The sequence below is a fragment of the Delphinus delphis genome, chromosome 16 (assembly GCF_949987515.2).
Source record: "Delphinus delphis chromosome 16, mDelDel1.2, whole genome shotgun sequence".
Lineage (NCBI taxonomy): Eukaryota > Metazoa > Chordata > Mammalia > Artiodactyla > Delphinidae > Delphinus > Delphinus delphis.
Genome location: NC_082698.1, coordinates 47,566,188 through 47,708,304, shown reverse-complemented (window position 1 = coordinate 47,708,304; position 142,117 = coordinate 47,566,188). Strand labels below are relative to the sequence as shown.

Below are 142,117 nucleotides of genomic sequence, written 5' to 3'. Positions count from 1 at the left end.
TCTCCCATTCTGAGGGTTGTCTTTTGGTCTTGTTTATGGTTTCCTTTGCTGTGCAAAAGCTTTGAGGTTTCATTAGGTCCCATTTGTTTATTTTTGTTTTTATTTCCATTTCTCTAGGAGCTGGGTCAAAAAGGATCCTGCTGTGATTTATGTCATAGAGTGTTCTGCCTATGTTTTCCTCTAAGAGTTTGATAGCCTTACATTTAGGTCTTTAATCCATTTTGAGCTTATTTTTGTGTATGGTGTTAGGGAGTAATCTAATCTCATACTTTTACATGTAGCTGTCCAGTTTTCCCAGCACACTTATTGAAGAGGCTGTCCTTTCTCCACTGTACATTCCTGCCTCCTTTATCAAAGATAAGGTGACCATATGTGCGTGGGTTTATCTCTGGGCTTTCTATCCTGTTCCATTTATCTATCTTTCTGTTTTTGTGCCAGTACCATACTGTCTTGATTACTGTAGCTTTGTAGTATAGTCTGAAATCAGGGAGCCTGATTCCTCCAGCTGCATTTTTCGTTCTCAAGATTGCTTTGGCTATTCGGGGTCTTTTGTGTTTCCATACAAATTGTGAAATTTTTTGTTCTAGTTCTGTGAAAAATGCCAGTGGTAGTTTGATAGGGATTGCATTGAATCTGTAGATTGCTTTGGGTAGTAGAGTCATTTTCACAATGTTGATTCTTCCAATCCAAGAACATGGTATATCTCTCCATCTATTTGTATCATCTTTAATTTCTTTCATCAGTGTCTAATAGTTTTCTGCATACAGGTCTTTTGTCTCCTTAGGTAGGTTTATTCCTAGATATTTTATTCTTTTTGTTGCAATGGTAAATGGGAGTGATTTCATTTCACTTTCAGATTTTTCATCATTAGTGTATAGGAATGCCAGAGTTTTCTGTGCATTAATTTTGTATCCTGCAACTCTACCAAATTCATTGATTAGCTCTAGTAGTTTTCTGGTAGCATCTTTAGGATTCCCTATGTATAGTATCATGCCATCTGCAAACAGTGACAGCTTTACTTCTTCTTTTCCGATTTGGATTCCTTTTATTTCTTTTTCTTTTCTGATTGCTGTGGCTAAAACTTCCAAAACTATATTGAATAAGAGTGATGAGAGTGGGCAACCTTGTCTTGTTCCTGATCTTAGTGGAAATGCTTTCAGTTTTTCACCATTGAGGATGATGTTGGCTGTGGGTTTGTCATATATGGCCTTTATTATGTTGAGGAAAGTTCCCTCTATGCCTACTTTCTGCAGGTTTTTTTTTTTTTATCATAAATGGGTGTTGAATTTTGTCAAAAGCTTTCTCTGCATCTATTGAGATGATCATATGGTTTTTCTCCTTCAATTTGTTAATATGGTGTATCACATTGATTGATTTGTGTATATTGAAGAATCCTTGCATTCCTGGAATAAACCCCACTTGATCATGGTGTATGATCCTTTTAATGTGCTGTTGGATTCTGTTTGCTAGTATTTTGTTGAGGATTTTTGCATCTATGTTCATCAGTGATATTGGCCTGTAGTTTTCTTTCTTTGTGACATCCATGTCTGGTTTTGGTAACAAGGTGATGGTGGCCTCGTAGAATGAATTTGGGAGTGTTCCTCCCTCTGCTATATTTTGGAAGAGTTTGAGAAGGATAGGTGTTAGCTCTTCTCTAAATGTTTGATAGAATTCACCTGTGAAGCCATCTGGTCCTGGGTTTTTGTTTGTTGGAAGATTTTTAATCACAGTTTCAATTTCAGTGCTTGTGATTGATCTGTTCATATTTTCTATTTCTTTCTGGTTCAGTCTTTGCAGGCTGTGCATTTCTAAGAATTTGTCCATTTCTTCCAGGTTGTCCATTTTATTGGCATAGAGTTGCTTGTAGTAATCTCTCATGATCTTTTGTATTTCTGCAGTGTCAGTTGTTACTTCTTTTTCATTTCTAATTCTATTGATTTGAGTCTTCTCCCTTTTTTTCTTGATGAGTCTGGCTAATGGTTTATCTATTTTGTTTATCTTCTCAAAGAACCAACTTTTAGTTTTATTGATCTTTGCTATTGTTTCCTTCATTTCTTTTTCATTTATTTCTGATCTGATCTTTATGATTTCTTTCCTTCTGCTAACTTTGGGTTTTTATTGTTCTTCTTTCTCTAATTGCTTTAGGTGCAAGGTTAGGTTGTTTATTTGAGAAGTTTCCTGTTTCTTAAGGTGGGCTTGTATTGCTATAAACTTCCCTCTTAAAACTGCTTTGGCTGCAACCCATAGGTTTTGGGCCGTCGTGTCTCCATTGTCATTTGTTTCTAGGTATTTTGTTATTTCCTCTTTGATTTCTTCAGTGATCACTTCGTTATTAAGTAGTGTATTGTTTAGCCTCCATGTGTTTGTATTTTTTACAGATCTTTTCCTGTAATTGATATCTAGTCTCATGGCGTTCTTGTCGGAAAAAATACTTGATACAATTTCAATTTTCTTAAATTTACCAAGGCTTGATTTGTGACCCAAGATATGATCTATTCCTGGAGAATGTTCCATGAGCACTTGAGAAAAATGTGTTCTGTTGTTTTTGGATGGAATGTCCTATAAATATCAATTAAGTCCATCTTGTTTAATGTATCATTCAAAGCTTGTGTTTCCTTATTTATTTTCATTTTGGATGATTTGTCCATTGGAGAAAGTGTGGTGTTTAAGTCCCCTACTATGAATGTGTTACTGTCGATTTTGCCTTTTATGGCTGTTAGTATTTGCCTTATGTATTGAGGTGCTCCTATGTTGGGTGCATAAATATTTACAATTGTTATAGCTTCTCCTTGGATCGATCCCTTGATCATTATGTAGTGTCCTTCTTTGTCTCTTCTAATAGTCTTTATTTTAAAGTGTATTTTATCTGATATGAGAATTGCTACTCCAGCTTTCTTTTGATTTCCATTTGCATGGAATATCTTTTTCCATCCCCTTACTTTCAGTCTGTATGTGTCTCTAGGTCTGAAGTGGGTCTCTTGTAGACAGCATATATATGGGTCTTGTTTTTGTATCCATTCAGCCAATCTGTGTCTTTTGGTGGGAGCATTTAATCCATTTACATTTAAGGTAATTATCGATATGTATGTTCCTATTCCCATTTTCTTAATTGTTTTGGGTTTGTTACTGTGGGTCTTTTCCTTCTCTTGTGTTTCTTGCCTAGAGAAGTTCCTTTAGCATTTGTTGTAAAGCTGGTTTGGTGGTGCTGAACTCTCTCAGCTTTTGCTTGTCTGTAAAGGTTTTAATTTCTCCATCAAATCTGAATGAGATATTTGCTGGGTAGAGTAATCTTGGTTGCAGGTTTTTCTCCTTCATCACTTTCAGTATGTCTTGCCACTCCCTTCTGGCTTGCAGAGTTTCTGCTGAAAGATCAGCTGTTAACCTTATGGGGATTTCCTTGTGTGTTATTTGTTGTTTTTCCCTTGCTGCTTTTAATATGTTTTCTTTGTATTTAATTTTTGACAGTTTGATTAATATGTGTCTTGGCGTATTTCTCCTTGGATTTATCCTGTGTGGGACTCTCTGTGCTTCCTGGACTGGATTAACTATTTCCTTTCCCATATTAAGGAAGTTTTCAACTATAATCTCTTCAAATATTTTCTCAGTCCCTTCTTTTTCTCTTCTTCTTCTGGAACCCCTATAATTCGAATGTCGGTGCATTTAATGTTGTCCCAGAGGTCTCTGAGGCTGTCCTCAGTTCTTTTCATTCTTTTTTCTTTATTCTGCTCTGCAGTGGTTATTTCCACTATTTTATCTTCCAGGTCACTTATCCGTTCTTCTGCCTCAGTTATTCTGCTATTGATCCCATCTAGAGTATTTTCCATTTCATTTATTGTGTCGTTCATCATTGCTTGTTTCCTCTTTAGTTCTTCTATGTCCTTGTTAAATGTTTCTTGCATTTTCTCTATTCTATTTCCAAGATTTTGGATCATCTTTACTATCATTATTCTGAATTCTTTTTCAGGTAGACTGCCTATTTCCTCTTCATTTGTAAGGTTTGGTTGGTTTTTATCTTGCTCCTTCATCTGCTGTGTGTTTTTCTGTCTTCTCATTTTGCTTATCTTACTGTGTTTGGGGTCTCCTTTTCGCAGGCTGCAGGTTCGTAGTTCCCGTTGTTTTTGATGTCTGTCCCCAGTGGCTAAGGTGGTTCAGTGGGTTGTGTAGGCCTCCTGGTGGAGGGGACTAGTGCCTGTGTTCTGGTGGATGAAGTTGGATCTTGTCTCTCTGGTGGCAGGTCCGTGTCTGGTGGTGTGTTTTGGGGTGTCTGTGGCCTTATTATGATTTTAGGCAGCCTCTCTGCTATTGGGTGGGGTTGTGTTCCTGTTTTTTTTTTTTTTTTGCTGTATGCGGGCCTCTCACTGTTGTGGCCTCTCCCGCTGCGGAGCACAGGCTCCGGACGCACAGGTTCAGCGGCCATGGCTCACGGGCCCAGCCGCTCTGCGGCATGTGGGATCTTCCCGGACCGGGGCACGAACCCATGTCCCCTGCATTGGCAGGAGGACTCTCAACCACTGCGCCACCAGGGAAGCCCTGTGTTCCTGTTTTGCTAGTTGTTTGGCAGACGGTGTCCAGCACTGTAGCTTGCTGGTCGTTGAGTGAAGCTGGGTGCTGGTGTTGAGATGGAGACCTCTAGGAGATTTTCGCCGTTTGATATTATGTGGAGCTGGGAGGTCTCTTGTGGTCCAGTATCCTGAAGTTTGCTCTCCCACCTCAGAGGCACAGCACTGACTCCTGGCTGGAGCACCAAGAGCCTTTCATCCACACGGCTCAGAATAAAAGGGAGAAAATGTAGAGAGAAAGAATTAGTAGAAGTAAGAAGAAAGAAAGAAAGAAAGAAAGAAAGAAAGAAAGAAAGAAAGAAGAGAGGGAGGGAGGGAGGGAGGGAGGGAAGGAAGAGAGAAAGAAGGAAAGAAAGAAAGAAAGAAGGAAAGAGGGAAAGAGGGAAAGAAGGAAAGAAAGAAAGAAAGGAGGGAGGGAGGGAGGGACGGTGGGTGGAAGGAAGGAGGGAAGGAATGAGGGAAGGAAGGAAAGAAAGAAGATAAAGTAAAATAAAATAAAGTTATTAAATTAAAAAATAATTATTAAAAAAAAACAACAGACGGATAGAACCTTAGGACAAATGTTGGAAGCAAAGCTATACAGACAAAATCTCACACAGAAGCATACACATACACACTCACAAAAAGAGGAAAAGGGGAAAAAATCATTAATCTTGCTCTCAAAGTCCACCTCCTTAATTTGGGATGATTCGTTGTCTATTCATGTATTCCACAGATGCAGGGTTCATCAAGTTGATTGTGGAGATTTAATCCGCTGCTTCTGAGGCTGCTGGGAGAGATTTCCCTTTCTCTTCTTTGTTCTCACAGCTCCCAGGGGCTCAGCTTTGGATTTGGTCCTGCCTCGGCGCGTAGGTCGCCGGAGGGCATCTGTTTTTCGCTCAGACAGGACGGGGTTAAAGGAGCCGCTGATTTGGGGGCTCTGGCTCACTCAGGCCGCGGGGAGGGAGGGGCGCGGAGTGCGGGCCGAGCCTGCGGCGGCAGAGGCCGGCGTGATGTTGCACCAGCCTGAGGCCCGCCTTGCGTTCTTTCCACATCTTTTTTATCTCTTCATCTGTGATGGACACTTATGTTGCTTCCATATCTTGTCTATTATAAATAATGCTGCTGTGAATGTTGGGGTTCATGTATCTTTTCAAATTAGTGTTTTTTTTTCTTCAGATATATATCCAGTAGTGGAATTGCTGGATCATATGGTAATTCTATTTTTACATTTTTGAGGAATCTCCATACTGTTTTCTCTAGTGGCTGCACCAATTTTTGGTGCAATACATTCCCACCAATACCCCAGTATACTGGGGTTCCCTTTTCTCCACATCCTGGCCAACATTTGATAAGAGCCATTTCGACAAGTGTGAGATGATATCTTATTGTCGTTTTGACTTGCATGATTAGTGATGTTGAGCATCTTTTTATATAGCTGTTGGCTATCTGTATATCTTCTATGGAAAAATGTCTATTCAGGTCTTCTGCCCATGTTTTAACCGGTTTTTTTTTTTGGATACTGAAGTGTTTGAGCTATTTATATATTTTGGATATTGACTCATCAGTCATATCATTTGCAAATATTTCCTCCCATTCAGTAGGTTCTCTTTTCATTTTGTCAATAGTTTCTTTTGGTGTGCAAAAGGTTATAAGTTTAATTTGGTCCCATTTGTTTATCTTTGATTTTGTTTCCTTTGCCTTAGGCGACAGGTCCAAAAAGGTATTGCTACAATTTGTGTCAAAGAATATTCTGCCTGTGTTTTCTTCTAGGAGTTGTATGATTTCAGGTATTATAGTTACATCTTCAGTGCATTTTTTTAATCGGAGTATAGTTGCTTTACAATGTTGTGTTAGTTTCTGCTGTATAGCAGAGTGAATCAGCTATTTGTATACATACATCTGCCCTTTTTTGTATTTCCTTCCCATTTAGGTCACCACAGAGCACTGAGTAAAATTCCCCGTGCTATACAGTCAGTTCTCATTAGTTATCTATTTTATACATAGTAGTGTATATATGTCAGTCCCAATCTCCCAATCCATCCCACCCTGCCCCTTCACCCCTTGGTACCCATACGTTTGTTCTCTACATCTGTGTCTCTATTTCTGCTTTGCAAATAAGTTCATCTATACCATTATTCTAGATTCCACATATATGTGTTAATATACAATATTTGGTTTTGTCTTTCTGACTTCACTCTGTATGACAGTCTCTACGTCATCCACGTTTCTGCAAATGGCACAATTTTGTTCCCTTTTATGGCTGAGTAATATTCCATTGTTTATATGTACCACATCTTTATCCATTCCTCTGTTGATGGACATTTAAGTTGCTTCCTTCTCCTGTCTATTGTAAATAGTGCTGCAATGAACATGGGGGTGCATGTTTTTTTTTGTGGTACGCGGGCCTCTCATTGTTGTGGCCTCTCCAGGCCGCGGAGCACAGGCTCCGGACGCGCAGGCTCAGTGGCCATGGCTCAGGGGCCCAGCCACTCCGCGGCACGTGGGATCTTCCCGGACTAGGGCACGAACCCACGTCCCCTGCATCGGCAGGCGGACTCTCAACCACTGTGCCACCAGGGAAGCCCTGGGGTGCATGTATTTTTTGACTTATGGTTTTCTCCAGGTATATGCCCAGGAGTGGAATTGCTAGGTCATATGGTAGTTCTATTTTTAGTTTTTTAAGGAACCTCCATACTGTTCTCTATAGTGGCTGTATCAATTTACATTCCCACCAACAGTGTAAGAAGGTTCTCTTTTCTCTACACCCTCTCCAGTATCTATTGTTTTAATGCAATTTTAGATTTTTTGGTATATGGTGTGAGGAAATGTTCTAATCTCATTCTTTTATGTGCAGGGTGTCCAATTTTCCCAGCACCACATGTTGAAGAGACTGACTTTTCTCTATTGTATATTTTTGCCTTCTTTGTCATAGATTAATTGACCATATGTGCATGAGTTTATTTCTGGGATCTCTCAACTCTTCTGATGATCTATGTGTCAATTTTTGTGTCATTACTCTGCTGTTTTGATCACTGTAGCTTTGTGGTATTGTCCGAACACAAGGAACACAATACCTCTAGCTTTGTTCCTTTTTCTCAAGATTGTATTGACTATTAGAGTTTTTTTGAAGTTACATACAAATTTTAGGGTTACTTGTTCTATTTCTGTGAAAAATGTCAGGGATTTTTTTCCTAGGAATTGCATTAAATTTGTAGATTGCTTTCGGTAGTATGGACATTTTAACAATATCAATTCTTCCAATCCATGAACAAGACCTTTCTTTCAATTTATTTGTATTTTCCTCATTTTCCTTCATCAATGTTTTATCGTTTTCAAGTATAGGTCTTTTCACCTTCTAGGTTAAGTTTATTCCTAGGTATTTTATTCTTTTTGATGCAATTGTAAATGGGATTGTTTTATTAAATTCACTTTCTGATATTTTATTATTAGTGTACAGAAATGCAAGAGATTTCTGTATATTAATCTTGCACCCTGCAACTTTATTGAATTCATTTATTAGTTTTAATAGTTTTCTTTGGTGGAGTTTTTTGTATCGCTTTCTGAATATAGTATCATGTCATCTGCAAATAGTGACAGATTTACTTTTTCCTTCCAATTTGGATGTCTTTTGTTTCTTTTTCTTGTCTGATTGCTGTGCTTAGGACTTCCAATATATCTTAAATAGGAGTGATAATAGTGGGCATCCTTGTCTTTTTCCTGATTTTAAAAGGGAAGCTTTCAGCTTTTCACTGTCAAGTGTTATGTCAGCTGTGGGTTTGTCATAAATGGCTTTTATTAAGTTGAGATATGCTCCCTCTATACCACCTTTGATAAAAGAGTTTTTTTAAAAATCATGAATGGATGTTGAATTTTGTCAAATGCTTTTTCTATGTCTATTGAGAGGGTCATGTGATTTTTATCCTTTTTTTGTTGTTGCTGTTGTTAGTGTGGTGAACTATATTCATTGATTTGTGGATATTAAACCATTCTTGCATCCCTGAAATAAATCCCACTTGATCATGGTGTTGATCCTTTTTTATATATTGTTGAATTCAGTTGGCTAACATTTTGTTGAGGTTTTTTGCGTCTATATTCATCAGAGATATTGGCCTGTAATTTTCTTTTTCTGTAGTGACCTCGTTTACTTTTGGTATCAGGGTAATGGTGACCTTATAGAGTGATTTTGGGAGTGTTCCCTCCTCTTTAATATTTTGAAATAGTTCGAGAAGGATAGGTATTAGCTCTTCTGTGTAAGTTTGGTAGAATTCCCCTGTGAAGCCATCTCATCTTGGACTTTTGTTTGCTGGCAGTTTGTTGATTACATATTCAATTTCAATACTAGCAACCAGTCTGTGCAGCTTATCTATTTCTTCCTGATTCAATCTTGGAAGATTATATGTTTCTAGACATTTATCCATTCTTTCTTGGTTGTCCAATTTGTTGGCCTATAACTGGTTGTAGTATTCCCTTATGACTTTTTGTATCTCTGTGATATCAATTGTGATTTCTCCTCTTTCACTTCTTATTTTTTTAATTTCGGTCCTCTCTCTTTTTTTCTTGATGAGCCTGGCTAAAGGATTATCCATTGTCTTTATCTTTTCAAAACAGGTCTTGATGTGCTGGGGGATTGATTACTTCATGGCTTTGCATATGAAGGGAGAGGTTACCAGGCTTCCATCCAGGTCTCTCCCTCCACTTGACTTTGCCTCTATCCTTACAGTGTCTACAGTGAGTGGGCAGCAAGGACTTTGACGGCTTGGTTGGATGAAGGGAATGCAGTGTGTTGTGTGATATTTTTTACTTGGAGGCACCAAGTGGGTTACTTACCATAGACTTCGCTGAAGCCGAACTCATATCTGCAAACAATTTCATCCTTTCTTTGTTGATCTAGGTCAGATGTAAAAAATGTCACTTCGTAGGCTTCTGCAAGGGTAACATCCAAAGGTCTGTGTTAGGAGGGGCTGAGTGCTGTCTTCCCTCTGATTTCACAGTTACAGAAGGTCATCCAAAACTGAACTCCCAAGTGACTCCTATGAGGAAGCAGCTCTGTCTGAACCAATATCTGTGTACCTCCTGTGCCAGATCCTCTCCTGGTGTCACTGAGGGTCCACTCTGAGGCTGCTGGACTGGGCTTTGAGCACTTAGGTTGCTGCTACAAACCTCTCTGAACTGTTGAGCACATTAAAAGACACCCAGTCTCCTACCCTCCATAGGGGCAAACCCAGGCCCTGAAGTACCACAGTCTTCCCTAAGAGGTACAGGCAGTGCTCTCCACCATAAATGAAAGAGGAACCCAGACAACACAGGCTGAAGACAGTCCTGACCCTCGTCTGAGCTGAGCACACAAGCCTGGGTGTCTGTGGGGCTTTTTGACACTAGGGTTTCTGCTCCTCCTCCGTGTCTCTCTCTCTCTGCCTATGGCAGGCTGGAGACCCCAGGAGCAAGGCCAGGACCTGGGTGAGGCAAGGAGGGGGTGAGGACCCTGCACAGGAGAATCCCCCATGGAAGGTGAAATCCTGTCTCAGCTGTTGTTCTGAAGTCGGCAATGAGTGCTCTGCCCCTCCCTCTTCCTGCCCCTTCATGTGCCTCGCACAACCCCCCACGCCCACCACAGAGATTCCCCAAGCACTTTCTTAGGCCCAGGTGGGAGACACTGATAGGCAGTTCTGGGCCATAGGGGCTCCCCAGGCTTCTGGGTCCCCACTGGTGCTTCCTGACAACTGAAACAAATACTAGGGGATCCAGAGAGGGCAGCTAGTGGGCCTGGCCCCTGGAGCTGGCCAGGATAAATGCAGATCTTCCTGCTGCAAGTCCATGGTCTTTAGCCTGCACCCCTGCCTCCTGGCCTAGGCCGGCTAATGCCAATCCCAGATACTTGATTTGCACAAGGTCAAGTAACTTGAGAAATATTCCTCAGAAATGCCAGCACAGCCTTGGACCTGGCAGTGCTGATTCGTCCTGCTTCAGATCTTCCTGTGGTCACCTCAGATCAAGGTGGAGCTTACAAATTCTCTTTTGAAGTAAACAGATTCTTGGGCTGTGGGCTGAAGCTGGCCTGCTAACATGTTTTGATAGGCTTTTGGAAGCAGAAAGCCCCCACAGAGGACCTGGCAGTCCCGGCCTCATGGTGAAGGTTGGACGCAGCCTCCTCTTCCACGTAGCTGACAGGAGGGAGGGCGGCAGCCGAGTGCAGGGCCGTCTGATAGCCCAGCGCACAGCCCGTGCCGCGTCCTCAGGAGCAGCGCACGCTGCCCTCCGCCTGGACACCCTCCTTCCTCCTGTGTCTCCTGCTGCCCTCAGCCCCGCTCGGGTGCTGCTTCACCTCTGCAGCAGAGCCCCCTGTGCCCCAGGCACTGCCGCTCCCTAAGGGGGGCTTCTGAACTCCGGCAAGTCTCCAAAGTAGAAGGCAGGGTGATGGTTTCAATATTTCAGCAAAAGAGACTTGCAGGTAAAGGATTTTTGCTTTGTCCAGAAAGCTGCTCCTTTTGCTTCCCAACCCCTCCCCCTGCACCCCAATTCCTCCAACATATCAACCACAGGAAGGAAATGAAGTCACAGAAAGGTCTAAAATCGGCTTGCAGGGCTGCATGTCCCACGTACAGTCCACTGCCCACCAGCTCTCAGGCAGCAGAAGGACGAACAGTCCGGGTAAGGGAGATGGATCCTTTCTGGAACAGAGAGCTTTCTCTCTGGAAGAAAAGTTGTACACCAGGCCAGCTGGGGGCTCCAGAGAGAGGAGCTGGGAAGGCAGGCGTCTCCCTGAGAAGGCTGGTGGAGCTGAGCATGAAAAGGGCATCTAGCCTGCCTGAGACTGACACAGGTGCACAGGTGGACGTGACCTGCCCTGGGGCGGGCGGGTCTGGGAGCACCACCTGCTGCTTGGGACAGTCACTTTGAGAGAAACTGGACACTGACCAATCCCTGGACCAACTGTGACCAGGGATTGTCTGGGAAGGGAGATGAGGGGACTTTCTGTGGGCATATGTAGTGCTGTGACTCTCCATGGGGTTTGTGGTTACACAGGCATTGCATGCATCTGTCAGAACTCACCAAATGATACACTTAAGTTTGCTGAATTTCAAAAAGAGAAATCTTAACAAAAATTGTTTCCAAATTCAAGATATGTGGTGCGGTAGCCTGATGACGGTAATTTATTTTGGAATGCATCAAAAAATCAGTTTGACTGATGAAGACAGTGAGACAGAGACAGAGAGCTAGCTAGATTAATATGAAAGAGAATACAGTCAGATATTAAGTGTGAATCCAGGTGGTAGAGATGGGGTGCCCACTGTACAATTGTTTCCACTTTGCTGCAGGTTCGAAATTACCCATAATAAAAGTTTGAAAGAAAAAGAATTTACTGATCAATAAAAAAAAAGACATGGACACAGCCAAGCAGAAGTCATGGTTCCTACTGGGTGACAAGTGACTAATGACAGGAACAGAGCAAAGGCTGTGGGAAGCCAGGGGGCAAGCTGACCAGGAAAGATTTCGGGCTTGAGGCGCTCTGAGAGTGAGACTGCGTGGGCTGGACCCTGTAAAGCTAAGGAAGGTTTTGCAGGGAGCCCAGTCCCCCCAGCCCCCAGCCTCTGCAGCAGATGGGCTTAGAGCAGAGGTTGGACCTTGGAGGGTCTGGTTGTCTGGCTCAGGGGCCTCAGCCTCCATGGTCAGGCTGGGGTAGGGAAGTGGTCTTCTCTGTCCCTCGGGTCCTGTGCAGAGAATGGGCTGGAGCACAGGTCTGGAGGCAGGGAGGCCAGCAGAGGCCTCTGCCTAGTCCTGGAGGGAGGCCGAGAGGCTGAAGAGGCCACGTGCCTCACGCTCCCCACTCCCGGCTTCCCCACACCCGGCCCACTGACTTATTCAGAACGACAGCCTGATGAACAGCTTCTTCTACTTTATTTGGGGCCCAGGTTCCTGCCTTGAGCTTTCCCTCCAAGTGACAGTCATGCTGTGTGGCAGCTTTTGACAAGATGACAGCAGCTGTAAAGGTCAGAGCAGCAGTGCTGGGCCACGCCTGCAGAGGGTGTGCGGTGGGCACCTGTCACCTCAGCTGGGCCACCACAGGGCGTGAATGACAATGGGCATCTTCCCCTGTGGTTTGACAGGCCTGTGTATGTCCCAGGGACACAATCAGAGAATTGAAGCTGTCAGGGTGCTGCACGGCTCAGACGTGACACCAGAGAAGCAGTGACCCATGTCCCCACTCGGCACTGCAGGTCACAGTGTGGGATTCAGGAGGAGTCACACAGCTGCCACCCACAGCGGGCTCAGCTGGACACGCTTTCATCCTGGGCTCAGCTCGGGGGTGGGGGCAGCACCAGGGGTCAGTGATGGGAGTGTTAGTGGCAGCTCCTGTTGGTGAGGGCCACCGGCTTCTAGATCCTGTGCCAGTCCCTGTGAGCTCCACTGCATCTACGTCTCACTGCAGACCTGATAGTGGGTGTTGCTGTTTCTACTTCTTGGCGACAAAAGTGGAGCTCACAGGTACTCAGCATTTTGCACCGGTTTCGTGCCCATGGGCAGCAGAGCTCGGATATAAACACTGCTCTGTGTGACCCCATGGCCTGTTGCACTGTAACCTTGCAGTTCAGAACACCATGGCCAGGCCCAGCTTCCTGGGTCTGCGTCCAGCTGCATCCAGCTGTGTGCTGTTACCAGTGGGAGCGTGTGCTTATCCACCCACCTCAGCTCCACAAATCCCAGTGATGTGGACTCATGAGCCAGCACACACAGAGCTCACTGAGAGAGAGGGCTTCTATCAGAAAAGCAACTGCACAGGATCCTCCCCACACTGATGCAGGGACCCTTCCGGGGGGAGAGAGGGCATCCTTGTCACGTTCCAGATCTCAGGGAGAGGCCGACCCCGTTGAACCAGTTGGTGTAGTGTTGGCTGTGGGTATTTGTTGGATGCCTTTGTCAGACTTGAACTACGTCCAACATTTTTCTTCATCCATTGAGATAATCATGTTTTCCTTCTCCATCTTCCTAATGTGGTGAATTACATTGATATTTCATATACAGAATCAGACTTGCATTTCTGGCTTGATACCTAATTAGTTTTGATGTATTATATTTTTTATGTGTTGTTGGATTTCATTTGCTAAGTATTGTTGAGGGTTTTAAAGTATATATTTAATTTTTAAAAGAAATTTTTGTTTTAGTTTTATAAACTAAATTCATTTTGGTCACCTTTTTCCAATATATGTATTCAATTCTATACCATTATGTGTTATACTTTAAATTTATCCAGAGCTATATTTCAATTACATGTCAATAAAGCTGGATGATAAAAGTAATTACACATGCATATCCACACACAACTCCCAACATGCACGCATCATACAATGACACACTGACTTACATATCTGCACACTCATGTGTCGGACAGATTTCCATACAATCAGCTCATACACACACACATCACACACAGACACCACAGTCATAGACCCCACACACACATACCATACACACTCACTCCACTCAAACCACACATATGACACACACAATCACACCACAAACAGAAACACACCATGTACACACACCCCACAGTCACAACACCCACGCACCACCCAAATGTGTCACACACACACATAGAACCACACACTTCTGTATAGATATGTGACTCTGGCTCCTACCTCCTAAACAGACAAAGTAAGTGTCCCCAGCCGTCACTTCCATGCAGGAATTTTCCACCAGCTGGAACAGACAGTGGGGTGGCAGGGTCAGGGAGACTGATGGCAGAGGCATAGGGAGAAGACACCCCATCTCCCCTCTCACGGTTAGCCCACACTCACCGAGGCAGCAAGCTTTTCCAGGGACTGGAATTCTTCTATCCCATATATTTGGTCTTTTCTTTGTAAAATATCATGCAGCTACAAGGGAAGTGGAGATGGTGGGCACACAGCCAGGGCTTGAGGACACAGCAGATCCTGTCCCAGGAGACAGGCTCTTGCCTTATGCTGTGTTGGACTCCAAGGGCCACACCCTGGTGTCGGCCAGCAGCCCACCCTTAGCGAGTGGAAAGCTCCTTCACCCGTGCCTCTGGTGTGCAGGTTTCCACAGCACTTGCTATGCATTGGCGGGGGCTATGTGTTCTCCAAACAGTTGGGGAGGGGGGTAGAGGGCCATCATCTGGGGGTCTCTGGGACAGCTGCCTTTGAAAGCATTCCCCACCTGGGCTCAAGAGTGGCACCTGGTTAGCTGAACACCTGCTTAGCTGTTCTGAATTACCTGGCCTTTCTTATAGTCTTTCATGCCCAGGCCGTAAACCTTGGCCCCCATACGCCGAGCTTTGTCAGCCTAAGAGGGAAAAAAAGGTTTGAGTAAAAATACCCCAATACATGGAGCACAAAGCTGGTAATGATGGACTAGACTCACTTCAAACTTAGTTGCTCGTACCGTCCTTGGCAGCAGTGGTCCAGTGGTCAGAGAGATAATCAGGCTGGAAGCGCTGCTGCCTGCAGAAGAATCAGGGAGTGGCCTGGTCAGCAAGGCATCTGGAGTGACCTGCCTCAGGCTGCCAGGCCCACAGCACTGCTCTCACACCTCCTCCTCCTGGGGAGAGGCCACCCTGACCCGAGTACCCAACACCCAGAGCGCCTAGAGGGAGAAGGGGCCTCAGCCCAGGACCCACTTGACAGACGAGGAGCCTGAGACCGGGTCAGAGCCCTTCCTAGTGGACCTTCACTATGGACAGGTGGCACGGCCTTTGCCCTGAAAGGCAACTGCAGCTACTCACTGGACGAGGACAAGCCTCTCAGGTGAGCGCAGGGAGAAGCAGCCGACCGACTGCACAAGACACCCCCGGGTCAGGGGGCAGTGGGCCCCGTCCTGGGCGGCGCCGGCAGGCACTGCTGCTGGCTCTGTGGGTCCTGCTATTCAGAACTCAAGGTCAAGGTGCTTGGGCAGCAGCCCCCGCCCAGCTCCCCGCCTTTCCCCAGCAGCCCATGCATCCTTCCTGACAAGGGCTGCAACCCTACAGTCTCGATGCAGGTGGTCTGGGCCAAGTACAGCCATTTCCACTGGCGGAGGCACAGTCACAGGATGAGAGTCAACCGGAGGGAAGAGGCTCAAGGGAAAGGAGGCAGAGCCAGAGCTGTGGTGGACAAAGTGTGGGCAGCCAGGGGGACACCAAGGTCTCTGTTCCCTAAACTGAACCCCGTCTGCTCGCCATCCCTGGAAGTTCTCTTTTCTTTTTCATGCAGCCCAACCATAGGTCAAGCACTTGATACCTAGTAAGAACCCGGAATGTAATGCATGAAGCCATGTGGTTCTTGGAAGCATCCCTGGGGGTGGTTTTAATCCTCACTGCACAGAGGAGGAACCTGCAGCACAGAGAGGACAAGGGACTCGCTCCAAGGTCAGCGCTAGGATTGGCCGAGGGAGTCTGCACCAGCCCTTGCTGAGGGCCTCGCCTGGCTCTGTCCCACCTGAGCACAGTGACGCCAGCAGGCATCTTACCTCTTGAGTTAGCTCGTTGAATCTGCTCATTTGCCTGCAACAAAATGAAGGAAATTGGTGGAGGGCAGTGAGATGACCCAATAATACTCGAAGACCTGGGTAAAGCAGAATAAATTCTCAGAGCTGTAGGATCTGTACCTTTTTAAATCCTTCCTGCATGTGTGTGGCTCCACTAGGTACTATATTCTGAAGTCTGCTAAGACCATCACGAATTTCATTTCTGAAAAAAAACAGTAAAGGGGGTTGAGGAGGAACGAGGGTTGACTGTTGCAAAACAGATCAGCTGTCCTGGTGCCATTCTACCCTGTGGAGACCTGCCTGGACCACAGAGGACACAAGTGGCCCTGTGGTGACCTCTCTGCCTGTGTTTTTGACACTGACTGGCCTTGGTCAACGCTTCTCTGTCCCGCATTCAGCGGGTGTGGAGGATGCTGCTTTGCTGGTCCCATGGGTAGGGCCTGGCTTTCAATGTGCTCATCCCTGTCTCAGGCATGCAGACCTCGGCGGACTCAGCAAGGGCCCTGCCTTGACCGTCCGTGGTGAGGCGGGAGCACCCATGGCTGCGCGCCTGTGAATCCAGCACCGCCAGTGTGACTGGCGGTACTGCTGGCACCTAAGGGGTCCCTGGTGAGGGCGCGTCACCTTCCAACAGGCAAGGCTGAGTTTGGAAAGGTCACTCTGCTGATACCCCTGCCCTGTCCCCTCCTCCCCTGCCACAGACTCCTGAGGTGGACTTGGTCCCTCCAAGCCACTTCCTCCTCTGGATCGGCACTAAAGGAAGCAGTCAGGATGCTCCGTTAGAGTCTAGAGCTCCTGGGCTTCATGTGCTCCTGAAGAAAGAGACCATAAGCTGGAAAAGAGGCCTGAGGCCCGTCCATGTGGGAGGAAGAGCAGGGACCCCAGGCTGCCATGGGGATGGGCTGTCGGCCTCTGTTAAAGCAGATGCAGGGGATGGGACTGGGACACACCAGGGCTGGGGCTTAGGTTCAGGCTAGTGCAGTGTGATGGGCTGAGCTGTCACAGCAAGTCTAAGGAGAACATGGTCCCTGAAGGCTGGCTCTTGCCTTGCGCAGAAGGGATTCTGCCGTGAGGTGTGATCTGAGAGCCCCAGGTCCTGCCCTGCCTGACCAAGCCCAGGAGCTGAGGAGGCTGTGACCCAGGGCCAGTGGAGGCCAAACCAGACCCTGCCCACCCCAGCACAAACACCCTCCCCTCTTCCTGACACTTTGGGGGAGATTTCCTTTTTGTTGGCAGCACCCCCAAATATGCTGGAGCTCTCATCACTCCCCAGCCTTTGGCCTGGGACTGAGCTTGGCCAGGCTTCACTCCTGCCTGAGCAGGCCTTCTTCTTGGGCTGCCCCCGCCCCATCCCTACTCCCAGCTCTGTGCACTAGGCTGCTTACGCCCTCATCAGGCCCTTCACTTCTTAAGATTCCACCCCGTTTTTCACTCCCCTGAGCCCACTCCCACTTCTGACACCTTCCCTTGAGGAAGGCATCGTCACCTCTACTTTCCAGAGAGGACCCCGGAGACCCTCAAGAGCCTCCCCACAGCTCCCTTGGTTCAGGCTCTGAACCCCTGCCTTGGAGGAGGCAGTGGTCCTCCTGTCCCCCACGGGCAGCTCCTCCCTCAGAGGCCCCTGCCCAGCCCCCGCCTCTCTTTCTGCCACCTGCCTGACAGCCCCCCACTGACTTGCTATCTTCTACCTCAACCTCACTCAGGTCTCTCTCTCTCTGAAATGCAGAAGACAGGGACACACAAAACCATGTCTTCCCCTAGCTCACCTAACAGGAAGCACAGCCCGTGCTTCTCCTGGGAGCCAGGCATGGGGAGTGCTGTGTCCACGCACTGGCACCAACACACTCCCTGGGTTCCGATCATTTGCACCATAAGCATCGGAACCTCCCGGCTACTCGGGAGCTCCGTAGCTTCCCACCTCCAGGGCTTTGGGTACCTCGCTGGGCCCTCCCAGCGGCCCGCCTAGGATGCTGGCGTGTGATGCTTCCCTCCTGCACCCCAGCCCACACTCATGGGCTCCCTTGTCTCAGACCCACCAAGGGACCAAGCTCCCCTCCACTGAAGCTCCAGCACTTCAGCACTGCCCACCCCCACCTCCTGGTTCTGACTGTGCCTCCCCTCTTCCCCCACTGGCCCAGAGCAGAGAGTGACACACAGAGCAGGTGCCCAACACAGGCCAGTGTTCACAAAGGGCCCACACATCTGCTCCACCAGATCCCAGGCGTCCTTGCAGTGAGCCAGTTCTCAGGAAAGGGAAGAGCGCTGAGAGGACACAGGACAGGTGGAGGGCAGGGCTTAGAGGGGGCGGAGATGGTCTAGCAGCACGGGGTCTGCCAGGGCCAGCGCAGCCAGGGGTCAGTGGGAGCCATGGAGCCGGGGCTGGGGGTCAGAGTGGACGCTGAGGGGAGCCCAGGATGGCCCAGCCTGCTCCCAGTGGGAACTGTCAGCTCCCTGGGCTCTCAACGGACCCCATCCACCAGGCCTGCCTGGGGGATTAAAGCAGTACTTACCTGTCTGAGGTGAGCTTCATGAGGGTGTGGCCCAGAGTGGAGTAGGTGATGAAGGACATCCGCAGTTTAGGGCTGGAGAAGTATGAAGATGAAGTCAACAAGCAACCAGGAAGGGGGTGCATGTCAATTTCCCTGCTCCCGTTCCAAGTGTTTTGCTTCGGGGACCTGTTTCCTGAACACTGGAAGTTCCTATAACTTAGTAAAGAATTCTGAGGCCTGTGGAGGTGTGGGACCTTCCTGCTCCCTCTTTATACTCCCCCCCCCCCAAATCTCTCTGTCTGTCTGTCTCTCTCTCTCACACACACAGAGGCATGCACAAGAAGATAGATACTCATGTACTTCTGCATGAGCCTCCCAACTGGCCTCTTTTCTACTGTAAAGTTCTTTGAGACTCACCCCTTTTCTCTCCTTGCCCACCTCCCCATGTCCTGATCATCTCAAAGAAATTATTCTACCTCTTTTCAGCCTTTCACACATCCCTCCCTTTTCTCTCCCTCCACTGTCTTCTGCTCCATTGACCCTCATTATTTTTTCTCTCAATTGCTACCATAGGTCCCTAGCTGTGCTCTCTACTGCTCTTGGCTCTTGTTACAAATCATTTTAACCACTAGTATCAGACTTTCTACCTGGAGGACCTCAAGTATCATATTAGACACTTGCTCAAGAATCATCTATAGCTCCCAACTACTCACAGCGGAATTCTAAGCCCCTTGGCCTGGCATTATGATCCTCAGTGGTTCTGGCTCCACAGTGCTCTGTCTAGACTCATCTCTCAGCCTTCCCTGAGTTAACGCTGCTTTCCAGTCAAGTAGAGCACTCACTCCACAAGAAATCTCCTTGATCGTTCTTCTACGCTCTTTTCCGCATTCTTTAGGATCTAGTTCAAAATTCCACATCCCCTAGAAAGTCATACTTGACTTTAAAAAGATAAGAATACTTGCTTTTTCCTTAAAGTTACTAGAAATTCCTTTTCACTTTTCTTTTAGCCCTTGGCACAATTTAACTCGGCGTTTGGTTACTGGTTTGCCTGTTTATTAATCTGTGCGCTCCTCAGGGGCAGACTGTGTCCCCTACAATGTGGCCTGACCTCAGGCAGGAGCCAAGAAAGCTGCTGAGACCTGATGGAACCAGCGTGATCTGTCCTTTCTGCTTCAGAACACCCCTCTGGACTCTGTGCTCCTGACCAAAGGTACTTCTGTGACCACCGAGTCTAAAGAGCTATGTACCCTGCCCGGCAGAAGAAAACACTAGCCGTACTTTGTGTACATCTCCACCATTTCATCCACTAATTCGCAAATGTCCTTCCAAATATCATTCGCCTTCTGTGACCTGAAAACAAAGAAGACCTGAGTCAGAGGGATGAGGCGCATCCATCCAGTGGGCAGTGTTTCTGCCTCTCGAGCTTCCAGCAGACACTTGGGCAAATCCTCCCCATCCCAGGTAGCGAAAGGCTGCCACACTCCCTCAGTGACCTCAGTGGGTCCCCCTGGTGGTGACTTTCATCATTGTGAGTGCTGGGGAGGGTAAACGACCAGACCCATGTGCAGGGGGATGAGGGTCTTTGGGTGGCAAACCAGGATGGTTGGTCATTTTACTTGGGGCTTTAAGACAAGGAAAGAGGGAGAATTTGTTGGTTAGAAATGCCTCCAGCGATTCTGACACGTTGGTTCTCGTCCCTCACGTATGGACACCCAACAGGTACCCTGTCCTCAGGCCAGGGAGCATGTGTTACTCAGACTGTTTTATTACCATTTGTTTTCTCATCAGCCTGCAAATTAGGCCTGGGACACTGCTGTCCTGACATCATGATACCCACCAGCAGGGAAAACTGCAGGCCCTTCCTGGTCTCCGTCAAGTTTTTTGCTCCCATTGTCTTTAACTTTAGTGCCAGGATGGAGACTGAGGAGGCTGAAGCGGGTGAGGATGAGGAGTGTGCTGTGCTTTCAGATACACCTGGCCTATCCCACTGTAGCCATGCTCTAGGCTTACTCCTCACTGATGGCCTGGGGATGGGAAATGGGTGCATAGGGCCCATTCTTGGACACCTTCAGCTCCTCTTCCCCTTTGCAGAATCCAGCAAGACTCAGTCCTGTCACACCCACTAACCTCTGGGCTACTTCATCCAATGTCTAGGAGCTTTCCCCCTTTCCAGTTGATTGCATAAGCAAATACCTGCCCTACTCTACCTCCCAGAATGTTTTGAGGATGACAGATGTGCAGTAAAGGGCTCTGGGGACCGTAAAGTGCTTCAGTGATATTGGGAACCATACCACTGTTACTACTGAATGAATAAAATTTGTCCTCAGCCCCACGGAGGAGCTGAAAATGGAACCTAGGCAATCTGTCCAGTCTGAGGACACGCCCCTCCCTTTCCTTCCTTGAGGGCCAGAAGGTACAAAATGCACAGCCCTGGTTTCCCAAAGCCACAAGCAGACAGGCCAGACTGTTCATCACGTGCACACAAACTGTAAAGAAAGAAGCAAAACATTTAGAACCAGCCAAGCTAAGGACTTTCTAAGCAGTGACACTAGGAGAATGCCTAACAGATGACAGCAATCTCCCTGGGGCCCAGGAAAAATAGAGGTCATTCGGGTAAATAACAAAACAAAACAAACACCAAACAAACCCAGAAATCACAGTGAGCTCCTTCCGAGTGCTGACAAGACAGCTTCTAGCAATCACCTGCCCCTCCAGCTGTTTAAGGGACGTGCAGGGCACAGATCCAGGTCAAGCTGATGGAGAGACTGACAACCATCCAGAAACTCTATGCTGTTTTGTTTACTTTCCAAATATAAATGTTCCTGGGAACAAAGGCCTGGGGCACTAATTCTAACTCAGGAACAAGGAGGCCACAGAGTTGTGTTCCTTGGGTCTAATCAAGACTGTTCTTGTCTCCCCTCTCTCAGAGGCTGGGTTCTCTTGGACTACTTCCTGTCATCAGTGGTCCTGTGGACAGAGGTGCCCTGAGGAGCACCTGGGCCAGGCGGGAGAGCCACTCACGCGTCCACTATGAAGTACAGGTCAAAGGCACCGTCGCAGGATTTCAGCTTCTTCCATTTGTTTCTGTGATGGCTGGTGCCCAGGTGGAAGCTTCTGTGGTTTGGGAGGTGGTGCAGGGATCTCCCTGGGCTCAGCTGTAGAGGCTGTAGCGCCAGCATCAGGAAGAGCATGGAGCCCGGCATCCCGGGCCCAACATTCCCCATTTTCTTGGCCAGCCCCCGTGGTCCCACTAGACCCTGGCCACTTCAGGCCACCTCAGGCTGGGGCATGTGCTACCTTCGCTGGTTCCAAGGGACCACCACTCCTCCAGCCCTTTCTCTAAGGTGCACTGCTGCTGTAAGCCTCCCCTGGTATCTGCCCTGAGGGCAGAAGAGGCAAGAGGCTGGCCTCGGGAGCTGTCCTCACTACCTGCATAATCCTCCCCTGTGATGTCCCTTATGATGGACAGGAAGGTTGGCATGGTGGCTTTGTGATCCGCAGGTCTGCTCAGTGTCCTGCTATTGACAGTCCCAGTGGGGAGGCATGGGTGGGGGTAAGATGAAGCGTCCATTTGTTCTTTATCCCAATCCCTCTCAGGTGGCCATTAAATTCCCCGGGAAACCCTGCCTTTCTGTCAACTGAAAGAAGGCAGCTGAGGTGGCTTAGATAAGGACATCACTGTTGGGTCAAGGAATTGGGAGCCTAGAGTGCTGCAGTGGTCACTCGTGTGACCCAGTGGATGGAAGGGTCTAGAAGTGGAGGAAGGCCTGTAAGGATGTCAAAGTCCTTTGTGAATGAGGGACATTGCAGTTATCTTCTTCTGTGTAGCAAATCACCCCAAACTCAGTCGCATAAAACAAGAACGATTTTGTTATCCTCCTGGGTTCTGTGACCAGAAATCAGAGAAGGCTGAGTGGCGACGGCTTGTCTCTGTTCTATGTGGGCATACACAACTCTAAGTCAAAAGTGATTAAAAAGCCAAGACTGTGAATGTAAAACTTTTTAGAATACCTTAACCAATTGATTTTATTACCTTCATTTTTATATGCATAAAAGGAGAGTGATATATGTTAAAATCCTCTAGTAAGCTTAGATATTTCAATACGTAAAACATAAATTGGAAGTGATCTAAAGCATTTTTGGAGTGGTATTTAAAATAATGGAAAATTTTAAATAAATGGTGTTTTGGAATTGAGACAGTTGGTGTACTTCTCCCAATAACCTAATAGGTTTTCCTTGCTTCATATTCTTCATGACACTTTACTATTGTCCTATTTTTATATATTTTCCTATCGATTCAGCATCTCTTTTTGGTCTTAATTTGCATTCTTCTCATTACTAATGGGATTGGTCTTCTGTTCTAGAGACTTAGGGTCCTTTCTGAAGGAGGTAACAGGTGTCAGGGCCTGTTCCAATTAATTCTTGAGGTTTATGTGCTTGGTGAGCTTGGAACGTGAACCTACATGTGGTCAGCAGGCTTTTACAGAGAATGTTCATGTATAGGAACCCCATGTCTTGGTACCCAGAGTTGAAAGTCCCAGTCATGACTTTTCTTACACCCCTGTCCTCATCAGACACTTCTTGATGATTCTGAGAGTTGGCTTCTATCAGAAAATCAACTGCACAGGATCATCCCCACACTGATACAGGGACCTTCTCGGGGGGAGAGAGGGCATCCTTGTCAAGTTCCAGGTCTCAGGGAGAAGCTGTCCCCATTGAACCACTGTGGATAAGATTAGCTGAGAGAATTTGTGCAGATGCCTTTTGTCAGGCTGTTCCTGTTATGATGCTGGACTTGAACTTATTACAACTTTTTTCTTCATTCATTGAGATAATCATGTTTCCCTTCTCCATTTTGCTGATGTGGTGAGTTATATTGATATTTCAAACCTGAATCAGACTTGCATTTCTGGGGTGATCCCTCATTGGTCTTGATGTGTTGCCCTTTCTATACATTGCTGTATTTCATTTCCTAGTATTATGTTCAGGATTTAAAAAGTACCTTTTCTTATTTCTTAATTATATTTTTGGTTTTGAGTTTTAAAAAAGTAATTACTCCAGCTTCATCCCAGCTGGAGTCATACGTTGGTAGATTTGGAAAGGACTGTGGAGATAATTTAGCCCAACCCCAGTTTATTGATGGGAAACTGAGGCTGAGAGAGATGGGATAGTCAGTTCAGGGTCACTCACTGGATTGATAAAGCCACTTATGTCTCTTCTAGGAACATTGGCTGTCATTAATCTCTGATGTCAATGGCATCTCCTTTGAGGAATCAGTCTGGAAAGGATGTTAGGAGAGGCTCAGATGTCCCTGGTGGCACAGTTTGGACATCCTTTCAGGATAAAATGGCAAATGAAACCCAGGGTCACACAGGAGTGGGATGAAGGGTAACACTGGCATGTGTTTCCTCAGGAGCTGTTGAAAGCTCAGAGGTTAGACATAGAATCTGACTTTTTTTTTTTTTTTTTTTGCGGTACGCGGGCCTCTCACTGTTGTGGCCTCTCCCATTGTGGAGCACAGGCTCCGGACGCGCAGGCTCAGCGGCCATGGCTCACGGGCCCAGCCGCTCCGCAACATGTGGGATCTTCCTGGACCGGGGCACGAACCCGTGTCCCCTGCATCGACAGGTGGACTCTCAACCACTGCGCCACCAGGGAAGCCCTAGAATCTGACTTTTTGATGGGGTAAAAGTTTGGGAGAAGTCGGAGAGGAGGCAGGAAAAGGAGACCTAAACCCTCAACATGCCCTCATTTGGTGTTTGGGTCACATGGTTGACTTGGTGTTCACCTCTGGGGGCTCTGGGAGGGCGACATGGCCAGTGCAACCAAAGCAGGCTTGGCGACACACACTTGGGTTTCAATCCCAGCTGCGCCTCATCCTTGCAGGCGACATGGGGCAGGATGCTTAGTATTGCAGGACTTGGGTCCTCTTCATCTGTGAAAGAGGGTGATGACCCTCCATGTGTGCTGAAGATGGAAGGAGGTGACATATGCAAAACATGTGTCACAGACTCCTGTTGCCAAGATAGTGAGAAGGAGGGCAGGCACCTGTGCTTCCTTTTCCAGGTGGGGCAGGAGGCAGGGCAAGAGGAAGGAGCTAAGATGAACTCAAGTGATGTTCCTGTGAGGAAGGAGCGGAGCTGTCCCCTCCTCACGGTCCTCCTGGGCTCAGGAGACATATTTGTTAATGATGACAACTCGGAACACTCAGCTGAGTGTGGTCCAGCAAACCTCTCACAAGCTGAGGGGGCGCTTGAAGATGGGCTTGCAAGCCTTAAGAACTTGCTGGTGGAGCAGATCAGGGAAGGGCAGGGATGAATGTCTTCCCAGAAGGGCTGATGGCTCCCTTTCCTCCTGGGTACCACCCTCACTTATGGCCATTGTGTGTCTCCCCTGCAGCCGTGAGCGCCTCAAGGGCAAAGCAGAAGCTGATTCACCTGTTAGTGCCCAACAGGTGGTCACAAGAGGGCATTTGACAGTTGACAGGTGAGCAGAGGAGAAGCAAGTGGATGAATGTGTGAAGAACAGTTGTGGTCACTTCAGGAGAGTGGAGTGGGAGACCCACACTTGGTGCAGGGGCAGGGCCTGGTGGAGAGATGGCTGCCCCCAGGTGTGGGAGCAGGGAACAGGAACAGCTCCAGACCCAACCCGCCATGTCTGGATGTTACTGTCCAGCTTTTACCCTCTGGTCACCTGTGCTGCAGCAGCTCCCGTGTCCAGGGGTTTAAAGTGTCCAAGCACATGTGAGGATTTGTGAGGAAAGCTGGCATGCAGAACAGCAAGGAAAATAATCTGCTGTGAATCAGGGTGCAAGCGTATTAGAGTTGTCAACCAAGTCAAAACTAACTGGTGGAAGACTTGTGTCAGTACAGCAGCTGCTGTTTTGACAGATGCTGACAGATGAGGGGCAGTACTGAGCCTGGCCTCTGCGTGGCAGAGTTGTGCGGTGTGGTCCCTCCTCTGTGATGGAATTCTGAAGGTGAAAGCAGGTGGCATTGCGCTCTGAGTCAGGGTGAGTTGCTGCATCTATAGCAGTCTGGGTTCTTTAGATACCAAAAACAAAGACCGACTCTGGCCATCTTAGTCAAGAAGATTAGTTAGAAGGTTTTGGTAAGGGTGAGAAGCGATAGGAAAGGAGAGGATAGATCCCAGCATCAAAGGGAGGACTGGAGAACAAATCTTGGAAAAACACAGGGATTGAGCTGCTTCAGAGAGTCTGGTAATCCCCTCAAACTGAAATTAGGTTTTCTTAGGAAGGATGCTGGCAGCATAAATTCAAACCAAACCATCGGATGTCTGCTTTACTCTCATAGTTATCATGTAATCCTGCCTTCCCATTTGCTGGTTTGAGAACCTGGGTACAAAAGAGTGCCCTTAAGTCCGGTGCAGCCAACACTTCCTGAGAGTGTGCTACTTGCCACCTCATGAAGTCCTGTGGGGTACACAGATAAATAGACACGCAGTCTTTCTCCAGGAGGAGAGGGTCAGGCTGGGTAATAGCAAGGACAGTGTTGGGGCCCCAGCAGGCTCCACACACCCTGAGCTTTGGCTCTGCAACCCTGACAGCAAATCTGGCAGTCCTCACACAGGATAAATTTGCTAGCTGTGGAAGGGCATAGCACTGGATTATAATTTCTATTGGGGATAAAAGTAGTCCTCTCTCAGCCTTCAGTTTAGGTACTGGCCCCTGGAGTGTGGGCAGAACTTTTCTGTGAGTCTCTGCACTGGGGATCAGGACCCCTGACTTGCGCCCCTGATCTACCTGCTCTATCTGGCAGGCGGGGCAATTATGAGTACCTCAGCCCACCATCTGGACTGTGACCCGGGCAGGGCATCAGATGGGGGGTGGGTGCCTGCTTCCACCTCCCAGGGTAGCCTGAGGACATGAGGGTTAATGAAGGTAAGCTGTTCTGAGGTCTGTAGAGAAAGGAGCTGTGCAAGTTGATGGCTCTTACTGTGACCCTCTTCCTTTTCCCTCCCCTGACGCACTCAGTGGGGATGGAGTCACAGGTGGGTCTGGATGGCTTAGTATGAATAGAAGGGTATCATTTAGGGGTGGCTCTTTGTCCTACTAAACTTGTGTCCCTCAACCTTTTCCTCATGACTGGAGGATGCCTAGACCTTCTTTGCCTGTGCTATTTTCACCATTGCTTCTTGGAAAACTCCTATTCATCCATCAAACTCCAGAGCTAATGTCACCTCCTTGATGGGGCATTTCTTAGGTAGCACATTATTAGTGACTATTCATCCCTGATCCTACAACAGTTGTCCCACACCATTAACACAGGCTTCAGTAGATCCTACTATAACTAGGCTTTCTTCCTCTTACTGAATGTGCAGTAGTGGCTCCACTGTATTCATCTTTTTATCTACAGGCTGAGCAGAGATTTGTATTTGTTGAATAAATAAATGAAAATCACCCCTAAGAGATATGGAATGGGTTTCTGTGTCTGGACCATATGCCTTGCTCAAAACAGTCCTTGCAAAACACTTGTGATTTAATTCTTACTTTTTTTTAACTGCCTTGCACCTGCTTTTGCAGTTCCCTCTGACTTCTCTTTTTGTATTGTATTTTCTTCCTGCCCTTTGGAGGATTTCCTGCCCCCTTTCTAACACCAGGAGGGTGTCTCTGGTATTCCAGTGCCCAGAATTCCAAATCATTTGGGTCTCATGGGTGGTGTGCTGGTAAATGTTTAATAATTGGCTCTCCGCATGTAGTTACAACAGGAATGTCAGATGGTATTTTCATTTGCGGTAAAGTTAACATGAAAATGAAACAATGAAGACAGCTGTCTAAATTTCACTTGTTTCTCAGTGTTTTGGGTGATGTCTTTTTCAAAATAGAGACTAGTTTAACAGTTGAAGAATATTCTTTCAAATTTTTGCACTAATCACAATGGAAAGAATTCAGACAGGACATAATTTTTAGTTTAAACAGAATTAACTTTTCCCCCTCACATTCTTAAGTCCAGAAAAACAATGAACCAAGAAATGAAGCCCGATTTATAGCATATGCCATAGATGCTCCCATTATGGCTGACTTGATGTCATTAGATGTGGAGTTGGGCAGAAATGCACAGAAGCAGGGCACCATAGCCCACATACAGGCCCAACAGTTGCGGTACCATCCGCAGCAAGATATTCAATAGTGAAAACTAGTAAAAGAATTAGGAATTGGTGAGTTTGGGATATTTATGGTGTTTATATAATTTATTAATAGTTTACTTAATGTGGGTTTTGATAATGGCTGTGTTAAAACAGCTTGTTCACAAAATTCCTGAAAATCTCACAAGGCACTGTGAGCTGGCTCCGAACCACCACTGGCCACATGTCACAAAAAACGCTTTACTCAAAGAGAGGTGAGGGGAGAGAGGACACTTTTGGGGGACAGAGTTGCATGTATGTGTCCCCTCAGCCTCTTCATGTGGTGAGCTGTACTCAGTGCCACAGTGACAGGTTCTGCTGGTTCAATCAACCTGTGTATGTCATCCCTTCTACTTGGCTTTCCTGCACCGCAGTGGTGGAAAAGCTAAATGTACATTTTATAGACCCCTTGCAGTGAGGACATGGGCTTTTGACATGGATCCCTCCAAGCATCTCCATGCATTAGTGCGCCTGGATAGGAATTCTAAAAGGTGTGAGGTGATATCTCATTGTGGCTTTGATTTGCATTTTCCTAATGAGTAGGATGTTGAACATCCTTTAATGTATTAATCTATCACATGTATTGTTTTGTGTATGTTGAACCATCCTTGCATTCCAGGGTAGAATCCCACTTGATTATGGTGTATGATCCTTTAAATGGTTCACTAGTACTTTGTTGAGATTTTTTCCGTTATATTCACCAGGGATATTGGTCTATAGTTTTCCTTTCTTAAATGTCCTTTTCTGCCTTTGGATTCAGGGTAGTGCTGGCCTTGTAAAGTGTCTTTGGTAGCGTTTCTTCCTCTTCATTTTTTGCAGAAAAGTTTGAAAAAGATTGTTGTTCATTCTTCTTTAAACATTTGTAGAATGTACTAGTATAACCATCTGGTTCTGAGCTTTTCTTTGTTGGGATGTTTTGATTACTAATTGAATCTCCTTACTCATTATTGGTCTGTTAAGATTTTCTATTTCTTCAGGATTTAGTCTTGGTGGGTTGTACTTTCTAGGACTTTCCCCGTTTCTTCAATATTGTCCGATTTGTTGATGTGTAGTTGTTAAGTAGTAGAGTTTTATAAATACTTTAATTTTGGTAATATCAGTTTTCATGTCTTCTCCTTCATTTATAATTTTACCAATTTGGTTTCTCTTTCTTTTACTCGCTTAGTCTAACTAAACTATTGTCAAATTTGTTTATGTTCTCCAGAAAACTAACTCTTCATTTTGTTAATCTTTTATATTGTTTTCTTGTTTTCTATTTCATTTATTTCTGCTCCAATCTTTATTATTTTCTTCCTTCTACTAACTTTGTGCTTTTATTAATAGTTCCTTAGGTTGAAATATTTTTTTCCTTAAAATATGCATTTACTTCTATAAATTTCCTCCTTAGAAATGTTTTTGTTGCAAACTGCATGATCTGGTTTACATACTGTGTTTGCCTTTTCAAGATATTTGTTTGTTTTTAAAAAAGTCTTCTCTGGTCCACTGGTTGCTCAGGCATGCGTTGTTTAATTTTCATGTAATTTAGCATCTTCCAGCTTTCCTCACGATATTCATTCCTACTTTCATACAATTGTAGTTGGAGAAAATGCATGGCATGATGTCAGTCTTCTTAAATTTATCGAGACTTGCCTGTGGCCTAAAATATGACGTATCCTAGAAAATGGTCCATAGGTGCTTGAGAAAATTGTATATTCTGCTGCTATTGTATGAAATGAAATGTGTATATCTTTTAGGTCTCTTTTGGTCTATAATTTTGTTCAAGTCTGCTGCTTCCTTATCAATTCTCTATCTGGATGATCCTTCCATTGTTTAGAGTGGTTATTAAAGTCCTCACCTATTATTGTGTTATTTTTTTGCCTTTTGTTCTGTTAATAATTGCTTTATATACTTAGGTGCTCTGATATTGAGTGCATGTATATATGTGCAATTGCAATGTTTCTTGACGGATTGTCGTTTTTCTTTCTTTTTATCATTATATAATGACCTTCTTTGTCCCTGGAGCATTGTTAGCTCAAAGTCTATGTCGTCTGATGTAAGTATAGATATCAATGCTGTCTTCTGGTTACCATTTGCTTGAGTATCTTTTTCCATTCCATGACTGTCAGTCTTTGGGTGTCTATAAGGCTAAAGTAATTCTCTTGTGGGGAAACATATTTCTGGACCGCTGTTATTTCCTTTTTTTTTTTGGTCCATTCAGCTATTTTATGTGTTTCTATTGAATTTAATTTTTTTATGTTTAAAATAATTATTGATATGTAAATACTTACAATTGCCATTTTGTTAATTCTTTCAAGTGTTTTATAGGTCCATTTTTCCTAGCTTCTTATCTTGCTGTCTTTTGCTAATTGATGACTTTTTGTAGCAGGTATGCTTAGATTCCTCTTTTATCACCTTTTTTATATCTACCAGAGGATTTATCTTTGTGGTTATCATGAAGCATACCTAAAATATATTTATAACATCCTATTCTAAGCTGATAACAACATTGATAGCATACATAAATTTTCCCTTTATTTCTCCATCCTTCACATGTTAGGTTATCAATATAAAAATTTATATATTTTTATGTTTCGTATCCAGTGATATTATTGTAGTTATCGTTGTTTAATACATTTTAAGCTCTTAACTAGTGTTCTAAGTGAATTACACACCCAAATTACAATATTGCAGGGTCTGATTTTGACAATATGTGTCATTAGTGGTGAGTTTTACAAACTTCTTATGTTTTCACAATGCTAATTATTATGCATTTATTTCTGCTTGATGAAATTCCTGCAGCAGTTCTTGTACAGCAGGTCTTCTGGTGATGAACTCTTTCAGTTTTGTTTGTTTTGATATATTTTCAATCTCTTTCTTCATTTCTGAAGAACAGATTTGCTGGGTACAATATTCTTCTTTGACAGGATTTTTTTTTCTTTCTATACTTGAATACATCACCCCTCTCTCTCCTGGACTACAAAGTTTGTATTGGGAAGTCCCTCTAAATTCTTATGGTGGTGACTTACATGTGGTGACTCATTTTCTCTTGTTGCTTTCAAAATCCCCTGTGTCTTTGACCATAGACAATTTACTTACAATGTGATTTCCCATAGCCATTGCAGAGTCAACTTATTTGGGATTCTTTGCACTTCATGAATTTGGATGTACATCTCTCATTCCACGTTTGGTAAGTGTTCAACTCTTTTGTTTCAAACATACTGTCTTTTTCTCTTCCTCTTCTCAATGGGACTCCCATAATTCACAATTATTTCTGTTTGTAATGTCCCATAGTGTTTCTTCACTCTTAAATTAATTTTTCTTTTCACTCCTGTGGCAGGATAACTTCAAATGACCTATCTTTTAGTTCACTGATTCTTTTTTCTGCTTGCTCGAGTTTGTTGAATCTCTTTATTATATTCTTCAGTACAGTCATTGTATTCTTCAGCTCTAGTTTCCAGTTGTTCTTTTGATGGTTTCTATTACTTTGTTGAACATCTCATTTTGTTGATACATTTTTTTCCTGAATTTCATGAAGTTGTGTGTCTATGTGTGTTTCTTGAATTTCACTAAACTATTTTAAGAGGATTATTTTGAATCCTCTCTACGAGAGTACATAGATCTCTTTTTCTTTAGAGAGTTTATTCATTTCTTTTCATCATCTCATGTTTCCTTGATTCTTCATGGTCCCTGATTTGTTGCATTGGTATGTGCACTGGTCTTTGAGTAAGCAGTCTCTTCTTCCCTTCTTGGACTCTGTGGTCCATGGTGTTGCTTCATCTTCACATATATATTCTGTGATTTTCACAGTGAATTCTTGCCTGTTGATAGTCCTCTAGCATGTAAGTATGGAAGGAAACCTGATCATGTCTTCAAAGTACTCTTTAGGAGGGATCTGAAAAATTGGGAGGTGTGTCTCTGTCATCAGAGGAGCTGATGGGAAATTGGGACCCTGCAATTACCTTAATATTATGAGAAATATTAAGGTACAAGAAGGGAAATTACATTTCTGAAGGAGGTAGTAGGTTTGAGGACCTATTTTTGACAGTGTCTTGGAGATTACATGGGTGGTGGCCTTGGATGTTAACCTACATGTGGTCGGCAGTTTACAGAGAATTCTCAAGTGTGGCAACCCCACGTCCTGGTATCCAGAGCTGAAAGGCCCAGTCATGGTTTCTTCTAACACCTTGGTCCTCAACGCACATTTCTTGATGTCTCTGAGCTCATCATCCTCTCCCTCCCTGGGGCAGAGGAGGAAGACATTAACTACTGGGCCCCTGAGTCTTTACAAGTGACCTGGCCCTGTTCTGAGCATACTGTAGCAGTTACTGTCACCCTCATGGCACCCTGTAGAGGAGACACCATTATCCCTCTTTTCAGTGAGAATTTGAAGCACAGGGAGAGTAAGTAACTTGCCCAGGAGATTAAGTAACAGCAAGTGAGTAATGGACACCAGACTATATTCATACATCAAAGATATTTTGGGCTTTTTGGAAAGAGCATATTTTGGCTAAAACCCCACGTATCTCAACCCATGGTGACAGATGAAGACCTGTCTGTGGGGAATGAGACTCATCATGTCTACATCCACAGGACACCAGGGTGCTTTGTTCTGGCAGGAGCAGTATAGCTGCATCTCATACAGTGGAGCAGTGCTCACCAGGTAACAAACTCTCTTGCTAATCAGCAACAAATCCCAACTCCTTTTGACTGGAAACCCAAACACAATATATGTGTCCAATTCAGTACAAAAGGGGCTCTTAACAATTTTGTGTTTTGGTGCTTTAGATGTTGGGCTACGGGGGTGGGAGTGACAAAGTACTTCTGCAGAGCTTCCGGGCAGTACGAGGGATCAGCGGCAGCATCCTGGAGAGTGACTGAGAGCATATGGGTGGGAGATGTTGACCATGTGAACAGCAGCTACTGAGGGGGAAGCACTCCTGGCTGGGTTGAAGGCAGATCTTTGGGCCGCAGAACATTTGTGTGCAGTGGGGATTCATTAAGGTGAAGTTGATGCACCTCCCCTGTGTGAAGAAGAGTAGAGAGAGAAGGTTACTGAGAAGCCATTGGAATTGGGAGCAGAAGGCTGTGGTTTCCTTGGCTCAAGGGGATTAGGCTCAGTACCCGTCAGGATCCCCAGGGTGCGCCTTTGTTGATGCCCTTCCTCTCCCTAGGTGCCGGCCTCCAGCCTGCGCTCCTAATACTAGATTCTGTTCAGATATTGGACATCTGCCCTCCCTTCCCTATGGAGCCCCGTTGTTCTGACTCTGGACTCCCTTTGCTCTGGTGTTGAACTTGCCTGCTCCCCTCTGCACTGGGAGCCTGGTTAGCAAGGACAAGGGCTGATTGCCACTGTAGCCCCAGCATTGCCCAGGCTCTCTTGGTGAGTATGTGCCAAAGGGATGGGTTCTCACTACAACCCTCAGGCTGGGGTTGAGTCCACAGTGCAAGGGCAGGTGATGGTGCCCTCAGATGGGTGATGGGCTCTGGAGGCAGCAGCACATACAGACCCCTTGGTTTGGGTAGAGATTGATGCAGACCCTTTGGGACACCATAATCTGTCTGCAGCACCACAGGGAGGGTGGTGAGCACACTGACCAGCTGACAGCATCTCTGGGCAGCCCTGGACTGGATCTGTCAATGGGACTCCAGGACCTCTGGACTCTGGGTTATTCGGACTCACCTGGACACTTTCTTAGCCTCAGCAAAAATTGACCTAGCATTCTTCATAACTGCATTATTTCTTCAGTGGCATTTTATTATTTTATCCCTGTTTTTGTCAAAAAAAGGTAAGGCTTGGAGCGTTTCAGAAACTAGACTAACTTCGCAGATGTAGTAACAGGTTGAAGTCAGTACTTTCCTACAGTCACTCCTGAAAATGCCAAAGGGACCTTTCCCCATCCCTGCACAGTGCCCCGCAAAGCAGATTTCTGTACCCTATATTGTCAGATCCAAAATGCCTCCTTGTGTCACAGAAATGACCTAAAGCCTCTACACAGGAGCACGTGTAACTAGAAGTGCCCATTCATTCATTCATGATCAGAGGGCTCACTGTGTGTGGACCACATGCAGTGGAACAACTGGATTTGGTGCCCTTGCAACACTCTGACCTGCAGGACTGGTGTGCCTCTGTCCCCCACACCCTATGTGGTGACAGTGGGAATCTTGTGAACATCTTTACCATTGGATTGATGAGGACAGTACTTGATTTCGAGCCTTTCAATTCAGCAAGCCCTACAGCCCCGGGGCATACACACTGGCTGTTTCCTCCATTTGGAAGGACCTCTCTGGATTTATTTTTATCAGTTATTTCTCAGCTTAACTGTCACTCTCACAGATTCTGATCTGGCCAAACAGGCCCTCACTGAGATATTCATGACTTTCAAGTGTCTAGAGAGCTGTCTAGAGACAGGTGGAGAATGGGGCTTCTGTGCAAGCAAGGCTGGGACTCAGAGCTCGATTCACACCCAGAGCCGGGAGCCCAGCTGCAGAAGGAGCCCCGACACCACTGTCACCAGACAGTGTCTCTGCTGGGTGTGAGCATGCCTCAGGTGTGTCACCAGCAGTGTCCAGAGGCTTTCAGGCCTATCCAGAGCTTCTAAATGCCCACCTGTCCAGCCACCAAGAGCCAGTGTTTTCCCGATTCAGTGAATGTGGTCAGTACAGACCTCACTACAGATCGTGGGACTGCAACATCCTCCAGGCCCCTGGCCCGGTCTGTACAAAAGGTCTGATAATGGGGACACCCAGGAATATGATGCCCAGGCAGGTGCTTCCCAAGAGAACCAGGAGCAAGGTCCTCCTCAGATCTGGAGGCCTGAGAAGGGCAGCTCTCTGATGGTTTGGGGGTAACCATCATGAGACCATGAGTGCTGACCCGAATGGGGGGCAGAGTAGTAAGAAGGGTGGAGCCAGGCTCAGAATTAAAGTCCCGCTCTGCTGCTCCCATCCTTTGTGAGCTGGGACAAGTCACTCAGCCTCTCTGTGGGTCACACCCGCCTCCATAGAGCTGGGATCTACCAGTACAGTAGTATCTACCTGTACATTCACTGGGAGGATTAAAGCAGTGAAAACATGTAAAGTTCTTGAGGAACTGACCCACAGAAAGGACACAATAAAATTATCTATCATTATTATTATTAAATAACAAGGATGACAAGTGGAGAAATTGGGCTTCTCCCCACTGTCACAGGCACTGACACAAGGAGGGCATCTTTACTACCTGGTAAAACCAGTCAGTGTTGACCAGACAACATTGGGGAGGGGGTGTCACCATGTCCTCCGCCACTGCTGCAGCTGAGTGAGCAGCCCAGGAGGGTCTCATGGATGGGGTGCAGCCAGCAGTCCCACAGGGTCAGGTAGGCAGTGGGGAGGGACGATGGACGGGAGTCCAACAGGCCTCTCCAGCCCTTTTCGCTTAAGATTGGAATTGCTGGGCATTGCTCTGGAGAAGAAAGGTCCTGACATCCTTGAGACGAGGACGCAGGGGAAATGCACGGGCACCATGTTGAGAATCGTCTGGAGGCTCATGAGCTCCAGGTCTCCACGCCTTGGGCGTTCCTCTCGGCAGATGCCCGGACAGGGCTCTCTGACCCACAGTCCCAGGGGCAACTGTCAAGGGCAAAAGCAAGACCCCAGCCCACGGGGAGCATCCCTGTGCCCTGCTTACCATGTCCCTGGGCGGACACCACATCAATGGCAGCTGGCTGCAGCGCTGGACAAAGTCATAAAAAGTATCCAGTTTTCCCTGAAAAGCAGATGTGGTTGTGAGGAAGCTACAGGCACAGACGCTGCGTCCAGATGGGTGGTGTCCCCTCTGTCTCCCATGGCTTCCCAGGGCTGTGTCCCCACAAACTGACTGAGACAGCACTGCAGCCATCACCTGGGGCAGGGGGCTTAAAAGCCTTCTGCGTTTGTTGGGAGCTCGTCACTGTGGGTCACAGATTGTTTTGGGTTCTGGAACAAATCGGTACTTTTGGTGTAGGAGGAGAGGTCGGGGCTACTTTTGAAAAAAGTGTCAAAGTTTGGAGGAGACATGCAGTAGCCAAGGAGAGGTCCTCAAGGAGCAAGGTGAGGGGGGCATGGGGACTGGGCAGGAGCCTGAAGAAGAGGGAAGAGGGCCTGCTTTTGGGGGGCTCAGAGGGAGAAGGCAGGGAAGAGTCCCAGTCCCTGCTCAGGGGGAAGGGTCCTGAAACGGGGGAAAGAGAGAGATGAGGAAACCAAAGAACCGGTGAAAACGTGGACGTGGTGTGGGCGGAAGGTGGGGCCGGGCCTGAGGCAGGAACGAGCCCCTGGCAGGTGCTTCCTCCCTCTCTGGAAGGTGAGCTCTGTCTTCTCCGTGCCCTCACACTGACTCTCAGGGGAGATGCGAGGCCCGCCCTCCGGCTGCCATTTGAAGCTCCCAGGAGGACCAATGGATCCCACAGCGACAGAGGCAGGACCAGGGGGAGGAGGGCAAAGTTGAACCCAGAGATGGTGGGATCTTCCTTCCTCAGACCGGCCACCTGGGACCCTCTTCGTCCCTGTCATCTCTCAGCGCCCTGCCAGCTGGGGTCTCAGTCATCTGGGGGAGGGAAGTGACTCCCCCTCCTCCATATAGCCCTTGTCACCCCATCTCAGGGGCCTCAAGGACAATGCAGTGAGCTGTCTCCCTCCCTCACTGAGCAGACAGGAGCCGTAGGCACTCCCGGGTAGTTTAATGCTGGTAAGATCTTGGCTCAGAAGTTTCTTTTCTTTTTCATTTTTTTTCCCCCTGACTGGTGTGTGTCTGTTTGTCATTACATGTTTTCACTCATGCAGCCACTGGCCATTGAAACCCAGGAGATTGCCAGAGCTGATGACAACCTCTGTGAGAATCAGGAATTGGCCGGCTGTGAGTCAGCCCCCAACGTCCAGAATCCTGGGCCCATCCCAAGGCAAGGTCCCTGGTGCTGGGACTGCCTGGAGGCAAGGGGCACCTGAGCCTTCAGCTCTTTGTCCTCCCCTGGGCCATAGGGTCGGGAGGGTCTCTGGTTGTTCTCTGTCACCGAGAGGTGGGAGACCAGAGCCCATAAAGCTCGTCTCCATCCAAGCCAGGTGTTTTAGGCCCAAGTCTGTGTGCATTGAACTGGCTCCCCCTCCTCCAAACCTCCAGCCTTGAGGGGCTCATCCCTCCCTTCCTAAGGGTGCTTGTCACCTCCATCTGTTTCATCCTGTCTTCTTGGCACCCACAGCAGGAGACAATCACCCTGGTCTGTACAGGGCATGGCTTCTAGAAAGAGAAAAAAATTGCAGTCTTTCTTGTCTGGCAGCTCCTGGGTGCAGACCCATGACATCTGTTGCCCCAGCACCTGTCAAGTACTGGCGAGTCAGCAAATGTTTGCTGGAGAATCAAGGACAAATGAGCAGCGCCCGGCACGTAGGAGAGTGGCCTCCATGTGAAAAACACACCAACTCCTTTTGGTTTACAAAGATGGCTCTTCTCCAAACATCAACAAACTCTATCCTGTCCCCTTGGTTCCTGGCAGCCACCCTTGCAGGAGAAGCTGGGCGTGAGGCTGTGCCATGTGACGGAGGCTGGCAGGGGTGTGGGCATTAGCAGGTGACAGGGCTGTATTCACCCGACTCTGGCAGATCCAGCCTCCAGGCCACACTGCAGCCAGTGTAGACGTCAGCCCAGGCAGTGACCCTGTTTCCCACCAGATCTCAGGCCCAGGTCCCCCTGCCTCGACACGGCACCCCTGCTCTAACTACTTCTAATGGGCCCTGGGTTGGGCCCCTACCCCGGGTCAGCGCCAGCCTCCTTACCTGACCCTTGGTCCCTGTGCTCACCTGCCCTAGTCCCCAACAGCTCAAAGTCAGGTTAGGACTCCCTCCACCCTCCCCAGTCCCCGGTCCCTAAAGGCCAACCCTGCCAAGACCCTCACCCCGACATGAGCCAGGGATGAAGACCAAGGAAATGGAGCCCAGCATACATCAGAGCCCGGGGAGGGGGACCAGGTCCCTGAAACCTGAGGATCCTTCTCCAAATGCTTGCGCCAGTCCTGGGAAGGATCAGTCTACAGAGAGTCTTTTGGGAATTGAGGAAAAGCCCATTTATATCAGGAGGGATCATAGCTGTTCCTGAAATAGGCTACCCCATGTTGCTGATTCAGTGATAAAGGCCCTGGTTCAGGCTGTCTTCCGAGGTGGGGAACCGTGTTGTCCGGGTGACATTTTGTGAGTCTCAGGTCCTCTCTGGGGTCCCTCCCTGCCCTCTGTCACCCTCTTCTTTCTGCCACCTCTCTCTGCCCAGGTAGGTGGGAGCTGGAGGGGTGGGGGAGGGCATCTCCCCATACACGTCAGAGGGCCTCTCTCTGCAGGTTGTGTGTGCATCAAGTATGCTGACAACATCACAACGAAACACACCACTTACTTTTTCTGGTTTCTGGGCTGGTGGTGGCTCCTTAACGATCTAGAACGTGAAAGAGACAAAAACACAGGCTGGAAGGGGCATGGAAGGCTCTGGCTCAGCTATGCAGACAGGAGAGGACCCTGCTCGGCAGCAGTAAGGGATCAAACATGGGCTTTGGGGTGTCAACCTAGGTGCCTCCCTGAGCCTCAGGCTCCTCAGTCATCAAAGGGGAATCGGTACCTCCGTGGAGGGTCAAGGGGGAGACAGGGAGACTAAGGCCCCCGGTCCCTGGTAGAGTTTTCAGCCGCAGCCCTGACATCATATGAAGACAAGAGAACACTCCCCACACCCCTCCTCCTCTCCCCTTCCCTCCCTCCCCCTGCAGCCCTCCCTGCCTCCCAGCCCTCTGGCATGACAGTCCAACTCCCTGTGAAGGTGAAAGCATGAAGCAGGTGGCCCCCTAGAAGCCCAGGGTGTGTCTATGCCCGGGATGGGAGGACAGAGTCTGTGCCTTGTTTGCTAGTGTGAGGACCCCAGAGCTGATGGAACCTGGCCACAGGCAGAATCATGGGGCAGGCATGGGGCTGGTCCCTCAGGGGTCGGTGAGGGCTGGATGCAGGCTGTGCGGGCAAGGGTCACTCACCCTCTTGCAGCAGCAGATGCAGACAAGCAGCAACGGTATCACGACCAGGGACGGGATGAGTGTAGGGTACAAGAGAGGATTGTTGGGAACTGTGGTCTGGGTGACAACCATGGGCACTGTGGTTGTTGTGACAACTGTAGTCACTGTGGTTGTTGTGACAACTGTAGTCACTGTGGTTGTTGTGACAACTGTAGTCACTGTGGTTGTTGTGGCAACAGTTGTCACGGTAGTTGTTGTCATGGTGACAGTGGTAGGCACTGTGGTCTTCGTTGTCATCGTTGTTGTTGTCGTCCTTGTTGTCGTCCTCCTGGTACTGACAGTGGTAGGCACTGTGGTCTTCGTTGTCATCGTTGTTGTCCTCCTGGTACTGACAGTGGTAGGCACTGTGGTCTTCGTTGTCCTTGTTGTCGTCCTCCTGGTACTGACAGTGGTAGGCACTGTGGTCTTCGTTGTCGTCCTCCTGGTACTGACAGTGGTAGGCACTGTGGTCTTCGTTGTCCTTGTTGTCGTCCTCCTGGTACTGACAGTGGTAGGCACTGTGGTCTTCGTTGTCGTCCTCCTGGTACTGACAGTGGTAGGCACTGTGGTCTTCGTTGTCATCGTTGTCGTCCTCCTGGTACTGACAGTGGTAGGCACTGTGGTCTTCGTTGTCATCGTTGTCGTCCTCCTGGTACTGACAGTGGTAGGCACTGTGGTCACTCTGGTTGTAGTTGGGACAGCTGGGGGCTCCACAGTCTCCTGCTGTACAGGGCACACATGCCAATGTCCTGGGGTTGGCCTGGGTGATCTCTTCCCGTGAACCCAATATCCACTTCCCACACCAGACCTCACAGTTCCCCTTCTCCTCAGGTTGCCTCATCCAGAGGGATCACAGTGGGGAGAGGAGATCATGGCTGGTACCCAGAGAGCCACTGTGGAGCCCTGGGCCACAGACCCCAGCACTGGCCCTGTTCCGAGACCCTCCCCGGGGCCCTGTCAAGGAAGCCCAGTCCTCCAAGGAGTGACAGCCCAGCCCTCACTGCCTGCCTTGGCTGAGAGCACAGGGATTTTGTAAGGACCACAAAATGCTACGACACACAGATGGGTGAGGGAGGGGCTTTGTGGCCCCAGAGAGGTGTGGGTGCAAGAGCAGAGGCAGGACACCCTGCTCACCTCCCCGTAGCCTCCCTCCCCTACTTCCCCGCTCTGCAACCTCGGGCCAAGCTACTCCCTCTCTCGGAGCCTCCGTCTGCACATGTGGAGTGAGGAAGTGAGCGGGCACTTGAGAGCGTTAGAGAGCGGCTGTAGAAAGCCCACGCACAGGCCAGGTCCACGTGGGGGATTAAGGAACGGGCTCTGTTCTCCTGTTGTTGTGCATAATAAGGGCATGTGTGCTGCATCTGTGGACCCGCGCTGCCCAGCCCTTCCCTACATCAAGCCTCTGCTTGAGAGAAGCAGGGGGGGAAGAGGGCAGAGAGAACATGTGCCCAGGAAACAGGGAGGCTGAAAGGAGAGGCCGAGTGGGGCTGAGGGTGACCCTGTGCTGGGCCCAGAGCCACGGGCGGCTCCCGAGTTCTCAATGTGCCTGTGGACGGGGGCCGTCCAGTGGCGGGACTGGCTCTAACCTGTGCAGGGGGACTCTCCCCTCTGTTGCTGGGAAGCTGGCAGGGCCGGTGGGAAGGGCGGGGCTCAGCCTAGGGAGAGGAAGCTGCGAACAAAGTGCTGCTCCCAGGGGCCCTCTTTTCCCAGCATTTCACAAACCAGAGTAGGGGGACAGCTCCACAGTAAAGGACTAAGGGCACCGAGCTGGCTGTGAAATGCTACCAGAGGTGCGTACCTGCAAAGGCTACTTCTTTACTTGCTGGCCTTTCCCTGGTGATGTTATTCCCCTCTCTTGCATCCCTGGTTGTCTCTCCCTCCCAAGCAGGGTCTCTGGCTAGCCCGAAGGGATGCTGCAGCCCAACATTCACTCACACAGTCCTTGCTGGTGATATTCAATCTTCTCTCACTCCAGGTATCGCCCAGGTCCAGAGAGTAATCAACAACGACCATCCTAAAGCACAGAAAGGGCAGATGGTGACCCAAGAGACAGGATAGACACAGTTCCTGCACTTGGCTCAATCTGTAGCCCTAGCTCTCCTCACGGTAATGGCTTTGCACTTTAGGCATTTGGGGCTCCTCAAATGCAGGCAGCAGGAGTAAGGGGAGCCCATCCCCAGGCACCATGAGATTGACCTCTGCAATGAGGGCTGACCAGGCAGTGAGGAGCCCTGCATGGGGTCAGATGCCCTCAAGACCAGGAGCGAAGTGACCAGGGATGGCTGTATGGTGGCACCATCCCGACTCCTCTGTATGTACACGGTATGTTGGCTTCACTCGGAAAAGCTGCCTGGAGCAAAGATACCAGCCCTGCGGCACACCATCTCCCACATCCTGCCCTCCTCAGCGGAGCCTGGGCCACCGCGGACCCCTGAGCACCTCGGGGGATTGTCAACCAGGGCAGGTGCGGAGGATGCCCTGAGCCCTCCCAGAGACAGACATGTGCTGCCCCAGTAAAGGGGGCAGTCCGCATTCTGTACTCATGGTAGCGACACCTGCCCAAATGGCCCCCTAACCTAAACACTTACTGTCCAGCCTTAAGAAAAATATGTCCTGGGCAAATTATTTTTTCTCCAGTCACTGAGTCAGGTGGTTTAGCTGAAAGACAATCACATGAGAAGAATGTCAGTGGACTTGTCCACCCATCCACCCCTCCCCTTCTGCCTGCCCCTGGAAGCAGAGCTACCACTTTGGCAGAAGCAGCTTCTCTTCTCTGCCTTCTTCTGACACCTACTGTGCACCAGACACTGTCACGGCTCTGGCGTCTAGTGGGAACAAGGCAGGCAGAGGCCCTGCTCTCAAGGACCTGACATTTGTGGGACTGGAGAGGGAGACAGACAATAAAGTAACAAGCAATGAACAAAATAAGCGCCGGAGTGAAACCAGATGAGGGGAAAGGCAGGGAAAGGTCTGGGGAAGAGGGTCCGGGCTGCAGGCACCTGTTCTGAGGCCTGAGGGCATAACTAGCTGAGCTTGTTGTAGGAAAGAGGTGAGTGAGGAGAGGGGGCGGGGCCTCGTGGGCCCTGAGAAGGGGTTTGGGCTTTATACTAAGTTCAGTGAGCCTGTCGCGTGGCTGGCCAGGTTCGGGTAAGTTTGGACACAGAGGTAGCAGGGCCTGCAGGTGGACTGGATGTGGGATGAGAGCAAAGAGGAGTCAGGGACGATGTGCTGGTTAGTGAGCAGAGCGCCTGGGTGGGTGGTGGTGACATTTATGGACACAGGGAAGCCTGAGGGGAACAGGGCTTCTGTGTTCGTGCTTGTTCTGTAACTTTATGGGAGCTGGGAGGTGGCATTCTGGAGGCTAGGACAGTCTGTAACTAGTAGCTGTGGAACCTTCTCTCTCCTGAGCCCTAAATCTTCTCACACCCCGACAGTGGCCACAGGTCAGGCCTGTTCCGCACAGATGGTCCCCTTCCACGTGACCAGCTTTCGGCCATAACTGAGTTGTCAGATTAGCTAAGAACTTCTGAACTGTGCTCCCCTCATTGGTGCTGATATTTAAAGTAATCACCAACTTTATTTCAGGGGAAGGATTTGTGCCTGAGGGGTAGGGTGATTGGGATTAGTGTGAAAAAATCACAAGGAAGTGTGGTGTAATCTCCACAGTGTTCACAGAGCAGGGAGAGTGAGGTGATGCAGGCACCTCGTGTACTGAGGGCCAAGGAAGGCATGGTTGGCTGCACAGGAGCTTTGAAACCAACATTAACTGATTAAACCAAATATTTCCGTTGCTGTATTTTAAAGATTTCTTAATATATGACATCATTATGCACTAAAATAGGTAATATAAAACATACAGAAATATTGGTTTTAAAATTACTCCTTGTTACGCTTTTCTATATATACGAAAATGTTTTCCCAGATGTTTTAATCAGAGGAAAATACAGTTAGAGACAACCACATCAATCCTCATCAGTGCATCGGGGCTCATGGCAATAAACAGTCCTGATCCTCCACTTCTGGTCAGCCTCTGACCACGTGCAGCACGGCGGTCAGCAGAGGAGCGCAGGACATGTGAAACCCTAATGCTGGTCCACCTCAGACAGAAACACAGGTGACAGCAAGGGTGAGAAAACAGTACAGCCACTGAACCCAGAGGAGGTATCTGAATACACTTCTTGGAGGATAGGCTGTTCCCAGTCTTTTTCAAGGACTGTCATCAGCAAGGTCAAAATCCTATATTATGCAATCAGGTCACCTGTGTCTACTTTCTAGCTCTTGGTGCATCAGCTGCATACAAAGCAATAACACTAGGTCTTTTGAGAATTAACTGGGGTAGTGCATGTAAGACACAGTACACTAGCAGATGTAATAAACATTAGCTCTCCATATAAATGTGTTACTCAGTCCTAATCACTTCTGAAGTATAAACCAAGGGAAATCTAGCTCCCTGAGGCCATCTACACACTATGTGGTGAGAGAGTGTGGCAATGGCAGAGCCCTGCGCATTCTATGCACCCGTGGAAGAAGGAGAGATGGCCCAGAAGTGTGATGGGGTGAGGGCTCACTCTGGGTTTACCAGATGGCCCTGGAATGAGAAGTCATTGAAATTAATATCATCATATTAAATCAGTGTATCATGGGGCTACCTGAGAGAGTTGAGGAAGAAGAGAAAGTCCCACTGTCCCCAGGCGCTCTGTGGGGGAGATCAGGCCCACCTCAGTGCTGAGGGCACATCTGCTGCCCCAACTGTGTTTTTCCTCAGCCTCTCACCCTTCCTGGAGGGACACCTGGTGCCTGAGTATTTCCAAACAGTAGCTTTACATATGTGATAGGGCTTAGTTAGTGCACCTACCATACTGGCCCCATTTCACAGTACAGATAATAGAGGCTGGGAGCAGAACACTCATTAGGTCAAGATCACACATGTAATGTGGGCCAGAGCAAGGATTCCGGGGCCCAGGCCTGGCAGTTGGCGTCCTCTCTCAATCCCAGGTGACCACACGGTCCTGGGAGAGCTCAGTGCACCTGGCCCAGACTCAGGGCCCTGGGGCCGCCTCCACTTCCCACCAGCAGACTCGTGAGATTCAAGTCCTTGTCTCTCAAGGGAAGTGAGGGCCGAGGAAAGTGTGGGGGGAGTGTAGCAGTGAGGATAGACCCAGCACCCCCAACCCAGCCTTGAAAGGTGTACGCCCTGACCCAAGAAGCTCTTGATGTGCTGGGGATTGATCACTTCCTGGCCTGAGATGAAGGGAGCAGTGGCCAGGCTTCCCAGCCAGGTCCCTCCTTGCATTGTCCATGCTGCCTCTATCCTCACAGTGTCCACAGTGAGTGGCCAGCAAGGGCTTTGAAGTCTTGGTTGGCTCTAAGGAATGCGGAGCAATGTGGGAAGTGTGTTACTTGGAGGCACCAAGGTGGGTACTTACTGAAGACTTCGGTTTTGTCCAACTTATATCTGCAAGTGTAGTCTTTCATTCTGTCTGGATTTAGGCCATGTGCATAAAACCCAAGTTGGTAGGATTCTGTAAGGGCAACATCCAAAGGTTTGTGTTAGGAGTGGCTGAGTGCTGACTTCCCTCTGATCTCACAATTATTGCAGGCTACCCCATAACTGAATTCCCAGGGGACTCCTCTGAGGAAGCAGTTGTGTCAGAACCAACATCTGTTTTCTCCCTGGGCTCACCTGTTGTCACTGATGGTCTACTCTGAGGCAGCGGGGCTGGGCTTTGAGCAATCGGGGCCTCTCACCACCGCCTCTGACCCATTAAGATCATTAAAGGCACCCAATGTCGTCCCCTCCACAGAGGTGAACCCAGCCATGGGTTTCCAACCCAAGGTCTTCCCTGAGAGGCACAGGCAGTGCTCTCCACCAGGCCCTCCATTACATAAATGACAGAGGAACCACGATAACACAAGCTGAAGACAGTCCTGACCCTTGTCTGAGCTGAGCACACAAGCCTGGGTGTCTGTGGGGCTTTCTGACACTTGGTAGTCTGCTCCTCCTCCCTGTGTTTCTCTCTGCCTATGGCAGGCTGGAGACCCCAGGAGCAAGGCCAGGACCTGGGTGAGGCAAGAAGGAGGCAAGGACCCTGCACAGGAGAATCCTCTATGGAAGTTGAAAACCTGTCTTAGCTGTGGTTCTGAAGTCTGCAATGAGTGCTTTTCTCCTCCCTCTTCCTGCCCCTTCATGTGCCTCACACAACCCCCCAGGGATTCAGCAAGCACCTCCTTCTGTCAGGGTGGGAGACATTGATTTGCTAAGATACAGTTTTGGGGCCATAGCCTCTCTCCAGGCTGCTGGGGATTTCTGGCCCCTGAAGCAAATACTGGGGTATCCAGAGAGGGCAGTTATTGGGCCTGCCCTCTGGGGAGCTGTCCAGGATAACATGCAAGTCATCCTGTTGCAAGTCCAAGGTCATTAGCCTCCACCTCTGCCTCCTGGCCCAGGCTGCTAATTCCAATCCCAGATGCTTGATTTGCCCAAAGTCAATTAACTCGAAAAATATTCCTCAAAAATGCCAGCACAGCCTTGGACCTGGCAGTCTGATTCCTCCTGCTTCAGGTCTTCCTGCAGGTCCCATCAGATCAAGGCAAAGTTTGCAATTTCTCTGCTTGCAGAAAATAGATTCTCAGCCTGTGGGCTGAAGCTGGCTGGATGACATATTTTGTTAACTTTTCAAGTGTCTTCAAACAATTGGACCCCATGTTTAAAAGTCTGCGTACTTTCTCGACACAAAATAGCCAAAAATTTCTTGGGAGAGTACAGAGCTGGAGGTATTATGCTTCTTATTTTCAGACTATAGTCAAAGCTACAGTACCCAAAACAGTATGGTACTATACAGAAACAGACACACAGATACAGACAGCCCCAAAGTAAACCCATGTACATATGATCAATTGAACTATGACACAAAAGGCAAGAATATACAATGGGGAAAAGACAATCTCTTCAATAACTGATGCAGGCAAAACTGGAGAGCTACATGTAAAAGATGAAATTAGAACATTTTCTCACACCATGTACAAAAATACACTCATTTTGGATTAAAGAACTAAATATATGTCTGGAAGCCATAATACTCCTAGAAAGGAAAGGAGGCAGAACACTCTTTGTCATAAATTGTAGCCATATTTTTTTGATTTGTCTCCTAAAGAAAGGGAAACAAAACCAAAAATAAACAAATGGGATCTTATTAAACTTAAAAGCTTTTGCACAGCAAAAGAAGTCATCAACAAAATGAAAAGACAACGTAATGAATGGGAGAAAATATTTGTAAGTGATATGGCAGATAAGGGGTTAATATCCAAAATATATAAACAGGGAGTACACCTCAATATCAAAAAAATGTAGAACCTGATTACAGAATGGGCGGAAGACCTATATAAACATTTTTTATCCCAAGAAGACATACTGATGGACAACAGGTACATGAAAAGGTGGTCAACATTACTAATCATCAGAAAAATGCAAATCAAAACCCCAATGAGATATCACTTCTTACCTGTCAGAATGGCTATAATCAAAAAGACCACAAATAACAAATGTTGGCCAGAATGTGGAGAAAAGGGAACCCTTGCACACTGTTGGTGGGAATGTAGGTTGGTATGACCACCATGGAAGTTCCTTAAAAAACTAAAAATAGAGTTATCATATGATCCAGCAATCCCACTCCCGGGCATATATCCAGAGAAAACTCTAATTCAAAAAGATACATGCGGGACTTCCCTGGTGGTCCAGTGGCTAAGAATCCGCCTTCCAATGCAGGGGACGCAGGTTTGATCCTTGGTCGGGGAACTAAGATCCTACATGCCATGGGGCAACTAAGCCCACGTGCTCTAGAGCCTGCGTGCCACAACTCGAGAGCCTGTGTGCCACAACTACTGAGCCTGTGCACTCTAGAGCCCACGTCCCACAACTAGAGAGAAGCCCACACGCTGCAACTAAGACCCGATCCAGCCAAATAAATAAATAGATATTAAAAAAAAAGATACATGCAACCCAATGTTCATAGCAGCACTATTTACAATAGCTAAGACATGGAAGCAACCCAAATGTCCATTGACAGATGAATGGATAAAGAAGATGCGATATATGTATATATGTGTGGAATATTACACAGTATGGAATATTACTCAACCATAAAAAATGAAATCTTGCCATTTGTAACAACATGGATGGAGTTGGAAGGTACTATGCTTAGTGAGATACGTCAGACAGGGAAAGATAAATACTGTGTGTTATCACTTATATGTGGAATCTAAAAAAATTAAAACAAAAACGAATATAACAAAACAGAAACAGACTCACAGATAAAGAGAACAAACTAGTGGTTACCAATGGGGAAAGGGAAGGGGAGAGTGACCAGATAGGGGCAGGGGATTAAGAAGTACAAACTACTATGTGTAAAATGAATGATCTACAAGATATATTGTACCTCACAGGGAATATAGCCAATAGTTTATAATAAATTTAAATGGAGTATGAGCCATAAAATTTTTGAATCCATATGTTATACACCTGAAACTAATATAATACTGTAAATCACTATACCTCAATATAAAAAATAATTTTTAAAATTTTCAAAAAAAGTAATAGTCTGTTAGTAATCTGGATAATAATCCAGATTACTAGCTTCTTTGGAAAAGTGGGAACATCGGCATCAGTGGACTTGTATTTCTGCAGGGCGACCACTGACTGGGCTAGAGGCCACTGCCCTTCTCGGATCGGACAGCTCCATAATGGCCCAGCAACCAACCTCCCTCCAGGACCCCGCTCACTGCAGCCAACCGTCCTTGGCTTGGCCTGGCCCACGCCTCTTACTCGTGGTATTTGCCTGGCCTCCAAGGGCACCTGATGGCAGTGACCCTGCCCTTGGAAGAGCCTAAGTACATGGGAGAATGGGGAGAGCACTGAGGTTTGGAAAAAGAGCAAGGAAGGTGAGCTGATTACCTCGTGCTAAGAAATCAGACGTGTGGCCCACTCAGGGCAGCCTTGATTTCCCTGAGTGACACACCCCATGCCATGACCAGTGGCCAACAGCACAATGCTGCTTCTGAACCCAAATCTGCCAGGCTGCACCCTCACTGCTCACACTTCATAAAGGCCCTGCTCACCATGACACGGGAATCCGTATTTGTCCCGGAAAAAGCAGTTGGGACTGTGTCCTGCATGCGCACCTTTGTCAGCACAACTTGGTCCACCCTGAGCAGGGCTGCTGCCCCTTAGTCTCACTTTAGGATTATTTTTGCAATTTACATTTTAGGAGTTACAATTTACACTTTAGAATTCTTTTTTGCAAAGAAGCATAACTCTGAACTAATAAACCATATTGTAAGTAGATACAGTCAGAGAAGGGAAACCTCAGCTGCCTGAATATGGAGAGGTCAGGCTCTAGATGAGGCAAAAAGAGCCAGTATACCCTTCCTGCCACAAACAAAAAGCCAAGAGGAACCAGAAATGGGCAAGTCGTGCCAGGCCAAGTCATGTACCCCGTGTTCATCCAAAATGACATCCCCGACAAGCAGTCATCTACTGTGCACCAGTCAATCTTTACACTTCCTCCCTTAAATCTCCCGAACCCATGAGCTAGGCATGATCTACTATTCCAGTTTTACAGAGAGGGAAACTGGAGCTAAGATAGGGCAGGAGGTACCCCGCAACCCCTGGCAGGTTCAGGGCCAGGATCTGATCTTGAGAACCCAATCCAGCACCCACGTACACCTCCTCCACTCCTGTCTTAATTCCAAACATCTATCACCCTGCTCTCCGGGGACATGTCCTGATACCCTGATACGTGGTTTTTCAGCTCACTGGGCTGTGAGCTGGAACCAGAAAGCCCCGATTAGGGACGTGGCCAGTCCCAGCCTTACGGTGAAGATTGGACGCAGCCTCCTCTTCCACGTAGCTGACAGGAGGGAGGGCGGCAGCTGAGGGCAGGGCCGTCTGATAGCCCAGCGCACAGCCCGTGCCGCATCCTCAGGAGCAGCGCACGCTGCCCTCTGCCTGGACACCCTCCTTCCTCCTTGTGTCTCCTGCTGCCCTCAGCCCCGCTCGGGTGCTGCTTCACCTCTGCAGCAGAGCCCCCTGTGCCCCAGGCACTGCCGCTCCCTAAGGGGGGCTTCTGAACTCCGGCGAGTCTCCAAAGTAGAAGGCAGGGTGATGGTTTCAGATCTTTGAGCAGAAGAGACTTCAAAATAAAAGAATTTTCTTTGTCCAGGTAGCAGCCTCTTCTGTTTCCCAACACCACATACCCAATTCCTCCAACAGTTACAGGATGAAAATGAAGTTGCAGGGGGCTTCCCTGGTGGCGCAGTGGTTGAGAGTCCGCCTGCCGATGCAGGGGACACGGGTTCGTGCCCCGGTCCGGGAGGATCCCGCATGCCGCGGAGCGGCTGGGCCCGTGAGCCATGGCCGCTGAGCCTGTGCGTCCGGAGCCTGTGCTCCGCAACGGGAGAGGCCACAACAGTGAGAGGCCCGCGTACCGCAAAAAAAAAAAAAAAAAAAAATGAAGTTGCAGGAAGGACTAAAATCAGCTTGCAGGGCTGTATTTCCCATATACAGTGCTGCTGCCCATCAGAGACAGAAGGACCAACAGCCCGTGGGATACTGATCCTTTCTGGAACAGAGACCTTTCTCTCTGGAAGAAAAGTTATACACCAGGTCATCCAGGGCCTCTAGAAAGAGTTACTGGGAAGGCAGGCATCTCCCTGAGAAACCCAGATGGAAATGAGCATGAAGAAGGCATCCGATCTGCCTGAGACTGACACAGGTACACAGGTGGACACGACCTGCCCTGGGGAGGGCGGGTCTGCGAGCACCTGATGTTGCTTGGGACAGTCACTTTGAGAGAAACTGGACACTGGCCAACTGTGACCAGGGTGTCCCTTTAAGGCAGCAATTCTACTTCTGGTCTTGATCCCCGGGATATTCTGACCCAAGAGGAGTAAGCATCAGGATGGTCCTACAGTATGACTTCTAGTATCAACTTATTAGGAACAATCTGACTATTGATCAAGGGAGGCCCATGAAATAAATTGTTCCATCCATGCAATGGGATACTATGTAGACGGCTGGAAAGTACTATGTACTGCATGATCCCATTAATGTAAAAATATCCTTGTAAAGTATACTTAGGTAGGTCTTTACATATAAAAGCTGAACTCCTTGTGGTTGTTATCTCTGGAGAGAGTAGGATGGGACAAGGGGGGACCTTATCACGGTGGGGGACAGCCTGGACCCAGGCTGGTTACAGGAGTGTCCCCATCTGCGCAGTGTGTCCTGCCTTCATCCCGCAGGTCCTCCTGCCCCGCACAGCCTGCCCACCCCCACCCCCTCCACCCCCCACCCCCCTAGAAGGTCTCTGGCCATGACGCAGAGCTGGATGCTGGACCTCAGAGGGAAGCCCTGCTCTGCATTGTGTCCTCCTATGGCCACACTGCTGGGCCCCACCTGCTGGGCTTCCTGCAGACACTCAACTCTGGCCCAGTCACATACAGGAAAAGGAGTGACCAGATGCCGCCTCCAGCCTGCCTCTGGGGTCCAAGCCCCGGGCCAACCCAGCAACACACAGGAGGGATGAATCCCCAAACCACAGTGCCGAGTGCCCCAGGCCAGGCCCTGCGCTCATCCCCTGTGAGTCCCTGAGGAGAGGTTCTAAAGCAGCAAACTAGCTTGTGGAGGAAGAAATCAGGGAGTAGCTGCCTCCAGGGGGTGGGGCAGGGATTGCCTGGGAAGGGAGCTGAGGGGACTTTCTGGGGGCAAATGTAGTGTCTGAGTCTTCATAGGGCTGGGGATTACACAGGTGTGTGCATTTGTCAGAAGTCATCAAATGAAACACTTGTTTGCTGCATTTCAAAAAGAGGAATCTTAACAAAAATTGTTACCAGGTAAAGATATGCACAATGAAGGGTTTGGAGGTGAGGTAGCCCCGTGATAAATGATAAGAGAAATGTTGTCAGATATAAATTGTAAATCCAGGTAGTGGAGAGAGGGGTGTCCATTGTACAATTGTTTCCACTTTGCTGTAGTTTTGAAAATTTCCATAATAAAATGTAGGAAGAAAACATATGAGGTGAATGATAAAAATTTAAAAATAAAACCATGGACACAGTGAGGCAGAAGTCATGGGTCCTACTGGTGACAAGTGACTAATGACAGGAACAGAGCAAAGGCTGTGGGAAGCCAGGGGGCAAGCTGACCAGGAAAGACTTCGGGCTTGAGGCACTCTGAGAGTGAGGCTGCGTGGGCTGGACCCTGTAAAGCTAAGGAAGGTTTTGCAGGGAGCCCAGTCCCCCCAGCCCCCAGCCTCTGCAGCAGATGGGCTTAGAGCAGAGGTTGGACCTTGGAGGGTCTGGTTGTCTGGCTCAGGGGCCTCAGCCTCCATGGTCAGGCTGGGGTAGGGAAGTGGTCTTCTCTGTCCCTCGGGTCCTGTGCAGAGAATGGGCTGGAGCACAGGTCTGGAGGCAGGGAGGCCAGCAGAGGCCTCTGCCTAGTCCTGGAGGGAGGCCGAGAGGCTGAAGAGGCCACGTGCCTCACGCTCCCGACTCCCGGCTTCCCCACACCCGGCCCACTGACTTATTCAGAACGACAGCCTGATGAACAGCTTCTTCTACTTTATTTGGGGCCCAGGTTCCTGCCTTGAGCTTTCCCTCCAAGTGACAGTCATGCTGTGTGGCAGCTTTTGACAAGATGACAGCAGCTGTAAAGGTCAGAGCAGCAGTGCTGGGCCACGCCTGCAGAGGGTGTGCGGTGGGCACCTGTCACCTCAGCTGGGCCACCACAGGGCGTGAATGACAATGGGCATCCTCCCCTGTGGTTTGACAGGCCTGTGTATGTCCCAGGGACACAATCAGAGAATTGAAGCTGTCAGGGTGCTGCACGGCTCAGACGTGACACCAGAGAAGCAGTGACCCATGTCCCCACTCGGCACTGCAGGTCACAGTGTGGGATTCAGGAGGAGTCACACAGCTGCCACCCACAGCGGGCTCAGCTGGACACGCTTTCATCCTGGGCTCAGCTCGGGGGTGGGGGCAGCACCAGGGGTCAGTGATGGGAGTGTTAGTGGCAGCTCCTGTTGGTGAGGGCCACCGGCTTCTAGATCCTGTGCCAGTCCCTGTGAGCTCCACTGCATCTACGTCTCACTGCAGACCTGATAGTGGGTGTTGCTGTTTCTACTTCTTGGCGACAAAAGTGGAGCTCACAGGTACTCAGCATTTTGCACCGGTTTCGTGCCCATGGGCAGCAGAGCTCAGATATAAACACTGCTCTGTGCGACCCCATGGCCTGTTGCACTGTAACCTTGCAGTTCGCACCGCGGCCAGGCCCAGCTTCCTGGGTCTGCGTCCAGCTGCATCCAGCTGTGTGCTGTTACCAGTGGGAGCGTGTGCTTATCCACCCACCTCAGCTCCACAAATCCCAGTGATGTGGACTCATGAGCCAGCACACACAGAGCTCACTGAGAGAGAGGGCTTCTATCAGAAAAGCAACTGCACAGGATCCTCCCCACACTGATGCAGGGACCCTTCCGGGGGGAGAGAGGGCATCCTTGTCACGTTCCAGATCTCAGGGAGAGGCCGACCCCGTTGAACCACTGGGTGTAGCATTGGCTGTGAGAATTTGTGCAGATGCCTTTGTCAGGCTGTGTTCCTCTTATGATGCTGAACTTGAACTTTGTCCCGTTCTTTCTTTCATCTGTTGAAATAATCATGTTTTCCTTCTCCATTTTGCTAATGTGCTAAATTACACTGATATTTTATTTTTTAATTTTAATTATTTATTTTAAATATTTATTTATTTATTTACTTATTTTGGCTGCACCGGGTCTTAGTTGCAGCACGCGGGATCTTCTCTGTGGCACGCGGACTCCTTAGTTGTGGCATGCATGTGTGATCTAGTTCCCCGACCAGGGATCAAACCCGGGCCCTTGTGTTGGGAGTGCAGAGTCTTACCCACCGGCCCACCAGGGAAGTCCCTACACTGATATTTTAAATACTGAATCAGACTTGCATTTCTGAGGTGATCCTTAATTAGTGTTGAGGTGTTGTTCTTTTCATATATTGTTGGATTTCATTTGCTAGTGCTCTGTTCAGGGTTTAGAAGCATCCTTTCTTATTTCTTTTTTTTCTTAACAGGATGAGGCACTCTGTGCTTTATTTTTCTTATGTCTAAATAAAGCTTTTGGTTTTGAGGGGTTTTTTTGTTTTGTTTTGTTTTTTTGTGGTATGCGGGCCTCTCACTGCTGTGGCCTCTCCCGTTGCGGAGCACAGGCTCCGGATGCGCAGGCTCAGCGGCCATGGCTCACGGGCCCAGCCGCTCCGCGGCATGTGGGATCTTCCCAGACCGGGACACGCACCCGTGTCCCCAGCATCGGCAGGCGGACTCTCAACCACTGCGCCACCAGGGAAGCCCTGGTTTTGAGTTTTAAAAACGCGATTATACTCAACTTCCTGGGGTAATTATTTCCTAACATATGTATGTCAAGTCATTTTGTGGTATACCTTCAATTTACACAGAGCTGTATGTCAAGTATATCTCAATAAAACTGGAAGAAAATGTAATTACACACAATATCCACACCACAGTCTGTGGCAGACATGCCTCATACAAACACACACTTACTTACATACTTAACGCACGATAACATATCCACACACGCACGCACACACACACACACACACAACTTCACACACCAAACACACACACACACCACCCTCAAATGGACACACTCTGGCACATTCACTCCACACATGCACAAACGCCATTCAGTCTAGAACAGTGATTCCAGCACGTACCTCTTACACAGGCATAGAATGTTTTCTCACCCATAACTTCCTTACAGGAATTTCCCACGAGCTGGAACAGACAGATGGGTGGCAGGGTCAGGGCGAGACAGGCGTGACCATGGTGAGAAGCCCCCCTCCCCCTTCTCACATTTAGCCCACACTCACCGATACAATAAAGCCTTCCTCATCACTGGATTTGGGCACATCATACATGTGGGTCTTTCCTTCTACAATCTGAATCAGCTACAAGGAAGAGGAGATGGTTGGCACACAGCCAGGGGTTGAGGACACAGCAGATCCCATCCGAGAAGACAGGCTCTTGCCTCTTTCCGTGTTGGACTCCAATGGCCACACCCTGGCATCGGCCAGCAGCCCACCCTTGGCAAGTAGAAAGCTCCTCTGTCCACATCGATGGTGTGTAGCTTCATACAGTACTGGCTGTTCATCTGCTGTGACTACCTGTTGTCCAGACACTTGGGACGGGTAGAGGACCATCCTCTGGGGAACCCTGGGACAGCTGCCTTTGAAAGCGTTCTCCAACTGGGCTCAAGAGTGGCACCTGGTTACCTGTTCTGAATTACCTGGTCTCTCTGATAGTCTTTTACACCCAGGCAGTAAACCTTGGTCTTCATATTCCGAAGCCTGCTGACCTAACAGAAGAAAGATATTTAGTATAAAATACACAAATACATGAGGCACAAAGCTGTTAATGATGGACTAGACTCACTTCATTCTTAGCATTCCGTAATGTCGATGGCAGCAGTGGTCCAGCGGTCAGAGCATAGACTAGGCTGGTAGCTTTCTTGTCTGCAGAAGCAGCAGGGAGTGGCCTGGTCAGCAAGGCACCTGGAGTGACCTGCCTCAGGCTGTCAGGCCCGCAGCTGCTCCCACACCTCCTCCTCCTGGGGAGAGGCCACCCTGACCCGAGTACCCACCACCCAGAGCGCCTGGAGGGAGAAGGGGCCTCAGCCCAGGACCCACTTGACAGACGAGGAGCCTGAGACCGGATCAGAGCCCTTCCTAGTGGACCTTCACTATGGGCAGGTGGCACGGCCTTTGCCCTGAAAGGCAACTGCAGCTACTTCACTGGACGGGGACAAGCCTCTCAGGTGAGCGCAGGGAGGAGCAGCCAGAATGACTGTCAAGGTGCTTGGGCAGCAGCCCCCGCCCAGCTCCCCGCCTTTCCCCAGCAGCCCATGCATCCTTCCTGACAAGGGCTGCAACCCTACAGTCTCGATGCAGGTGGTCTGGGCCAAGTACAGCCATTTCCACTGGCGGAGGCACAGTCACAGGACGAGAGTCAACCAGAGGGAAGAGGCTCAAGGGAAAGGAGGCAGAGCCAGAGCTGTGGTGGACAAAGTGTGGGCAGCCAGGGGGACACCAAGGTCTCTGTTCCCTAAACTGAACCCCGTCTGCTCGCCATCCCTGGAAGTTCTCGTTTCTTTTTCATGCAGCCCAACCGTAGGTCAAGCATTTGATATCTAGTAAGAACCAGGAGTGTAATGCATGATGCCATGTGGCTCTCGGAAGCATCCCTGGCGGTGGTTTTCATCCTCACTGTGCAGACGAGGCACCTGCAGCACTGAGAGGACAAGGGACTCGCTCCAAGGGTCAGTGCTAGGAATTGGCCGGGGGGGGTCTGCACCAGCCCTCGCTGAGGCCCAGGCCTGGCTCTGTCCCACCTGAGCACAGTGACATCAGCAGGCAACTTACTATTGTAGAAAACTCTCGAAATCTGCTCATTTGCCTGCAACAAAATGAAGGAATGTTGGGGGAGGGCAGTGAGATGACCCAATAATTCTTTAAGAACTTGACAAAGCAGAGTAAATTCCCTTAGCCGTAGAGTCTATACCTTTCTCAATCCTGCCTGCATGTTTCTGTGTCCTGAGGGCACTACATCCCGAAGTCTTTTAAGACCATGTTTTATCTCATTTCTGAAAACAAATCAGAAAAGAGGGTTGAGGAGCAAGGAGGGTTGATTGCTATGAAACAGCTCCAGCTGTCCTGGTGCCATTCTGCCCTGTGCAGACCTGCCTGGACCAGAGAGGACACTAGCCACCCTGTCGTGACCCTTCTGCCTGTGTCTTTGACACTGACAGAACTAACCCTAACCCTTCTCTGTGCCCCATTCAGTGAGTGTGGGGGATGCTGCTTTGCTGGTCCCATGGATAGGGCCTGGCTTTCAATGTGCTCATCCCTGTCTCAGGCTTGCAGACCTCGGCGGACTCAGCAAGGGCCCTGCCTTGACCGTCCGTGGTGAGGCGGGAGCACCCATGGCTGCGCGCCTGTGAATCCAGCACCGCCAGTGTGACTGGCGGTACTGCTGGCACCTAAGGGGTCCCTGGTGAGGGCGCGTCACCTTCCAACAGGCAAGGCTGAGTTTGGAAAGGTCGCTCTGCTGATACCCCTGCCCTGTCCCCTCCTCCCCTGCCACAGACTCCTGAGGTGGACTTGGTCCCTCCAAGCCACTTCTCCCTCTGGATCGGTACTAAAGGAAGCAGTCAGGATGCTCCGTTAGAGTCTAGGGCTCCTGGGCTTCATGTGCTCCTGAAGAAAGAGACCATAAGCTGGAAAAGAGGCCTGAGGCCCGTCCATGTGGGAGGAAGAGCAGGGACCCCAGGCTGCCATGGGGATGGGCTGTCGGCCTCTGTTAAAGCAGATGCAGGGGATGGGACTGGGACACACCAGGGCTGGGGCTTAGGTTCAGGCTAGTGCAGTGTGATGGGCTGAGCTGTCACAGCAAGTCTAAGGAGAATGTGGTCCCTGAAGGCTGATTTCTCACTGTGGGCAGAAGAGATGCTCATGTGTGGTGAGATATGAGAGCCCCAGACCTACTCAACCCAGTTCAGGAGGAAAGGAGACCTGGCACCAATGGCCAGGGCAGGCCAAAGCCGGCCTTGCCTAGTCTAGCATAAATACAGGTCTTGGTGCTTTTTGGAAGATTTCAGTTTTGTCGTTTGCACCTTGCAATATCCTGAAACTCTCAGCCCTCCCCAGCCTCCTGCCCAGGACTCAAGTCACCAGGCAACGTTCTCACCTGAGTGGCTCTCCCTAGTGCTGCCCTCCCAGCTCTTCTCATACAGGGACACCAGGCTCCCAGCACCCTCGCTAATCCCTCCTGCTCTTAAAATACCCCTCTCATACCATAAGAGCCCCTTCCACCTCTTCCCAGTTCTCACCCACCCCCGCCATCACCCCTGGGGCTTCCTAGCCCTGTGCCGTCTGGCTTCTCCAGCACCCAGAGCAAGCCCTGCGTGGACCGCGCCATCCTCAGCCTGCTCCCCCTAGTGGCAGGGCTCAGAAAGCACCATCCCTCGTCCCAGTCCTGGCCCCACACGCTCTGCAGACCCACCAGAGTCACACCTCGTATCAGATCCCATCGGCCACTGCTGGACTTACCCTATACACCAGGACCCACCCCAGCCCTCTGCCACACCCTCCTAAACTCCTAGGGAGTTTTGGGAATGCCCAATCCCGGGCTGAGCCTTGCTCTCAGCGAGATTCTGTGGGCTCCTCCCGAGCTGGAAGCATCAGGGCCATGGTTGATTTTGAGCTGTCCTTGTAGGTACGTAACCCGCCCCCCCACCATCCCAACACACACACATAGAGGATTTCATATCTCTTCCTCTCCCCTGAGCCCCACTCCCTCTCCTGAACCCTCTGTCATGGAAGACTTCCTCTCCCACACTCTCCAGAGAGGACCAGGGATGCCCTCCATGAGCCTCACCAAACCTCTCTCGGTCTCGGTCTTGAGCCCACTGCCTTGGAGGGGGCAGTGGTCCTCCTCTCCCCCACGGGCAGCTCTTCCCCCAGAGGCCCCCGCCTCTCTCTGCCACCTGCCAGTTTCCTTCCCCATGGACTTCCTTTCTCCCACTTCAAACCCACTCTGGTCTCTCTCTTCTAAACTTGAACATGCACAAAACCACGCCTTCCCCTAGCTCACTGAACAGGAAGCACAGCCCCTGCTTCTCCAGGGAGCCAGGCATGCGGAGTGCTGTGTCCACGCACCGGCACCAGCACTCCCTCCCCCGCAGGCTTGCTGCAGCTGCTCACCTGCTGCTCTGGCTTCTCTCCAAGTTCCCGAACACGGCTCTGTGCCACAAATCCTGGACCCACTCAATTCTAAATGTCCTCAACCTCTCTTTGGTATTTCACCCACTGAACCGGGTTCCAGTCATTTGCATCATGAGCGTCGGAACCTCCCGGCTACTCGGGAGCTCCGTAGCTTCCCACCTCCAGGGCTTTGGGCACCTCGCTGGGCCCTCCCAGCGGCCCGCCTAGGATGCTGGCGTGTGATGCTTCCCTCCTGCACCCCAGCCCACACTCATGGGCTCCCTTGTCTCAGACCCACCAAGGGACCAAGCTCCCCTCCACTGAAGCTCCAGCACTTCAGCACTGCCCACCCCCACCTCCTGGTTCTGACTGTGCCTCCCCTCTTCCCCCACTGGCCCAGAGCAGAGAGTGACACACAGAGCAGGTGCCCAACACAGGCCAGTGTTCACAAAGGGCCCACACATCTGCTCCACCAGATCCCAGGCGTCCTTGCAGTGAGCCAGTTCTCAGGAAAGGGAAGAGCGCTGAGAGGACACAGGACAGGTGGAGGGCAGGGCTTAGAGGGGGCGGAGATGGTCTAGCAGCACGGGGTCTGCCAGGGCCAGCGCAGCCAGGGGTCAGTGGGAGCCATGGAGCCGGGGCTGGGGGTCAGAGTGGACGCTGAGGGGAGCCCAGGATGGCCCAGCCTGCTCCCAGTGGGAACTGTCAGCTCCCTGTGTCTCTCTGTTGCCCTGCCCACCAGGCCTGGGACTTACCTGTTTGAGGTGAGCTTCAGGACAATGCTGCCGTATGATGAGTAGGTGATGAGGGAAATGCGCAGTTTAGGGCTGGGGAGGAAGGATGAGCTCGTAAGCAGCCATGCACACTAGTCAGAATGAACATCAATGAGCAGCCAGGGAGGGGTGCATGTCAATTTCCCTCCTTGCACCCCAGCTCTTTTGCTTTGTTGCGCATTTCTCAAATCCTGGAAGTTTCACTCCTTTTGTGAAGGATTCGGAGGCCTATAAGATGTGTGATCTTGCTGGAAGTGAGTGCTGAGACGGCTTCATGTTCCATCCCTACACTCCCAACATCCCCAAAGTCCCTCTCTCTCTCACACACACACAGAGGCATATGCGCATGCTCCCTGCACGCACAAGAAGGCAGACACTCAGAAACTCCTGCATGAGGGCCTCTCCACTGGCCTCTCTTCTAATGTCAAATGCTCTGGACCTTCCCACACTTCCCTCCTCTCCTCTCTTCCCTGCCCGCCTCTTATCTCAGGGAAATTGTTCTACCTCTCAGCAGCCATTCACATACATCCTTCCCTCTTTCCCCCACTGTCTTCTGGTCTCTGGACTCTCATCTTTTGTGAAATTGCTGCAGTAGTTTCCCCAATTCTCCTGGTTCATTCATGTTCCACCTCATTTAATCCATAATTATCAGACTTTTCTCCTGGAGCACAACCTTGATCATGTCAGACCCCTGCCCTAGAATCATCTATAGCTCCCTGTTGCTCAGAGCAGGAAATCATAAGCCCCAGGGCCTGGCATTATGAGCCCCATGGACTTGACCCACTCACTGCACAAGAAGTCTCCTTGATGGTTCCTGTTACCCTGTCCTTCCTCATCCTTCAAGATTTAGTTCAAAATTCCACAGTCTCTAGGAAGCTATGCTTGCGTTTCTTTTTTTTTTCCCTAAGAATACTTGCTTTTTCCTTAAAGTTGCAAGTAACTCCTTTGTTCTTTTCTTTTGGTCCTTGGCACCCTTTAGCCCAGTATTTAGCTATGCGTTACCGATTTGCCCGTTTCCTCATCTATGAGGTCCTCAAGGACAGACTGTGCCCCCCACGTTGTAACCTGATTCCCAGGCAGGAGCCAAGAAGGATGTCGACACCTGATAAAACCAGTGATTGGTAATTCTTTCTGCTTCAGAACACTGCCCTGGGCTCTCTGCTCCTGATCCAAGGGACTCCCATGCCCACCGATTGTAAAGAGCTGTGTACTCTGCCTGTCAGAGGAAAACACCAGCCTTACTTTGTAAACCTCTTCAACAGTTTTTCTACTAAATCGCAAATGTCATCCCAGGATCTGCTTACGCTGTCCGACCTGAAAACAAAGAAGACTTGATTAAGAGGGATGAGGCACCTCCTCCTGGCGGGCAGAGCTGCTGCCTCCCGTTTCCAGCAGACCCTTTAGCATCTCTTCCCCACCGCATGTAGCTGAAGGCTGCCACACTCCCGCAGCAGGCTCAGTGGGTCACCTTGGTGGTAACTTTCACCAGTGTGAGTGGTGGGGAGGGTGACCAACCTGACTTGTGTGCTTGGGGATGAGGGACTTTGGGTGGCAAACCAGGACGGCTGATACACAAGGAATAAGGGAGGAGACAGCGGTTGGAGAAGCCTAAGCAATTCTGATATGTTGGATCTCCTGGTACCCCAGCTTTGACACCACAACAAGAGCCCTGGCCTCAGGCAGGAGAGGGATGTGCTACTCAGACTACTTTACTTCACTACTTTCTTAGCAGCCTGCAAAGCTGAGCCGCTCTGGACACTGAAGGCCTTTTCTGGGAACACTCATGGGGAAGAACAGAACCAGGCCTGGGACACTGCCGTCTTGGTGTCATCATACCCCACCAGCAGGGAAAGGTGTGGGACCTTCCTATCCCTACTTTCAGTTTCTCACTGCCATTGGCTCTGACTTTAGTACCTGAATGGAGAATGAGGAGGCTGAAGGGGGTTGGAGCCTCATGCCCCCTCTGTCTAGGTGGGAAGAACTTCCATGTGCCCTACTGGCCAGGGCTCAAAGGTCCTTGCAATCCCACGCCTCTGCAGGTGTGCACTAGTGCAGGTTACGGAGGGCAAATGTGGGTCTCACTGGTTAAGTGTTTTTTTCAAGGTTCTGCAGATGGTAGGGATGAAACTGAGGCTGGTGCCCTGTTCTGGGCTCTTCCCCAGTGAATGATGGCTCATGTCTTTGATATGGATTGTAAGTCTGAGGAACCCACCAGGAGCTGCTTCCTTTCACCTCCAGTGATCACCATGCCCATAAACATCCTGAATGTCATATTTATATGTGTAATTCCCATATACCCAAAAGCATCCTTCTCCTCTCTACCATTCCTTCTGCCTCCTCTTGGCTGTATCTAGAACTGTCAAGAGATGGCGAGCACACTAAGAATATATAATTCTAACAATACTATGGTTATCATTCATGGAGTACGTATATACCAGACATGTTACATGCATGATTTCCAATTCCGAAACAGTTCTGTGATATCATTATTCCCATTTTACAGATGAGAAAGCTGAGGCTCTCACAGGTCAAGGAATTTGCCAAAATTTCCATGGACCTGAACCCAGAACTAGCTGCAAACCCCATGATTTACCCCCTGAACTTGGCAGATGTGGGAGACACTGCTGTGTGTGACAACTGTGGGTGGCAAAGCATAAGACTCTGTCAACCCAACAACAATACAGACTTTTCCTTAGGAGCTCCTATACTTAAGTGCGTGGCAACTCCTTTCCTAACTATTCATACCACATTCCACTTTCCTTCTCATTACTCCTCTCGTCTGTGTTCTCCCCCACTGAAGAGGATCTTCCAAAGGAGATATATAGGAAACAAAAGTCTTCAACCCACCCACCTCCTCTGGAAAAGGTTTCAGTGTGTGATTATTGTGAATGAAGGTCTCGATTCTAGAACGCAGAACACGAGTGCTCCTGGCAGTGGAAAATACTACAGGGACCCTCAGGTCCCCAGGAAGGAGGCAGTTTGGAACAGAGCAACTACATGGGCTTCTGACACAGAGCTTCAATCATGATTTAGTGCCCACTCTTAAATGACAATGGAGAGACGAGGGTCACCAGCAACTTGAGGATATCTCTGATATTAAAGCTTGAGGCCAAAACATCCTAGTGAGATAACTATGCTGGGACATCGGAAGTGGCTATGGCAGTGTCATGCAGGGGAGCTGAGCTATCAGAAAGCTACATTTTCCTCTCCCCCTAATAAGAACTCAATAGAGAATGTATAAACCTCAAAAAGCAGGAAATAGCAGTCGATACAAGCACAGCATTGGAAACATGGTCATATCATCAGAAGAAAAATCTGGAAGATTTCTAAGTGGCTGCCTCTGGGAAGTGAGATCAAAAGTGGGGAGGAAAGGGTCAGGGGCCTCAAGATTTCTGTTGTGAACAATAATAGTGTTTGATTTAAAATTTATGTTCATTCAGTTTCTCCTAAATGTGAAAATAAAATTGCAAACAAAAACTTGTAGCATGAATGATGTCACCAAAATGGCACATCTGAAAACCTAAGCCCTCGTTCCCCCATGGAGACATTGAACAAACAACCAGAAGCTGTCAGCACTAACTCTGTAGGAGCCCCAGAAAACAAAAAAGGATTACAACAATAAAGCAAATGTGCAATTAAGAAATAGCTATTTTCAAAATGACAGGGGTTTTGTTGCATATTTCATCACACTTCTCCCACACCTTCTCTGGCATGGTGGCAGTTTTGGTCTTGATCGCTGGCCCAGTCCCAGGTTGTCCTTGATCTAGAGGGAGCAGTGTCAACCTTACTTACAAATTATTGTGTAAAACTCTCCTTACCTGGCTGGAGTCAATTAGGACGTTTAAAATCAGCTGTGGGCATAGGTGAATTTAAAAACAGACACATACGCTCAGGCCAGGAGAAAGTTCAGGAAAGTCTTGAGAAGACCTTAAGTTTCGCCTTAGGCTGATCCCTAGGCTCAGTGGTCGTCTAGCTAAGCGCTAAAGGAATGTCCCAGCAAAGAAACATTCTGCAAAGAATGGAAGAGGTGGCCTCTCCCTGCCACCCCAGGTCTTTTTACAATTTTGTAACGGTTTTATGTTCTTTTCAGACCCTGGCATTTGGGAAATCTCTGTCAATACATTCAGTGAATAAGAGTTAGTGGAACAGAAACTCCAGTGATCCCACACAACAAGGAATATTCTTTGCAAAAGTAGTTTGGAAAAGTTTCAGAATAAACAGACTACTACACAAGTCTATATCAACAGATAAAAGCAAATACAACCCAGTAAGCTGTGGTGAATTCTGCTTTCTAGAGATACTACATTATGGTAATAAAAATCCTAATTTTCAACAAAAAAACGTGAAACATACAAAGAAACAGGATCATTGTTCAATCAAAGGAACTAAATAAAATTACAGAAACCATTCCTGAAGAAGCCAAGGCATCAGACTTACTAGACAAACACTTAAAAGCATCTTAAATATGCTCAGAAGTAGGAAAATAAAGACAAAGAAATAGAGGAAACCAGGATAATGATATATGAGCAAAATAAATATCACCAAGAACATAAATTATTAAAAAACCAAGCAGAAATTTTGGAGCAGAAAGTGTAATAATAAATTGAAAAATTCATTAGGGTGGTTCAATAACAAATTTTACTAGGCAGAGCAAGGAATCAGCAAAGTGGAGGATAGGACAATTGCTACTGTTTAGTGTTGGGAGCATAAAGAAAAAAGAATGAATAAAAGTGGTCGGAGTCTAAGGGACCTGTAGGACACGCTTAAGCAGACCAACAAACATATTGTATGAATTCCTGAAGCAAATAAGAAAAAGAAGCAGAAACATTATTTGAAAAAATAACATCCAAAAATGTCCAAAATTAGATGAAAGACATGATTGTACAATTCCAAGAATCTCAACTAACTCCAAATGCAATAAAATAAAAAGATCCACATCAAGGCACACTATAATCAAACTGTTGAAAACAAAGACTAAGATTCCAGAGTTCAAATTCTGGATCCGTGTATTCTATATGGAGGCTTTGGTGGGTCATCCCCGGGCCTTGAGCTACCTCCTTGCCTCATCTATAAAACAGGGATAATAATACTTATTCACATAATGATGAAGACATGGTGATGAAACTGCTTTAATCCCCTACCCCCTATTCCCAATCTAGGGACACACCTGGCTTTCCCCCCATCCACACTCTCTGGATTCCTGTGGCCTCTAATTTCAAAATAGCTCCAGAATCTGTCCACTTATCATTGCCACCCATACCTACTGGTCCACACCACCATCATATCCTCCCTGGATCCCTGCATCAGGCCCCTCCCTGGTCTCCCGGAAGGCTCTATTCTTGCACCCTTCAACTGTGACCCTTTTAAACATAATCCAATCACACACCTCCTCTGCTCAAAAATCACCAGAGCCTCCCCGACACTGCCCCAGTCTGTCAGCATAGCCTTTCCTGAGCACCTCTTCAGCACTTCTGATCCTCCCTCAGCACTTCTCATCCTCCTGTCCTGATTTCCCCCCAGTCCTGATTTATCCCCATCTAATACCCTAGTTCCTCTTTGATTTATTTCTTGTCTCCTACAGTGAAAGCTCCAAGAGAACAAGGACTTTTTCAAGTTTTGTTTGCTGCCTTATCCCCACTGCCCCAAACAGTGACTGGCATATAGAAGTTTTCCAGTAATTATTTCAGTGAGTGGATGAACAAGGGAATGAGAGAATGGATAAGACTGCTCACCAATGGATGAAAGATCCAGAGAACCTTGGGAGTGCCACCAGCAGAGGTGTCTGACCCACATCCCACCTCCCCACAAAGGGCACATGCGGAGAGAGCGAGCCAAGCAGTAAGGGCTGGATCAGGGGCCCCTGCAGTGCTGGGGAGTTCCCAGGGTGTGTGACTCTGCCTTCCCTGGAAGTTTATTTTATGCTCCTCCTCCACGACTGCATCTGACACATGCTGGGCAAACCATATAAGCTCCCCTTCATCCCCATCACAACCTGGTGAGGTGGGTGTGAAGGCTCCATTGTACAGATGGGGACACTGAGGCAGACAGCGGTGAGGCGACTTGCCCTAGGCCGCATGACTGATGAGTGGAGTCTGCCTGACTGCAAAGCTGGGGCTGCCTCCTCAGTGGTCATTATTCCCCCCTCCCCAAGAGTAGCAGGGGACATCAGGAGGGAATTTGTCCTCAACCTCCAAATATTCTCATCAAGATGGTTTCGAAGACAGCAAGGCTTTCTATAACCAGACTGAATGAGCACAGTTCCCAGAGAGACAATGTTATTTCTCTGGAACTGAGGAATTTGCTGTGGCTTCAGACAAGCCTAGCCTGGCCCATTATGGCCGTGCTGTAGGCCTACTCTTCTCTGATGGCCTGGGGCTGGGAAATGGGTGTGTAGGTCCCTTCCCTGGACACACTCAGCTCCTCCTCCCACTTGCAGAATCCAGGAGGATTCAGTCCTGTCACCCCCACCAGCTTCTGTCATACCTCATCCAACCTCTAGGAGTCTGTTCCCCTTTCCAGGTGGTTGCATATGCATATATCTTCCCACTTTACTTCCCAGGATTGTTTTGAGGATAACAGATGTGCAGTGATGGACTTTGGAAACCATAAAATAGGTCAATGATATTAGAGTCATGCCACTGTTACTACTAAATAAATAAACTTTATCCTCAGCCCCACAGAGGAGTTGAAAATGGAACCAAGGCAATCTCTCCCGCCTGAGGATTCACCCCTCCCTTTCCTTCTTTGAGGGCCAGAAGGTAGTTAATGCACAGCACAGGTTTCCCAGGGCCACACTCAGACAGACCAAACTGTTCTGAAAGTGCACACAAATTGTAACGTGGGTCTCCAAGTTGTCAAAGAAAGCAGCAAAGCAAAGGACTTTCTAAGCAGTGACACTGTGAGAATGCCTAACAGATGACATACCAATCTCTCTGGGGCCCAGTAAAAACAGAGGTTATTTGGGTAAAAAAAAAAAAAAAATAGAAAGAAAGAAAGAAAAGAAACCCAAATGCACTGTGAGCTTCTCACAACTGCTGAGAAGGCAGCTCCTAGCAATTGCCTGCCCCTCCAGCTGTTTAAGGGGCATGCAGGTCACAGATCCAGGCCAAGTTGATGGAGAGACTGAGAACCATTGAGAAACCTTATGGTGACCTTTTTCCTTTCCAGAAGTAAGAGCCCCAGGAAATAAATGCCTGGGGCTTTCTTTCTGTCCAGGAACAAGGAGGCCACAGAGGTCTGTTCCTTGGGTCTGACCAAGACTGTCCTTGCCTCCCCTCTCTCAGAGCCTGGGATCCCCCTGGACCACTTCTTGCCATCAGTAACCTTGGTGACAGTGATGCCTTGAGAAGCATGGGGGCCAGATGGGGAAGCCACTCACGCATCCAAGACGAAGTAGAGATCGAAGACACCATTGCAGTCATGCAACTTTTTTGCTTTGCTCTTGTGATGATTGGTGCCCCTGTGGAAGCTTCTCCAGTCTGGGCTGAGGTAGCGGTGAATGGTTCTCCAGCCAAGGTCAAGGTGGTGTAAATTTCTCCAGTTCGGGATGCTATGCTGGAAGCTCCTTCCACTCAGCAGTGGAGGGGGCAGCAACAGCAACAGGAAGAGCCCAGGGCTGGGCATCCAGGGCCCGCCACTCTCCATTTACCTGGCTGTACCAACAGTCCCGTTGGACCCTGGCTACTCCAGGCCACCTCAGGCCGCAGCCTCCACCCCTCCAGCCCTCTAACGATGGGGCACTGTGAGCCTCCTCTTGTACCTGCCCTGAGGGCGGAAAAGGCAAAGATGGCTGGCCTTGGGGGATGGCCCACTACCTGCTCCGCCTGCCCCCAGCCCCAAGGAGGCAGAATTCCCTGTGATGTCCCTTATGATGGACAGGAAGGTTGGCATGGTGACTTTGTGACCTGCAGCTCTGCTCAGTGTCCTGCCTGTTGACAATCCCAGGGGGGAGTCAGGGGCTCTTTGGAGGGGCAGTAAGATGAGGCCTCCGTTTGTTCCTCATCCCAGACCCTCTCAGGTGGCCATTAAAATCCTGGAGAAATCCTGCCTTTTTGTCAGCTGAAAGAGGGCAGCTGAGGTGGCTTAGATGAGGACATCGCTGTGGGGGAGGAGGTCCAGGAACTCGGAGTGTAGAGTGTTGCAGTCATTCGTGTGACCCAGTGGATGGAAGGATCTAGAAGGGGAAGAAGGTCCTGCAAGGATGTCAAAGTCCCTTGTGAATGAAGGGCATGCCAGTTATCTACTGCTGCTTAACAAACCACCACAAACTGAGTGACATAGAACAAGAACTTTTATATTATGCCCACAAATTCTGTGACTAGAAATCAGAAAGGGCTGAGCGGGGATGGCCTCTCTCTTCTCCATGGATCAACATTGGGCATTAACAACTTTAAGTCAAAAGTGTTTCAAAAACTCGGGCTGTGAATGTAAAAATTTTTAGAAATACTTTAACCAATTTATTTTGTTTTCTTTTGTATGCACAAAAGAAGAGTGATATATGCTAAAGGTCATTTGTAATAAGTCTAAAATAGATCTTTCAATATGTATAATGAAAATACAAAAATTACAAATGGTAAAATGCACTGTGTTGGTGATTTTTGTAGTTCTTGTTGTTTGAGTGATATTTTAAATAATGGAATATCTTAAATAAATGATATTTGGAATTGATGGAATCTGGTGTACTTCTCCCTTAGAGGCTATTAGGTTTTCCTTGCTTCACATCCTTCATGACACTTGCTATTGTCATATTTTTATATATTTTTCTACTGATTCAACGTCTGTTTTGGTCTTAATTTGCATTCCCCTCATTACTGATGGGATTGGTCTTCTATTCAACAGATTTCAGGTCATTCATTTTCCCTCCTTTGTGAAATGCCTGTTTCTGCCTGTATCCATTCTCCAATTCAGTTGTTTTTCTTTCATATTGATTCCTTAGCATTCCTTGTATATTTAGGATATTAATCTTTTATCAATTGTTGCAAAGATCTTCTTCAGTGTGTGGCTCTTTTTTCACTCTATTTAATGCCTTTTAATAAAACAGAAGTTCTTAATTTTTTTATTGAAGTATAGTTGACACAGTGTTGTGTCAGTTTCAGGTGTACAGCAAAGTGATTCAGGAATACATATATTTACATATATGTATTCCTGAATACATATATATATATGTATTCCTGAATACATATATATATGTATGTTCTTGTATTCTATGTATATATATGTATTATTTTACAAGTTCTTAATTTTAATGACAAATGTTGAATTTGTCACTTTTAAGTGAAACTGTTAAGATTTGCACTGTTTGTATCTTATTTAAGAAATCCTTCCCTGTTAAGCTGAAACAGATTTTATCTTAAAAGTTTTAAAGATTTAAAGATTTTATCTTAAAAGTTTTAAAGAGTTCACACTGATGTCTTGAATCCATCTGGAATTAATTTATAAGTCTGATTCTTGCCAGGGATCTGATTTCATGTTTCCCATATTTAGAGTAAATTGTCCCAGCATCATTTGTTGTCTATTCCATGTTTTCCTTCATGATTTCTATGTCACCTCTGATGTGTTTCAAATTCCATATAGTTGTGGGCCTGGGTCTGTGCTCTCTGTTCCATTGTCTTTATCCGTCTATTGGTTTATACTGAAAGTGTCGAAACCGCACTGTCTAAATTATTGTGTATTGTGAACGATTGTATTACTGCTCCTCGCTGTCCCTTCCTCTTGCAGAGGAGGACTGCTTCCCTGCCACATTCATGGCAGGCTTGCCCTTGATTCCACCAAGGAAACGTTAATAGAAGTTACACGTGCCACTTCTGGACAGAATCTTCAAGAATCCAGGTGTGACTCAGGTGAATCCAACACCCTGGTAGCTGAGTAACTGTGATGTGCTGCTCCCTCTTGGGAACCTGGGATGGACATGTACATGTGGGACACTGAGATATACGAGTGGGAAATAAAGTTTGTGCTTTCAGCTGATTAGATTTGGTGGGTTTTGTTACAGAAGATAACCCACTAGAACCTGATACACACGGCGTTCAGTTACCTAACCTAACATACGCAGAGTGCTACAGCAAGCCTTGATAGTACAGGGTAAATCACCCCACCTAACTCTTCTTAGGGTAATTGTTGGCCATTTGCTCGTTCATGCAAATTTTAGAATCAACTCTTCAAGTCTCCACTCCACCAAAACCCTCTTGATGTTTGTTTATGATATCAACATATATACAGATACATTTGGAGGGATGTGAATCTGCAATCAGGACTCCTCGTATCAGTGAACATGGCATTGTCTTCATTTATTTAGGTCTTTTTCAATGCTTTTCATTTATATTTCCCTATGAAGATCTTCACTTCTTTTGTAAGTGCCTTCTCTAAATACCTTATATTTTTGCTGCTAGTGTAAATGGCATTTTGAAATAGAGTTTTAAACTGTTTATTGGTATTGTGAAGAAATGTATTTATTGGTTGATATATTCACTCAACTTGCTAAGCTCTCTCCTTCTAAAAATTTAACTGTAAAATCCATTGGGTCAGTATAAAAATAAAAAAAACAACCACTGTCTTGATTACTTCTTCAACGAGTAGAGCTATGATGGAGGCATTTGTGATTTTAAAGAGAATGCCTCTAACACATCACCATTAAGAATGATATTTATTGGGCTTCCCTGGTGGCGCAGTGGTTGAGCGTCCGCCTGCCGATGCAGGGGACACGGGTTCGTGCCCCGGTCCGGGAAGATCCCACATGCCGCGGAGCGGCTGGGCCCGTGAGCCATGGCCGCTGAGCCTGCGCGTCCGGAGCCTGTGCTCCGCAACGGGAGAGGCCATGACAGTTGAGAGGCCTGCGTACCGCAAAAATAAATAAATAAATAAAAATTAAAAGAATGATATTTATTGAAAGCTTTCGGTAGAAATCCTTTATCAGATAACGGTATTTCACTAATATTCTTGGTGTGCTAGATATCATGAACAAGTCCTGGATTTTATCTAAAATTTTCTGTATATTTTGTGAGAAGTATATATTTTTCTCCAGTAATCTATTAATATGGCTAGTTAAATTAATGCATCTGAAACAATATTAACATATTGTAAATAGACCCAGATTGGCCATGATATTTTTTAAACACTGCTGATTGAATTTAGTATTAGGTTAGATTTTTTTTGCCTATGCTCAGGAGAGAGGTTGGCCTGTAATTTCCTGTTTTTGTGCTGCTCTTATCTGGATTTGATATTACATAAGTCTAGCCTCCTGAAATGCACTTGGGAGTGTTTTATGTTGTCTTTGGGAAGACTTTGAATGTGATCACAATCGTCTGCTTCTTGAATATTTGGTATGATATCTCCTATATCTGGTGTTTTCTTTGTGTAAAGTCTTTAAACTACTGATACAATTATTTAATATTTACTGAATGCTATGGACTGAATTGTGCCCTTCCTCCCAAATTCATATATTGAGCCCTAATCCTTAACGTCAGGCCTTTCAGGATATGATTAAGGCACTTGGACGTCAGGCCTTTCAGGATATGATTAAGGTTAAGTGAGGTCATAAGTATTAGGCCCTAATCCTATAGGTCTAGTGTCCTCATAAGAAAAGGAAGAGACACCAGTGCTGTCCTTCACACAGTCACAGTGAAAAGGCAGTGGGTGACACAGAAGGAAGGTGGCCACCTGAAATCCAGGAAGAGAGGTCTCATCAGAAACCAACCCCGCTGACACCTTGATCTTGGACTTCCAGTCATGGTTTCTTGACTCTCTGTCCTTTCATCTGGGTTCAGTTTCCTTGCTTCTGAAATACATTCTTTAGTGGTTCCTTCACCAAGCTTGTAAGGGTGTTCAACTTAGGCTTTGTACCTCGAAAATATCTCTGTTCTGTGTTCACTCTTGAACAACAGTTCAGTTAGATACAGGATTCTAAGTGGACAGATTATTTTCAAGGTTTGTCCTAAACATCTATAATTTCACTAAGGCTGAGTGAGCTGCACATCTGGGATTTGATCTCTCATGTCCATATTCATTAATGGGTTCTCTTCACAGAGGAAAATTTTTGTTTTGGGGACCGTTACTCAGAGCTTTACTGTCTGTTCTGAATCTCACTTTGCCCACCTCAGACTCATCATAATTTTGTTCCTTTACAATCTTATCTGTGTGATATATGCTCCCAACCCTTTGGGAAAAGCACAGAGCTTTGTCTGCTTATGTCTCCACACCCTCTCCTCTCAGGGGCATCCGGAACAGTTACTGAGTGACTGAAGGAAGGAAGGAAGGAGCGGGGACTCAGGGCTCCCTCTCAGTCCCTCAAGGATTCTCTCTTCCCCTATCTAGCCTGCTCTGCCCCTCTTCTGGGCTCAAACAATGTGACTTATACACCTGGCTGCCACTGCAACAATTCTGGTTACTTGAGACCACCCCCCCCCCACTCCTATCTCCTCTCACCCTCACTACAGGGAAATGTCCTAGGTAGTCCAAGACCTGGCATGAATGTAGTCACTTAGAAGGCATTCCCTCCTGTCCCCACGCTTTAGGCCCTGACCTGTCCCACCCTCCATGGGTAGTTAAGTTCCCTGACACCTTTGCATTCTGTGAAGTCACAGAACTCACCATTATTTGGCACAATGCTGCCATTTCAGAACTGAGGAGGCTCAGGAAAGGCTGAGAGGCCGAGGATCAGCTCCAGTGAAGTCTGGAAGTTTCTCAGTGCGCCACAAAGATGGAGCTTTCGTGGCCGCTCAGCCTGGAGGCGGAAGGAGAGTCCAACGCGCTGATGGGGTCTCTGGGCTGCACGGAGGATCCGCAGTCGCAGGACACGGAACACCTGCACTGACAACCAGGCTGTTGCCCGGGTCCCCGAGACCCAAGAGGGTAGAAGTCGCGGCGTACAGGGCGAGTGAGCAGCGGTAAGTGCAGCCTCCGCCGTGGCCCGAGGGCCACCTCCAAAGGCAGGTCCGCGCCAGGGCACCCTCCTCAGTCCCGCACCTGGGAGGCGCGGGGCAAGGCCTGAACCAGCGGGGACGGCGGGCCGGGGTTTGCGGAGCTGGACTCGCGGGAGGGCTGGGCCCAGCCGAGTGGGCGCGGAGCCGGCGTGCATTCCGGCGTCCAGATCTGCTCCGGGTGGTGCCTGGGAAGCGGGTTTCCTAGGCGCCCCTTTCTGCGGGTTCAGCCCACTCACAGGCCCCTCCCCTAAGGCCCGCGGACCCCTAGGAACGGGGCGGTGCCCGAGGCCCCGCCCCAGAGGCGGGGGCAGCTCGGGAAGGCGGGGTCTGACCGGCCCCGCAGGGCTCGCGCGCCAAGTTCCGACCCGCGTGTCACTGCCCCGACCTGGAGGCGGCCGGGGCTGCCAGCGCGTCCCCAGCGCCCAGCGCCGCGCGAGAGCCGAGGTGAGACGCGCTGTCCTGCCCCCGGGACGGACCCGCGAGTGGGCGTGGGGGTCGGGAGTCATCTCATTTCTACTGGCTTTTCCCCAGGGCAGGTTCTCAGTTCTGCCCTCGCCTGCCCGGTTCTTCTCTTTCCTCTGTCATCAGCTTTCTCCATCGCTCCTTCCTTTTTTTTTTTCCTCCCGTGCTACTCCGGTCCCTGCCCTCTGCCTCTGTCTTTTGTCTCCTTGCCTCTTCTGTATTTTTCTCTCATCTGTCTCACTTTTTCCTACCAATCTTTTTATTACTTGTGTCCCCTGTCTTTCCCTTTCTCTGTTTTTTCTTCTTCTTCTCTCCCTCTCTCTCTCTCTCCTCCCCACTTCTTCCCTTTTTCCTTCCCCCCATCAAGAATTCCACCTTGGATTTTTGTTTTTTCTGCTAGGTCAACTTTTTTGGGCTGCAATTCTTTTAATTCTTCCATTCACCCACCCTGTGCCGCTCCATTATTCTCAGCCAGGGCTTGTACTGGGCACGAGGGTAATAATGATGCATTTGCCCCAGATCCTTTCTCCAACAGATTATATCCAAAGATCTGGGCATGTAACCTGTTCAGTGCCTGTTGTGGGAAAAATACATGAAGGATCAAGTTGTAAATCTCTGAGTTTTCAGGGTGAGCTGAAAGAAATACTTGGCTTTAGAGACAAGGCTTTGAATGAATCCTTTTCTTGGCATTTTGCCTTTAGTTACAGACACAGACAGCACCAGGAAGCTAAATCTTGCAGGATCATTTAGGGAACATGGGGCCCCACACCATCCTTCTGTGGAGTCAGTGCAAGGCTAGGTTGGTGGGGAGAATGAGGGTGGGACTCAGAGAGCAGTTGTGGGAAGACAATAGGCCAGGGCTTTGCATGTGAAACATTTGGGTGAGAGTTGAAATAAGAAATTAACTATAAATTTCTAAAGTATATACTTGTCAATGCTGGTGGTGTGCAAAAATTAGGTTCCATAATTACTGTTAACTGATTCAGACTTTTTATAACAATTATTGTGGTATTTGGAAATTAATGTTTTTGTGTACACAGTGAAAATATTTCATCATCATATCAAAGATTGTCTTAGATACATACTAAGTGAAGAAATACAGAAAAACAAATCTGGTTCATTTGTGAGAAATAAAGTAGAAAGTATTAAATAGCAAAGCAATTTTTTGCTTCTTAAAAATATAATCTTATCAGAGAGACATGATTTCATTATTTGATGATATTCTTATGTCATGTATAACTGTATGTTCAAACACGCACATACATAATATATATATATTAAGCTGGAAAAAGAAAACTTGTTTGGTTTTAAAGCTGCTAATTACTGCTCAACACTTGAAGCTTTTTGTTCTTATAATTAATCTAACCTGTCCTTTGAGTTTGTTATGATTTTTAGTGATAATTCAGCTTATTTAACTTTTTGGTTGATATGCAAAAGGAAATTTGTCAATGGATAAATCACACAGAATTGAACAAAAATTAAAAATGATGGAAGAGGATTTCAGTGTGTTTATTGAAAGAAATTTTTTTCCACTTTGTATCAAAGAACGTTGGACACATTCATAGGTATAAGCATGATTTGGGAGACTGTTCTCTGGATTGAAGAGTTAAATTGTCTTTCACATCATTTAACCACTGACTTCCCATGTATTAGAATTTTGGGAGGGGAGGGGGAGGGAATGCTTTTCCAATGATTTAGAACCATCATGCCTGCTTTGCTTAGCAGATATCTTTTTCAAAAAATAGGTGACAACTTTTCTTTAAAACAGATGCTCACATCTTTTTTCTTTTTTTTTGGATTCCAGGCTAAGTCTTGAGCTGCAGTGCTTTTAGATTTTTTTTTCCTTCTTCAATAGGCTGCATCTCTTCTTTCTAGCTAATGATGCTATTGTAGAGTCTGGCTGAGTAGTCTATTGTACAAACCATGGCCTTTTCCTCTGAAGGCTGCCACAGGAATTGGTCCATGTGGCCAAGTGGTGTTAGGGCCACAGCTGACCCCACAGTGGGCCTGGGAGCTGGTTACATCCTGAGAATCCTGCATTTGGTTTTGCTTGGACATAGCAGGCATTGCTGCTAGGGGGATGTGGGCATAGATGAACATGGAGCCTTCGAGGGCTGCCTGGGAAGTCCTCTTTCCCACCTCGTGGCACCAGCAGCCAGCCTCCAGGAAGGCCTGGACAACGCTGCAATTTTTCGTTTTCTCAGGGTTCTAGGGCTAGGAGGATGTCTAGAAAACATGTGTGTTTTCCTTTTCAGGAAAACACAGCACCTCACAGTCCACATGTAGAAGAGGTAGATGGATGATTAATTATCCTTAGAAATCTTCCAAAAAGGTGTGAGAAGCATCTCCAGAGTCTAGGGAAACCAAAGAATTGGGGCACAGGAGATTTTTTTCTGTTCTCACTTGTTTTAGCTGAAGAGGAAGGCAGTGCAGGAAGGCACTGTTGGTGTAGATGGTGTCACTAAATAAGACCTAATTTCTGAGCTGCAGCTTGGGACAGCTGGAGGCTGACCAGCTGACTTGGGGTGGTAAGTATCTGCAGACATCTCAGTAACATACTGTCGTTCAGTTGTTTGCAAAGAGTTCTTCTGTAAAGGGAGGGGGAAGGAGAAAACTGCCCAGGCCATTTGGTCACTTGTTAAACACTCTTGTGCACTGGTCCCTGGAGGGGCATGAATGGAGGGTAGGCAACCCTGAGGCTGTCTCTAACCTTCAGAACTAGTGCGATAATAAATTGATGCTACCTGTCATTTATTGAGCCAGGCTCTTTAGCACTCTAGACATGTTAATCCATTTAATCTTCACAAACACCTGATGAGGTGGGCACCAAGGTGATCCATGATGAGAAAACAGAGGCCGGGAGAAGATCAGCACCTTGCCCAAGGTCATGTGATTGGTAAGAGCAGAGCTGTATTTGATCCAGGCATTCTGACCCTAGAACCCACACACTTAACCTCGATGTGGATGTGAGGCTGGAAGGTTCCTGGGACGGCCTGGTTAGAACATGAACAGGAAGGTAGAATGTGGCCCGTGCTTCTCAGATGAAACAATGATTCCTGTTATCTAGGAATAGATAATAAACAGAGAAACAAGTGCTTTTATGCTATGGGGTGGGTGAGGTATCATTTCTCAGAGAACTTCATGTTTTGGGCAGTAGAATCATGGTTGGTGGCCCAGGAGGACTGAACCCCGAGGCGGAAGTATCCCCATCGATAGGGAAGATTGGACATGGTCAGACACCCTGTTGACTTGGGGAGCTCAGTTTCAGAAGGTTGCCAAGATCATCTGAGGGCTGGGAAAAGGTTCAGAGCCTGGCATTGAAATCAGGTTCTTTCAATAGGAAGACTGTGGGTGGTACTGAAGGATGTCTGTGTGACTCAGAGGGTTGTCTTGCTGAGCTCAGACTGAAAGAACCAAGGAAGACAAGAAGAGTCCCTTCTCAGGACACACACAATAGAGCGACAAGGATGAGTAAATCGTGTCAGGGGGTGAGAGCCCAGAATGAACTGAGGCTATTGAGGGGACTGGAGGACAGCAAAGGTCTTTTAATACTGGATGGGAGCAAAAGAACAAGGGCTGCATAGATCCACTCGCTGCCAGAACCGCTGGTGTCTGTGGAGGGAGAAAGAGGAGGGAGCAGCTCTGCTTTGCCCAGCGATTGTCTGGACAGAGAACCAGCCTCCAGTTGCAAAGGGCGTTGGTAGGTCCATGTAGGAAAGGGGGACAGAGGCAGCCCTGAGCAGCTGTGCATGTGGTCTCCTGACCCAGAACTCACTGTCCAGGGCCAGGAGTGACCCACACATCTGCAGAGGTCACCTGAGAGGAGTTGAGGACCATGGCAGAGGTGCATGTAGCCTGGAGCTGGATGAGGCTCAAAGTCTGATGTTGACCCTGGGAGAGAGCCTGCAATCTCTCGACGAGAGGAGATGAGCATTAAGAGCTGGCAGGGCGGCGCTTCCCTGGTGGCGCAGTGGTTGGGAGTCCGCCTGCCGATGCAGGGGACACGGGTTCGTGCCCCGGTCCGGGAGGATCCCACGTGCCGCGGAGCGGCTGGGCCCGTGAGCCATGGCCACTGAGCCTGCGCGTCCGGAGCCTGTGCTCCGCAACGGGAGAGGCCACGACAGTGAGAGGCCCGCGTACCGCAAAAAAAAAAAAAAAAAAAAAAAAAAGAGCTGGCAGGGCTCCCCAGGAACAAGCCACGGCAGACTCACATCATCTTCCACTGAAAGACTTCCATCTGGTGATGGCCGCAGATGGAGTGGACTGAGGTTAGATGGGGCCCCAGATGGAGTTTGGTAGGACATTCTTTGCGTTTGCCTGAGTGACCTTACCCAGCAGCGCTGGTGCATGTGAGAGTGGTGGCCCTCAGGGAGCGCGGGCAGCATGCTGGGGTCCCCTGGCAGGCCAGTACCTCGGTGTCCTCCTTTTCTTCCTCCTCCTCCTTGTTCTCGTTATCATTATTAAGATTTGGACGGTAGCATTGACAGAAGCGATTTGGGGCGGATTCGGCGGTTGGCCGGATCTGCAACAAGCTGCAGGAGCACAGCGTTTAGCACTATAGCACTTGCAGGTTGGAGATGAACACATTTGGGTTGAGACCTGCAAATTTCCTCACGTGGTTGTTGTGAAAACTCCATGAAATAAGGTGCGTTAAGCTCTTGGCATCTCTGGCATGTAGACGCTTACATAGTCAATAAGTGGTGAGTTGCATATTTATATCATGAAGCATCCTTTATAAATGAAGCAAACATTCCATCCTGAAGTAAGACCACATGTTCCAAATTTTGCCCCTGAGAAGGTTGTCCCATCTGTGGCTCAGGGCACTCTGGACGGTTCTGTCAATGGGGTCTACATGGCTGTGGTTGGACAAGGTTGCCTAAGCTGTGAGGGTAGTGCAGCGGGGCTGTGTGCAGAGGGCTGCAGGGGTGCAGCCGGACCAGGGTCAGCAGGGCAGCCTCCTGCCTGGGCGTGGGATACATCAGGTGGTTCTAAACTGTTATCTGGAGAGCAGTGAGAGACAGAGAGTGAGAGAGCGAGAGAAAGGGGGAGTTTGTGTGATGGCGTATGTGCATTTGAGTGTGTGATAGTATGTGTATGTGTTTGAGTGTGTGTGACTGTATGTATGTGAGTGTATGTGTATATGAGATTGTGAGTGTGTATGTGTTGTGAAAGTGTGTGAGGGTATGAGTGTGCCTGTGTGTGTGTGTGTCTTTGTGAGCTCAGCATTAGGGCTTCAAGCAGACCAGTTATTCTTTGACAAAGGGGGAGAAGTGGCTTCATCCCAGCTGGAGTCATACACTGGTACATCTGGAAAGGACTGTGGAGATAATTAAGCCCAATCCCAGGTGATGGGAATTCGAGGCTGAGAGAGGTGGGAAGGACATCTCAGGGTCAGCTGGTGGAGTGATGTGACTGCCTCTTCCTCTTCAAGGAACATTGGTGGGCACTGATCTCTGATGTCAGTGGCATCCCCTTTGAGGACTCAGTTTGGAAAGGGTGTTACGAGAGGCTCAGCTCTCCCTGGTGGCCAGTCTTGTAAGTCCTTACAGGTTGACAAAGCTCGAGACCAGGCTCACATAGGAATGGGCTGAAAGGTAGGTCTGGCATGTGTTTCCTCAGGAGCTGTTTAAAGCTCAGAGGTTAGACAAAGAATTTGACTTTTTGATGGGGTAAAAGCTTGGGAGAAGTCGGAGAGGAGGCAGGAAAAGGAGACCTAAACCCTCAACATGCCCTCATTTGGTGTTTGGGTCACATGGTTGACTTGGTGTTCACCTCTGGGGGCTCTGGGAGGGCGACATGGCCAGTGCAACCAAAGCAGGCTTGGCGACACACACTTGGGTTTCAATCCCAGCTGCGCCTCATCCTTGCAGGCGACATGGGGCAGGATGCTTAGTATTGCAGGACTTGGGTCCTCTTCATCTGTGAAAGAGGGTGATGACCCTCCATGTGTGCTGAAGATGGAAGGAGGTGACATATGCAAAACATGTGTCACAGACTCCTGTTACCAAGATAGTGAGAAGGAGGGCAGGCACCTGTGCTTCCTTTTCCAGGTGGGGCAGGAGGCAGGGCAAGAGGAAGGAGCTAAGATGAACTCAAGTGATGTTCCTGTGAGGAAGGAGCGGAGCTGTCCCCTCCTCACGGTCCTCCTGGGCTCAGGAGACATATTTGTTAATGATGACAACTCGGAACACTCAGCTGAGTGTGGTCCAGCAAACCTCTCACAAGCTGAGGGGGCGCTTGAAGATGGGCTTGCAAGCCTTAAGAACTTGCTGGTGGAGCAGATCAGGGAAGGGCAGGGATGAATGTCTTCCCAGAAGGGCTGATGGCTCCCTTTCCTCCTGGGTACCACCCTCACTTATGGCCATTGTGTGTCTCCCCTGCAGCCGTGAGCGCCTCAAGGGCAAAGCAGAAGCTGATTCACCTGTTAGTGCCCAACAGGTGGTCACAAGAGGGCATTTGACAGTTGACAGGTGAGCAGAGGAGAAGCAAGTGGATGAATGTGTGAAGAACAGTTGTGGTCACTTCAGGAGAGTGGAGAGGGAGACCCGCACTTGGTGCAGGGGCAGGGCCTGGTGGAGAGATGGCTGCCCCCAGGTGTGGGAGCAGGGAACAGGAACAGCTCCAGACCCAACCCGCCATGTCTGGATGTTACTGTCCAGCTTTTACCCTCTGGTCACCTGTGCTGCAGCAGCTCCTGTCTCCAAGTGCTTGTAGTGTCTTGACGTTTCTGATGATTTGGGAGAAAAATTAGCATACTGAGCAGCAAGGAACAAAAACTGCTTTAAATCAGGGTGCAAACATATTAGAGTTGTCAACCAAGTCAGACTGACTGGTAGAAGCCTTGTGCCGCTGTTAAAAGATAGCAGCTGCTGCCTGGAGGTTGACAGATGGGGGGCAGTACTGAGCCTGGCCTCTGGGTGGGAGCATTGCGCGCTGTGGTCTTTCCCCCCCCGCCCCCCCCCGATGGAGTCCCGGAGGTGAAAGCGTTGTCCTCTGAGTCAGGGTGAGTTGCTGCATCTGTAGTAGTCAGGGTTCTTTGGATGCAAAGGACAAAAACTGTCTCTTGCCAAGTTAGCCAAGAAGATTAATTAGAAGGGCTGCTTGTCTAATATCACACAGCTGAGGACTGGCCGAGCCTGGACTCACAGGGACACTTGTCTGCCCCGAGTTCATGCTCCCACCAGCACTTGCCCTGAGACACCAAGGTCCCAGGTGAGAGAAGGCTTTCTATAAGTTCCTACAACCTGCGTGCTCCTCCCTGAGTGGAGAGCACACTTCTCACTGCCTTTTGCTTCCTCTCTCTGCAGAGCCCTGTGGTCCGAGTGTGCCGACCCAAGCACCAGGGGAGCCCTTCAATCTCACGGCCCCTCCCCGGGCCCAGAAACCTCAGAGACTGACAGCTGTTGGAGCATCCACCTTGCTCAGCTGGTCCAGGCCCTGCGGTCCCCATGGCTGCCGGGAAGGGAGCTCTGCGGAGCCCTTCAGCTGAAAACAGATGGCGGCTTAGTGAACCCGAGCAGGGCTGGGGCCGCAAGCCAGTGCTGCTGGAGAAAACAAACTGCCTGGGCTCTGAGGCTGCCCCGGGCAGCGGTGGCCGGGATGAGGCCTGTGCCGAGATGGCGCTGTCAGCAGCCCCGGGCAAGTTCAGGCTGGGAAAGCTGAGGCCCCGGAAGGCTTGCTGGGAACAGGGGCAGAGCGCCTTCATGGAGGTGCCTCGGCTCAAGAAGAGGCTTGGGGGCAGGCAGGCCCAGGAGAGGGTGCACAGTGGCCCTGCAGGCCAGCCGGGCCCCCAGCAGCTGACCCTGGACAACCCCAGGGACCCGGCTAGCATCACCTGCTTCTCAGTGGGGCCCAGTGGGGCCCACGGGGAGCAGAGAAGTGCCTTCAGCAAGCCAACCAGGAGTCCAGCAGGGAGACCGGGGCCAGCCTCCGTCTTCCAGGCAGGCGGACCCGTAGACACCCTGGGGGAGCTGCTGGGACTCATCAACACAGTAGATGTCAGTTGCTGGGGTCGACTTTCCAACTCCAAGCTTTTGGTGGGTGATTTCTGGAGCCTGCAAAGGGTGGCACCAAATGCTCCTCTCTGCGGCACTTTCCTGGGTGACCCCATGCTGTGGCTCAAGCATGCCACGGCCCAGGTGCCCACACCTCCGTCGTGCTCCTCCACCGCCTCTTGGGCCCTGCTGCCCCCCACGCTCACCTCCCTGGGCCTGTCCACCCAGAACTGGTGCGCCAAGTGCAACCTCTCCTTCCGCCTGACCTCCGACCTGGTCTTCCACATGCGGTCCCACCACAAAAAGGAGCACGTGGGGCCCGACCTGCATTCTAAGAGGCTGAGAGGAGAGGCCCTCACGTGCCCTGTTTGCCACGAGTACTTCCGCGAGCGCCACCATCTCTCCCGGCACATGACTTCTCACAGTTAACGGGTGGTTTGGAACAAGGGCGTCCAGCACGCGGTCGTGAGGCTGAGATGGCTCACGGGGCCTTCCTCCGAAAAGACTGGTCACAGTCATCCGCAGGGCCGTCTCCTTGGGCGTTTGAGGACGAACAGCTCAGTCATAATTGGAAAAAGTCAACCTGCCCCCGGGACGTGCTTAAAGGAAGTAATGTCGTGAAATGATGCGCTTTGCTAATGGCAGGGTATGGTGACGAATGGCATCAAGTGTTTCTGACATTTTCAAGAGTGAGGGCTCTGCTCCCGTCACCGTAACTCTCGCTCCATGTGGAAGCAAGGCTGGCACCCAGCACGGGCTTTGGAGGCAGACAGACCTGGACTGGGATCTTGGCCCTTTCACATACTGGCCCTGAGCCTGAGCAAATTGCTCTAGCTATCTGAGTCCCGGCGTACTTCTTTGCAAACATGGAGATGGTGACACCTGTGTCTGAGGGATGTTGTCAGGATTGTGTGGGAAGACGTGTGGGAAATGGCCAGCATGTGCCCGGCAGTGTCATCGCAGAGTACACAGTACTATTAGCATGATCCAGATTAGTCAACTATTGTTAAGTGACAAAGTTTCAGTGGCCAACAATGCAGAGCCCCTGTGTCTCAGTCATGGGCCTGTGGGTTGGCTGGGGTTGGGCTGGGCTTGGCTCCAAGGTTGCTTTCTCTCTCAGGACTGTTGGGCTGCCCGGTCATGCTTCTCTCATGGTTACGCCAAGAGCACAGCAGGACAAGTCCAAATACCCAAGCACACTCAAGCCTCTGCTTGGCTTGCTTCCACTGATGTCCCCTCGGCCAATACAAGTAGACGGCCAAGCCCAACGTTAAGGGGTGAGGTGTGCATATGGCCAACGGGGAAGTCATGAGTGAGTGTATAATCCTACAGGGGCCGGCGGAATTGGGACCAATAATTCAACCAACACCTGGTCCCTGGTTCTTCACGTTCTGAATACGTGGAAATGGGAAAACGAAACAACGCATACATGCACACATACACGCAAACACACCCCTTAACTCTCAGGAAGTGAGCATGCACAAAACCTTAAGGCTTGAGACATTGTGAAGACTGGGAGAGTTCTGGGTACCGTTTACTATCTGATGCATGTTGAGTTTCAGTACCTATGCTGTTTATCCACATTTGTCCTTATTCCTAACAATGCAAACCTCAGGTCATATACACTCTGCTGTAACACAAGCCAGTCTGTGTGAAAGCCCTTTGTTGGAATTTCTTTCAAGTCACTGCAGTTCTTTTGAGTGGTTTCCACCTCACTTTCAATATTTGTTCACTTGACCTGCAGTTTCCAACCCCTCCTCTGGGGCCTCGGTCACAGAGCTCAGGCTTGTGGGTGGGAAGGAGCTGGTGGGGGTCTCAGCCAGCAGCGAGCCAGCCATCCAAACACCCGCAGACTCCGCATCCCCTCTCCATCTCCACGGCAGGCTCCCACCTTGCCCGAGGCAGCTGCCTGTCCCCCCGGCCCAGCCCACACCTGTCCCTCTCTCTCCCACTCCCCCCACCTCCCACCCATTCTCCACAGCCAGAGGTATATTCATTCATTTCTTGGCCTCCCTGGGCACCTGTGCTGTGCCAGATTGTGTGCCAGGCCCTGCTGGGGGCACAGTGAGTTCGACCCACTGTGTGAGTCGAACATAGTCCTTGTTCAGGGTGTGAGATGATTAGGGTGCAGTGCGACAGATGCAGAACAGAGGCCTGTGCCGGGGTGCTGGGCACGTCGGGGGGCATGCCCAAGTCAGACCTGTGGGTAGGGGAGGAGGGTACCCCTGGAGGCCTCCTGAGGGGTGGGGATGTGAGCTGAGCCTCAGAGTCCAGCAGGAGCTGGTGATTCAGACAGGGAGGGCAGTGCTGGGGAGAAGGTGGTCCTGAGCTGTAGTGTCCGAGGCTGCTCCAAGGCCCAGGTGGGGCAGACTTAGTGGGGAGGTGGGCCTCTGAGATGGAGACGTAGGAAGGCATCGAAGGAAAGGAGTTCAGACCAGGGCCCTGGAGGGCCGGCTCCAAGAAACCCTTCCAGGGGGCCTCTGGCTGCAGCAGGAAAAGTGGGCTGGAGGAGAGGAGATGGACCCTCTGAGCCGTTTCCTCTGCATCTGGAAGGAAGCAGCAGTGCTCCACAGAGGCAACAAAGAAGCACCCCCATTTCTACAGTGAGGCTTGGAGGCCCCACCCTCCGTGAAGGAGGTCAGGAGCCCTGCAGGCCGGGCCCCTTTGGGAGCTGCGTGGGGCTACAATTTGCCCACCGGGAGGCTGTGCCCAGAAGGGGGCTGAAGCTTTGGGGAGCCTCCCTCTCCTGCCGTCCCACGTGGGGAAGAAGATTAATTAGAAGTGCTGCCGTCCCATGTGGGACAGGAGAGGGCACCTCATGGGCTTGGAATCTGAGACTCCACACCATGCAATGATGTATGTTATGTCATTTAATCCACATGATATGCCCAGGAGGTAGATACTTTTTAAAAATTAATTAATTAATTGATTGATTTTTAAATTTTGGCTGTGTTGGGTCTTCATTGCGCGCGGGCTTTCTCTAGTTGCGGCGAGCGGGGCCTACTCTTTGTTGCAGTGCGCGGGCTTCTCACTGCAGTGGCTTCTCTTGTTGTGGAGCACAGGCTCTATGCGCACGGGCTTCAGTAGTTGTGGTGTGTGGGCTCAGTAGTTGCAGCACGTGGGCTCTAGAGCACAGGCTCAGTAGTTGTGGCACACGGGCTTAGTTGCTCCACGGCAGGTGGGATCTTCCCAGACCAGGGCTCGAACCCGTGTCCCCTGCATTGGCAGGCAGACTCCCAACCACTGCGCCACCAGAGAAGTCCCACAGGAGGTAGATACTTAATTCCCATTTTACTACGGAAGAAACTGAACTCCAAGAGGTCAGCTGACTTTCCTAAGACCATGGGTTCTGGAGAAGCAGTACAAGAATAAGACCCCAGGACTGCCCCGCTTGTGCTCAGATCCTTCCCAGCTTGCCATGCGTCTGCTCAGCCCAGCCAGGTTGTGTGGCATTGTGGACGATGAAAAAACTGGGACTTAAGACAGGCATTGACTCCCTGTCTACAATTTCAACTTGCACCCTTCCTCCCCTCCCCAACATTTTCTATTGCCCTTCTCTTGAGCACTTTGCACCGTTTTGCTTACTCTTTTTACTGATTTGTCTTGTTTCTTGTATTTCCCATCACTAGAAGGTAAGTTCCATAAGGGATCTTTGCTGTTTTGTTCGCTGCTGTATCCCCAGCAGCTAGAGCCATGTGGGCAAATAGCAGGCATTCGACAGACCTTCGTGGGAGGAATGAATGAGATGCCCGGTTCTGGCCTCATTCCTGACAAACCAGCTTCACCCAAGGGTTTCGACATCTGTTAAAATGGATGCACAGCTGTTCTCCTCTGACTTGTCGGATTGCTCTATAATTTCTTCGGAATCAGTTTGACAGGCATAAGTGCACTATACTAAAACAATAGAAATTTAGAATTGAAAGGGACTCTACATTTCTAGTCCATCCCCTGACTTTATGGCAGTGAGCATTGAGGTCCATGATGAGCTGATGTGCAAAGCGATGCAGGGCAAGAGGTGGTGAGGTCAAGCCTAGGACCCCTGAGATGTCTACACTGGTGTGTCTTCCCTGGCCCACCCACACTTCTCTGGGAACCTCGGCTATGGCCGCAAACAGAATGATTACTGATAGTGAGCACGTCGTTCATAAGCAAGAGAGACATTTTGAAAAAAAATTAGAGTTAATTAATTTTATGAAGAAGCACAAGAAAACATCTCCCAAGTCAACTTTTTAAGATGGAGTTCATTTTGGTAAAAATCAATGTAGATGCAAGTTGCTTTGTAGCCATTCAAATTGACAGACGCCAAGATGACTTATGGAGGTGACGACTTACAGTTTATTAATGTGGCAGTTCCTGCTTGTCACCAGGCCGCGTTCCCAAAGTCCCCATGGCAGTTGAAGCCTGTCTCGTCCCTTTTCTCTCCTACTCTCCTGTATCGACTTGAGATCAGTCACTTTTAATCATGACTTTGCCCACGCTCTCTCTGCCACCTTCCATCCCAGTTAAGAGCTGGCAGATAATGTTGCCACAGAACATCACATCAGCAGGTATGAATTTTACTCGACAATTCTGGGGTAAGAATCATCACATTCCTTAAATTCTCTATATCTAATTTAATCTGTTCTCTACCGTAATCCTATTCTGGTAGGACAGGCAGTCTGTCTTTTTAAAATCCCTCCCCTGTCTCTCCAGTTTACAGAACATTCCCCAGCACCTCCCACCTAGGAATACCCTCTCTTAGCATCAAGCAGCGTCCCCATGCCGTGTTGGTGTCTTCGCCTCTATCCTCCAACGTGCTCTGGATCTTCTCCCAGGATCTCAGCCCTGGTGGTTTTCTGGCAATACCATCATTAGGCAGGTAACACAGGAGCCACTGAGCCAATAAACAGAAAGTCTTGGCTTGCTTTTTGGACAATGGAAGAGAAAATACCTATAGTGGCTGGAAAAATAGCAAATTATATCTCAATATATGACCTCCCAGACAGCAGCCATTCCATTAAGGTTTCTAAAAGTCCCCCAAATGTGCTCATGCGGCTAAAATGAGACATTCTGATTTCAGATCCATTTGAGTTCTCAATTTTTACCGAGATTTGCTCTTCTTTCTGCTTTTATCTGGAAGAGAAGTAAAACCTTAACAAGGCCAGGGTCCTAGGTCCATATCTACGTCTGGCCAATTTCTGAATCTTAGACCGCAGATTCTACTCAAAAGACTATATAATTATGTTAATGAAAGTGTGTGTAGCCCACTGGGCTTGGGGAGAGCGGAAGGAAGGGGAGGCGAGGATCAACCTGACACCTGGAGCTCGTGTGTCCTAGGTGAAGGTTCCTTAGTGCCAGGCCAAGTGCAGCTCTCAAGAGAGGCCAGAAATCAGGACCGTATGTGGAATTGTCTCTCTAAAAAACTGATGGCCAAAATGGCATGGACTTAAGGAAGCACGTTAGTGGTGGTGGCGTGGGGAGGGGCAGGAACCACCAGCTGGAGACCCCTAACTCTGTTATGCTCCCAGCCTTTGAACCAACTGGGTGGTGGGCCTGGCCCTGCTAACCTCACAGTACTGCCCTGTTACTCTAGGCACAGGGAGAGACCCTATAGAGGGGTGAAAGTCAGCAGGCGTTGTCCTAAGGTAAACCTCCCAGCCTTTCTTTCCTTGGGAGGTGCTGCCGCCCCCTGGTGGCAGCATGCCTTCCCTGCAGGCCACTTCTCTTCAGAGAAGGCGTTTTACATGCCCTGCCTATATGTATAATTTTGTTTTTATTTTTTGTAGTAGAAGTCATGTGTGAGGTCTAAACATCATATAGTAAGATATGAAATCCATAGAATAAAACTTTTATTTTAAAAACAAATTATTCTCCAATGTGTTTTGATTTGTGCCGCGTCCTAGAAAAGAAGAATTTTTGGAAAGCAATTTTGTTTTTGTTTTTGTTTTTTTTGCGGTACGCGGACCTCTCACTGTTGTGGCCTCTCCCGTTGCGGAGCACAGGCTCCGGACGCGCAGGCTCAGCGGCCATGGCTCACGGGCCCAGCCGCTGCACGGCATGTGGGATCTTCCCGGACCGGGGCACGAACCCGTGTCCCCTGCATCGGCAGGCGGACTCTCAACCACTGCGCCACCAGGGAAGCCCAGGAAAGCGATTTTGAATGGGCGTTGGGGAGACAGTGCCTTCTGGAAGGAGGGTAGCCGTTCTTGTTCTTTAAATGTAACTTTTTCTTCCCCGGTCACCTTATGTTTTCCTGGCGCAGGAGACAGGAAGCCAGTAGCCTCTGATACCCTTGCTATTCTAAGCTGCCTGGATTAGTAGGCTATTTTCACTGCCAGCCACCCTGATCTGCAAGGTAGCAAGGAGGTCCTTAGGCAGCTAATCCTATAGAAACCAGGAAGTGTGAGTTGAGCGCTCTCCACTAGGGACCTTGGAGGCAGGTTTCTTTGCCCACAGATGTGATTCGGGCTGTATCCTTTTTCTTTCGAAGTTGTATCCTTTCACTGCATTAAAGCTGTGTGGGTGGCCATGACCCTCACTGACACACAGACGGGGCATCTGCTTCGTGTTGGGCTGTTTGGCAAATGGAGGCACACAGGAAGCAGGAGGGTGAGTGAGATGGGAGAAGAGCTGGGGTCCTACCCTCTGGTGCTCCAGCATGGTGCCTGAGAGCTGGGTCAAGTCTCCAGCAACGATCCTGATGGTGAAGGTCCAGCCTGTCTGTGGCTGGGGCTACCCTGGGAAAGGGGGTGGACGGCCTGGTCCAGCCCCTCTCACAGCACATCAGTGGGTGCCTTGAGGGGTCCTCAAGCAGGGGGACATGGGAGGAGGTTGCATGGCAGAGCAGTGGCCCTGGCTACAGGCCGGAACACAGAAATGGGGCAGGAGGCTGTGGTGGGGATTTAGGTACCGAGCCAGGACCTCAGGACAAGGCAGGGGGGATGCACGATGCAGTTCATTGTAAGAAAGCAAAGTCTGTGGCTGGTTGAAGCGGAAAAGGATACCTTGAGAGGAGCCAGGGCTGCACCCAGTGTTGGGTGGGCAAGCAGGGGGCCCAGGCTGAATAGTAGGCAGAAGCAAGGAGCTACTCGGCAGGACCTCAGCTGTGGTCAGGCAGGGGAACCGCCTCTGGAAGGTGCTGCTTCTGCCCCTGATAAGTCGGGGCATGGCCCTGCTGCCCTGCACGCTGGACATCTGGTCATTGCTGCTACCAAGCTTCCCTGGGTCACTTGCTCCATAAAAAAAAAAAAAAAAAATGTACTGCATAGGGGCCTCTGGTTGGCCCAGGCAGGACCACATGTCCCATGTCCATACCCCACAGCCAGAGAGCTGGAAAAGTGAGCGTCCAGGACATCTGGTTTCATGGTGGGGGAATGGTTACAGCTGACATTGGCCAAGTACTAGATTAATCATTCAATCTACACAGCCTCAAAAGTGCTATTATCTCGTCCATCGCATGGATGAGGAAACTGAGGCACAGAGATGTGAAGTAAGTTGCCCAGAGTCACACAGCCTGCAAGTGGCAGGGCTGGCCTTCCTATCTGGGCAGGCTCAAGCTGGAACCTGAGCTCCTAACCACCTCTCTGCTTCTGAGTAAGTCTGTTTCCCACAGGTGCATATGGGGAGCAATTCTCTGAACATCCAAAGGGGGTGCAAATGCTGGTGGCCTAAAGGAGGGCAAACATCCACTGTGTTAGGTGTGTGACCGCCAGTGAATAACTGATCCTGTCTAAGGCTCTGGGCGGAGCTGACTCTGGTGGAGGTGGTAACAATGGATGTCCATGTGGTGTGAAGCTCAGAAGAGAGATCTGTGTATGTCACCCACTCTAAACCGCTCCGCCCCTTCCCCTGTTTAAGACCCACCAGGGTATTTGCCATCTGTGACCCCACAGTGCCTGTGGGACACCTTAAACAAATTAAGCTGCAGGAAACACCAGTGGTGCAAATCAAGGAAATCCAAAAGATGTGAAAGGAAAACCCATAAAAAAATGAACAACCACTAATGATCACTAAGGTATAGATAGTGAGTCAGTTATATAATTTATGTTATTTTATTTATTATATTTTTGGAATAATGATGGCTGCGTTTGAAAATAATGATATATGCTAATTATAAAGATTTAAGAAAAAGAGAAAGTATAAATAAGAAAGTTAAAACATCACCCCAGGGCTTCCCTGGTGGCGCAGTGGTTGAGAGTCCGCCTGCCGATGCAGGGGACATGGGTTCGTGCCCCGGTCCGGGAAGATCCCACATGCCGTGGAGCGGCTGGGCCCATGAGTCATGGCCGCTGAGCCTGCGCGTCCGGAGCCTGTGCTCCGCAACGGGAGAGGCCACAGCAGTGAGAGGCCCGCATACCGCAAAAAAAAAAAAAAAAAAAAAAAAAAAACATCACCCCAAATGCTACCATCTAGAATAAACCATTGTTTGATTTAGGTAATCATCTCATAGCTGTGTGTATATATATATTATATATATATATATATAAAATATATATATTATATATTTTATATATATATATACACACACACACATACATATATATGCATGTATATATATGTATGTCTCTTTGTGGGTGTATGTGAGAGAGAGAGAAAGAGGGAGGAGAGAGAGTCCTAGAGTGTAAGCATATAATGTGGTCACACATGTGCCTGGGTAGCAGTAGATTTAATGAAGAAAACTGTGAGATCACAGTATGTATGATAACTACTAAAATACGATCATGCCATGAATCTTACTGGAATTTAGCAGGAGGAAAAGGAGCTGGAGAGAAATCTTGCTTTCCATCAGGGCTTTCCAGTTTAGACAGGGTTGTTTTGAGGTGTTCTAGTGGAGAAACCCCTAGGGATGGTGGTGGCCCAGATTCCCCAGATCTCTGAGGTCTAGGGAGGGGGCTGATGAAGTCCAGGCCATGCCTGGTGCCCTGGGGAGTCGCCTGTGGCAGCTGCAGCCTGGACTCACCAGAGGGCCGGGCCAGATAGGACCAGAACTTCATCCTCACCCCGCAGTCCTGGAGCCTGGAGCTCTGGGAGCAGGATTGTGCGCTGGGATCTCCCTGCCCTCCTGGCCTCGCCCCACCATGACTTTGGGCAGAGACTCAGAGGTCTCTCATTTTTGGGTCCCTGTGACTCTAGCAGAGCAGAGTTTCATGGGCCCAGGGCACAAACCGGGGGCCTCTCATTCCCCCAGGTTACCCCTGGGCTCCAGGTCTCCTCCCAGGGCTGGCCCAACTCTGGGGGAGGTCTTGGGCTCTGCCTGTCTCAAACTGCTCACCCTGTTAGGAGTCAGCTTGGTCGCCAGAGCTGGCACAGTGACAGGCTGCACTTGGATAAGCAGGGCAGGTCCCCAGGCCACCACGCAGGGCCACTCTCCCCTCTGGTAGCAACGCTGCATGGCGGGATTCTGCGTGACACCAGAGCTCACTTTTGGGTCCCTGACAGAAGCAGGAGAACAAGGTCATGGAAGGAACGTGAAGGAAAGATAGACTTGCTGTGTAGAGTTGGATTGGGAGGGTTTAGGGCAGGGAGGAGAGGGTTCTAAGTGAAACTGAACTTGTCTCCATGTGTCTGAGGGCTGCCACTTGGAGGAAAACATAGTTTTGCAGCTTCATAAGCATGTGTGTTTACTGTGTATCCACTGCCTGTGTCAGGTGCCATGCCAAGTGCTGGGCAGCAGGAGACGAGGATGCGTAGGACGGTTTCCACCCCTGAGGACTACACAGCATGGCGGGGACAGAAATGATCCCGGGGCAGACTGGGAGAGGTACACTACTGGGGAAGATGCAGGTGCAGGGAGGACAGAATGGGGACAGTGTAGCGGGGGAGTAGGGCTCCTGACCTCTGGGCCTGCACTGTCCCACATGGGAGCCACCAGCTGCAGCGTGGTTGCTGTGTGCTAGACACGTGACATGTGCCAATGGAGATGTACTGTAAGCGCGGGACACACACCGGATCTCAAAGACTTGGCGCAAAAGCATCTCATTCATAACAATTTTTATATTGAATTTGCACTGAGGTGATGCTACTGTGAATATAGTGGGTTAAATGAAGTATACTATAAAATTAATGTCACCTGCTTCCTTATACTTTCCTTAAAAATGTAAAGTGACGCATGTGCCTGGCCTCCGTGGCTCACGTTATGACGTTATTGGACAGAGACGCTCTAGTTGACAGCATGAGGACCAGGGGTTGGTGATTAAGAAGTGTCGGTGGAGATAGATATGGACTTCACTTCCCAGGAGGGGGTTGACCTTGAAGGGGGTGAGCTTCCTGTCCTGAGGTGTTCCAACAGAGAGGATGTTGGCCATTGGGAAGAGACCAGGTATATGAGCTCCAAGGGTACCTCTGATTCTCAAGCCTAACCAGAGGGCAGCAGGCCCCTTTGCTGCCCTTTGGGGGCCTCAGTCAGGACCTCATGCCTGGGTGCCCCCTGGACGTGTCCCGGAGGTCCCGGCCTTTTCTGGCTCTGACTGCGGTGGCCCTTGCGGCGGCCCTGCAGGCGTGGGCTCCGCCTCGCCCTTAGCAGAGTGTGCTGGAGCATCTCCTTGGCTCTGGCGAGGGCTGCCTCTGCAGGGACAGCCACGTCAGGCACCACGCCCACCCCTTCCCAGGAGCTGCCGTCTGCAGCCCCCACCGAGCGGGCAGTGGGGATGGTGATGTACAGGTCGGTGTCATCCACGTGGTAGGTTTGCGGCAGCTGGCAGCCCCCACTGGTCACTTCCCCGATGACCAGTGCCCGGCCCAGCCTCTTCAAGATGTAGGTAAATTCCTCTGCGGCGCCAGCTGTCAAACTGCTGGTCAGAATGACCATACTCTTCCTGGAGCCGTAGCGTTCACCTGCAGGATAAAAGGCCCTTCAAAATAGGGAGTCAAGTCCCCACCTGGGCACCTGCCTTCTCCATACTGCTTAGACTCCAGAGAGGAGGGCCAGGGATTTAGTTCTGTGTCCTTGTGTCCACAGGCAAGTCACCCCACCTTTCTGAGCCCCAGTTTCTGCATCTGCAAAATGGGGATAAGGAAGTGTGCTGTATCCCGAGCATGCCAGTGCTTGAGAGATTTTATCACCAGTGATGGGAAGCGGCTGGACTGACTTACCCGAGAAAAGGGCTAACCTGACCAGACTCTCTTCACTTTGGACCCTCAGAAGAGCCAAGTTCGTGACTTAATGACGACAGCCCTCTAGGACAGTGATGTCCAATAGAAAAGCAACATGAGCCCGAATGCAAGCCACATACGTCATTTCAAGTTTTCTAGAAGCCACATTAAACAAGTTAAACAAAATTGATAAAAGGAATTTTAATACTGTTTTATCTAACTCAATAAATCCAAAATTTGTTCCTCTCAAAATGTCATCAATAAAATTATTGAGATATTTTACATCCTTTTTTCTCATAAAAAGTCTTCAAAATCTGGTGGGCACTGAACACTTTATGCCTCTCAATCCACGTGTGGCATGTGGCTTCCGTACTGGACATCGCAATTCCAAGACCCCATGATCTGCAGATCTGTTTTTAACGACTGGTCTTGAATGTCTATTTGAATTGAGAATTCATCTGGTCCTGTTTTATTTACATTTTGCAATATTATTGAATGTATATCTTGGAAGATTCCCTCCAAATGCTTGTGTGATAAGGAAGTATGCAAATGAAAATTGCAGGGTGCTTTTCTGATCGGAGGAGGCACAGCCCCCATTGGTTTCCCAGCCTCCTCTTTCCAGATGGATGAGCAGGTTCCTTGGTTTTGCAAGCTAGGCAAGGGAGATGGAGCAAGGCTATCCACCTGGGCTGTCGCTGGAGAGCCGTGGCTCTGTAAAGCGCGGGGCCTGTACTGCTTCCTCTGGCCACTGCTCTGGGCCCAGGGCAGTTAACAGAAGCCCCATCAGACTTATGAACTTCCTTTAGGTAGGTGTGCTGGGAAACTGCTGAGAGTTCAGGTGAGATGGAAAACCACTGGAAACGCTGTGGGATTTGGCGATGGCCCGAGGACCCTTCTAGCTTTACGTTTGTCTTGCGGGCTGATGGCTGCTGTGGCAGGAATGGCAGGCATTTTGGTTTTAGACAAACCAGTGTTTGAGTTTGGGAGCTATCACTTATTAGCTGAGTGACCTTAGACAAGCTATTTGACCTAGCTGGGACTCATTTTTCTCATCTAGAAAATAGGTATAATGGTACATGTTTTGCAGGGATTAAAGGTCTTATGTACAGAGTACATGGCATAGGACGGGGGCTTTATATTCTAGCTACAGTTACTTTTACCCGAACCCAAACTGTCTTTCCTTGATTTCCCAGAAGCTTCCAGAATGATAATAGGAAGGAAAGGCTCCTGTACCCACCTTCGAGCTGTGCGTGGGTCCAGAGCTCGCTGACAGAGTCATTGGGCCGGTTGTAGATTTTGTCCAGCAGAATAGGTGGGCCTTCGTCGAAAAAGTAGGAGCATATGGCGGAGATGGAGGAGGTGGGACCACCGATGTTGAACCTGAGGGAAGGGAAATGTTGCCCACTGAGGGGCGGAGCCCACAGGGAAGCCCTCGGTGCCCCTCTGGGTGCCCCAATCCTTGCCCTGTGGAGGGTTCTAATTCCAGGCAGCCTCAATCTGGTGTCCTTTCTTCTTCCTACAGAATTCTTTGGTTGGCATTTCCCAGAGTACAAGATTCTTGAGAAACAGAGACTTTATGGTCAAATTCATTTAGAAAATACTGCATAACTTACCCACCCCTTCTGTTCACACATTAATACATTATGTGGTACATATTGTATACGTTATATTAAAGGCCCTAAGTCCTGCAGTCTGGAACTTGTTGATAAATTTCCCCAGCTTACTGACCGTGGACTGTTCCCATGCACCCATGCTGCCTGCACATTTTGAGAGCACTGTCTTCCCTAGTTTCATGCTTGATAATTTCACAAAACCCACTAGGTATCTTAGCTGAGGTGTCCTAACACGGCTCTTAGTGTGGTGGAGTGTTCAGAGTTGTGGAACTGCATTGGGGGTGGGGGATCCTGTGATCATTCCAGGCTATTTGGATTTGTCCTGCTGTGTGACCTCGCTGGGCCCCTGTCTCCTTATTTGTGAAACGAGGAATCCTGGGCTGGCAGTGTATTAGGAGTCTCTTCCAGGTGATGGTCTAGGATGGGTTCAGGGCCCATGACTTCGGCATCTGAACCTCCAAACCTTGGCTTGGAAGGATCTTTAAGCAAAGCACCCCTATGGGCTGGGTCTCCTCTTTAGAAAAATGTGGATGACACAGTTAAGCAGAAACGGACTTAGCATGAGGGCCATTTGGATGGTCAATAGAGCGTTTGAAGAATAAAGTCATCAGAGGTGCCACAGGAGTCCCCAAGCTCAAGTTCTGTGTATACCCAAAGCCAAGCCCTGGGAGATGGTTCATCTTCCAGGGAGGAGAGTCTGCCTCTGGGATCCAGTGCCACCTAGTGACGACTAAGAATCACGAGAGTTTTGCAGGCCAGAAGCCAGAGCTCCCTCTCAGTCAATCCAGCAGCTGGGGATGGGGGGCGGGGCGGGAGGGAAAGTGTCCAATTCCCAGGGGAGCTGGCTCCCCCCTTCCCAGTGCCCAGGGAAGGTGCCCAGGGCACGTCTGCTGATGGCCCCGGGAGTGACAAGAGGTCTGGTTACTGAAGGACATTCTTCTACCCATTACCCTCCCAAGTCCCCTTCCCCAGCTCTCGGAAGGAAACTCAACCTGTATGAGGCATACCTTCACAGAAGCAGATGAGAGGTCTAGCTGAAAGCATCCCCCCAACAATCATTTTGTAGTGTAAAGAGTTCTTTTTGCAACAATAGTGGCTAAATCGCAAATTCTCTCTGGGCCACTGGCTTTATGATTCTCATGACCAGGGTTGTCCTGGGCTGATTTCGTGAGATGTGAGACACAAGCACAGGTGGAAGCCTAGCTGTCGCAAACACGGCTGATCATCAGAGTCACCTGGATGTTAAATATACAGTTCACTGGACCTCACTCCTGGGGCTCTGGATTCAGCAGGGAGGGGTCCTGGAATCAGTGTGTTCAAGGTCACCCTTCCCCTCTCTCCTCACTGAATCCTGTGACTAGGTAAGTTTGGGGAACCACTGGATTAGCTCAGTGGTTCTCAGCCTTGGTCACCTGAGCTTAAAAAAACCAACAGTGGTGGGGCCCCACCTGGCTAATTAAACCAGAACCCCAGAATAGCTGGCCAGAGCCCTGAGAGCCAGGCGGGCTATTCCTCTTGGGTTCTTCCCGGCGTCCCAAGGTCCTTTCATCCCTACGAGACTCATGGCTTTGACTGTCTTCCAGCAGCTGCCCCAGCCTTGCTGGGAATTGCTGAGCCCCGCCCACTGACCTCATGTCGACAATCAGGGCGTCCGTGTGTACAATCTTCTTCCAGACATGCTCCACCAGCAGCTCGGAGACCTGGGTGAGCAGCTCACAGTCCCCAAACATATCAAACCTCAAGTAGCCAATGTTGCCCTCAAGCACATTAGTGTGGAAGGAAAACTTGATCAGGTCTTCAAAGACTTCAGGGGAAGGGATCTGAAAGAGTGGGAGGTCGGCTCCATGTCAGGAGAGGAGAGATTTGAAAGCTCAATTTTTTTTTTTTTTAAGGTTCTGAGTATCTTTATTTCATTATTGACCATAGTACTTAAATGGACAGTTAGCTCCGCTAAAGAAGAAAGTCCAGGTCAAACTCTCCCATAGCCATGTTTCCCTGTTCTCCTGCCAAACCGTGCCCAGCATCCACCCACTGTCACTTCTGCCAGATACAGTGAAAGGTCAGATTTGAAAGTGGGTGTCATGGAGGTCCTTTATATCATGAGATATATTGAGCCCATGGGAAGGGAGCTAACATTTCCTAAGGAGGTTGTAGGTGCCAGGGCCTTTCCTGATGGTATCCAGGAGGTTACATGGGTAGTGGGCCTGGGATATGAACCGCAGTGAGTGGTCAGCAGCCTCCTTACAGGGAATGCTCATGCGTGCCAACCTCTCACCCTGGCGTCAGAGCTGAAAGGCCCAGGCACGGTCTCCCCTGAGCTCCCCAGACACTTTTTGTCTCTGAGCTCATCGTCTAAAGACATCATCATCTGAAGACATGAACTACTGGGCCCTTGAGTCTTTACCAGGGATCTGGCCCTGTGCTGAGCATGTTGTAGCAGTTTCTATAGAGAAGACACTATTATCCCCATCTTTTTACTGAAAAAAATTGAAGCACAGAGTGATTAAGTAACTTGCCCAAGGGCACACAGCCAGTAAGTGGAAGAGCCAGAATATGAATCCACACCAGGTGACTGCAAACCAGGAACACCCCTGCTGACTAGGCCACCCAGCCTCCAGGCCTTGTGCTGACCTCAGTCACAAGCCCTTTGGCCACGGGCCGCTCTCCTCTGTACCCCTCCGGGCCTCAGTTCCTCTTTTTGTAAAATGGGATAACAGTTTGGCAGTAGATGCTTTTGGTGCCCTCAGCCCTCCTCTGATTTCAGCCACAGCTTGACCCAGGCTGACAGGGCTTTGTCTCTAGCATACCCTTGTTTTTTACTCTCTACTTCAGGACCTTCTCCAAGCTGCCCCAGAATCTGAGAGCGTTCATGTCCCCAGGGGGACCTTCAGCTAACAGAGAGCGGGAGCCGCGGGGTCACGTCTGCAGAGGCATTCCTCACACTCGTCAGGGTGCTGTTGCGGTCTTCAGAGGCAACAGGCTCCATGATGCGCCCACACTTCCTGTCCCACTTTCCCCGCTCCCTCACTGCTGCTTCAGTGACCACCTCCCACATCAACGGACCGCACCTAAGCCCCTGTCTCAGGTCCTGGCTTCGAGGGAACCAGGACAAATGCTTCCCTGCCTACTTGTTGTGACTATGCAGTTATATCATAGACGATAAACACCATGGAGAGGTGTTGGAAAGGTGCTTTAGATCCAGCTCTTTGCTGATGGGAGTGCTTGGTGAGTCCTGCGGTGTGCTTTGGCCCTTGGTCGGGAGAACTCTTCCCTCATCTACCCTGCAGCAAAACTCCTCAGCCTTGATTTACCTTTTCAGTGTTCCCCAGACCTGCAGGGCTGGCTTCAAATATCTTGACCACACAGCCTGGCCCAGAATTTCCCATTCAGTTGGCCCTTGTATCGTGGTGCACGCCCACCCGGCGCAACTCCTTTGGGAGACAGTACTTGGCATTGCGGGAGGGGAGGAGAAGGCAGTCGGTGCCTAACCAAGGCAGCCTCACTGCAGGGGTTGTTCAGGCTGTGCGTGGACGCTCCTGGACCTGTCCCCAGGCTCCATGCTCTAGATCCAAGGCAACTGTGATGCCAGGACTGTGCTGATTCCCTGTCTCCATCCCCCGACTCATTCACACAAACGGCAAACCCCTGAGGCAGGCAGGTGACGTGGGTATACACACACCCCACGTTTCCAGAACAGGAAATCACGGGGACCCATGTGACTTACCAACCTCTTTCTCCAACACTGACAACGAGAAGCCCTACAAACCCTTGCATTCGACCCAACCAAGAGTGAAGCTCCTGCTATACCAGCACTTTCCAAACTGAGCTCCTGTGGGTACCGATGTTCTACTGAGGTGCTTAGGGACCTCGTGGGCATATGAGGGACTGGAGGACAGGGTGAGAGAGAGGAAAAGATGTGACTAGTGAAAAATTTAACATGAAAACACGTCTGGAAGCCGTTGCTTTGCACCCTGCACAGAGCCCTGGATGTGCGGACCGTTGGTTGACTCTCTCCTGGGACTGTGCTGGACCAAGTCTCCCTTGTAACTCACCTGCATGGGTACAATCCCAGGAATGCGGTCCTTGGCATCCTCAGGGATATGGGCTGTCTTCAGGTGTGGGTCCCCGGACAGCACCTGCAGGTCAGCCTCCAGCATCTCGGCCAGGGCAGCTTCTGAGGTCACCCTGGCATAGCGGCTCTGCAGACGGCTCAGTTTGGATGCCATCTTGGCTCCCAGCTCGGGGGAGGCGTAGTTATCTGCCACGAGCTTCCCAGCTGTCTGCAGCACAGTGGGCACCTTGGCACGCAGGGCCACTATGTCCTGGGCTGTGGAGAGGGCCACGCTCATGGGCACGGTGATGTCTGGCTCCACCCCAGCCAGGTCCCAGGCCTCGCCGGTGCTGGCGCTCAGGGCCATCTGCGTGGGCATGGAGGCATATAAGGGGCTGCTGCCCACCTGGTAGATGCCCACAGAGAGCGCCCCTCCAGCCGTGGGCTCCCCGATGATGGTGGCGCGCTGCAGGTCCTGCATGGTGTGGGCGAAAGCCTCAGCCGCCGACCCGCTGGTGTGGCTCACCAGGATGTAGAGGTCCTTGTGGGAGCCGTAGCGCTGGCCTGCCACCTGGGGCAGGGTCCACACCTCTGTGACCCTCGACGTGGCCCTGTCAAAGACGGAGTAGAGGTGCTGGCGGGGCTCTGCCTCGAAGAAGTAGGAGCAGAGCAGCGGCACGGCCGTGGAGTAGCTGCCAGGGTTGTAGCGCAGGTCGACCACCAGCGCGGGCGTGTCTACCAGCTTCTGCCACACCAACTGTACCAGCTGCGGCCCGATGGCCCTCACCGTCTCCAGCTCAGCCATGGCGTCGAAACGCAGGTAGCCCAGCCGGCCCGGCAGCACCTCTGTCTTGAACAGGGCCTCGATGAGGTAGGAGAGCTCCTCTGGGGAGGGGACGATGGGAGGTGGTAGGGGCACTTCCTCAGCCACCATCTCGCCGGGGCTGTGGAACACCAGCAGACGGTGGTCTCCAGACATCTCCTGCAGGTCTGCCGTGAGCTGGGAGGCCAGCGACTCCAGGTCCACTGCTGTGCGGTAGGCCCCCTGGGCCAGCTTGGCTTGCAACACGGCGCCTGTCTGCCCCACGACCTCTGGCCGAGCATAGTGGGCCTCCAGCAGGTGCCCCGTGCCCTCCACCAGCTCCCCCAGGCTTCGGTGGAACTCCAGCACCTCCTGGGCTCTGTCCAGGGCTTCCTCAGCCAGTACGATGGCATCGGGGACCACGCCGCCCCCCAGCCAGCACTCGCCATGGTTGTCGATGAAGGTGAGCACGGGCACTGTGAGCGCCAGGCCGCCCTCGGGCGTCTCCAGCAGGGGCACCGTGTGCGTGTGCAGCAGGCTGCCCGCCGTGATCTCGCCCACCAGCGTGGCCCAGCCGAGCGACTGCATGAAGAAGGCCAGCTCCTCGGCTGCGGTGGCGGTACGGTGGCTGGTGAGCAGGTACACCCCGCGCTGGGTGCCGTATGGCTGGCCCAGCAGCTCGGTCTGGCTGAAGTGCTCCTGCGTGACATTGGTGCGCCGGTCGTAGGTGGTGAAGAGACGCACGGGGCCGGCGTCGGGTCCCTGGAAATAGGAGAGCAGCAGGGGCACGGCGGAGGACGGCCCCCCAGGGTTCTGCCGCAGGTCCATGATGAGGTGCTCCGTGTCCTGCAGGGGCTCCCACACCTGGCGCAAGATGTACGGGGCCAGCACTCCCAGCACTGAGGCGTCAGCAAACCTGTCAAAGCGCAGGTAGCCCACGTTGCCCGGCAGCACGGACACCTGGAACACGGAGTCCACCAGGGCCCGCCGGGCAGCCTCGTCCTCGGGCACTTCGGAGACCATCTCCGGGGGGTCTTCAGCTTCGTCCTCGGGCCCAGAAGAGGTTTCTTTGGACCTGACCACCTGCACCAGGAGCCTGGGGTCCTCGGACACGGCCTGCAGGCCGGTGTTGAGCTTAGTGACCAGATCCTCCTCGGAGACCACCGAGGACAGGTCCATGTTGGCCAGGTGGTGCAGCAGGGCGGGCACGCGGTCCACCAGCGTGTAGTATTCCCGCAGGGCCTCCTGCAGGCGCTGGATGACCCCCGGCAGGGCGCGGCGCAGCGTGAGGATGGCCAGGGCCTTCTCCAGGGCCTGCTCGGCCGGTGTCCCCACACAAGGCAGCACCCCGCTGCCCTCCCAAGTCTGGCTGCCCTTGCCCAGGGGCCCCAGGGACCTGGACACGGGCACTGTGAGAAAGAAGTCAGATTGGCCTATCCTCAGCTTCTGGAGGTCCAAGGCCCCCCCCACAGTCCGCTCGCCCACCACGATGGCCCTGCGCATCTGTTTGAGGATATAAGCGATGTCCTCAGCCACACCCCCTGTGCGACCACTGGTGAGGACCACCACATCCTTATCGGCACCGTAGTTGTCTCCTAGGACTTCGGGGAGGGTCCAGATCTCAGTGGTCGTATTAGAGGGGCGATCGTAGATGGTATCCACATGCAGGACTGTGTTCCCTGGGTGCAGGTAGGAGATGACATAGGGGATGCCGGAAATGTGGCCCCCAGTGCAGTGGCGGAGGTCCAGCACCAGGGCAGAGGTGCCCATGAGCTTCCTCCAGACGTTGGCCGCCAGGAAGCTCCTCAGCTTGCTCATCACCTCCTGGCCCGGGATGTCGTCCACCCGCAGGTAGCCCACATTGCCTTCCAGAACCTCATGGCGGAAGCCGTTCTGCAGTCCCGCAATGAGTTCCTCTAGCGTGAGGTTCTTGAGTGCTGGGGCTTGCCGGGGAGCCTCGAGGGTGCTGGGCTCGTAGGAGATGACCAGGCGAGGGTCGTTCAGGGAGCTCTGCACGCCAGCTGTCAGCACGTGGGCCAGCGTCTGAGGGTCTGAGATGGCCAGGATCTCACGACTCTTGATGGCCTGCTCGATGGCTTCCTGCATCCCCATCAGGTTCTCTGGGAAGCAGTAGTTATCCAGGAGGACCTTGGCCATGTCCAGCACCAGGCTCGGCTGGAATAGGTGTGTAGGGCCAGCCAGGCTGCAGAGCAGCATGGGCAGGAGCAGGGCCCATTTTCTTGACATGGGGATCCAGAGGGAGGGCTGGCTCCTGCACAAAAGCTCTCGACACCGTGCGCCAGGCAACAGCACTGCCCTGCGCGGCTGCCTTTCTCCCGCGTCCTTCTCAGCCAGCGGACAGAAGGTCTGGGGCTAAACACGGGAGTTGGGGTGCAGCTTCCAGCTCCGGTAAGCCTTTAATCCTGTCTAATTCAAGCGCATCAGCCCTGGGGACTGGGGCGAAGCGGCGGAAGTGGTTTGACTCAGAAGGTATGTGGGGTCTCATCTTGCTGCGCCACCTCTGGTAGACTAACGTGAATAACTACCGTTTGAGTTCCTGCCACGTGCCACGCACTGTGTTCCATGCCTTACAGGCTGACAGTCTCCACCTTGCAAAGCAGAGTTATTAACCTGCAAGTAAATAGCATTTCCCCACTGCACTGGGCGACACACCCCTCTGGAATTAGGGAGAACTTGGGGGCCTGGTGTTGCCACACTTTACTCTGTGGCCTTAGGGAAGTGTCTTACTTATTGTGTAGATTAAGTGACAAAATATGGGCAAGGCACTTGACAGCATCAGGGAAGAAGGAAGCACTCAATTACTGATAAGTTCTCCGTGTCAGATAGTTGCTCTGTTTTGTAGCTGAAGAAACAGAGTTCAGTAGCTAACGGAAGCCCACCATCCTAGGCGGGGGGATGTGAGGGCAGCCAGAAGAAGCCTGTGGGGTCACCGTCACTTAGACGGCGCCGAGGTTGAGTCTGAGGCTCCATCTACTTCACGGCTTGAAGTTTATTCCCCTGTCTTGCTAATGCATCCAGGGAACCGAAGTGGTTCCCCCCGACAGCTTTCAGATGATAGGAGAGAAATGTCTGAACTGCATTGTGGGGCATGATGAACGGGATTGGTGATTCCAGGGCAGATGAAGTTAGCGCTGAGATCTAACAAGCACCCATTATCCTGGCTAAAGAAGACCCTCGCTGGTTGAGGGCTCGGCCCCTGGCCCGCTGCTTGCAAGGAGAACTGAGTTGGAGGACTTAGGTGTCTGTGGTCCAGACCCCACAGGTTTCCAGATCACCAGTCCCCAGAGAACTGCTGGACGCCTGCTCCTTCACATAGAAGTGACGTGGGTCCAGCTGCTGACTGATTTGGCACAGATTTCCAAGAATACCTACCACGGAGCCTAGACCCTAGAACCCCTGCTTTGTCTCCCCATCCCTCTGGGAGTGGGCATTGCCCTCACTTAACAGATGAGACAGCTATGGCTCAGAGTGTGGTCACATAGCCAGGGACGAGCGCTGGGAGAGCCGCCTGGCTGCACTCTTTTCCCTTCGCCCCGTTACCGCCAGTGCACCCTCCTGGGACCGGGTGGCCACAGGCTGGCGCGCACGTGTGCCTCAGCCGGCAGCCGGAGGAGGTGGTCTTGGGGCCGGGGGACCTTCTCAGCACGCTAGACAGCCACAATCCGCTCTCTGGAAATCATTATCTGAGGATGTTTACCAAGTGGTTGATGAAGGCCAAAGAGGTCAATTAGCTAAAACAAACATATTCTTAGCTCATTAGGATTTGTTTAATGCCCAAGTGACATATGGTCACATCACTCCACCGTTTGCAGCCAATCAAGTGAGACTGATTTATTATAATAATAAGGCCTCCTTAGTCCCCACTGGGAAGGCTGAGCCCTCTGCTCCACCGCCGCTCGGGGAATCACAACTCGGGACATGCCAGTCTCATCCTCTGAGGGCACTTTTCCATCATCGCTTGAGCCCAGGCAAAGCCTCTGGACCAGGAAAGGTGCAGGTGAAGATGAGCAGGAATAAGTATCTCTCTGGGGAAAGTGTTTCCCCTGGACTCATTAAAATGCAGCCTCAGGATGCGATGCCTGGAGCTGGTGTGGGGCTTTGATTTCTGTGGATGGCCCAGAGCCTCAGGGAGGACGTAGAAGCAGGCCTGGGGTCTGTTGCAAGTCCCTGAGGTGCCCAGGTTAGTGCCTGCAAGGGGAGATGATGTGTCCTCCTGTGGGTGTGGCCTGAGGCCAGTGGGAGGAGATTCTGTCCCCAGAGTTCCCCAAGCTCTCCAGGAGGAAGGGGTGTCCTGGCCCCCAGTTGAGGGGGGCATAAGCAGGTGGCAGCTGTCTAAGGTGAGCACGTTCTGGGTAAGTCCCATTGCGGGAGCCAGGAGGAGCCTCCACGTAGCCTCGGCCAGCTGTCGGCCCAGGGGCTACAGAGAGTCCCATTGTGATCTTGGGGGTTGAGTTTGGAGTTGGGATGCAGTCAAAGCCCCTGCCTCCCCCTCACTTGTACAAGCAGCCATGTGGGCAGAGGTGTTAAGAGCACGGGCTCAGAAGCCGTCCCCAAACCCTACTGCTTTCTAAAGTACAGACCCAGATTAAGTGACATGACTGCTCTGGCTTCCTCAAAAGGGAAACAGGATAAGGAGAAGAGCCTCACAGTATTGTTGTGACAGTGTCAGTAGGTATGATGAAGAAGCCGAGGTCACAGTAGCAGCTGACAAGTGGCAGACAGCCTGTGATCAGAGCTCCCCGGTGGGGTTGGGGAGAGATAACCCAAGAGGCAGGGGTTGTCTTAGGGACCCTGGGGGTACCAAGTGCTTCTGAAGACCCAAACCTTCCATGGGCTTCTGTGTATCTGGAGAGTCTGTACACCTGAGAAAGGTCCTGACACAGTGTTCACTCCAGAGCACACTCCAGGGAGATTAAAAGGGGGACAGTGGCACAGATGGTGTGCTACTGGGAGTCAAATGGAGCACACCTGGAGCCTGGGCAATCCCAGAAAAAGCTAATCTCCTGCTACATTACGGATTCCCTTTTTGCGGTGGTCAGAGGCCTTGTCTGTCTGGTTATTTATCCATTCATCTTCCTATCTATCTATCTACATACCTACCTATCTATTGTTTTATGTTAGTTTTCCCCTCAGTGTTCATTATGGTCATTTTCAAGTGGCACAGCAAATATCCATGACCTATTCACCTCGATTCTATCATTGACATTTTATTACCCTTCCTTTCTCTCACCTCTGTCTCTCTGGTCCCCTCTCTAACCCTCAAGCCAACATATTTTGGGGATGTATTTCAAAGCAAGTTGAATCTTGACTTTATTTTAATCCTTTTTCTTTTTACTTTTCTAAAAATAAAAAGAAAACATACTCATATTTGCAAGTTAAATAATTCATAAACGTATGAACAATCTTCTCCCAAAGCCTTTCTCATCCAGCCAATAATAACAGTTTAATGTGTAGCTGTCCTCACTTCACTTTTCTCTGTGTTCATATGTGGAAGCACATATGTAGGAGATCTATCTGTCCATCCATCCATGGATCTGCCCATCTATGATGCTCATCTCTCCGTCCATCTACCTAGTGTCACCTCATAATAGCACACAGGATAATTTGCATTTTGTTTTACTCACTTAAGCATACAGCAGAAACAACCTTCCAAGTTGAAGCATAAAGTTTGTTCTTTTAATGGCTGCATAATTGTCCTTGACAATTTACTGATCTGTTTCCCTAGCAAAAGATATTTTAAGTTGTTTCTGTTTTTGCTTCTATAAACAACACTGTGATAAGTGTTCTCAAATACATGTTCTTACTAGTACTTCTTGCTTCTGTAGAAAAATTTCCAAACCTGGGCTTGCTGAATCAAATGGTTGGACCCTTGTTTATTTATTTTTTCTTTATTATATTTTTAGTAACTTTACAATTATATAATAAATGTCTATTTTTTCTTTTTATATTTTTACAACTTTGTTATGTACGATTGACATACAATAAACTGCCCATCTTTGAAATGTACAATTTGGTGAGTGTTGACATGTGTATACACCCATGAAACTATCACCACAGCAAGGTAATGTATCTTGCCCTCATCCTCAAATTTTCCTCATGCCCCTTTGTTATCCATCCCCTTGCGTCTCCATCTCCAGGCAAACACTGACAAACAGACATGCTGCTGAGTGTACCATTGGGTCACTTATTTTATTGCTGAGTAGTGTTCCATTGTATAGATATACCACAATTTACTATCCACTCACATGTTGATAGAACTACAGTTTGCTTCCAGAGTGTAACTATTACAAATACAGCTGCTGTGAATATTTGAGTATAAGTTTCTGCGTGGATGTATGTTTTTATTTTCACTAGGACAAGAATGCATGTTTAACATTTTAAGAAACAATCTAAATGTTTTCCAAACTTGAAATTTCTACCAGCAACATATGAGACTTTCGATTCCCCCACATTAATGCCAGCAATTTGTATGCATGGTTAGACTTTTAAATTTTGACTATTATAATGGGTATATAGTACCTTCTCATTGTGATTTTAATTGGGACTTCCTTGATGACTAATTGTGTTGAGCATCTGTTTGTATATTTATTGACCATTTGTATATATTCTGTAGTAAAATGTCTGTTTAAACCTTTTTCCCATTTGTAGGGGGTAGGGAGAGGAGGCTGTTTTTGTCTTACTGTTGATCAAGTAAGAATTATTTGTACATTTTAGATATGAGTCGTTTGCCTGATGTATGTATTGCAAATATTTTTTCGCAATCTGTGGCTTGTCTTTTCATGTCCTTAACAGTGTCTTTTGAAGATTAAAAGTTCTTGATGAATTCCAATTTATCATTTTTTTCTTTTATGATTCATACTCTTGGTGCTATATCTAAGAAATCTTTGCCTATTCCAAGGTCACCAAGCTTTTCTTTAATATTTTGTTCTAGAAGTTCCATAGTTTTAGTTTTTACATTTATAATCCATTTTGAGTTAATTTTTGTGTATGTGTATATTTATTTTATTGTACGAGGAAGGGGTCAAGATTTTCTTTTTCCATGTCAATATCCAGTTGCCAACACTAGTTGTTGAAAAAACTTTCCTGTCCCTTTGAATTGCCTTGGCATTAGGTCAAAAAGTGATTAACCACATTAATTGAGTGGGTCTATTTCTCTACTCTCTGTTCTGCTGTATTCTGTCTGTTTTTTCACCAATACCACACTGTTTTGGTTACTATAGTTTATAGTATGTCTTGAAATCATGTAGTGTAATCCCGTGAACTTTGTTATTCTTCATCAAAATTATTTTGGTTATTCTAGTTCCTTTGGATTTATATGGATTTATCTAAAGCCATGTATATTTCAGATACCAATAATTGATTTTAGAATCAGACAATTGATTTGGATTGAATTGAAGCTATAGATCAGTTAGGGGACAATTGACATCTTAACAATACTGAGTCTTCCAATCTTTGAAAATGGTATAACTCCATTTATTTATGTCTTCATTGATTTATCAGTGTTGTATGGTTTCAGTATATAAATTATGTAAATATTTTGTTAGTTTTATTTTTATTGTTTTTGTTCTCAAAAGTATTTTTATTTATTAAAAGACACTGGTATTTAACTACAGAATGGGAGAAAATATTTGAAAATCATTTATCTGATAAGGGTCTAGTATCTAGAACATATAAAGAACACTTACAACTCAACAATAAAAAGACAAATAACCTAACTTTTATTTATTTATTTGTTTTTAATTTTTTTGAACATCTTTATTGGAGTATAATTGCTTTACAATGGTATGTTAGTTTCTGCTTTATAACCAAGTGAATCAGCTATACATATACATATATCCCCATATCTCTTCCCTCTTGTGTCTCCCTCCCTCCCACCCTCCTTATCCCACCCCTCTAGGTGGTCACAAAGCACCGAGCTGATCTCCCTTTGCTATGCGGCTGCTTCCCACTAGATATCTACTCTACATTTGGTAGTGTATATATGTCCATGCCACTCTCTCACTTCGTCCCAGCTTACCGTTCCCCTTCCCCGTGTCCTCAAGTCCATTCTCTAGTAGGTCTGCGTCTTTATTCCCATCCTGCCCCTAGGTTCTTCATGACCATTTTGTTTTTTGTTTTTTTTTAGATTCCATATATATGTGTTAGCATACGGTATTTGTTTTTCTCTTTCTGACTTACTTCACTCTGTATGACAGACTCTAAGTCCATCCATCTCACTACAAATAACTCAATTTCATTTCTTTTTATGGCTGAGTAATATTCCATTGTGTATATGTGCCACATCTTCTTTATCCATTCATCCGATGATGGACACTTAGGTTGCTTCCATGTCCTGGCTATTGTAAACAGAGCTGCAATGAACATTTTGGTACATGACTCTTTTTGAATTATGGTTTTCTCAGGGTATATGCCCAGTAGTGGGATTGCTGGGTCATATGGTAGCTCTATTTTTAGTTTTTTAAGGAACCTCCATACTGTTCTCCATAGTGGCTGTATCAATTTACATTCCTACCAGCAGTGCAAGAGGGTTCCCTTTGCTCCACACCCTCTCTAGCATTTATTATTTGTAGATTTTTTGATGATGGCCATTCTGACTGGTGTGAGATGATATCTCATTGTAGTTTTGATTTGCATTTCTCTGATGATTAATGATGTTGAGCATTCTTTCATGTGTTTGTTGGCAATCTGTATCTCTTCTTTGGAGAAATGTCTATTTAGGTCTTCTGCTCATTTTTGGATTGGGTTTTTTGTTTTTTTGATATTGAGCTGCATGAGCTGCTTATAAATTTTGGAGATCAATCCTTTGTCAGTTGCTTCATTTGCAAATATTTTCTCCCATTCAGTATTTTGTTAGTTTTATACTTCAGTATTTCTCATTATTTTCAGGTGCTATTGCAAATGATATGTTTTTCTTACAATTTTAATTTCTAGTTATTCATTGTATATTAATCTTATATCCTGCAACCTTGTTAAACTCATTTATTCATCCACTATGTTTTTAATAGATTCCTTAGAGTTTTCTAGAGGGGTATTCATATTGTATTTCTTTCTCTCCCATCTACAGACTTCATTTCTTATCCTTGCCTTACTGCACTCCTTAGGACCTCTGGGGTCTTGATCCTGATCCTAGGGGGAAATAATTCAGTCTTTCATCATCAGTGTGATGTTAACTGTATATTTGTTTTTTTTGATAGATGCTCTTTATCAGTTTAAGAAAATTCTCTTATATTCCTGGTATTTAAGAATTAAAAAGAAAATCATGAACAGATGTTAAATATTGTAAATGCATCTTTTGAGATGAACATGTTTTTTCCTCTTTAGTTTGTTAATATGATTGATTACATTGATTGGTTTTCTAATATTTAACCAGTCTTATTTGTGGGATAAATTTCTCTTGGTCATTATGTATTATCCTATTATATGTTGTTGGATTCAATTTTCTGGTGTTTTTTTGAGGATTTTTACATGCTCATGAGGGATATCCATATGTAGTCTTTTCTTTTGGCTTTGCTTTCAAGGTAGTTCTGACCTCATAAAATGAGTTGGAAAGGATTTTTTCTCTTCCTATTCCTTAAGTTTTTCTATTTTATGGGACAGTTCATGTAGAATCGATATTATTTTAATTATTTGAAGAGTTAAGAAGTACTGCTCTAGGCAAGGAAGGGCTGGTTCTGTTTATTCCTTATTCCCACTTCCCAACAAAGCATGTTTACAGTTTTGTGCCACGAAAGGAAAACAATAACTGAAGTCCCAGAATAAAGATCATTCCAGCTGTTAATCACTCACATAAGAAGTGTTCAGAGCCCCCAGATAACATCATTTGTCTGATGTAGAAGAGACCTAGGGTAACTGTGGGTGCAGCTCCCACTGGCACCTCCAGGGGCCGCTGTGTGCCAGACAATGAGCCGGGCGGGGCGGGGCGTGGGTGGTGCTTTGAACTGGGATCAGTTCTGAGGTGTGTCTGGCGCTCTGAGTAGTGACCAAGGTCCTAACGGCAGTGGGAACATCACCCACATGCTTTCTCTGCAGGGGGTAAACCTCTATGAAGCGCGTGGCTGCCTTGACTCTTCCCTGCATCAAACATATTCTGTGCAGTGAGGACAGAAATTCAAGTTTACAGACAATGAAAGTTGTGGCCAGAACCAGCCTAAAGACAAAGCACAGGCGTGCAGGGCCTAAAGAGGTTCTGGGAACGCATGCTTTTTACAAATAAATGAGATTTATTTTTTATTTCATTTTATTTTATTTTATTTTTTTTTGCGGTATGCGGGCCTCTCACTGTTGTGGCCTCTTCCGTTGCGGAGCACAGGCTCCGGACGCACAGGCTCAGCGGCCATGGCTCACGGGCCCAGTCGCTCCGCGGCACGTGGAATCTTCCCGGACCGGGGCACGAACCCGTGTCCCCAGCATAGGCAGGCAGACTCTCAACCACTGCGCCACCAGGGAAGCCCTGAGATTTATTTTAAATTAAATCTGGAGAGAATTTATGCCTAAGCAGTCATTTTTACCAGAGACGTAAAACCATAAGAATAGTAAACAAGGGTCAAGTAGGTTTCCTGCTGCCCCAAGTCTGCAAGGTCTTGTGCAGTAAGTATTTGTTCACGGGTGATGCCTTCATTCATAGGTCTTGTTCACATCCTGCTTCTAAGGTGATTTCTCCTAAACCATCCTTCCTCCTATTTTATGGGTGAGGAAGCTGGGGCTTGGGGAGGTTACAGAACATGCCCAAGATCACAGAGCTGAGGAGCAGTGGATTGGCCGAAGGAAGGGAGGACATTGCCATCCTCCCTTACCTGGGCTTTGGTTCCTCTCTCTGTGTCGAAACCCCAGGCATGGACTTGTGGTGAGAGGCGGGGCTGGGGACATGAGTAGGGCCTAGATCCCCTATGGCTTTAGTAACCCCAGCAATGCCATGTCTCTGTGACTCCAGGGAAGATAGTCTGCTGGATGCTGATGTGAAGCCTGAACCCAGAACATCTCCCCCCATCCCATGGGAATCCACAGAATAAGACAGATAAGATGGGAGTGGTGGGAATGGTGAATGGAACACAACCTTGGAAATCTAAGAGCAGGTCCATCAGGAGGCCTTGGAACAGGTCATGGGGCAGACCCTGGAAGGCCTGGGGCTCTGCTCAGGCCACTGGGCTCAGCTGTCCTCAACCTTTGATGTCCCTTGAGCATCTACCCTCCAGGAGGGCCGTCTCCTGCTCTCTCCTGTTCATTCCTCTCTCTCTCTCTTTCTCTCTCTCTCTCCCCTCTTTCTCTTTCTCTCTCTCCAGGCACTAAGAAAAGTCTCCCTTTTCTTGTGCCAGCTCTTTTCTGGAAGACCAGGGAGCTAGCACCCCTCATACTATAGTTCTTCCAGCTTTCCCTCTCAATGGTGCTCTTTGGCCTGGTGTACCTGTAGTCCTCTCTGTCCAGTTGTGTTGCCTGGGGTGGCCTCACCCTGTGTCTGGGGTCATCAGTACATTGCTGGTGAGCAGGGCCTGTGCTTCAGATTCTGACCTCACTTTTCCCCCATGACTTAGCCGTTCTTCTTGCATTTCTTTCTCCAGGTTTATCAGACACGTCTGTATATGTATGAACCCCAATAATTAAGAGGCATCAAGATTTTCTCCATGAGACCCCTGGGTCCAGGCAAATCAAGGAAGTAGAGAGTTGTCTTTGCAGTTCCCAGATGTCTGGCTACATTTCAGGTTTGGGTGCCCAGCACACGGAGGACCTCTGGTGCATGTGCATGGAGAGGGCACATGTAGGCAGAGGTGACTCTTGCTTCCAACCCAGGTACAGGTAGGAAGGCCGAAGATACTGGGAGAGAATGGGAAAAAATGAAGAGGAGGGAAATAAAAAAAGATAATGAGGAAAGAAATGAAGATTCAGAATGAAAGAGTGTAATAAAAGGTAATAGTGTAGCTCTAACGTTTTTCCAAATATTACTCAGAAAGAGAAACAAGAACCTACGTGAACTTTCCAAAGTACCCGGGAAGCATTTGTATATCATTTTGGGGGTGATAAGCAAGGACCTCAAGACTCAGTGACCATTGATGTGACCATGAACCAGTGAGTGACCTGGTCAGGACCTGAGCCCAGGCCAGGCAACCCCACACCCGGTGCTCTTCCAGCCACTCTGCTGTTCCCAACTGTCCTCTGTTATTGGCCCCTGAGCTGTCCCTGACTATGGACACCATATAACCTGTCATCCAAACAGAGGCCCTAATTTCAATTATACATGGACAACACATGTTAACCAGGACCAACCCAGGCAAATCAGGGCGATGGCCACTGAGCCAGAGGAAGAAGTCGGCCCAGCACTGCCCAGTAGGAACATGGTCCAGGCAAAGGAAGGACAGTTGGGCGCTGATGTGGATGACCTGGAAAGCACTGGAGGTGCGGCCCCAAATGGCCTCCCGAATGCAACTGTGATACTGGGGTCCTGAGAGGGCCACGAAGCTCACATGTTCACTGTCCAGCTCCTTAGCCCCCATCAAGACAGCTCAGGTGTCAGGCTTTCTGGGAGAAAGGGACCCCTCATCCAGAACAGAAGCTCACGGGAGAGAGCCGCAGAGGAGCAGCTGTTTGCTGCAGGCCCAGGGACATCTTTCTGAGGACCGGAGTCGTCTGCTGATGAAAAGGGTTCCCTCGGGGAGGGGTGCTCGTCCTAGTGAGAGGTGTCAGGGAAGTTGAGACAACGGTGTGAGATTTCTACCTGAGTTAGATGATCTGATTTGAACAGGAAAGAAGTTCCAAAAGGTTTCTTCAGTCTGGTCTCACAGAAGCCATCTGTGTGCCACCAGTGCTGCCTGTCCAGTGTATAGTCTCTGGCTTCCTCTTTAAGGCGCATCTGGGAAAAGTGGGACCCCCTTTGTATCAGGCTGCTCCCATGGGAGCTGACATATAGATGGAATGCACCAGCCTTTGAGAGCCAAACAGTGTTGCTGCCTTTGATCACAGACCAGAGGAGCCCCTGGGCCCCCTCGGCGTGGGCCAGGGAGGAGGAGCCGGGCTGGTCCTTTCACTCAGACCCCGGGGAAGCTCTCAGCAGCCAGGCTCCAACACCCTGTTCTACAGGATCTTGTCAGTGTCTGGGCCTGAAGCAGCCTCCAGAGTGTCCCTGGGACTCGGGAAACCAAGATGCCACCCCCACACAAGCATCTAGAACCAGCTGCATCGTTTGCGGGGCCAGGCACAGAACGAAAATGTGGATCCCTTGTTTAAAATTTGTTATGAATTTCGAGATGGCAAGAGCAGAGCATGACACCAAGCGGCCCTGTGGGACTGCCACTTCATATCCGTGATCATCACCCTGAGAGGGTAAAAATGAGAATGCTTCAGGACACACTACAAATGCAGCACTGACTGTGGCAGTCATTAGTCATTAGGGCTGATTGGCCGCGTAACAGAGTGTCCAGAGGATGGGACTGTTGGATTTCATTCTCTGGCTGGGGCTGGACAAGCTTTGGAGGGTCTGGTGGAAAGAACACAGTGAAATGGAAGGCAGAGGGCATTTCTCAGGATCTCCTTGCAAGTTCTGTCCCAGCACATCCATCCTAATCACTTTGTCCTGAGCCACAACCCACATCAGCCCTCCAGGGAGTGACTGAGGCCAGAGGCCCTTGGGCCTTGTCCCCAGAGGACTCGGTGCCCCAGAGGGCTCAAGATAAGAGGTCAGTAGGACCCCACACCAGGCCAATGGCAACCAGGAGACAAAAGCACTGTAATGTCCCTTAGAGCCAAGAAGTTCAGAATTGGAGCATCAAGAGTGGGGCCAAGGGGTGTGTGTGGGCAGCACTAGAGCTGGGCCTTCATGGAAGGTGGACTTGGGCTGCAGAGCTGGGGGCGGGGCAGCCACGGCAGTCACCTGAGGGCTGAGAACAGTGGGTGGCCTTGAGTATATCTGGCTGGAGCTGGGCATCTGAGCAGGGATGTAGAGGGAGCAGAGGCTGGAAGGGTTGTGCAGGCCCCAGGACACCGGGCAGACAGGATTTATGGCCGGATGTGTCTCTCTGACAGAGCCCAGCCTCCGGCCCCTGACGTGTGGGGAGGTCAAGGAAGGCATGGGGCTGACTGTCATTGTCCACTTGCAAGTATCCACTTCACACCTGCTCACACCCAGGCCCGCATACCCACACACGGGCTCTTACACAGACGCGCCCATTCCCCCCAACCTGCAGAGACACCGCCCACAGGTGTCTACTCCTCTCCGTGGCTCTCCTTTCCACTTCCCCCCAGGGAAAGAAGGGCCTGAAGGGGGGCGGTGGGCGGGGTGTGGGGCTAGGGGACCATCAGGCCCAGGCCTCATACTCCAGAAAGGCCACAGATTAGACTCTGAGTTTATTTCCAAGTGAAACTTTGATGCAGACACGGAAATACACCACCGGGACTAAAAGACATCTGTCATCCCTCCTTACAATTGAGCAACATTGTCGTACCAGGAACTAGCATTTTCTGTAACTCCAGTAATTAAACAATAATGTTTTTATTGCATTTTTGTGTTAAAGCTGTTCTTTGGTTCCATGTAAACATTTAACACAAACCATTAAAAAAAAAATATTCTGGGAACTTCAACCAGTGGGAATGGCCCAGGTCTCTCCAGGCCTCCTATAGGCTCTGCTCTGGTCAGCGGTCAGAACTTCCTAGTCCACCCCATTCCATGTGTGACCTCAAGAGTCAGAGGTCCTCTTTTGCGGTCAGTGGGGAAGGAGCCTGGTCCCAAGGCCCAAGCCCAGGACCAGGGCTGGACACACATTGCTCAGGAAAGCCAGCGAGTACAGCCATAGCCAATGCGGCCAATAAGGACCTGAGTTCGCCAGTGGCCAGGAGCCCTCACCCAGGAGGACTGGACGTCTTCACCTGAGTACATGGAGTAAGAATAGGGATGTTGCAAATACCGAAGCAAGAGCGCATTTATTCCAACAAATTCAAATCCAGGTCTTGTCATCCACCGAGTCCTTGTGGGAGGGGAGCCCATGGCGTGTGATGCTGGTGAACTGGTGATGCTAAGTAACTGCAGAGACACAGGCCATGGGCTGCCCCATCCCTCAGGGTTAACTGTGCACCCCCTTCCAAACCATCTTGCGGTTTGAGTCCATGGCGGCGAGTGACCCTGTATGAGCCAGCAGGTCAAAGTACCTCCAGCCAACAGCGTTCACTGCAACCTGAGGGCTTCCGTCCTGCCTCTCTCCATCCCGCAGTTGCTTTAGGGGATAGTTTTCAGTGACTTAGGGGTCATCTTAAAAAGCACTTGGACACTGAATCAGCACAGGCGTGGAGCAGTCGAAACATGCCCTGGATGTGACAAGCAGCCCAGTCATCCTGCTGGGTACTGGCCGGCCTCAGTTCCATTTGCCCCGCACTCCCCAGCCACCAAAGTCTAATTGTCCTCAGCTAGCAGGCGACCTGCTAAACCTCGGTGGGATACTTGGGGAGGTCCCGGGCTTCGGTGATCAACAGACCTATGGAGACCCGTGGGTTGGAATCATGCCATTGACTGTTGCTACTTGAACTGCCCGAGTTTTGGCTTCCGAGTGTGTGAATTGGGAGTCACGACGCCCATCTCACAGGTTGTGGGAATAACGTGGAGTGGGTGTGGTGCACACAGCCCATTCCTTTCCCCTTCACTCCCTGAGGTTATTGGAATAAACCCCATGCCTCTCACGTCCTTTAATTTCCATTAATCTCTGTGCATCTCCCGTCTATACTCCTTGGCCTCGTTTTCGCTCAGTTTTCTGCTGACTCTGGATAATTTTTCTCTTGTCCCCTTTTCTTCATCTCCCCTTCCACCCCAGCAACACTTCCAGGCTTTCCTCTTCTCCCCAAACCCCCATTGCCCGTCGGCATCCCCTCCCCTGCAGTTCAACCCAGTGGTGTGTGCTTGGGTTGGGCCGTGAGAGGGAGAGCAGGTCTTTACCACAAGGACCTGGTGGCTCCCCTTCCTTCTCCAGGTTGCCACCCAGGTGGACTTAGTCTCTGTCATGCCCAGCAGGACACAGGACCTCTCACTAGGAGCCCCCTCCACCCTGCCTCCCCCACCCACGGGCCAGCACTACCTGCACCCACACTCGGCCACGCTCATCCCTTCATAGTGGTACTTGAGGGTGGGGACCCCCATGTCATCCTTGTAGAGGATGGAGATGGGGCTCAGTTTGGTGGGCACACAGCAGGCCTTGCCCACCTTCATGGGGAACTTGAGATGCACCAGGGTCTGCACGATGGCGTGTTTCGTCGGGGTCACATCGTCAGCGAGGGGGAAGAAGCAGCCGCCTTTACATTCAAAGGCATCGTACTCCTTGGGCGCGATGATCCAGCTGTCCCAGCCGATGTCCTCGAAGTTCACCCGCAGGGAGGTCTTCTGACAGTGGTTGTTGGCCCCGGCACTTCTCTTCCGCCTGGCCGAAGACGAGCTCACAGCCGTGTGGCTTTGCACATCCTCCTCCTCATCGTCCTTGTTCTCACCTGCCTCCATCAGGCCGTTCTTGAACAGCTTCTTGAGCACACTCTCCTGCTCGTGGCCGATCATCTCCCTGAGCTCCAGTCTGGTCTCCTTGGTGCCATTGCTGCGGTCATTGGAGAAGACGACAAAGAACGGCAGGTTTTTGGAGCTGGGGGGGACACTGATATCCAGCTTGTCACAGCCCTTCCTGTGACTCTCCACTGTCACTTCCAGTTTGTTTTTGCTCTTAGTGGGGTCTGCTCGGACCCACCTCTTCACAGCACTGGACACCTCAAAGTTCTCCCAGCCCTCGTCCCGGATATCCTGGGACACCAGGAAGGTCTTGGTTCCCCCAGAAGCATCCCAGGCATTGGCTCCATCCAGAACATCATAAATGACCATGTTTCCTTTCAGCTCGTGAGAGGAGTCCACGTGACTTTGACAGGAGAGGTAGAGTCGGAGCTCGGCCCTGGTGATCTGCTCATGCCTGGGAATGGAGATGTTGAAGAGCAAGATGTGTTTCTGGAAAGGGAAGTCTTCTGTGGCGGCTATAGAGATGGCATCTGAAATGCAAATACACGGTGACAGTCATCTGCTGGGAGAGTCTGTTTTCATGACACCAAAGCTGAGACTCATGGTTTAGATGAAAGGGCATCTGGCATGACATTGTCTATCTCTATCAAGTCTGTTTGTTTTCACTTAAGCCCTTAATGTAGAAGGGTATTTTATTTTATTTAAAAGCTTTTTTTATTTTTATTTTTTGCAGTACACGGGCCTCTCACTGTTGTGGCTTCTCCCGTTGCGGAGCACAGGCTCCGGACGCACAGGCCCAGCGGCCACGGCTCACGGGCGCAGCCGCTCCACGGCATGTGGAATCTTCCCGGACTGGGGCACGAACCCGTGTCCCCTGCATCGGCAGGCGGACTCTTAACCACTGCGCCACCAGGGAAGCCCTAGAAGGATATTTTAAAACGTACGTTTGGCATCTTCCAAAGAAAAACAGAGGCAGGAGATGCATCGCATTGAAATTGACAGCTCCAGCTGTTTATTGAGCATTTACTACGTGCCCAGCTTTGCACCAGGAGCTTTGCATATTATATTTCACTTTTCTCTTCACACTGACCCCCAGAAGATCTAATTATTTTTCCACTCTTACAGACGTGGAGACTGGGACTTAGGGTGTTTAACTGCCAAAGTGCATACATCCTATGTATGCATCCAAAGTGCATATATAACGATCCTCACTTTATAAAAAAAAAGAAAGAATCAAATAAACAAAACAGAAAAGCACACTGTCAGCCTCAGAGTGCAGATCCTGAGCGTATGATTTTAAAGGAGAGATCATGGGAGGGGATGGTAAAATTCCAACATTATGGCAATGCTAAAAATCTCAGCATCTAAATGGTGTAAAAAACCATTCAGAATTGTAACTTCTGAGCAAAATGAAAGTGGATGATTTTTTTTTAATGTTTGAGGGAAAAATATATTAACCTCAACGGCTTGGTCATGTTAGGCATACACAGGCCTTGCCTTTTAGCCGCACAACTGTTTCACTTTCCTACTCCCCTTGCTGACACCCGGCCATTAGCACATCTCTATTATACCATGGCCTGGTCGCAAAGAGGGAAGAGAAGTTGTGTTTTTTGAGCACCTACTATGTGCCAACATGAGGGGATACTGTGTGCTGTCGTGAAACCCGGCAGTATCTGACAGACTGAAGTGCCAATCCTGACTCTCTCCCTTCTAGGCTTGTGACCTTGGAGAAGTCCTGAGTCTCTCTGGGCCTCAGTTTCCTCATCTGTAGAATGGGACTCATCCTACCAACCTCCCAGTGTTGGTGTGAGCCTTCAACAAGAAGGCACATGGAACTTACCCAACACTGTCCCTGGTTCACAGCAGATGCTCAATCAGTATTTCTGTGTCCTCCTAAGACCGTCTTCCCTACTTGGGCACAGCTCCCCCACCCCCCAAGCACGTGGCCTTTCACACAGCTCTCTGTGTCCCCTCGCCCAGCATGGATGTGTCAGTCCAGCTCCTGCAGCATGTGGTGAGCCACCGTGGCATATGTGAGTCATGAGTGGGGTCCATGAGCAGTGCATTAACCACCTGCTGTGCTCTTACTGTGGCACACCTAGAAGATGCCCCTGGGACTGCATCAGACACGTAGAGAACAAGTACCCTCCCCCTCTGAGCCGTACTCAGGCCATCTGTGAAGGGAAGCATAATTGGCCTTCACAGAAGTACTGGCCACAGGCAGGGCTGGGATCAGATCAGAGCACTTGTTTCCAGGACATGGACAATGATGGGGGGAGTGGGGAGGGGTCACTGAGATGGCTGTGAATGCTGGACTCCCAGACTACAGGATTTGGTGATTAGGTCCAGCCAAAGAAGCCGGCCTTTCCCTAAAGCAGAGGTTACAGACACGCCCCATGGGCATAGTGAGACACTGGCAGTATCTGTATGACCTGCAGACCACATTAAAAAACAAAAAATTAAGCCCTGCAGACTTCATTTCAAAAAAATTAAGTCAGTGTTTTAGAAACCAGACAAGTTCACATAAAATCCAGAATTTTCTTCTTCTTTTGAGCCATCAGAAAATACAGCCTTGCCGGGCATGCAGCATGATCACAGCATCCTTTAGCTAGGGCGTATACCTGTTAAGAGTCTGCAGGTCTCAAGCCCAGGAGGGATGAAGCCCTGAGTGCCTGGCTGGTTAGAGAGAGGCTGCAGCTGTAGGGAAAGTGAGCTGTGCAGACAGGTGGGCCTGGGTCAGAATCCAGCTGCATAACTAATATGTGAACTGGGCAAGTTCCCTCAGAGTCTGCAAGCCTTGGCTTCCCTGCTCACAAGATCATGTCACCTACATTGTGTGAATTAGTGGACATAAGCCCTAAGCTGACGTTCGTTATCTTCTAGTCCTCCTAAATCAGTGAAATTAATTTATATTTAGAAAATAATTAAGTTGTCCTCGGACAACTTCTTGTTGTTAATGCTTCTCTCTCGGAGGAATTTATCTGAATTTTAAACACCTTCTGATGAGAGAGAAATAGACATTCCTTCGGTGTTTAAAAATATACCAGTTAGTTGGAGGCTAAATAAGTTGTCTGTGTCTAAGTAGGAAGGGGACAGTATGGGAAGGGGGAGGTAGGGAAGGGATGGACGGAAGGGAACTGGCATTCCTTCAGCACCTACTGTGTTAAATGTGGCTCTGGGCTCAGGGAGGGAGAATCTTCTAGAGCAGAGCTGTCCAGTAGAACTTTCTGCAATGATGGAACTGTTCTATAATCTCACTGTCCTATAGGGTAGCCATAGTCATGCATGATCGCTGAGCACTTGCAGCCAAGCTAGTGAGACTAAATTATTAATTTTATTTCATTTAAATTAATTTAAATTGAAACGTAAAGTCCCATGTGTCCAGTGGCCGCCATGCTGGGCAGCGCGGCCTTGGACCACTGAGTCCCCCACCCCGACCCGGGGCGCCCCGGTGGAGCCGACTCTACCTTCCATGCTGAAGCTGCGCACGATATTGGATGCGGGGGTGGATGTCTTGTCGGTGGTGTATCTGTTGTACAGGTCGATCATGTACTGCGGCGGCTCGGCTCGGGTTTTATCCTGGGAAGGGACCCCGCTCAGGTTGAGGCTGCGCAGGAAATCCACCTTCATGTTCTCCAGGAACATCCTCAGGTCGAAGGTGCCCCGCTCCCGCTCACCCCCGGGCCCGCCTAGCAGGCGGTGGGCATCTGCCCCAGCCGACCCCCGCCCCCGGATCTCCAGTGGCTTCCCCTGCGCGGAGCAGGCCAGCAGGGAGAGCACAGGCAGGGCCACCCAGAGCGCCCCGCGGCACATCTTGGGATGCTCTAGCCCTGCTCCGGAGACTGCGGCAGCCGCGGTGTGTTAGCGGGTGCGGGGAGGAGCCGGGAAGGAGCCGGCCCGCATTGTCCTGCCCACCGCTCTGCACCGCGCACCCGGGCCAGTTCACAGGCTCTCACCCGCCTGCCGTCCCCGAAGTGCCCTCCGCTTGTTCTTATCTGGCCCTTGATGCTGTACTCAGGCCTCTTATCTAAGGGAGCTCTCTGTTAATGAAGGCTCTATAAACATCTGACAAACACACAGGGCTTGTGGGAAGGACACGGCCTGCTGCAAAAATCTGAATTTCTCCGTGGGGTTATCGCCCCCTAATTAGGATCCTTTCTCATTTCCTTGCCAGCTCTGTTCAGAAGAATCTCGAGACAGGGTGACATGTGCTCCATCTCCTGGGCCACAGAAACAAAGAATCCAGGAAACAAACAAGACCAAAGAGTCCTCCAAATATAGAAACAACAGCACAAAACTCCCAGAAGCCCCCTGGCTAACCACTGGAGCCAGGGTGGATGGTAGAGTGGAGGTTGTATCGGAGTTAGTAAGAAGCCTGGCTCCTGTGGAACTGGGATGTGCATTTGTGGCTCAAGCGCTCGATGCCTTGGTTTCTCATCTGTCAAGCGAGTTCCCGAGCCTTAGAGATCATGGGTGAAGGTGGCACGTATAATTTAGTGAGGTGGTGGGGACTTTGGAGTCAGACCAGATGTGGGTTCAAATCCCATCTCCCTCACTTACACCTCACAAGCATGACCTGGAGCAAGTCGCTTCACCTCTCTGAGCCTTGGGTTCAGAAGAGACTTGCAAGGATTCAGGTGATTATGTGCTAACCATCATGGTGGTTGCCTTAAGCCCCAGTCAGTTGGGTGGCTGCATTCCGGCTGCAACTTCTCCACCCCAGGGTCTGACTGACCTGGGAGCTGGGGAGGAAGCCCTGTGCCGGGCTGCTCTATGAAAACACCACTTACACACAGAATCCTGCTGGCCCTGGGACCCCAGAAGAGCCCTGTCACTGGTCTGGGTGGTGCGCTCTTGGCTCACGTCAGCTGAGTGGCTGCTTGGACCACACTTGTCAGTCAGGAGAACCATATGACCTGGGAGACAAAGGAGGAGGGAAGCTCTGAGGCCAGTACATGCCCAGGAGATGTTCCCCCCTGAGGAAGCTGACAAGCCGTGGCCCAGTCGGGCCCTGCAAGACCCCAGAGTCTGTGTTGTTTTAAGGGCAGTGGGCACACACTTAGATCTGTCCATTTCCATCATGTGTGGGTTTGACCACAGCAAAGAATGAGCATAAACATATTCTGGGAGTCTACTCTGAGGAGGATTTGAATGTGAAGTTTTTTCAAGCTGGCAGGGTCCTGGGGAGAGGGTTCAGGTTCAGGAAGATGGACAAGGGGCCAGGGCAGTCGGAGTCAGAGATCCCGGGTGTGCACCCAGCTTTTCCCCACCCCTGGTAGGGGGTGGAGTGAAAACAGGAATCCCCAGTGGCCAGGCCTGGATGGAACTTGCTGTCCCCGTACTTTGGGGCCACTGCCAGGGAGGATGGATGGGAAGGGTGCAGCTTCAGAAGTGCTGCTTGCAGAGGGGGCAGGAAGCATGCTGGGCTTTGAGCCAGCTTAGTGCAAGAACTCCCTGAGGCAGGGAAAAATGAACGGGTGCACAGCCCAGGAAGCAGGACTGCAGCTTCGCAGCAGGGAGAGGGCTGGGAGGAGCTGGGGAGCTGGGCAGGCGTCCCCCACAGGGCTCTAGTCCCTGGAGGCAGCCCAGAAGCCTGTCACATTCAAGAGGTGGAGTCAGACTTTCCAATAATATGGATCAGGAGGTCTCATGCAATTACTTCAAAACAATAAAGGAGATGTGGACATATTGATACTCTGAATTTGTGGGGCAGATCATTCCAGAAATACAGAGGCATGTTGTCCTGCACAGTTCTGGGGGCGCCATCCTCATCACAGTCTATGTGACCAGGACCTCCAGGCAGTGCTCACATGCAGCCTCCACGGCCAGATGTGGTGACGGCCATATGTAAACAGGTCTGCAGTCCTATATCTGAGATCCCCAAATCCAAAAGAGAAAACCTGAAGTTTCTTTCAATTCCTTTCATGATAAAACCTGACCTGAATGGATATCTGTGTTTTTATTTGTTTCACTGCAGAAATGTCAATGTGTTTGAGTATAGGGGATCACCCCCAAGCCCACTGGGGATATTACAGTATACACTCCATACCAAATTATCCAAATCTGAAGCTTTCTGAACTTCAAAACACTCCTGGCCACAAGGGTTTTCAATAGGGGATTGTGGAGCTGCATGTAATCTCAAAATGGTAACAGTGGCCATCACTGGGTGGTGAGATTGCAAGTTATTTTTATCTCCTTTCTAATACTTTGCACGTCCCAAATTATCTGCACTGCATATTACTGTTATAATCAGAAAAAAATATTTGTCATGTTTTTAAGAAAACGTCAGATAGCAACTCCTCCAGCTTCAAGAGCACATTCAGGCCACCCCCAGTTACATCCCTTGACTCCACCTCTTGAATGTGACAGGCTTCTGGGCTGCCTCCAGGGACTAGAGCCCTGTGGGGGACGCCTGCCCAGCTCCCCAGAGGTGGAGTCAGGTCATCCCTTTCCTGAATTGTCCAAGAGCCCTGTAGGCTTATTTAATCCAAAGGAGATGGAGGTGGAATGGTATCAGTCCAACTTCTTAATGCTGGAAGCGGGAAGTGGGATAGAGGTCCTGGCAGGTCCCACCTGCTGTTGTTTCTCAGTGACACTCAGCTCTGCTGCTGGGGTGGGTGTCACACATCTTATAGCTGCTGGTGCACAGCTGCTGGGATGCCCTGGCTGATCCAGGTTTCTGCCCAGGTGCCCCATGGTGTCCCCCGTTGGGCACCAAGGTAACAGCTTCCTTAGACATCCTCCTAGGCTTACCCTTTCTCTAGAAGGCACTCCCCTGTGGCAGGTGGCTGGGTTGAGAGAAGAGGTCAGCTGTGATCACACTCTCATCCCATCCTGGTGTCTCCCACAAATTTCTAGGTCCTTATGGGGACCCTGAGTTAACAGCTTAAACTCCCACTTTCCTCAAGGTGATCTAGAGACCTTGCTACCTTTCTGAACATATGGGCCTTGGTCCCTCTGGACAGATCCCCTTAACTCTAGATCCCCTTAACTCTAGGTCTTGTTCTAGGGAACAAGGTTTGGGTCTTGTTTTGTCTTTCCCAGATGATGTGGTGTCCTCATAAAAAAGGACCCGCTCCCTCTCCTTCCACCAGCTTTCCCTTCCTGGGGAAGGGCTGCCTTAATTGAGCCACAAAAGGTCTTATTTACCACTCCTCTCCCCCTCTTCTCTTCCCCCAAGTAGTGTAGCATGTGATGTATCAATTCCACTTCTGTGTATGTATCCAAAAGAATTGAAAGCAGGGTCTCAAAAAGGTATTTGTATACCCATGTTCATAACAGCATTACTCACAATAGCCAAAGGGTGGAAGCTACCCTAGAGTCTATTGATCAATGAATGGATAAACAAAATATAGTACATCCATGCAATGGAATATTACTCAACCTTAAAAAGGGAGGGAATTCTGACACATGCCGCAATGTGCATGACCTTGAGGATATGCTAAATAAAATAAGCCAGTCACAAAAGGACAAATATTGTATGACTCCGCTTATATGAGGTACTTACAGTAGTCAAATGCATAGAGATAGAGAGTAGAATGGTGGTGGCCAGGGGCTGGGGGGAGGGGGGAATGGTGAGTTACTGATTAACTGTGATACAGCTGCCTCTGCGGGGTCAGGAGCCCCTTCCATCACAAGACACTTGACTACAAGACACCTGTCCTTCCGTTAACCTCTCAAGCTCCACTCTCACCCACACATTGCTCAGAGGAAGGAAAACTGGACTGACCTTGAGGCTGTAAGGGGAGAGCATGAACCAGGCAGAGCAGCAGGTATGTCATTTCCCAGCCCTGGGCCTCGCCTCCCTGAGATCCTGCTTCCTCTTGGCACACGGTAAGTACTCAGCCAATGTGCACTCTGTCTCTGGACTGTGCCCAGGTGGTCAGCACATTTATTAGAACAGTTGTTCTTAAAGCATGGTCCCTGAACCACAGCAGTAGCAGCACCTGGAAACTGGTTTTAAAATGCTAAGTCTTGCCCCGAATCAGAAAGCCTGATTCAGCCCAGCAATCTGGTCAAGGCTTCCAGGTGATTCTGATGCACATTCAAGTTTGCACATTGGTTTTAATAAAAGAGGAAATTCGTATGAGCCTTCCAAGAGATCAGGTGTGTGTATACTGTCTGGTATGGTATTTGGCACAGAGTAGATGCTAAATCACTGAACGAATAAACAGTTCATTCGTTCCCTTGCTCACCCACCCTTATACATACAGACAGGACTGCTATGAGAGATTGGAGGAATCTAGGATTGGATTAGGCTTGAGCGAGAAGTAAAAGTAGACCAAAGCTTGAAAGAGCGCCGTCATCTTAGGGAGTAGAAGAGAGGAGACTCGGAAACCTCAGAAGCATCAGTTTATCAGTGAAGGAGATTTTATGTTTGCAGCTTTGGGTAAAAAGAAATAGTCCTCGGCTCTAACTTCCATGTTCTGGTGCACAGCTAGGAGCCAGTGCTGCCAGGCTGGTTCTGCCCTCCTAGATTTCCCGCCGAAGCCCACTCCAGCCCACCTTGGCCCGGGCTGCCATCAAACACATCTTGCACAAGCTGGTGCCTGCAATGGCTTTATGCCACCAGCTAAGTCCAGCTCTTCCATCCTGGTGGAGTCATCTCCACTCCTCTTCCCTTGGAGTCCTCTCCTCAAACCCTCCCACTCCAGCCCCAGACTTCTGTAGGCTTCTCCATCATGGCCCTGACTCCATTCTGGCCACAGAAGGAGCCTGAGTTACAGGCTACAGCTCTGATGACATTTTTCGAGTGACTTAGACATACAGAGGCAACTATCGGGACGCCTCAGGCAAGACACCTGGTAGTATCCAGGTTCAGTGTCCCTGCTTGTGGAGTAAAAGGGTTGCATCCAAAGTTTTCTCCCAGCCTTAACGTTTCCAGCTCGCAGCTGTACCGTTTATATTTGTCACATGAACTAAGGCTCTGCCCATCCAGAGGATGTATAACTTCAGGATTAGGGCTCAGCGGCAGGCCACCACACTGCCCCCTCCAGACTGACCCAGATGCAGTTTAGTGAGCTCAGGGACCCGCGCACACCTGGGCTGGATCCTGGGACCTCTTGCTCTTGTGATCATGTGATGTTGATATTTTGGTTTTAAGGGGAAAAAAAACGTTATTAAACGTTATAAAGCCTTGCTTTATTGTAAGGCCACTTAGGGCCATTGGGACAACCTTAACTGGCTGGTGGTGGGGGTCACTGCTCAGGAAGCTGGGAGGCAACACCAGCTACACAGGCCTTGAACCAGGCAGCCTTGCGTGTCAAAGCTGATGTTACCTGTGGTCTTGGTTAAGACACTGGTGCTATATTACTCACTTGTCTTGAACCTGTTTTTCTGAAGCACCAGCAGGGAGTAAGCTGCAAGGCTGCTGTGAGGCTAAATGAAGTGTCGTATCTAAATGCATGACGCTCTGTAAATGTGAGGGGACCCTGCTGACACTAGTTCCTTTCGTCATATGGCAAAGTTGTCACCACTGGGTACCACCCAACCTGGCACAAGCACGAAGCCCCTGTCCATGGCTGGACACAGGGGTGATCCTCCTGGCCCGCTCCCTCTACCCTTGTAATCCAGAAGTCAGGGCTCAGAGAAGTTGTAGCCTTTCACAGTGACCTAGGAGATCTCCCAGAAATTGTAAATGCCAGAAAGAATAAGATAGAAGTATTATAAGACACACCACCTTCACCAAAAAATGGAAAGGGAGCAGTTGGATGAGAAAAAAATTGAGGGGGAGAAGGGAACATGAAGAATCCAATATTGAGAAGAAAGGCATTTGGAACCTCATCAAGCCCTAATGTTTTTACTTATTTTGCTAGTAATTTATATCCTGTCATATTTCAGAAAGGATTAGACATGGCAAACCAAGCCATGACCGATTTGCAGACCAATTTGAGACATCCCAGCAATCCAATGAAAGAATCATTTAGTTCCAGTACGAGTCCTGCAGGAATAAGGCAGTGTGTGCCTTAAGGACCGCCCCCCTCGCCTCACCTGATCTCTGCCAAGAGGCAGGGCCACGTGCCCAGGGCAGCTGTTCACACACATGTCCCACAACCATTTGGAGCACCTCAGAGGGGATGCTGAGCATATGCTGCTGGGTCCCAGCCAGGTGTGTCCAGTATTTTTGCTGTAAACATCTTCGCCGCAAGCAGTTTTGTAGCACGACTAATTGGCCTTAAGGCCATGTTGCTGTAAAAAAAATCACTGCTTGACAGTTATACTACACTAGAAAATGATAACACATCAATTTTTGCAAACGCTTGGTTGAGCTAATCTAAGCCAGCTTTTGTTAAAATGCTCACCATTTTCGAGAGACTTCTACTCATCAGGAATCACATAAACATTTGTTCTGGCAGGGATAGGAGGAGTGGATTCTTCTTTTGCCTCCAACTTCTAATACGGCATAATAAATTTGGTAAAGACAGCTTAAGAGAACAAGGTATCATATCTAAATGAGCTAAAGAATCCATCACTAATGCTCTCGAAGGCTGTTGTTAGTAGCTGCCTCTTTTAGGCACATCTTTGATAAATCGGTAAACTTTTGGTTTTCATGGGTGGGAGGTATGACTGTGCTCACGGAAGAATGTGTAAAAACTGATGTTATATTTTCTAGTGTAATGGAACTGTCACCCAGTTATTTTATCTTTTATGGCAAAATGGCCTCATGGCCAATTAGTTGTGCAGCAAGAATGCTTGTGAAGAAACTGCTTACAGTAGAGATGTTTATGGGGAAAATACCTAGACCCCAACCCAGGTACCCTCAGCCCTCCTTACCTACCTGTTCTGGGTACTCTCTTCAGTGTCGGCCGCTTTGCCTCCAGTGGCTGCAGTTGTAGCCTTCTTCAGAGGCTGCCTGGGCTTCCTAAGCCACAGTGGCTGGTTGTGTAGAGGGCCAGAGAACTGAGAGTTTCCATCTCTCCACTGGGGGCAGCCTGGGGAGGGGGTGTGAACATCCAGCATCCTTGCCTTGAAGCTGGACTAACCCAGAGGTATAGCTTAAGTGCCAGAGCTCCCCATAGGATCCAGGCAAGGTTGGGATGCTTGGTTTCTTGCCCTCCTGTCCTGCTGTACCCACTCCTTGCCTGTTTCTCCTGGGAGCACTTCCTCATCCGTGCCTTGCACAGGAACCCTGGTTTCAGGACCCTGACCTAAGACAGATGCCTTGGGCTCCTTTTCTCCTTCTAAGTCCCATCCTGGAGAACTGCTCATGGCTTTTCAACCTTCTCCGAGTAAGAGAAGACTGGGGGCCACGGCATCCTCTGAGTTCCCAGCCGAGGGACTGTTATACACCTGCCGCCAGTTGGACCCAGTTTCTCCTTCAGAAATGCCGGCCAATCAACTTCAGGTACTACAACTGTAAGGCGATGTCAACTCAGGGATAAGGGAGCCACTTGGGGGAGACTATTTGGGGACAGGGATGCTGACTAGGAAGCAGGGAGAAGCAGACGTTCCAGTTCCCCAGGAGCCCCCAAATCTCTGGAGAGACCCCTGACTTCTTCTACTGAATCTCTTGCTTGAACTACCCCAAGTAGAAGCCCTCTGACCAGGCTACCATAGATGTTCCTTTAAATATCTCAGGCACCTCCCCATCACTTGACATCCCCTCTGAGGCTAAGGAGTCGAGGTCACTGTGCCTGCCTGGGCCATGTCCTTCCTGGACGAGCCCAGGGCGGGGACCTGTGGTGTGATGTGAGTGGGCAGGACCCTGGAAGGCATAGGAGTGGCCGGTGTCTGGAGCTTAGGATAAAGATGAGAGAGTGTGGAGACGGCCTACAGGGGCCTTGGCTCCTAAAGACGGCTGTGACCCCAGCAGCCACCCAGATGTCATACTTACCCATGGAGATCCATCCATAGTTTGCAATGGGTGACATCCAGCTTTTGAAGATACCACTGTCCCTTTAATTTATTAGCTTTCCATAAAAACACATACCGTACACAATCTACAGTATAGAAAGTATAATTTACAAAAATATAAAATCTTGGTTATGTTTTAGTATTCCCGCGTATGACTGTGTGGGTTATTTCAATAAGCACGTTTAAACAATGCACACTCAGCCAGCTTGACCACCTCTGTGGGGAACGGTGTCAACGCCCTCCTTTTTGTTTTAAAATAAAACATATATTAAGAAAAAGAAACCACAATTGGTTATATGTGCATACTGTATGTATAAAAGCGTTTGCAGTGGATTTTGAGAGAAAACATCCGTTTATACCATTATTTAGGCCCTGTTTTGCAGCGTCACACTGTGGCCCGAAGTGTTTTAAACTGATTGTTTAAACAGAGGTTCTTTCCTTGTGAAGGGAGTGAGTGCCTTCAGGTCTGTAGTCTTCTTTCCGGGTTATGAGATGATAGTCACAAAACCCAGCCTGTGGACATGTCCGGTTTTCAGGCCTTCAGAGCACAGCGGACAGGTTGTGGGCAACCGTCAGGCCAGGGCTAATGCCCAGATCCCTTCAAAGGATTCGGACTGGCATTGAGGGGGCTGAGTCACCAGCAGTGAAAGACCCCAGAATGATGCCCTGGGGTGACAGATGGTTGCCTGCAAGCTGTGCCTTGCATTTGCAGCTGCACCCTGAGTCAAGTGTTCACTCCAGAAGGTTCCGAGAATGCTGCCCTGCTGTGTGCAGGCGGGGCAGGTTCTTTCCACTCCAGAGCGGCTGGTCTTACCGGCAGGCACAGGTCTCCACAGACATGTTGGGGTACACCTTCAGAACCACATTCCGGTTCTCATCCAGGAAGAGGACCCCAAGAGAGTTCATCTTGTCGGGAACGCAGCAAGGCTCTGGGATGCCCGGGACGATGCCCACGGCCCTGACGATGCTCTGGATGGTGGCGTGGTTGGAGGGGCGGACGATCTGCAAGGGGGAAAGGAGCATGGTCACCTCCGAACTCTGCCTACCCTGCAGTCCTAACCCACCCACCATGCTGCCTGCATGCCCTTGACTGAGGCCACAGAAAAGGCACTGACCTAGAAGAAAAGGTGAGATCACAGGGTTGGGTACACATTTCTTCTGAAATCAGTGGCAGACTGAGTCCTAGGGACTTTTGCAAAAGGCCTTCCTGCCCTTCGGGCTCCCAGAGGGAAGGCACATCCCCTACATGGCACTGGCCACTTGGGGGCACCTGCGCGTCACACATCCCCGAGGAGCACCAGGAACTGGGCAGGTGCCCCAGAGGGAAGGCAGTGGAGAAGATTGGAGGTTCTGCCTGGGGCCATAGCTGCCCAGACTTTACAGTCCAGGGAGCACCGACACGCCTGCCATGTGATCATGTTCTCAGCACAGGAGGGGAAGCCCTGCAGGCACAAGTGCATCAGTGTGATGGGGCTGGAAACTCGCAGTTCCCAGGTGGGTCTGACTTTGGGGTGTCAGGCGCTGCTTCACCTGCATCACCCCATTTTCTCATTGAATCAACCTTATGGGGTGGGTACGACTTTAATTTTCCTGGTGAAACTGAGGCTTAAAATGACTAAATAACTGGACCAGGAGCCCTCAGTTAGAAAGTAGTCTGGCTTGGAAACTATGCTCGCTGGGCCCACACCAGCTCTCTTCCCCTCCCTCCCCAGGCAGCCTCTCACAGCCAGAAGAGTCTGGGTCCCAGCAGCAAACACGGCACCTCCCACAAGATGAAGAGGACCACGTCACAGGTGCTTCAGCTCATTGTCGGCCAGAGTTTTATATGCACAGTGCCTCTGGTGGGGAGGTGGGAGGAGAGGGACACCGGCATTTGGGGAGTTCAGGCTGGTGTCAGGGAAGGTGGAAAGACAGCCAGGCAGACTGATAAGGTAAGCGCAGGGTCAGCCAGCAGGGGCCTGCCGTACTCACCCTGCATCCCCCGGGCTGGGCCCTTCCAGCAGACGCCTGTCTCTCTGTCAGACACCTCCCTTCCTCTCTCCTGCACATGCACGGCTTTGAGGAGAAGCCTCTTAATTCCCAAACAGGTTAATGCGGCCCCGCGTCTGGGTCTGGGATTTCCCAGCTGGCTGATTTATTTACGTTCACAGTGGATTTACGCGCTGACTTCCTTTCTTGGAGAGGAAGGCATGACCTGGAACTCAGCAGAGGAGCTAAGTAGGAGGAAAGTGTGTGCTCTGTGCCGAGGTCGACATCAGCAGGCAGCCAGACCACCGTAGTTCAGGATGTGGGGAGATGGATGGACAGAACCATGGCCCAGCCTGGAGGGAAGGCGAGCATCTGAAAACCCGGGCCAGTGCAATGGGGAAAGCAGCCCCGTGCTGTGTGTCCTGCCGACTCATGTGCAATGAGAGCTGGCTGCCCTGTGAGTTCCTGCCCTGAGTCGGGGGTGGGGGATGGACGGTCACACTGGGAAGCCACTGAGGCCAGCTCTGTGCTGGTCACAGACACCAACGCCCTGAGATCCAGGCCAGGTTTCTAGAAGAGCCTTGGTGAGGAGGGGGCTTAAGAGACCTGACCTGTGTGCAGGGGGCCAGGCTCTCCTCAGCCTCTGTGGATATTGCTATGTGGGAACACACCTAAGGAGATGGATCTCCTGTTTTGCAAAAGAAGAAAGGTTCTGATTTAAAACTCAAATTCACTGAAGGCACAGCCAGACCCCATCCATCTGTGGGCTGTATCCACCCAACAGGCTGACATTTTGTCACGTCTGTCTACCTATTCTCTGCCTTGAGTAGATGGGAGGTGTCATTATCCCTATTTACAGAGAGGAAACAGTGAGGAGGCAGAGGGACTTGCCTGCAGGGGCAGAGCTGAGAGTCACAATTAGCCCAGAACACAGCGGGGCGACCCCACACACTCTACCTTGGGCATGGGGAACTCGCAGGCTCCTGAGCAGTAGTAAGCGTCGAACGACTTGGGTGAGATGATCCATTCGTTCCACCCGATGTCTGCAAAGTCCACCTTCAGATACCTCCGGGAGCAAACCCGCGGCTCGTCCCACTGCTTCCTCCGGGCTTTCTGCATCGTCTTCTCGTCAAAGTCCAGCACCTGCGAGGAGGCCATGAACACATCCTGGCCCTTCTTCCTGCGGTCCTTGCGGCCCGGCCGAGGCTTCAGTGCACGGAAGGGGCTGGGCCACAGCTCGTGCTTGTGGTAGTGCTGGGCGTGGGGGGCATGTGCCGGCCTCTCGTCCAGCCCCGGCAGCTCGTTGTTCTGCAGCGGCCCCATGGCCTGCGTGGCCCGGCGCACGCGGGGGTCTGCCGAGCTGTTGGGGGCTGCTCCAGGCTCCTGGTCCCCAGCCTGGAAGGGGTCATATCTCTGCAGTGTCACTGCCACGCTGTTGGGCTCTGAGATGGCCAGGTCGTTGGCGTAGATGAGGATGTAGGGTGCGTGGGGGCCGGGCCTGGGTACCCCCGGGTCCTCCTCCCCAGAATCCAGCTGGGCGGACAGGAGCAGCTCGCCATCCCGGCGGGCTGCCTTGATGATGGGGGAGATGTCCTTGGCCCGCCACAGGCCCCGTGGCGGGGGCAGCAGGGCCATGGCCCCACGGAGCAGCCCCTGCGTGGCCATGTTCTGCGAGAGGCTTCGGAAGAGCAGGTGCTGGCGTGCAGGCGGGCCCGGGGGCAGCAGGCGGCAGGATGCATTCTTGGCCCGCTGCTTGCATGGTGCCTCGCGTGCCCGGGGCCACCGCGGCTCCGAGTAGAAGTGGAATGTGGCCATGAGGATCATTTCTGAGTCCTGCATGGAAGTCAGGTTGAAGAAATACACGGTCTTCTGGTTGACCACTTCTGCGAGGGAAGGACAGACCACAGCCTGTTAGGTTGTCTCCTGAACAGGGCCCCATGCTCATAGGGTGTCCCGTCCAGGAAGTGGAGGAGGACCGCCCATTGAGCGAGCACTTTCAGGCCAGCAGCCTTTCCTCATCTCCTGTAATCCTCACATGGAACAGAGGAGGGCACCCTTTGCTATTTTCAGGGACCAGATGAGGATGAGGGATTGAAGTCAGAGAGGTTGGGGGCTGTCATATCCCATTGCAAAGAAAGGAAGAAAAAAAAAGGTGGCAGACAGGGTAGATGCTCAGGGCTGCTGGACCCTGAAGCTCCAGTTCCTGCCTCTGCACTCTAACGCCTCTCAATGAACAAATGATCTCCCCCATCTTCATTCATGAGATAAGATGGAATCAGGTATTTGGGATACTCGGGTTGGGTCCGACCCCTGCTGACAGTAGCCCCCCTGTATCTGCACAGCTTTCTATTTTATAGACATTAAATGCAGTCCTTCTTCCAAATGAGGTAAATTAGAGTGCCTCACGCTGTCTCAGCATTCTGAGCGGCTTCTGAGGGAAACTGGGCTTAAGAACACAGCCATTTGGGTGTCTGCTAGTTATTCTGCCCAAGCCCTTTTAAACTTGTTTTTTACAAAGAAAAAGCACTGTCAGGGTTGTACCAGGTCACTCAATAAAATCTCCAACATCCAGGTTGCTCTCCAGAGGCCGGAACCACGATGAGGACCGGCCTCAAACATCACATGGGTCACTCCCATCTCCCTCAAACATCACACCTGCAGCTCGAGGATACTCTTGGCCCCTGCATCCCTGGGGCTGTCAACCACTCTTTCCTTTCTCTCTTCGTTCTACCAGGTGTACACCAGGACCCCAGGGCAGAAAGCTGCCCCAGGCCCTGGCAGCATGAGGTCTGGGAATAGCAAGCCCTCTCTAGGGTTTGGATGGGAGGGAGGCATCATCTCCCTGAGATGCTGCAGGAGAGCCGGAGACCAGAGCTGTCAGGTGGGCTGTCTCCCTCCCGCTGCCCTATTTCCTGTTGCCAGGGGTCTGTCTGCTGGGTGAAGCTGGGAGAGGTACAGGGCTTCCAAGAGCGGGAATGTGTGTGTGTGTGTGTGTGTGTGTGTGTGTGTGTGTGTGTGTGTGTAGAAAATGGGTCACAGTTTCTCTGACACCTGCGTCCACAGATTCAGCTGGCATTTTTTTTAACCAAAATCTTCAGTTTAAGGTTACTTGTTTCTATTGGGATGAAGGCATAATTCTACTGGGAAGAAGGCATAATTCAATTGGGAACTTTCATGTACTTTTAAGGGACTACAAGAAAGAGGAAGGGAGGAAAAGTCAGAGGGCCCAATAAATGTCAGTCAAAGCTTGGGTGACATTCTAAAGACACTACCGTACCTAATTCCCAGAAAAAAACCCTCAGCATGTCCACAGCAGCCCCTCAATACGTCCACACATAAGGAGAAGCACAAGTCTTGATGACATTTAAACCTAGCTTCCCCAAACACTGCGGCCTTGAGTGTCATGGTCCTCGAGTCCTGCATTTCCCAAAGCTCAAAGATCACTGCTTTCCTCCTCTGGAGATGCTGATTCAGAGGGTCTGGGACAATGGGGCCCAGGAATTCTTATTCTAACCAGCATTCTAAGGGATTCTAAGTTTGGGAAGCAACGATGGGCGGTGGCTGTGTATCTGCAACATCCGGGGTTGACTTGTGGATGGGGTGCAAGTCCACCAACAAGGCAGCCCCTACCCCCCAAGCTGGGAAAGGCTCTAGGAACCAGGCTCCCAGGCCTCAACGGGACCATGCCTTGCTCATCTGCCTCAGAGAGACAAGAGAATCTCTATCTCACCCAAATGCTTGGAGGATTAAATAAATAACATATGTAATGTGCCAGGCACAAAGGGGGAAGCCCCCAAATGTGCTTCTGTGCCACTTTTGTCTAAATGACCAAGGCCGGCAGAGCAAGCTTCTCCTACACCAGTTCGGGCCCCTCTTACTCAATGGTCCAGCTACCACAGCAGAAAAAGTGTTTTTCTTTTATCCAATTCAAGTCAACTCCATTGTTCCACTAACAGGTTCTTTGTGCGAGAACACTTAAGAGGCTCTAAAATAGACATTTCTGACTCCTTCCAAAGAGCTGGCCCTTCACAGCGGGATGCAAGCATCTTTGGCCTAGAAACCTGTGGCTCTCGGTGAGAAGGAAAACAGCAGACTGGGGGAACCGAGATGGGGCTTCCCAGAGAAAAGCACCTTGGCCCCCCTTCCAGTGACAAGGTAAAGAACGAGAGAGGATATAAAGAAGGATAACTGTGACCACCAAGGCAGGGACAGCAACCTTGGCTTGAGGTGGGTGCGGCCCAATGAAGGTGCTGGGAGGGCCGCCCCAGCGTGGCAAAACGTGTTGTAGAGGAGGACGGGGTGCCCTCCCCTGGAGGTTATTTCTGCACGGGGTGCAGGAGAGGGACAGCAAATGCTGCCCTTCCCTTCGGATGGAGAACCACAGAGAGCACGCTCAGGAGCTCAGAGCGGGAAGAACCTTAGAGGTCAGGCAGCCTGATTAATTACACTCAGGGCAGGAGTTTTTCCTCCATTTGGCCTGAATGCCTTTGGCCATAGGCAGCTCGCTCCTCACAAGGCAGTCTGATGCGTGATGACCCTCCCTGCTGGGAACCGTGTAGGTGGAGATGGGTCACTCCCATCTCCAGGGCACGAAGGGCCACAGGCTGGCCCAGCTCTCTGATTGTACCTGCATGCGTGCATTGCAGGGGGCTCCAGGCTGTGGCTGAGAGAAGGCCACCTACCTGAAGCCTCCCAGCTTGGATGAGCCCAGGTCACAAAGGAGAATCTCCAGAGAAGTCCCTATTTCCTATGAACCGTGCTGGTGCCTGTGGCTCCCATCTCATGGTCAGCTAGAAAAGATCCTTCCTTCCTCCCTCCTATCATTCCTCTCTCCCTTCCTTCGCCCTCCCCCCCCCCCCCCCCCCGCCTCCCTCCCTTTTCCAGATAAATATTTGGGAAACTCCTACTCTGGGCTAAGTGCTGCGCTGAGCAGGGTCCTAGCAAAGGTGATTCCAGGCACTCAGAGGAGCTCAGCCCAGGGACGAGACAGACAGTGATGGTGGGGACGCCCACCTGCAGCGCCCGTCGCAGCTTCACAGAGCTGTGTCCAGGAGAGGCCCCCGGCGGGCTGCGTGCTTTCCACCTTAGGTCAGCATCCTGCTCAGAGCTCTCTATTGCCCCCCAAATTAAACTCAACCCTTTACCAAGGCCCTACTTGATCTGGCCTGCTTACCTCCCCAACTCCATCTGCTCCCCGCACCCCCATCTCTGCCCTAGTCACCCTGGCCTTCCTGTCCTTACAAACATGAAGCTCCGTCTCAGGGCTTTGTCCCAGCTCTTCCTTCTGCTGTCATCACCTCTCCTCCAGGAATCACTCCTCTCTCCTCTGGGCCTTTGCTCAAGCTGCATCCCTAACAAAGGGTACCACTGACCCCCTTGGCTGAAAGAACAGCCCCATCGCTCTGTCTGTCCCTGGCTTCATTTGTCTTCATGTCACTCTGGGACATCCTGATAGAATATATTTCCTTGCGATTGTTTCTCTTTCCCTCTAGAACACAAACTCCAAGAGGGCGGGGCTTTGCCAGCTGTGTGCACTGCTGTATCCCTAGGTCCTAGCACGAGGCCTGAGTGATCATCAGCGCTCAGAAATGTGTGCTGAATGGCAGGGGAGGGGAGAGGTCTTTGCTAGATCTGTCTGCTTCACTTAACAAAGGGGGTTCCTGGCCTGCTGCCCTGGGGCTCAGTGAATATCCTGAAAGAAGTCCAGAAAGTCTCCTTTGGAAAGATGTAGCCGATTACGCAAATCCAGCTGGAGGCACTGCACAGCAGGACGTTTGTCCAGTCACTTCCCCTTGAGCCTTAGTTTTCTCATCTTTAAAATGGGAATAATATTGTTTACTGATTAGGAAGCTCCAAGTTCCAAGCATATAGGCATGCTTGATTCCTCGTGTTCACAATGAGGGCAGCAGACATGGCAAATGGACAAAGAGATGGAGCTTCAGAGAGGGTACATGACTACATGACTACATAACTTGCTTAAAGTGCTTAAAGTCCCCCAGCTGGTAAGGGGCGGAGCCAGGGCGTGCTTCCGGGCCTGTCTGACCCCAAGCCCACGCCCTTCCCCACCCTCCCCAACCAGGTGCTCTGGATAGAATCCGGGTCTGCTTAACAGCTAATGTAACAAAGATCATGTGCTGTGAACTCTAAAATATTTTGCAAACACAAGTCATTATTTGGATTATTTTGTATTCTGACTCTCCAGGAAAGAAAGGACTGATCTTATTTAGACAAGTTGATCTCTCTATGGTCTTTGGAAATCTGAGAACCCTAGTGAGGTCCACTCTACTAGGCACTCAACCTCCTTCCCAACTCTTTAGGGATGGGACTAGAGAGGAAAGAGGTAGGGAAGCGGTCCTAGTCCAAGGGTGCTCCCAAGCTCCCTGCTGGCCAGCTATCAGGCCAAGACGACCCTCAGACTGCTCTGCTCTGTAGAAACAGAATCCAAGTCACCTGGAGATCTGTCCCTTCACTCATTGCCCCTGAAACAGCCATCAGGGTGACCAGAGCGAGAATGCCGGGCTGAAGATGCAAGCACCAACATAATAAACTGAAGAAAGGAAGTGGTGGGCCACCAGTGGTGGTGCAGAGAAGGAAAGAGAACTAATGTGTACCGAGTGTCTATTTTTAGGCAGGCTCCAGAGTCAGGGTTTAAACCCTGCTTCATCACCGACTAGCTGTGGGGCCTTAGGAAGTCACACAACTTCTCTGCCCCATCTGCTAATCAAACAGAACACGTGTATGTGCCTCCTGAAGTTGTGAGCTCATCTCTGCAGTGCTCTCAGCAAGGTGTCTGGCACCCAGCACATGCTCAGAACACAGTGGTCATGTGGTGGCACAAGCTACTGCTACACTCAGGATCCCCCACCCCTGCTCCCTGCCCTCATGCCCAGCGGGAGGCACTGCCACCTGTCCACCCTCTCCAGCAGGAGCCTGAGAATTTTCACAGCCTCTTCGCCCTCCTGCATGCAATTTATCCTAGTTCCTATTTCTCCACATCCTGTTTCTCCAAAACCACCCTGAACTTTGCATCTTTCCACCACTGTCTTAGCCCACAGTCTGACCTTGACCACCACTGTGACCCCAGGACACTGTCACCCTCACACCACACTCGTGCTTCACAGGGAATCATCTATTACAGATGAAGAGTTAACATCCTTCACAACCTCCACATATCAGTAGGAAAAAGACCAGAACCCCAAGTGGATGAAGTGGTTTCCACGGGAAAAATTTCGAATGGCCAAAATGCATGAAAAACAATTCAGGATGACCAGTAATGAAAAAGAAAACGGTAACTTCAAATGAGAACGAAGATATAACAAGTTTTACCTGCTGCAACTCTGATCCCATTAGGGTAAAAACTATATAAAATATTCCACAAAATATTAACTCTGGTTATATCTGGATTGTGATTTCTTTTCTTTACTGTGATTTTCTATGATTTCTGGATAAGTATGCATTTCCCTTATAATCTCTTGTCTCTCCTTCTCCCCTCTCCTCTTTTCTTCTCTCCCTCCCTCCCCCTCTCCCTCCCTCGCCCCTCTCTCGCCATACACACTCTCTATACTGCCCCACTGCTTACGGGCCTTGGTGGCCCACTGGTTCACTTCCATTTTCTGCCTCTTTCTTCCTGTTGTTTCCTTATTGAAACCAAACGCCTCACAGTTCCAGGCAATAGGGCTCTGCTTCACTTCTACACCTGGCTAACACCCGCTGCCCTTCAGAGTCTGTCTGGGGCCTCCCCTGCTCTGCGAAGGCTTCACTGGACCCTCCCCACCAGCCCTTCCCCTGCCAGGTCAGTGCTGTCCTTTGGGGCTCCTGAAGCCCACCCCCAGCCCTTTCTCACTCCATTGTCCTACCTGTGCCACTGCACACATTCTTCTGTTTACTTCTCCCTTCTCCACCAGCCCGTGAGCTTTTCGGGGCAGGGCCAATACTCTCTGCTTTTCTGTGTCCTCTGAGCTTACAGCACCTGCCACTGAATGAGGTGCTCAGGAAAGACTTGGGGAACTGACTGTGACATTTGGCACTCTCGACAGATGAGTACGTATTAGTACTCTCATTTTAGAGATGAAGACACCAACCTCAGAGAGGTTAAGTAACTTGCCCAATAACACATACGTAGGTGGAAAAGGCTAGATTTAAATGCAGGTCGTTTGAGGCTGCAGGTGTCTAACCTTAACCCTTATGGTCAGGCTCAGAAGCTCTCTCCACTGATGCACTTCAAGGAGCAACGGAAGGGAGGGAAGGAGCTGGGTGGCTGGAGTAATCATAGTAGAGCTAAAACATTATTGAACTTACACGTGCCAGGCACTGTGTTAAGCACTGAACATATCTCAGTTCATTTAAAAAACCCTGTAAGGAAGAGAGCGTTATTAGTCCCATTTTAGAAGTGAAGAAAACGGAGTCATAGACGAGTTCAGTCCCTGGCCCCAGTCACAGACTCAGGATTTGGCCCTTACCAGCCCAGCTCACAGCCTGCGCTTGGAACCTGAGCTGAGCTGCCTAGAGGCAGGCAAGGGACACAGTTCCACTGTAACACGGGTTGCAGGGAACACCCCACCGAGGCAGCAGAGGTCACCGTCACGGAGCAGGACCAGAGCTGAAGCCCCCCACATGTGTGCCTCATCCATGAAATGAGGGGTCCCCAGCCAGGCTCACACCTCCTCACAGCTTCGTCGCTGGGTCACAAAGCAGGCCCTTCTGAGGGCTGGTGAGGGACTGGGTATGAAGAAACTTCAGTCAGTCAGGGGAGGAGAAGCGAAACCAAGCTGCCTGGGCCTACTCTCTGCCAGGCACAAACCCCGCCTCATCCCATTGAATCTTCACCCCACCCCCACTACGTGCACAAACAATTGATACTCAGAGAGGTAACGTGATGTGTACACACATACTAGTAGCAGGTGGAGCTGGGACTTGTACCCATGGCTGTTTCAAATGGTTCCAAACAAGAGTACTGGATTTGTCAAATAGTCCTAGACTGATCCAGAATAATTCTGATCTCCCAGGATCTGTTCCATCCTCTGTCTCCTAAGTCCTGGGCTCAGTTCTGATGGAGGTTGGGGGAGGGGACTAGCAGTGAGAACAGCATGAGCCTGACAGATGGACGGTGCCAACCACTGCCACTGTGAACAGCTTGCCCTGGCCTGGCCTCAGTCTCCTTATCTGTAAAATGGGAGGACTGGATCTGAAGTACTGTCGCCAGATCCTTTTCAGGGCTAAGTGTTGCTTGTACCACTCCCAGCCTGTGAAGACTGAAAAACAGACCGTGCACCTCCATGCCTGGGCCTGCAGCAACAGGGTGGGCTCTGTGGGCGTGCTCATCCCTTATTGCAGCAGTGAACTTGCTGGTCTTGCTTTCCTCAAGTGCAAGGCTTTGGGGACTGAGTTATGGATGCAAGGTCAAGTCTACACCTATATGAACACAAGTCTTTTGTACTCCAGGGAAACACGATGCACCAACACTTAACCTGGCCGGTGCTGGGCTTAGGGCTTACACATATCAGCTCATGTCATCTTTCCTGAATTGCTACAGGGAAGATATTACCATGACCTGACCATTTTGTGGATAAGCACACTCAAGTCCACAGAGCTTCAGTGATTTGCCCAAGATCATAGTCATGCTAGATGATTCTTGAGTGACTTAATAATGATACTCCGGAAATGGGCCCCAAGAAGTGAATAAAAGGTACCAAGGAGGATGGAGTTAGAGCTAGTTGGCCTGGAACCTAGTGAGTCTGCCCAGTAGAGGATGGGGGGAAGGGGCTTCTCTGCGGCAGGAGCTCCCAGTACATGTTTATGCGAGACCAAGCTTCCAGCGTCTGGCTCTGAGGCCACGGTGTGGTACCCTAAGTAACACAGCCAGTGATCGACAGGGAGGTGGCGGATCTGACTCCAAGCTGTCTGGCCCCAGTGGTGGGCTTGTCCCCCTCTACCTCAAGAGGGGGCCCTACAGACCAATGGTCTTTCTCCTGATGAATGGCCTCCTCCTTCACAAGGGCTGCAGGGGACCCCTACTCACATTTTCTGCAATGGCATTCTGAGACCATGAGTAATCTCCTTGACAACCAGGGTCTTCCCATCACCCCTGCGCCTCGTCTCTGCTCACCCAGGGCCTGCAGAGGTCACCCAGCCCCGGCGGGCAGACAGCTGAGGCAGGATTCTGAAATGCTCTCGGAAGCAGGGCAGGGAGGGCTCGGTGCAGCTCCATCCAAGGTGTGGGGAAAGGGGAAAGGATCTGCCCAGGAGGGGCAAGGGCAGGAGGGGGGCTGGGAACCCCCACTGCCCAAGCTTCTAGACCTTTCCTCAAACCCCCATAGTCTGAACAATCCATGCTAGTGCCTAGCAGGCCTCAGTCCCATGTACCCAAGGCTGGGCACCCAAGGCCATTCTCAGTCCACCCCGCTTCCCCAACTGCCACACCCACTAAGTGCACCAGCTAGAGGGGCACAGCCCCTGCCTGGGCCCAGCGCCTGGCACTTCCATCAGGGCTGCACTGCACCCACCTGATGGGCTCTCTTCAGTGCCTCCTTCATCTGTCAAGAGCCAGCACAGCCTACCCCCCGAGCCCCGACACACACACACGGTGAGCTCCCCCAGCCCAGTCCCATCTCCACGCTGTGCTTAAAGCCTTGTGGATGGGGTCGTCTGTGTCCGGCAAGCGTGACACCCTCCGAGGTTTGGCGGCACCCCAGGGGCAGGAACTCTGTCACTCTGTGCCACTTCGGCGTCCCCACGGGAGGCTCAGGGCCCGGCACAGAGTGCTCGGGGAGGGCGGCGGTGGGGGGAATAGTTAATGGAAGAATGAATGAACCAGTCAATGACTAGAAGGAAGAGGCAAAGCGGAGGTGCAGAGGTGGGAGGATGGACACGTGAGGAGGACCGGGGAGGATGAAGAGAAGGGGGCCACAGGGCCGCCTCTACTTACCCAGCCGGGCCCGGAAGCTGCGGACCGTGTTGCCCCCTCCTGGCCGCGCGCCCCTTCGGCTGTATTTCTCATAAAGCCGGAGCATGTGGACAGCGACCATGTCCTGGGTGCCGGGGCCTAGCGCAGCGGCCGCGTCCCCTGGAGACCGCTGGGGGTTCTTGTACCCCGCCAGGCCGTCGGCCGCTGCGGGCGGGGCGGACCGGGCGGGGGCCGTGTGGCTGCCGCCCGCGTCCTGGAGCAGCAGCAGAAGTAGCGGCAGCAGCGGCAGCAGTTGGGACCCCGGTCCCGGGCTGGTCCGAGCGGGGCCACGGGCCATGATGGGTGGCGGTGGCGAAGGGGTCGGAGCCGGGGAAGAGGAGGAGGAGGTAGATCGAGGGCGCACAGGAGGCTGAGAACAAACCCTGCGGCGGGAGGGCGCGCGGGCAGCACCGGCAGGCGGGGGCGCGGGATGTCGAGATCCGCGCGGGGCAGAGCTGGGCGCGCAGCCGGGCGCACGGTACGGCCAGCGGTCACGGCCGTCCGGAGCCACGCAGAGTCGAGCCGAGCCCAAGCCGGCGCGCTGCCTCGGCGGACTAGCGGCGAAACTTTGCAGCCCCAGGCGCGCCCGGCTTGGCGGGTTCGAGGGGCGGGGCGGGGCGGGGCGGCCGGCTGCGCCCTCGCGGGGGACCCGGCTGCGCGCCCCGAACCACTCCGGGCCGCCGCCTACACTGCCGTCCGTGGCCCGGCCGCGTTGTGCGTGCGCCCGAGTGTGGCGGTGTGCGCGCGCAGGGGTGTGCGCCCGATTGTGCGCCCGAAGTCTGGGTGGCGTGGGCGTGGGCCGGCGCGCTCCCCGCTCCCCTGCGGAAAGCCGGAGACCTGGGACCCGGCCCGGCTCCTGTGTGTCGGCGCCTCGGCCTGGCCGGGACTGCGTGGGGGCTGGGCGGCATTTAGGGGGGGCCCTCCTGCCGGGTTGCCCCTGCAATGGCATGTGATGATTGTGGTTGCAAGATGACAGCTCCCCCGTGAGGGCCCGACGGGGGAATGTGTGTGCGCCCGGTTGTCTCTGAGCCAGTGTGTGCCCAAAATGCAAGAGTGAGGGGAACGCGAAGCCTCCTCGGCATCCTTTGAAAAGCAAAACCCTAACACTAAAGCTCAGCCAACCCAGGACAACTGGAACAAGATCCTGATTCAAATTCAGAATTAGTCGATTTAACTGACCCTTTATCTGGCGACTATAGTTCTGGTTGTTGAAGGAACACATCAAAGGTGCTTATTAATCGTTGGACGTGTAGCCATCAGGCTTGTCCTGAAAAAAGGACATGGTTTTAAATTGTTTTACAAAACGTTTCCAAAACTTCAGAATAGGAGAAGGAAACGCTTAGCTTTCCCAAGACTGTGTCACAGTGAGGGTGCAGTGAATCCCTGGCCCACCACCCCTCAGTTTAGCCCTGGGGCAGAAGGTCATGAGTGTCATCTTGCCTTTAGAAGGGTTTCTTGTCCATGGATAGAATTTCAGGGCATCTGTGAACTTGGATGGGGAAAACTTACATCTTTATTTTCACTAACCTGTACCTGCAACTTAGCATTCCATATTAGAAACACAGGTAACCAACTACGGTGGTATTAACCATACCTGTGACTTTGTCACCAATCGCCACTAAACACAGATATTTTCATATCACATTTTCTTATCATGTTTCTCAAATATATCTCTTCTTGCTCATCACTGTTCTGAAATTAAAGTAGTCAAGCCTGCTGCTAGTTATTTAATGAATTAATTAAAAGGCACACATATCACTCTGTTGCAAAGTTGTTTTAAAAAAACATTTTGATAATTCTATTTGAATGTAATTGGCTTCCTCTGTAACCCTGCCTATTAAGAACATTCTTTGGAAAAACAGTCTATGGGCTTCCTCCGATTGAGTTAGAGGTTCAAGGCCTACATAAAAGGTTTAGGAACCCTTCTGAGGGAAGGAAAGGACCTCTTCAAACCCATATTCTTCCAGCAAGGTCCAGGATACTGTCCATACTACATTTCTAAGGACTATTTGCAAACTTGCAAACATACTGTTCCCTTTACTTGGTAACTTTGGGCTCCCTGAGCCAAAATAGTTACTTTTCTTGGAGGACTCACAATGCAATAATTGAAAAATTGCTGGAGAAAGCTTCCGTTTGGTGTGTCAAACACAACCCATTTGTAATTTTTCAAAATCTTGCAGTGTCAAATTAGAGGCCATCCTACTGAAAGCCTCGGAACCTCAGGCCTGTAGCTTTTGGAAAACGATAGAGAAGGATTTTATTTCTTTTGATCATTTGCACACATCACGTTCAACTTCCCGTTAGTAGAGCTCCCGTTTGTTCAGTGAAACAGTTTTCAAGAACGGTGTGCCTGGAGGTGAGATGACCGGTCACAATCTTGGACTTGATGAATCTCTCCTCGAAAATGATCCACACCAACTTTTACTGCTCCCTTCCCCCAGCCCCACCACCACTTCCCTCCTTCTCCCTGTGCCCCTCACTTCCCCTCCGCCCCCCTTTCCTCTTCTCCCCCAGAATGCCTCTGACCTGTACCGGCTGGGGGTAACCTCTGCTCATGGGTAGTTTTGTCTCTGCTGGGGCCATACACAATTGAGGCCTGTGAAAAGGAGTGTGAGTCCGCAGGAGGCCAGGACAAGCTGGGCTATTCGGGGTCTGTGTCCATTAAAGCCTCCTTGCTCTCCTTAACTCATTCCCGCTCCATTCAAGCCAGCCCGAGGGTCAGGCTTTAGCCAGCACTAAAACCTGTAGGGTACAGATTCTCTGACATTGTTGGGAAAGAATTAAGGCATCAGCTGGGGACGGCTAATATTTCTTGCCTCATTTTATTGCCGAACAGCGGGACTGTTAAGTCTTGAACACTGGAGCACTATGGCCCCCTTTCATGTAGCCGAGATGATGGGATAAAAATGTGTTTGGTGAAGCAATTCAGATTACCACCGGGTCACATCCTCGCTGGCTCCCAGCATCGCCTGCAAACAACATCGCTGAGACAAGGAACAATCGCTGTGCAACTCCAGCTCAGGCAGAACAGTGTTACTAGCGTGGAAATGAGGCTAACTGTGGAGCTTGCCAATGAGAATGTTTGGTTTTTAATAGCTCAGGCTGCAGCTCAAAATAAGAGTTGAGATGGCGGACGGTGGATTCAAGTCCTGAGAGCTGTGATTTCTCGCAGCTTCTTACTAAAATGATCCTGGTCCTGGGAGCTTCCGATGCTATTTTTACCAGGGTCTCTGAGGTCTTGAACTTGTCGTCAGGGATGGAGAGTGTTCTCTCTAGGGTGATGAGAGGTTGTTTGGGGAACCTCGGTCTCCGAGGCCTATCTGCCACGTGCTCTGGGGTGGCAGGGTTTCCTTAGGCTCGGAAAGCCCTGAGCCTCCGTAGTTATAAAACGCCACACTTGAGTACAGGAGAAATCAATCTCTGGATAGTCTGGGAAGCAAGCTGATTCTGTTTCATCTGGAACGTCGCCCCAAGTAAACCCCAAAGGAAATGTTCCTGAGCACTTGTTTCATGATATTGTCCAGTTACCTTCTGGGAGAGTCATTTTGTGGGTCTAACCAGCTCTGTCACCCTGGGACGGTCCCATCCTCTCTTTGTAACCCTGGCTGCCTCCTGGTTAAATGAGAAGACTGACCTCCCGGCCGTTTCAGCTCCAACATGCTACGCCTGAGTCTGTGGACTCATGTCAACTCAT

The 142,117-nt window shown here is 49.8% G+C and overlaps 4 protein-coding genes across 4 annotated transcripts; 1 reads left to right on the top strand and 3 right to left on the bottom strand.

The window, feature by feature from the left end:
• Window positions 1–79,095: 79,095 nt before the first annotated feature.
• Window positions 79,096–80,070, top strand: ZNF488 (zinc finger protein 488). The gene has a single exon (XM_060033693.1). It carries the CDS (start codon window positions 79,096–79,098, stop codon window positions 80,068–80,070), a length of 975 nt encoding a protein of 324 aa, XP_059889676.1.
• Window positions 80,071–89,974: 9,904 nt separating this feature from the next.
• Window positions 89,975–99,424, bottom strand: RBP3 (retinol binding protein 3). Its single transcript, XM_060033692.1, has 4 exons — window positions 96,377–99,424; window positions 93,954–94,144; window positions 91,949–92,091; window positions 89,975–90,453 (listed from the first exon to the last, which is right to left on the bottom strand). The coding sequence occupies exons 1-4, from the start codon at window positions 99,422–99,424 to the stop codon at window positions 89,975–89,977; spliced, it is 3,861 nt and encodes a 1,286-aa protein (XP_059889675.1).
• Window positions 99,425–113,044: 13,620 nt separating this feature from the next.
• Window positions 113,045–117,473, bottom strand: GDF2 (growth differentiation factor 2). The gene is made up of 2 exons (XM_060033691.1): window positions 117,128–117,473; window positions 113,045–114,190 (listed from the first exon to the last, which is right to left on the bottom strand). Exons 1-2 carry the CDS (start codon window positions 117,471–117,473, stop codon window positions 113,241–113,243), a joined length of 1,296 nt encoding a protein of 431 aa, XP_059889674.1. The 3' UTR covers window positions 113,045–113,240.
• An 8,088-nt stretch (window positions 117,474–125,561) lies between these two features.
• Window positions 125,562–138,721, bottom strand: GDF10 (growth differentiation factor 10). The gene is made up of 3 exons (XM_060033690.1): window positions 138,406–138,721; window positions 128,439–129,364; window positions 125,562–126,515 (listed from the first exon to the last, which is right to left on the bottom strand). The coding sequence occupies exons 1-3, from the start codon at window positions 138,719–138,721 to the stop codon at window positions 126,324–126,326; spliced, it is 1,434 nt and encodes a 477-aa protein (XP_059889673.1). The 3' UTR covers window positions 125,562–126,323.
• Window positions 138,722–142,117: the final 3,396 nt, after the last annotated feature.

What these genes read in the sequence shown, in the direction of transcription:
- ZNF488 (XM_060033693.1), top strand. Translation starts at nt 79,096, where the DNA reads ATGGCTGCCGGGAAGGGAGCTCTGCGGAGCCCTTCAGCTGAAAACAGA.
- RBP3 (XM_060033692.1), bottom strand. Translation starts at nt 99,424, where the DNA reads ATGTCAAGAAAATGGGCCCTGCTCCTGCCCATGCTGCTCTGCAGCCTG. An exon ending in GCCCTGATTGTCGACATGAG is followed by an intron (nt 92,092 to 93,953) that starts GTCAGTGGGCGG and finishes CCCTTCCCTCAG; the next exon opens with GTTCAACATCGGTGGTCCCA. An exon ending in GACCCACGCACAGCTCGAAG is followed by an intron (nt 90,454 to 91,948) that starts GTGGGTACAGGA and finishes TTTATCCTGCAG; the next exon opens with GTGAACGCTACGGCTCCAGG.
- GDF2 (XM_060033691.1), bottom strand. Translation starts at nt 117,473, where the DNA reads ATGTGCCGCGGGGCGCTCTGGGTGGCCCTGCCTGTGCTCTCCCTGCTG. An exon ending in GCGCAGCTTCAGCATGGAAG is followed by an intron (nt 114,191 to 117,127) that starts GTAGAGTCGGCT and finishes TTTGCATTTCAG; the next exon opens with ATGCCATCTCTATAGCCGCC.
- GDF10 (XM_060033690.1), bottom strand. Translation starts at nt 138,721, where the DNA reads ATGGCCCGTGGCCCCGCTCGGACCAGCCCGGGACCGGGGTCCCAACTG. An exon ending in CAGCTTCCGGGCCCGGCTGG is followed by an intron (nt 129,365 to 138,405) that starts GTAAGTAGAGGC and finishes CTTCCCTCGCAG; the next exon opens with AAGTGGTCAACCAGAAGACC. An exon ending in GCGAGTTCCCCATGCCCAAG is followed by an intron (nt 126,516 to 128,438) that starts GTAGAGTGTGTG and finishes TCCCCCTTGCAG; the next exon opens with ATCGTCCGCCCCTCCAACCA.